Here is a 144,179-nt window from a genome sequence, read left to right on the forward strand (position 1 = left end):
CCTCTTAAATCCATCAGCAAAAGGGACTTTAGAGAAAATATATTAGAGAAAAGAAGTGACTTTATCATCAAGATTTTAATCAGGATATCTGTGAGATTGCATTCGACCAACTGATCTGCACTAAAAGGGTAACCAAATTCAGCACAGGTACTTAAGTACAACACAGCTCATATGGCAAATTAGGGGTGATTGTCTGTGCCTGAACCCTTGTCTGGGATTTGAACACACAACATTAGATTAGAAATCCAAAGCTAGTATTAAGTTCAGTTGGTAATGGCACAGAGAGCCAGATTGGTACTGAGTTATTGAGGATATTTTATGTTTGTATATAAATGGTTCAATTGTATTAATAGCAAAGAGCTGTGGATTCCAATTTTCCAAATTATCCAGATTTAAGATGGCTGGCATGAGGACTTTACAGCTTGTACAGAAAACACCCTTTTGATGCGTGTTTTCCGACAGCAGCAACGTAATGTAATGGAATATAACTGTCATTGCAGATGGGTGTATGGTGGCGTGCGCCGTCCTGCAGGGAGCAGGTACGTTTCCATGTCTGCGTCACTAGTTGACCCTTACCCGAGACTCTGGTCCTAATCACACATCCACGGCTGTCCTGTGACGCTTCTGGAGCCTTTTCGCATGTCTTAATAGAATGTTAGGAATCCCAGTACTGTTTCCTCTCTGCACATCAGGCTGCTGACTAAAGCTTGGCAAGTATTTCACCATATTGGAAGACGGAGTGTCCACATAGTTGTGCACATCTGGGGTACAGCTGGGATTAAAGGCTTAAAAAAAAAAGAATTCCTGCTTATGAAAAAAAAAATCACCTGGAAGTTTTTTATGTTTAATTGTACCTAATGCGTTTGCTCAATCATCTGTAATGCAGCACTGATTGCCATTCAAGAAAACAAATGTATGAGAATGATGAAGACATACTTCCTTCGCTTACTCTGCTTTATAACACAAGCTCAATAATATAATAATATAAGTGTTGCCATGCAGCCCTACCAGATACTTGCCAGCCGTTAGACGTCATTAAAAGAGAAATTTTTCCAAAAGCAAATATTTTGGGTTTCATAGACATTGCTAGGTAAAATATAATGCCAGTTTTGGTGGATTGACTTTGACATTGCATGTAAATGGACTTCCTCTGTTAATCAGACCATGTTAGCTGGCTAGCTTCATGCGGCTTTTTGGATCATAAAAGAACCTCGGACATTTGGCCTTAAACAGGAAAATAAAGAGGGAAATTCCAATCCTGGGGAGAACACCACGGGCAGATGATGAAAACTGAGCGACATTACACAGAGAATCAGGAAAGTTGGCAAGCGTACCATACCACTACCATTAACTTAAACTTTTGCCAATGGAAGCACAAAGAAGCTCAGTGTGCACTTTAAGAATGCAAAAACTCTGAAAGTGATCCTCACACAACACTTTGAGATACATCCAAAACCCAATGATCACCTGGTTTGCACAGCAGGTTTGTTCGGACGTTAACTAACATCACCTTACTGCTTAAGCCCACTACTTTTTTGGAATCTTAGAACCCCTTGTGGAAGAAAAATCACATTTTCACTCTACTGTCACATTAGATTTCACTCTCCATAAGTAAGTGATAATGGTGTGGAATAGACAAAAAGACTGCACAGGCATCTGTTTTTAATTCACTCTCCTTATTGACTTTGGTACAGAAGTGTTGCAAATATGAGGATAATCACATTCTTCTGTTCTTACACGAAATACGAGAGTCTTGTTTATAATACTTTAGGAATGAATGAGCTAGTGTCTAGAAAGGACTGACTTCTATTTTGTCTGGTCGTTCATACCAATTAATCAAAGTGCTCTTCTTAATCAGAAGTTGTGGGAACTGGTGTCTGGTGGAATATATAAAGTTGATGAAAGAGACCGAGAAAATGTAAAAAAAAGAAAAAAAGAAAAGAAAAAAAAGAACAATAACAACAAGAACAAAACACCGGTCAGTATTTTATATGAGATACTGAATACGTATGCGTACAGCTTAACAGGTACAGGTATTGTACTTTGTTTCTAATGGGTGTTTTATGTTTAAAGGTTACAGCGAATTGTATGTACAAGTTCATGAACCTTCCTCACGCCATGTGATGTTGACATGTCTTAGCCATGTGAAGTTTGTTATGATGGTTTCAGAAGTACTGAACAAGCCACAATTCATTGCTTGCGATTGTCCAGAACCGTTCATTCATCAGTTCAGGTAATCCTCACATGATTTACAATGCCAAAGGAAGGGGTCAGGTGTATACACAAGGAGTGTTCCTATTCAGAGCCAGTTTACCATCTGTCATGTCATGATGAATCACACTCTATCATTCCAATAGCTCTCACGCGATTGGTCAGGTTGTCTGAGATTGAGACGTCTAACCCAATAAGGCCTAAGATTAAGTGTAAAAGTAACTGTCTGGGCGTATTTTATATTTTATTTGTAACCTGTTTATTTTAGTTCTGCCAGTTTAGTAGGAGCTGTAGGACTCAAGTCTGATCATGGACTTGAGTGGGGTCTCGAGAAGTTTTCCGTATTGACTTGAACTTGTCTCGGTTTTGGGTATTTGTCTTGCTGAATCTGGTCAAATAATGTTTGTGTTGGCTTTTTCAAATGCACAAAGTTTGACAAGAAGTAAATCCTTCTTCTAGAACATATAGCCTAATCAGAGATACAAAGCATGAATGAAGCCAACTAGTTGAAGTAAAGGCTTGGGCTCAAAAAGGATTTGATGATTTTCAGTCACACACTTTCATTTCGGCTCGATATGTACTTGGCCTCAAGCCCTTAGCTGTGACTCGATCTCAGCTAGTCCCTGGAGTTGGACTTGTCTTGGACTTGACAATGGACTCCCAAAAATAAACCAAACTGTGCTTCTCCTTGTCCCCACCTTGGCACCACCAAGATTCATGTTTTCCGCCTTGTATCTTTTACCTAGGAAAGTGCATGTAGTGTACCTTTAATTAGTTTTTAGAGTAGAGGTCTTTAAGGTCCAATTATGTTCCTTAAATTATTAGTAATGGTTTCCAGGTAAATCTACATCTACTAAAGGTGTAAAACCTGCAGGCTTGATGTCACCAACCCAGTAACAAAAAAAAGTTTATCTATGAAAGTTTAAAGTAGTCAAAATTCATCAGATTGTATCCACAATGTCTTTGTGGATTTCCTCCGGGTTCTCCGGGTTAATATGACAAATCATATAACATCGAACAGTGTTTTAAGAAGTTTTTTTTCTGAAATTGCCAGCCATTTCCTCATGGGCATCCACGTTGGTCCAAAGCATGTTTCAGTCCGTTCTGGTCAATATTTATTTTAAAATGTTTCCAAGGGGTTCAAATGTACAGGACAAATAATATTTGAACTTGTTTGTCCAAGTTTATATGTTGTGTTTTTTTTTTTTTTTTTAACTAAATGATGAGTCAAAAGTTCCCTAACATAAGAGGACAAAATGCTTCCCAACGGATGGTCTGCTTTTTGAATTAAGTTGTCCTAATGCCAAGACTGCCCTTCACGGTAACACTCCACTATTCTGGGACATTCCAAACTTGTGAGTTTTGGAAAGTACAGCAAAATAAACCTAAGGGCTGGGAGGACCAAAGTATTGAGACCAGACCACGTTCTTGAATTTTGCTGTATCTGGCAGACCACATGGGTCCCATCTGGATTAATGTAAGGTGAATTTCCGCTGTCTATGTCTATATTTAAACCAGTGTTTCTAGCCAGTCACCATGAATTTTTATATGGTTATTTGCCTGGGAACTTCATTTGAATAAAATGTGTCAAGATTTCTGGAAAGGGAAGATCACAGTTGTTTTATTTTAGCAGTTAGCTTTAATACTTTACAGTGTGATTCAATGTGCCCTACTGAGTCATTTCTACTTGTTTCAACAACATGAACATTACTGTAACTGCTTTGTATTTCCTGTAAAGATCCAGTACCATATGATGGGAAATCATGTGTAGTAAATTATATTTCTTCTGTGTGCACATCTGTTGTTCTTTGATTTCACTTTCAGTCCTTATAAATGTGTCCCTTTTGATTAAATATGTTAGCCATTCGCATAACACTGACTCAAACTCACATTCCAGAACACTTAGGAAATGCTCCTCACCCAACCATAAGCATTTGCTAAGTGCTGATCATCAGACAAGTCCTTTGAAGCTTCATCATCTTATCAGACTCATTTAGCAGGAACGTGTTGTGGCAGCCAAGAACAAATCCTGTTGCTGCGCCTGCTTTTGCTTCGCAGCTTGTTTTTTGGTGTTTAAGTGTAGCTGTGAGGAGGAGAGAAGTGGAGAGCGGACCTGGCCTGCAGGGATGTGGAATTTGAAACATTTTCTGATTACTGGCCAGCCACTGTTTACACCACAGACAGGCCATGACATGGGTGGGGGGGTGGACGGGGGGACTTTATAAAAGTGAGTGTTCTAAGAGCCAGCCAGTGAGCAAACAGCAGCACTAGTAGCTCAGGATACTGCGTTGGGACAGTGGGATGGACAAAAAAGTGCAAAACACATACACTCTGCTGGCACGGGCACTACTGTTGTACCTGTGCTCCGAGGTGAGAAGCTCTCTCTCCACCTGTTACACTATCTGGGAGATCTGAGGTGTTGAGGTAATTCATTCATGCTGCTTGTATCATTTTTGGCAGTTCAGTGGAAGTTGAGTATGTTCGAAAGTTTTTTTTGTTTTTTTAGTGTTTAAGGTTGGGTTATAGATATAAGTGATGTATCGATAGTTCACAGTTTTGTTGAAATTTCTGTTTAGCAGTTGTAAATGGATTACAGAAACTATGAATCAGGACGTTGTGGGCTTCATGTATAATGCATCAAAGTTCTTTTACACAAGATGGAGTCTATATGGTTCCAAGTTTTGGTCAAGTATAATTGAGAGTATATTTTTATTGCATCTAACTAGTTTTCAAGAGATATTTTTGAGTTTTTAGCCTCCATAAGGTTCAGTATATCAATGTTTTGGGAAGGGGTGTATATACTTTTATGGTCGTTCCCCCTTTATTTATTTATTTATTTATTTATTTTGGAGAACTGAGTCCAGATAGTTGGGCACTTCAGCAATAAACATCTAAATTGGGGTGCTCTGATATTATTGCCATCTGTCTTACAAAGATCTTCAAAGAACTCCAGGGTAATTTAGTTTAAGCTGCATCTGCATGCATCATCTAGAGAATGATTTTGGTGTAATAGTAAACCACTTCCTCTCCACCACATTAGGTATGCTGTCAACAGTGTGTCAGACCGTGCCAGTGTCCCAGCTCTGTGCTAGCCTGCCCTGAAGGTGTCGCTCTCGTCGTGGACGGATGTGGATGCTGCCAAGTGTGTGCCCGCCAGAAGGGTGAAGCCTGCACCAACATACTGGTGTGTGACAAGCAGCATGGCCTGGAATGTGACTACAGTGCCAGCTTCCCCGGAGATCCGGGAGAGTGTGTCAGTGAGTAGTGAGATTTCCTGCCTTGTGCTGAACAGCATGTCTCGGTGTGCATCCAAAACAGGGATTGTAAACAGAATTAGCAAGCATAGTTCCAAGGAGGAGGACAAATAGGGCTACTGTGTGAGGATTTACCTGCACTGGCCCCTCCTCAAAATGTCTTAACAACCTCCTCGCTCTTGCTTCCTTTACACTATTGAGACTGAGGGTGAAACTGTGTGAGCTGTATAACAAAAATATTATGATAGAAAAATAAATGCAGTATATCACTACAGCACCAATGTACTACTATATATATATATATATATATATATATATATATATATATATATATATATATATATATATATATATATATCTGATGTATTATTAATTAAAATAAACTTGTTAATAGGTCACCTTTACCCACAGTAGTTTATTTATCAAAACAACAATAATAATAAAAAAAAACATTTATTCTAATTTATGCCTGGTATATTCTTAAAAGTAAGATAAATAGATCCTAAATATCTTGGACTATATTAAGGGATATGTGATGTTATGGGAAAATAATCATCAACCCTGAAGTTGATCATTTTCCTACACCAGCCTGTCCTGAGGTGTTTTATTCCTCTTATACCACATCAATTTGCCAAAGCTAACAATTTATTTATTAAAGAGTGACACAACATACTTTTTAGCCATTTATAGTTATGGCAAGGTGGTTCCTGATATCACTTATGTTATAACAGTAACATTATAAACAGTTGTTTTCTCACCAGCCTTTCACTTTGTCTCTCTTTTGAAGATAATAAGACATTTATTTTTATTTTTATTTTTATTTTACAAAAACCCGCAGCTTATCATGTTACTGAGAAACTGTAAAGCCCTCTCTCCTGAAAACTTTCCCTTGTTAGAAAACTTAAAGTAACAGCTTTATCTCTGACTGGAGATTCCTTCCAAAAATGTTTCCTTACAGAGAACATCGCCATATCAACAATTCCACATCTTTTTTTTTTTTTAAATCACAAAAAATATATGTGGAGCGTCCATCATGAAAGTCCATGTGAATGACAGCTGGTATTACTGTCAGAGCAGCTGTTACAGAAAATTAATCACACCTTTTGACCAATCAGATTTAAGAATTGAATGCCCTGTGGTATTACAGTCAATATAGCATAGGGTATTTTTTGGTATTTTAGATTTCCATATTTTGTTGTAACATCATACTGCCATATAATTACACATAACATGTCATATAACATTACATGAACAACATCTGGAGGCACAGTGGCTTAGTGGTTAGCAGGTTTGCCTCACACCTCCAGGATTAGGGGTTTGATTCCTGCCTCTGCCCTGTATGTGTGGAGTTTGCATGTTTTCCCCATGCTTTGGGGTTTCCTCCAAGTACTCCAGCTTCCTCCACCTGTCCATAGACATGTTGTAGGCTGATTGGCATTTCCAAATTGTCCAGTTCGTGTGATTGTGCCCTGCGATGAATTGGCACCCCTTCCAGGTTGTCCTTCGCCTTGTGCCCCTGAGATAGGCTCCCCGTGACCCTGTGTAGGATAATCAGTACATAAAATAAATACATATGCAACATCCATTCTTCATTTTTTGTAACATGGTTATCATTGTGCTCATTATTAGCACTTAGAAGCAAAGCTTTTTGTTTTCAATACCCATCCATATTCGGGCACATGCAATTCACCTTTTCATCCCTCAGTATGTTTTTCTGTGTATGTTTGTTCTATAATTTGTATCCTTACGCGTCATGTCTCTGATACTCAGGTCAGGAAGAGCTTAGCTGTGAGCTGAATGGCGTCTCTTATCAGGAGGGTGAGGTGTTCCAGCCATCCTGCAGCACCCAGTGCAAATGTGTAGGTGGAGGAGTGACCTGTGTTCCCCTGTGCGGTGAAGATATCCGCCTGCCCAGCTCAGACTGCCCATATCCACAAAAGGTCCAGCTGCCCGGAAAGTGCTGTAAGGAGTGGGTGTGTGAGAACTCGGACAACAGTGTGATACAGGATGCTCAAACGGGTGAGGTCAAATAAATATTCATATATATATATATATATATATATATATATATATATATATATATATATATATATATATATATATATATATATAAAGCCTAATATTGTGACGTGGACTATGGTGTAAGATAAAGGGCTCTGTGTACCTGTCACATTCAGTTCAAAGAGTGTAAACTTAACACGTGTCACGTGGCACCAACCTACAGTTTCATAAATGAGCATGGCAGTATGGGTAACTAGACAGTACACATTAAATACATGGTACAACATTAATATAATCACCAGGATATGCTAAGGCTGAGCTTGCAACTCACAAAAACTCTCATAAATGAACAAACTGGAGTTGGAGAGTGATAGATCATCTTTATATGCACTATTGACTTGTTAGAAAGACACGAAGTGATGAATAACACAGGATGGGTCATACTTTCATAGGAAAATAATCAACACTAATCAACATCTGATGTGATGTAGCCCACCGCAAATTATTTGCCTATAATAGCTCGCCCCAACATGTTTTATACCTCTAACCACAAACACTACCAATTTTTTATTAACTGTAGTAAAGAACATACCATACTTTTTATCCATTTACATGTAACGCCCCAAAACAAGTTAGTTCCTATTATCACTTACCTTATAGCCACTAGAAACCGTTGTTACCTCATCAGGCTCTCTTTGTTTTTTCTTGCATGAAATCAAGGGGAAGAAATGCCGCTCGTCATGTTACCAAGAAATCGCAAAGCCTTCCATCCTGAAAATTTTTCTATCTGAAAAACTTCAAAGAACTGTAGTGCTGACAATGGAGACTCGTTCCAAAAATGAATACATTCAACAACAACAAAAAAAGTCTCCTTACAGAAAACTTCACCATATCAATGATTTACACGTTTTTTTGAATCTGTTTATGTGGAGTTACAGTCTATCTGTTTAAGTCTCTGTGCAAGCTGTTACTATAGAAACAATACAGTATTAGAACAAGTGCATTAGCATAAAACCTTGCAGCTTGCTGTAATAGAAAATGAATCAACACATAATTATAATTCTGACCAATCAGAATTGACAATTCATTTGGTGCTCTGGGATAACAATTAATAAAGAGATCTCATCGATCATTTAGCATTTACATTTAAACCACATCCATTTAAGTAAGACTACATGCTTTGCTATTTTTCACTTGGGGATAATGAGGCCCTTATGAGAATGTCACAAGCCATGCTTACAAGACAGTCATTTTCACAAGTATCTGGAGACGATGTTAGTTTTCTCACTTACTGTGGGATTTTTTCATAAATCGTAAAATGTTGGTCTTTTATCCCACATACCACGATTGTAATATTTACCTAAGAGCAGTCAGTCACATTCCAGTCTGAGCTTTTTTTATTGTGGGATCTTAAGCATTTAGTTGAAAATGTCTTGCCAAGATGGAGCTGAACCGCCCAAACTGCGACTGCCTCCAGAAACTTTCCATGATTCATAACCAGACTCATGTTTGTGAAATCCAGCAGTTAATGTCGAAAACTAGCCAGCCGTGGAGCATGAGGGGGCTGGCAAAACCCTGTTCACTATGGGGACAACTGTAAATTTAAACTATGTCACCCAAGTCAGAGCAACATCACTGGCACATTTTACAGTTTTCTTGCATGCTGTGCAGGGATGTTTACATCATTTACATGGCACACGAACAGATGATTATCACCAATGTGGTTTAAAAAGATTCCGTTCTTCTTTTTTCGAATCATTTTCTTATTATTATGTTTTTACCAACTTTAGTTTCAAAGTGTTGATAGAGGTGCTGGTAGAGGCTTCACATGAGTGAACTTGAACTCCTTAAAATGGCAGCTTATTGTTATTAATCTTGTACTCTTTATCTTACTACAGTGAAACCACATGTACGCCTTTATCGGGGTGGATAATGTTTGAGTAACTTTACTACACACAAATAGCACTGTAAATACTGTAAATATTATTTTGTACTTTACATTATTGTTTTTAAATTACTCATACTTAATTACATTTCCAAAATAAACCCCTTACATTTTACTCCTTGCATTATTATTTAGACTTGTTACAAATTATGAACTTCTCTTCTTTCATCTCGTCTCTGTACGTCTTTGAGAATTCCAATCTGCCTTTCTGAGTCTTACTGCTGATGAGTGCTTTGCATCTTGTTATGGCCTCTATATTTCTGCACGTTAAGTCTTCTTCAACTAGTGGATTGTGGTACCTTCACCCCTGCCCTGTGAAGGTTGTTGGTGATCACTGACTGTTGTTTTTGGGTTTTACTTCACAGCTTTCACAATGTTTCTGCCTTCAACTGCTGTTGTTTTCCTTGGCCGACTTGTTCCATGTCTGGTTATTCAGCACACCAGTGGTTTCTTTCTTTTAATGGACATTCAAATTGTTGTATTGGCTATGCCCAATGCTTATGCAGTGGCTTTGATTGACTTTCCCTCTTTTCTCAGCTTCAAAATTGCTTGCTTTTCTCCCATAGACAGCTTTCTAGTGTTGGTTTATCCTTTTTAACAACAAATGGAGTCTACACAGGTGAAACCAAGAGTAGACATCCAGAGCTATCAATTCTTTAAACAATCAATCCAACACGGCACACCTGGGCAACCAGAAACATCTGTCAGTCACATGGTCCAATATTTCTGATCACTTGAAAAATGAGTGGTCTCAAACCAAAGGTGCCATGTTCTAAGTTATTGAACACATCTAGATGTAAATATCAGGACATGAAAGCTGAAATTCTGATCTATCATCTCATATTTATCTTTTGATCTTAAAAGCAAATGTCTTCAGTGTACAACAAAAACAAAAGAATTGGCCTTGCCGTTCAAATACTTTCGGACGGGAGTGTAAAAGGGTTAGGAATATAGCGATGGCCCTGGGAGTTTACAAGGTTGAATTGAGCCCAATTTGCCAGTGTAAGTATATGCAATTAACTTTTTGTTCATACTGAATTATCTCGAAATCAAGATCAATAGATTACAACATTCTCTAGTTAACTGTAATTCAGTTCTAAAGTTAATCACATCAATTTGAGATGAAGACATCTCTGATTTATTCTTTGGGTCTTAGTTCAGTTTGTGTTAGTAGGTTTTACTGCATTAGCAGTTGAATACAGTAAGTCTGATTAGTATGTTATGGTTACAGCTTACACTGATGCCCAAGTGATGCCTGCACTTCCTGGTTTCCAAGCCAGCCCCAGCTTAAACTGTATATATCAGAGTACAGAGTGGAGTGCCTGCTCAAGTACTTGTGGCCCAGGAATCTCCACACGAGTGAGCAACCAGAATGCAGCCTGCAGACTTGAGCAGCAGATCAGGCTGTGTAAAATCCGACCATGCCAAACTTTGCCATATCAAACACCAGTGGTGAGCCATGATTTATTTAACATCAGTGCTAACACTTGAAATATTTAACAATAGTAAAAAGATACTGAAAGCCAGGATATCGGGGTGTACAATATGTTTACTGTACTGTGTTTTACCGGAAAATCCCATCCCATTTATTTTATATTGTTGTGATTTTATTCTTGTAATTGCATCCACATTGGAGAATTAAGCATACACTGATGATGTATTAATCTCTGCTCTTTGTCCCCCCCCGCATTAGTGGCCAAGGAAATGCCAACCGAGCTACAGGTCAAATGTTCCCACACGCCTGCTCCATCAAGGCTGCTACAGCACACAGTTTTACCGTCTGCGTTACTGTGGCCTCTGCACTGATGGCCGATGTTGCACGCCTTATCGGACCCGCACTGTCACAGTCACCTTTCGCTGTCCAGGGGGCCGCCTGGTCCGCCAAGCTGTCATGATGATCAAGTCCTGTGTTTGTCATTACAACTGCCCCTACTCATCTGGTGGAACCTACAGGAGGCTTGCTCCGTGGGGATAGAGACTCTCATGCACTGATTCATACAAAGCCCAGTTTGAAGCCTAGAAAGAATAGCACTTTACACATACCACAGTATTTTTTTTTTATTGCCAGGGATGGATTAGCAAATCCTGGCCACTGGGCAGATGTTATACAGAAGACAGTCTTACCTTAAGCAACTGGCTTTTTTTCTAGCTTTTCCCTTTATAAACATTTTCACTAAATCCACCAAAGTCCAGCTCTTTAACAATCTCAGACTCAATGGCCAGCAGTGACAGCATATTGAGTCTTCTTTGGCCAATTTTAGTTCGGAGCTTGTTTTTAATCCAACCCATTAGGCGACATAATCATTCTTTGGCTTCAATCTTCTCTTCATCAACACAGTTAGTGTGGGTCTGTGTTTCTTTCCATCTGCTTTTCTCTCCAGTTAGGACCTAACTGACTGCTCATTGGGTATGAATTCAGACCCACACACCAGTAATATTTCAGAGTTTATTTCTTATTCTGTGACTTTACATTCATCGGCTTGGGTTCTGTTAACAGACTGCTATGTGACAGTGTAAAGGCTAGTCAGTCTAATCATTCAGTTCATTCGTCCCTTTGGGCATCTGCATAATAGGCCCAGTCACTGATCCATCCCTTTAATTGTCATTTTGTATAAAGAGCTTTTGCTATAACTTACATTTCTGTTGGCCTTGCTCGAGAAGGTAGTGGACTGGCCTGATTCTTCACTTATAGCCTTTTTAATGTGGTCAGAATTTAATATTCCTATGGATTTGAGAAGCCTGTTCAGATGTTTAACCCATCTCTCTTAGTTTTATGTGATGGCAGCTATTAGTTTTGAGTGCTTACAGCTTCCCTATGTAATTTAATTGTAATAGCTTGTACACTTACTGTCACTCTTGAATGTTTGAAACTGAAGTAGCAGTGTCAGTGTAGACTGACACTTCAAATGTTTCTGCCAAGCTTTGATCTATAACCCTATTTCAGATTTTTCACCTATTCAATACACCGGAAAACTTTTTCCCCCACACACACTAACTTGTCTTAGGTTACTTGTGTTAACTTGTGTTTGGGGTAAGACACTTTTCTTGTTTAATGTGGTTTTCTGTACCTTTACATTCTCTCTATCAGTTGAGCTTAACATTACTAGGCCAGTGAAGATAAAAATCTCATTTCAGAGACATTTTTGACCAGGCAGCCACTGGAATAAGGGCTTGGGTGATGTATTGTATAAACTCTTTTAAAGAGACACCAACTGTTATGTTGAAAGACTCATTATTTTGCCCATGTAATTTGCTGTACATATTTGTAAATGCACTTATTACGTTGTATATATATATATATATATATATATATATATATATATATATATATATATATATATATATATATATATATATTTATATATATAAAAGATTATAATTTATGTGTCCGCTCAACATTATAGAGTACATGTCTGAAACAAAGAAGCTTCGTTTTTTTCTCTCTTCCTGAGTTTGTGATCTGAGATACATACATAGTATCATGATGCAAAGAAAGTTTGGTGTTTAACCAAAGTGTTAACTTTGGTACTGAAGTGTGACCTGCATGCAAACGATGACTGTAACAGAAGGGCGGGGGGAACAGAACACAAAAAAAATGTGTGAATTGTTTAGCATCTTAAAATTCTATCTAGAAGGGATACTGGATGTTTATGGATGCTAAGATATATTCATTGTCACTTTTCAGTACATATGCTTACATGCTTCATGTTTTCAAAGAGAAAACATAAGTACAATCATGGACCTATACAGAATTACAGGTGAATCTTTGATGCTTTGAGGAAGGATTGCAAAAACAGTGTTTAGCGATGTTCATGTCAGCCATCTCAGATCTGAGCACTTTTTAAACCTTGTGGTCTGATTTGATGACGTGCATGCACAAACCAAATGAGATATTGTGCATGGAGGAATGTAGAACAACTGCCCATGACATTACAGGAAGTGACTTGTTGCTGTTACTTTCTTTAGGCTGAGCCTTCAGCATAATTTTGAAAACTGTTTTTTTGCAGAATCAAATGTATTACTCAACATTTCTTCTTTGTTTCTTTGAACAAAAAAAAAAAAAAATCATTTTAAACAAACAGCATTCTTATGCGTTTAAGCTCAATATGTGGTCAGATGTCCACATATTTTTTAATATATCATGAAGGTTCTTTGATTTGTTTAGTTGTATAATGTCTTTTTTTTTTTTATTGTTTTTTGTTTGATAACAGGTGGGTATGGTGGTGCAGTCACGTGGGGTATTGATATTTGCTAGGTCATAATATCAGAAATTAGTAAAATGATACCGGAGTGCAAAACAAAAATTAATTAAAAAAATGAAAACAGTGGATTTTACTTAGATGGTTTTTTCAAGGACCTACCATCGTATTACTTGGACTAGTATCTGCTGTTCCATGGGCCACATTTATTTCTGATAATACATATTACAATGTGTTTTCTTGCTACATAGAGGTTTGATCGTGTCTCTTGTAACTGCTATTTTAAATTTGTTAGTTTCATATTCACACATTTGAGTATTTCCAGTCAATAGCGCATGAACATCACACCAGACTATTGTTAGACGACATGATATGAACGTGGCATTGAAAGCAGAACTAACTGATTCTGAATTAGTATCTATAGCACTGAAACTTTAGAGAGGAACAAAAAAAAGTGTGATCTTTTTTTCAGTCTTTACCAACTGCCCGGTTTCAGTAGCATCTTCCTGCGTATGAATTATGAAAAGAAAACCACTCTAACCAACTATTCCACGCACAGACAAACTAATTAGCTGAGTTTTTAAAGTAGTAAGAGTAGTAGCTCCAAAACTAATGGTACAACAGCAAGCAGCTTATACAACACTCATTTCTTGTATAGTTGTAAGGAATAGTCAACCATTGTAATTATAATAATTAATCACTGATACTGGTGTAAAATGGTAATCAGATACAATTAATGTATGACTGGGTAGTTGCTATTATTATTTTATAAATGATCTGCTAATACCATATTATCATGAAATTTGAATGGTACTTAAATATCATTTTATGTGTTACTCAAGGCACCTGCTTCTGCAAACTCAATTTCCTGTTTAGTGGGTTGTCTTAATGCGCCTTTTGGGGGGAGAACAAAAGCTTGTGCAGAAACACGCAGTTGCTGAAAATTCAGAAAGCCTTCCAGAAATGGTTGCTACTCTTATAGCTGTAAAATGGTAGCCAATAAAACTGCTAGTTTCTGCTTTAAGGTTAACTTTGAATTTCCAAAAATCTTCTCATCCACTGCATTTTGTATCATTTTTATTTTTGGACTTCTTGGTAACTGCTGGGGACTAAAATCTATTTTTACAAACTGGAGGAAGCTGGGAAACATTAAAATATTTGCCTTAAACTTATGCATTGCTGATATTTTACACCTGCTTACCTTGCCATTTTGGGTGACCTATCAAGTGCAAGGCCAAAAATGGATCTTTGGACAGCCTTTCTGCAAGATAACAAGATTCCTGTTCAACACCAATCTCTATGGAAGTATTGGATTTCTCACATGCATCAGTGTGTACAGGTATCTTGGCATTGTATACCCTCTGAAGGTAAAAGGCAGGATAAAAGTATGCCACTCAGTAGGAATATCCGCTCTGGTCTGGATTATGGTGTTGCTTCAATGTCTGCCTGATGTGTTCTTTGATAAAACATTTGGGAAAAGAGATAAATGCTATGACTCAACTACAGACCAGAGCGTTGGGAGCTACTTGACATACAGCATTATACTGACAGTTACTGGATTTTTAATCCCTTTGGTGTTAATCGTGTGCTGCTATGGCCACATGGCTGTGATTCTAGCCACTAAGAAAGACATCGGCGACACCACACTGAAGCTGAAGTGCCTCAGGCTGGTAGTGATCCTGGCTGTGCTCTTTTCCGTATGCTTCATCCCCATCCACATCTTCAGAAATCTCAACCTGATGACTCGCATCTCAAAAATAAATAAAGTATGTAAGACATGGTATTCCAACATGTATGTTGCCAGACATGTAAGCGAAGGGCTAGCAAGTCTGAACAGTGCCATTAACCCACTGGTATATCTGTTGAATAGTGACGAACTGCTGAAGAGGTTTTTAAATTTGGGGCGAAAACGACAAGAAGGTCCAAGTTTACCTGAACTCTCGCCTATGAGATCAACATAGAAATTAAGTAATCTTACATAAAAAGGGAATGTTCAATATAATCAAGTTCATGTGTGTCTCTGTGTGTGGGGTTTTGTTTCGTTATTTCTTTATTATTTCTCAATTAACATGTAATGCACTGAATGTTCATACAAAAACTCTTGCATGAAGTATTGTGGATTGTTTTTCAATATTAAAACTGACTGTAAAATGGATGGTGGTACTCCAGGTAAAGCATAGTGTACAACATAAAATATAATAATAATAATAATTATTATTATTATTATTAAAATGTATACCAAATACCAAAAATAAGGGTGGTTAATACTATTAAAGTATTGTTCTTTATGTGTAATTTATGTGTGCTTGGGTGTTTCTGCAACTACTGGTATTTTTGGCTTTATGTTTTTTAGTTGTTGTTGTTGTTATTGTTGCTTTGGGGTTTTTTTTTGAGTAGGAGGAAATGGACCTTTGCAGCTATTATTCAGTCATTGTTAATCATGGCAAATACTTAATAAAAAAAATTGATTTATTAATATAATAATTTATTAATGCAATTTATTAATCCGTGAATACTTTCTTTATTATTATTTATTTATTTTAACTAATGCATTAAATGATGTTAGTTAAGGGAACCTTAATGTAAATCATTACCTATGCACTTGTGAACATTTAAAAAAAAAAAAAAAAAAGTATTTATATTTATTAATTTAGCCAACACTTTAGTCCAGGTAAGTTACAAATAAGGCAAAAATATTAGGAATATTACCCTTTAAAATGCAAAGAAATGGATTTGACTGTAATACAGAGAGTGATAGAATTGCTGCAGAATCTATTCTCCTCTGCAAGAAAGTTTGTGAGGGAGGCTAATGGGAACGTTTTAGTTGAGTCATTTTCAAGACACTTTTTCACAAACTACTCAATAACTACTTTCTATAACACTGTCATACATAGAGTTTCACTGTGTTTGTCAAAAGATTGAGGGGAATTAAGTAGGTCATTCTGTACCAAGGGGATTTTCTGAGAAGAAGACCTCTTTTCCTTATCATCATCTGGAGTTTTTGCATGTCCTGTGAGCTCTGACAGCAAAGTCCCAACCGCTAAGCAGGTCTCATAGGAACATGTGATATCATATCATAACCCAATATCCGAATCTCCACTATTACTACACCTACTATGCCAGTTTCGAAAAGGGAAGGGATAACAACAGAAACTTATTCTGAGAACTGAACCCTGACTACAGATCTGCAAACTCTCTTTCTGGATATAAGACAACCGTGGTTATGAATAGGTATATTTCCTTTGTTTCTAAAAATACCATACCATTAGTTGCACCTCTGCAAAGAACACGTTTTGCATTCTGTGCCCATGTGCAATAACCACATGCACCTCAAATATTTTTGACAATCGTCTATCTACTCCTGCACTGACATCTGCTGGCAAATCAATGTTTCTGACATTCATCCACTTCATTCATTAATCTGCTGTCCTCTGCGTCTGGGTGAACACTGAATGCTATGACTTGTCTACATTGTGCTTCAACTTCTCCAGCTTTTCCAACTCTGAACTTAAATATTTATCCTTTAAATTAGCCTGGTTATATATAGTGGTTGACCAAAAAAAAAATTGCATTGCAAATTGGATGTACAGTATACCATTTAAAATCTGTTTCTATTATCCGGTACAGTTGCACAGACGTGTAGAATCAATTTCCAAGGCTCACTGAAGCAATTTTTATGGCTCTGGTGTCCAAAACATCTTATTATTAATTTGTCAAACACCTGTATATCAATCACACTAGCAGTTTTCTATTTTAATATATTTCACATATATTACAGTTTATATGGGTGAATATACTAACAATAAATTATAATATATGAACTGTACGATTGAGTATTGTATATCACAATGCAAATGATGCATGGTTTTAATTTAATCATACATCCTTTGTTATCCTCAATACTGTTTTATTCCATAATGTGATCAACATTTGAGCAGGGAATAAAAATAAAAATACATAAAATGCTGTCATATTATTTCTCCATTAGATTAGTGTGTAAAACCAGCAGCTTCAGTGAAGACTGTCACAATTTATCCTACCACATATGCTGAAATTTGTATATTCCTACTGTGTATACCCAAATATCCATTGCAGAATAATGTTCTGTGTTGATAGTGTCAAAGACAATTCTGCATATGATCAGTGGAGAATGTGTGTACATGCTAAAAGTCACAGCATGACCTTTGCTCTTGATATGTGTGATGTGTGTATATCGTGATCCCTTGGTCTGGATGATGTTAAAGGCCAAGCTCAGACTGCTCAGATCATATGTCTGTGTGTAATGAGGGAGGGTGTGGGAACCTCAGCAAGAGCCAAAGCCTCTCAGTTCATAAAAGCATCCAATGCATACGGCATCAAGCATATGGTACGGTGGTGTGTTCAGGCACTTTCTTTTCAGTTTTCTTCCGGAGATGGACATGTTTCCGAAAGAGTTGCGCATGCAAACCCTCTGTGACAGCACAGGTGAGGACGATGGGCTGACCAGAGATGACCCATAAGTGAACCTATAGAGAGCACACACTGTTAGACTATATCACCTAATTGCATGCATACTGAATGAATAGATTTTTAATATAATTTATATAAATAACTCCATTGTTAAAATACTACCATGTTAAAGGAATGGTCAGTACGCCAGGGTTTTTGGTGCCCAACTTCTGTTGTTTTGCACTGAAGCTATGAGGCTAATGTAGCTAGCAAGTAACGGAAGAGCGTGTCCACATCCTGTTCATCAACAATGACACACAGGTTTGAGGAGATGGTTTATTAAGATACAGTGTGGCTTAATGTAAACTATAAACATTAACAATCACTTGTTCTTGTTTAACCAGAATCATATTTCTTTTTGCTTAGACTAGAGCAATTGTTAACACTTTACAATTCTATAAGATGCAATAACTCTTAGGTAACTAAGCAGAAATGAATGAGTAGTACTATATTAACACCAAAGTCACTACTAATAAATACTGGGTAATTACTCAGTAAGTAATAATAAAGTAATGGTTTGCTCATAGTTGATTATAAACTAAGCAATAATTACAGAGTCTTGCATACTAATACACAATAGTATTGTACATTTAGCTGAACAACATCATTTGAAACAAGAATATGAAGATTTGGTCATGTATTTACATACCATATTTTGAGTAATACTTCTATTAATTGTTAGATACATTTGTCTCATAGCTCCAGTGCAAAACTAGCATCAGACATCAAGCATGTCATGGCTGATCTACTAACTTTATGGTAGTAATTAGAACACCATTAATGCACCCCCTGTGTTGTGGCTGTCTGGAAGCATTGTTCATCTTCCTCTCTCATTTTCCAAATCATTTTCTATTTACAGACCATGCATGCGTTTGTGAGGATGGTTAGCAACTCCCCTGGGTTCAAAACATTCACAGCTAACATACTGACTGGGTTGTATCACTCCAGCTGGTCAGGCTTTTAATAGCACCAGACATTCATTGAGTAACTAAAATAGCAGGACACAAATATTTTATAAGATTTTGTATATGAGTTAATGATGGATTATTAAAACGTTTTGTCTTTAATATTTTGTTTCTTTGAACTGTTGGTTTATTCACTAATGGTTGTTCACTATGCAATATCATAGTATGCCAGCAATGTTCTGTATAAGGATTCACAGTGCAGGCTGTTTTACTGTACTCATTTTTACACTTCAAACTACACAAATACAGTATGTAAGAAAAGCCATATAAATAAACGCAGACCTAACTTAAAGGTTTCCAAGTACTAAGCACATCATTTATCATGTTCTTAGAAGCATGGTGTTTTGAGCGAAAGGCCGACTACCTGAAAAACATATGTGGTTAAGTCTTAACCCCACTTGGCATTAAGTAGAACAAGCCAAGGTTTGCTTTCTCTTTCTAAAGTGTGGGCATATTTTCATAAATGTCACACATGTGTGTGTGTGTGTGTGTGTGTGTGTGTGTGTGTGTGTGTGTGTGTGTGTGTGTGTGTGTGTGTGTGTGTATATATATATATATATATATATATATATATATATATATATATATATATATATAATTTTTATTTTATGTATATATGTACATGTGTGTGTGTGTGTGTGTGTGTGTGTGTGTGTGTGTGTGTGTGTGTGGAAACTTAATGACTTAAATGACTCAATGAATTAAGAATTAAACCAAAATGATTTTACTTGTGAAATTGAATTACTGTGTACTATCAAACATCCTTTGACGCAAATAATGGACCTTTAAAAACTTAAACTTAAAAACACTTAATACTTACAAGACTCTACCTGTCTTCAAACCAAGACTTGAGTGAAAAACACCATCAAGCCTTGACAAGCTTAGCTCTCTAACATTGACAAGCTTAGCTCTCTTGAATGTTGTACCATTATGATTGAAGTTAACTAATAATATTGTAAGTGACAGTGTTAAAACATTGTACTTACACTGGCCAGAATTTTGATTTAGTAACTATATCGACTTTTCCTATACTAACAACACTAATTTCCACAAGACCATCGTGAACACAAGTGTCACTTACACCTAGTGCTGGCAGTGAAGTGTAGCAGATGATTCTCCTTGTAAATAAATGAAAAGTTCAATCATGAGAGACCAGTGAATGAAGTAAAGAGAATTGTTTATTGAACAAATGATATGATTTGTCTTGAAAAAGTCTTTGGCAATTCGACTCTAAAAGGCTGCTCACACAGAGGAGATTTGTGCCTATAATTCAGTGTCACAAACGAAACTTTTATCGGCACAAACCAGCACAAACGGAGCACAAACGATTGAGACTATTTTACTGACGTTTTGCGTTGGGTGAGGGGCCAACTTCAGGCAGGTAGGAAGAAGTGCTTTAGCTATATAGCATATATGGTGCGTTTTTATACCGTGTTCTTTGGATATATCTAGTCAACTAGCAACCAAGGTTTTGTAGGTTCTGTTCGTTGGTTGTTGTCGTTTCCTTCTATAATCAAGTTTTGGTAGTGTATCCTGTGTGAATAATAATAATAATTATAATATCTTGTGATCCGATCTATGCTGCAGGCAATGATCCTTCAAAAACCTTTAATGAAAAGATTCATTAGTAAATGGAAGTTTCCCTCTCATTACAATGTTTAACAAAGACACCAGGTAGAGAATTAAGGGCAAGATACTAGTGACTCGATAAATATCTTGCAGGTGTCATCTTTCCAGACGGTGCAAAGGATCAGACGTGATTCAGGCCAGGCTCAAGCCATCTAATCTTGTTAGCAAACATATGCAGACTGAGACATCTCAGTCTTTTAGGCAAAGAGCATCACTGACTGTATAACTGACCTACTGCTTTGTTTATTCTGGTTTTATTCAATCTTGCACTAATATGTCTAATGGAAGCAAAATGAATAGAATTTTCTACAAGGATACTGCTTACAGTGGAACTATACTTTAAATGTGGTGGTGGTGGGGAGGGGGTTGATGGGGAAAATTTCACTAACGTCTCTATGTTGGAATTGAACATATAATGTGTTCAAAACAGATACAAATACAGATATGAATAGGGTGATCAGTTACGGTCAGATATGAAGCTTGCAGGACAAACAAAGACCACGTTCTTTAATGTGAACGTGAGTCAATACGCGATGCATTTGCAGCATTCATTCCTTCATCCTTAGTAACTGCCTGTGTAGGGTTTCAGTGGTTTAAATTAAGCTACTAGGTTTGTTTCTATTTTGAGAAATAGAACCAACTAAATTTGTTAGAAAATATTGTGGACAGGTGCAAACAAAGATAATATCTGAATGTTTTGGACTTCCATAAAAAACTATGGAAGCTTGTTCCACTTGACTTTTGATAAAGTATATTACACAAATTTGCCTTGCAGTTGCGACTTTGTATATTGTGTTTGCAAGTTAATATCAAGCAATAGTGACTTTTTATCTTGCAATTACAAATAACAACACACAATTATGAGTTTGTTTTGAGTTATTTTCATGCAACTGTTACATTTAAGACATGAAATTTAACAATATAAGTATATTTAGCAAGGTGTAAACAAGGATAAGGACCTACCTAAGGTATTCTTTTCTCCTGCCCACTCCAGGAGAATGTCTTAGGCTTTAACAGGTTGACTTGCTTGTGGTGTTGTTGTGATTTAGTTGGGGGGAGGGGATAGTGTAATAAGCAGAAGCACAAAGTCGCACAAAGGTAAAAATTAACAGCTGTGAGATATTAACTTGGAATTGCAGGATAAATAAACAGTTGTGCGATATTATTTTGCAACTGAGGGATAAAATGTGACATTTTTGAGATAAACCTGTGTAATATTTTCTGATACCTGGTGGAAAACAAATTCCATAAAAACATTTTTAAAAAACAACCCTTCTGTGTTTAGGCCATGCCCATTTCTTTTTTCAATACAGATATGAATATTTGGAGCACTAAACAGATACAGATGTTGTTAGTGGCATTTTACTACACCAACACTCTGTGATAGATACACCATAGTGACGATTTCTTAAATTGTTCTGTAAGTGACTTCGGCTGGGAACACAACTGAACTTAGAGCCTTTTCCAGATGGTTAATGAGTCAATCCCATAGGCCTCTGTGTCGCTTCCTTACTGCTCCTCTTATCACAGTCTCCTCCTCCTCTCCCTCCCCATGCTCACGTCTCCAAGGCAACAGTCAGGTGACCTCAGAAGGAGCAGAACTCACAGAAGGCTGCTTTGTGAGTGTGCGACTGTGACTTGGTGACTTTAGGCTCAGGCGAAGAGCAAGGCAGTTAAATGTTATATGACATGTCCACAGAAAAGACAGAACTCATGCAGACCCCTTTGCTGAAAATCTGGGTGCCTGGAGCTGGAGGCTCACTGAGTCAAAGGAGAGGCTGTGAGTGTGAAAAAAATATTTTCATCTTGTTGTTGTTGTTGTTGTTGTGTTTTTTGGTCTTAGTCTGCTACTTGTTTAGCAGACATTTCACATCTCCAGTAACAGACCGCTGATAAATATATGTATATATAAATAATTCACGTTAATTAATGTTTCAGCATTTTAGATAATCTACCTCCATGTAGATGAGCTGTATAAATTTTTTTCTACTAGTGTCCTTGTTTTTTTTCGGTTTGTATGATGAATTAAGGAAGGTGTTTATCATGCAGTAGCTGGAAAAAGCAAACTATTCCTTCTTTCATTGATTGCTCTGATTTGGGCTGTGTTTCACCCCACACGTCCTCCTCTCATCCAGTCTGTATACAATTTCACCACATTCACTTTAGTATTTCATAGTCTATCAATATCTGAACATAGCAAAAAAAACAAAACAAAACAAAAAAACAACTATTACTGGGAATGTGGGCCATCTTGCATGAAAAAATAATTAATTACACAATTTTTTCAGAGAATTTTGCCAGAAAATGAGTGGTGTATTGCAAGTTAATGATTGCTGTTATATTGCCTTGCTGTCTCATTGTCCATCCTGAGAAACAGGTGGTAGGACAGCATGCTGTGAGGATGCATGCGGACTCTGATAGCCCTGGGCATAAAAGAACCCCAGTAGTGTTTCCATGAACACCTTGGGGGGGAGGGTGTTACTGGATGTAAAGCAATAGAGGGGATGGGCAGAATTGTTCAAAATGTTCTACAAACACTGCTACCATCCTCTTCATGGTTACCTCCTCCCGTAATTTTTGATGGCGCTGGTTTTCCTGAATGTTTATGAGTTGATCGACGCCCCCTGCAGTGACACTGACCTTCCAATGGACCACAGGATAAAAGAGAACTCTGGCCACAACAGTCTGATAGAAAAGTACATTCTGGTCTTTCATGTACAGTGCATCAGTGGTATTAGTCCAGTCTAGCTGTTCAGTCAGTCTGTTGATCAAGTAGACTTCCAGGTACTTGTCGAGCTGCACCAAAGGTCAGATCTGTTTGCTGTCCAGCCTCTCAAAGCTGTGTCTTCATAAGGTGAGGCAAAAGGGTCTATAGTGCTTAAGAATGTTGAACTGTCCTGTTTTTGTCATTTCAGCCATACAGGAAGTCATCCTGTGCTAGGGCCATTTCTGCAATTTCAGAACAGGTACTGTGGCATTCCACTGTAGCACCCTGTGGCTGATTCTAACACACCCCACAGCCTTGTCTTATCCCAGATCTCTTCAGTCAGTCCTCAGACAGTCAGATTACAGTGTGGTGGTGCTCCTAGTGATGGGGCAAACAGTGTGGGATCCAAAGTGGGGGATTCACAGGGACTGCAAAAAGAAGGAAAGAGGGTAGAGTTAGGATTTATGCCTTGCCTGGAAAAAATAAAACAAACAAAAAAAAACTGGAGTAGGTGTAGGTTTGTAGGGTTGAGGTGGCCTGTTGGGACAATCTTCTTCACATTGTTTTGCTGCACCTTTCGCCCTCATTTAGTCACTTCTTAAGCTCTGACTACTCCCATTTGTTCTCCTGAACTGAAAGCACTTTTCTCTTTGTTCAACTGGTCTTTCAGGTCCTTAGTGGTCCATGGTTGCTATTTAGAATACGGCACACATACTTTGTGGGAATTGTGAGATAGGAATCTGTTATGCACTAACCCTAAGCCCCTCAGATTAAGTTACCCCAACCACTACTATACATTTTTAAATATTGAGACAATATGTCTTTTTTTTTGTCATTTAACCTTTCTTTAATCAATATGTTTCCTGTCTTTTTAGAAAAGTATACTGTTTTACTCAGTGTGGTATTCATTATTCTGCAGCGTCACGACCCCAGTTTACAAACTCTCCAACCGTGATTGTAATGGTGGGGCTGCCTGCCAGAGGAAAGACTTATATCTCCAGGAAGCTTACACGCTACCTCAACTGGATTGGAGTCCCAACTCAAGGTGCTCGGCCAATTTATAACAGAAGTTCTCAATTCAGAGCATATGTTCATCCGGTTTAGTGTCTGAACCAAAAATATGACTGCAAAAATATGGAGAGCCAATTCTGGACCTGTAGATCAGTACCAGTAGTACCAGAGTACATGATCTGGGAGGAATGGATGCAGATCTGTTAGATATGGACGGGTAGAACCATGAGGGCTTTAAAAGAAAGGAGTAGGAGTTTGTATTTAATATACTGAGTGTAATGTAGAGTACTTGCTTCTTATGAGAACTGAATTTCGGGGTCTGAATTTTTAATGCATTAAAGCGTATTTTTTATTGTAGCAGAGTAGTCTAATTGTAAGGTTATGAAAAGATGAGCCATATTCTTTTATTGGCTTTTTTTTATTGGCTTTTTTTTTTTTCTTTTTACAATATTTTTTATTGTAGCAGAGTAGTCTAATTATACGGTTATGAAAATATGAGCCACGGTTTCAGCAAACTGAGTGACAGATGAAGTCAGGCAATGTTGAAGAAACAAAACTGAAGAAAAAGACGAGAACAAAATGAGTTTGAGTATAGAACCCAAGATTATCCTAAGATTGTGTAAAATTTTAAAAATGTGATCCCACTTCTCTGCAGTCTTTAATCTGGGCCAGTACAGAAGAGAAGCAGTCAAGAGTTACAAAAACCATGAATTCTTCCACCCAGATAATGAAGAGGCCATGAATATCCGCAGGTATGGAGCAAGATATATCAAAGGAAAGATATAAAAGGCTACACACTACATGAATGCACTGCAATAGCTTGTGTGCTGATTAGTATTGTATGGTAATAGTGTAACTCTGTTGTGTGCAGGGCTTGCGTTTTCAAGGCCCTCAAGGACATTGCCAACTACTTCACTAAGGAGCAGGGACAAGTAGCAGTGAGTAAGAGGCAATATGAGAGCACTGCTCATCAAAGCACAGCAAAACCTGTAGTATCATATACTGCTATATTCACTGTATATTAACCGTGCATGTCTCAGAACACAAAAAAATATCATTACTGATTGATATTTGTCATAAATATGCAGTACTGGTATGGCAATATACCGTATCATTATAAGCAAATTTTAAAAGATTTTTCCTTTTGCTATACCAGTGTAGAAAATAAAACCTTAAAAAAGCTTTATGACAGTTGCAAAGGTAAACCATACCGTAAGTAAATATAAATGAATGCATGAATGCATTAATGGATTAATAAAATATGCTAAAACAGTTTACCTTACATTTAAAAAAAAATAATAAAAATTCCACAAACTGTAAATGCCTAAGAATCTATTTAAAATGACCTAGGAACATTTCTGCCCTTTTACTCTTATATCAAATACAATTTTACTGAGATTATTTCATGAGAAAGCAAACTAAACTCATACATAATGCTTACTGTATTCGATTTTTAGATATATATTGAGGAATTCATTGGTTTAAATAAAAATAAAACTAAAAAACACCATTGTGCAAGCAAATTTCATCTAAACATCATCCAACAGTAACATCATATTTTGAGCTCTAGGGTATCTTAAAACACACAAATTTCCTGATTGCACTAGCGCTGCAGTTTTGTATACTGGTATTGTTTAAAGCTGTACTATAGCAAAAACCATGACACTGTACTCATTTTTCCCTAGTAATTCCATCTTTCATCTGAATAAAATGATCTACAATTGGAATGTTGTTTCTATTGATAATGCTAGCCGGTACTTACTGAGTTTGAATTTAACTTAGTGGGTGCCTGTTTGAACAACAAAAAAGACATAATGGGGTGATGAAGCTGAATCAATCTCTGATGAAATTGTTTTACAAAGGTATTTGATGCCACTAACACCACAACGGAGAGGAGAGGAATCATCACCAGCTTCGCCAAGGAGAGGGGCTACAAGGCAGGTGCAGGGCTTCCCACACATACATAGAACATAGAAATGTTTCTCCAAATAAAAATAAAATAAAACACTTGCTCGTTTTCACAGTTCTTCAGCAGTAAATAATTTATTTTCAGGTGTTTTTTATCGAGTCGATTTGTGATGACCCAGAAATTATTGAGGCAAATATAAAGGTAAGGAACAATGTAAGAATCTACTCTAATCTAATCTTATCTAATTACGCATTTAAGTTGAAGCACTTTTCATTTAAATCTGTTTATCGTTGGAAAATAACAGGAAGTGAAACTGAATAGCCCGGACTATGAGACCTGTGATAAAGACGAGGTGCTGGAGGACTTTCTGAAGCGCATTGAATGCTACAAGATGACTTACATTTCCCTTGATGATGAAAAGGACAGGTTAAAATACATCATATGCATCTTAAGAACAAGACATAATACAAATTACCCGTGTATTTCAATCAATTCTTTCTTCCGCTTCCTATCTTGTGTACATTAGGAATATGTCCTACATTAAGATCTTCAACGTGGGCACCAGATATCTGGTGAACAGGGTTCAGGACCATATCCAGAGCCGTATAGTGTACTACCTCATGAACATCCACGTCACACCACGCTCCATCTACCTCAGCAGGCATGGGGAGAGCGAGCTGAACCAGTTGGGCCGCATCGGAGGAGACTCTGGCCTTTCTTCACAAGGCAAAAGGGTGAGACAAGGCCTGCTGTGTCTTTTGGGTTTGCATGACTAGTAATATTTGTGAAATCTACATAATTCACTGATGATCAGTGATGGATGATCGTAATATTAGATTGAGGGATAAAATTTAATATATATCAATAGCGACAATGAAACAGGCTTAGGATTGAGCGAATACTGTATACTGTATACTAGGCATCTCTGCTGATGTTAACAAACATATTGTCTTTGAGCTACAAAAAAATTACCTCTTATAAATGATGTCAAAAATCTTGGATGTGTTAATTCCTGTGAAAATGCCAGCGTCTAAATGTATATAATAAGTGATGCCCCACTAATAAGTGATTCAGTGTAACACAGATCCCAGAGAGCCGTTTGTTGGGTCATATACACTCACTGTTCATTTTAATATGCCCATCGGTACACATTCAATCAGTTATATAATCATCCAATCATGTGACAGCAGCACAATGCAAACAATCATGCATATACAGGTCAGGAGCTTCCGTTAATGTACACATCGAACATCAGAATGAAGAAAGAGTGTGATCTCTATGACTTTGATCGTGACATGGATGTTGGTTCAAGGAGAGCTGGTTTGAGTATTTCAGAAACTGCTGATCTTCTGGGAATTTCACACACAACAGTCTCTAGAGTTTACACAGAATGGTGCGAAAAACACCAACTGTCTGTCAATGATAAGTGTATGGATAGCCAAACATTGGCCCAAATGTGGCTGTGGATCAGGTGGTAGAGCGGGTTGTACACTAATGGTATGGTTGGTGGTTCGATCCCTGGCCCACGTGACTCCACATACCGAAGTGTCTTTGGGCAAGACACTGAACCCCAAGTTGCTCCCGATGGCAAGTTAGCGACTTGCAGCTCTGCTACCATTGGTGTGTGAGTGTGTGTGTGAATGAGACACAGTGTAAAGTGCTTTGGATAAACGAGCTATATAAGTGCAGACCATTTACCAAATTAAACCAATCTGTAGTTTGTGGTTTATATCATGCCTGAGTTGTGACCACATTAAAGTTGAGTTGTAGATATTTGGATTAGTTACTTGCCGTCATTCATATGAAAGTGGTAAATATGGGTCGGCCCTGAACCATCACAGTTTTTCATTACTGAATGTGTATGTTGTTGTCCTCAAATGTGTCCCTTTTCCTTTAGCTGTAAGTCCAAAAAGGACATGCATTATTTCTTTCTTTTCTTTTTTTTTCTTGTGATCTCAAGATAACAAGATCTCAAGATTTTTCTTATACATCAAAATACATTACTGGGCATACATATTATACATCAGGGAATGTGCTCACAGAAAGAAGCTGGTACCGTGACAGGCCTTACAGCCGCATAGTTGTGGGTTCAATTCTGAGCCCTTTGGAAGCAGGTATAATATAATATATGCTTATGTTTTACAGTGCTAGACCATTTCCAAATATAGTGAATGCTATAGTGATCCTGAATGGGTGCTCAGGTTCAGTGCCAGTCTATTTGAAGGGCTAGGTCATCTCGATGGTTAGATAGATAGATGTACTTTATTTTAATCCCAAACTGGAAATTTGGGAAAAGTATAGCCAAACACCACACCATCACCCAAGCTCAGGATCAAAGCTATGCTGAAACCTTCCAATCAGCTGAAAGGTCATAACCCTACCACTGCTCCAGCTACTATCAAGTTGCTGCCTGATGTACAATATAGTATGCATGGAGAATATAAAAAAATAAATAAATAAAACAACAAGTTGTGATCTTGAGAAAACAACTTTTGTAATCTTTAAGATTTAAGATCACAAGAACAACAACAAAAATGTAATTCTTTGCATGGCTTTTCTGGACTTCCATGAGGTAGGTACACTGCTGATTAAAATTAAGCAGTAGACATTTTATCTAAGGACTTATGCCTAAGTATTTGTTGTTGTTTTTTAACCCATGGAAAAATCCCTCCATTGTAAATTTTACTTGTCTCATCCAATTATTTTGCAGCTTTTTCTGCCGTCTATAAACATTTTTTGCTTAATAACCTTCCATAGTTGGACCAAACCACTGATAGATAAGCCTAATAATCACAAACTAGTAGATAAGCCATTATGTTGTCAGGAGGTTTCTTTTCTGAAATTTTGTAGTGGTCGTTCCATCTTTCCACTCATTTCTTGTACTACTAATGTACTGCAAGACATTCAAAGGATGATTCGACAACTGGGATGAAATTAATATCTTGTAACTCTGAAAACTGTACTTCAAAATCAAGAAAAATCATCCAGAGTTGGAAGCATGCATTTTATCATTCAGAAAATGTACTAAACAAGCTCAGGCAACAATATTTCATCTTTACAGTACACTGCTGGTAATGGCTGCATTTTGCTCTTCAGTGGATAACAGCATTTAAAGGAACAGGGTTAATTTTTTTAGCATAGTAAATACACAAAATGTGGTTAAGTAGCACCTATACTAACGTCAGGAGGACATTAGTGACATTCTAATGTAAAAGTTATTTTTATAACATCAATTTAATTTTTCAGTTTATAATTTGGGTTAACATGTTTGCATTTTCCAGATCATTTGACCTCATCAGTTAATATCACAATATAAATGTTTTTACATATAGGGGGGTGTTCAGGTAACAGGGTAGAGTGAATGTTATGGAACTAAATTGTGCACTTTTCATGACATACAATGGATTCAAATGTTTACATGTTATACAGATTTACATTACATTTACATTAATGTAAAAATACTCCAAATTAAGGCAAAAAAAAATTAAGGCAAAGCGTAATTATAGTGGACTGGGACTGGCAAAATGCTGTTTTCTAAGTGCTGTTGATTTTGTAGGTTTTTTATTAATGTTGTAAGTTACGGTATTGATCTGAAACATGCGCATGCGTTCTTCTGAAAGGCAATTTAAGTATATTTAAAATTTACTTTACATACTTATTTGTAAATGTAATGTCAGTGGGATACAAATGGCACCCCAATAGTCAGTCCAAAATGAGCCGATGAGACAGTCAATAATGCCTCTGACTCACTCACTCAATTCAACAGCACCATCTGCTGGGAAAAATCATCTTTAAAAGAATCCTCCTTGGCATTAAAAGACTTCTTTAGATCCACCACGTGTGAAGCATAATGGTTTATAATGTAGCTTGTTTGGTATAGACTAAACACCTCTGCTTTGTTTGTCAGTATGCTGGTGCTCTGTCAGAGTTCATCAGAAATCAGGCGATAAAAGACCTAAAAGTGTGGACGAGTCACTTGAAACGGACCATACAGACGGCTGAGGCTCTGGGAGTCACTTACGAGCAGTGGAAAGCCCTGAATGAGATCAATGCTGTAAGATAATATCTCTGATATCTATAAACAACACTAGATATATCAAAACTGCATGTTATAATGTCAAACTCTCATTTAAGGGTGTGTGTGAGGAGATGACTTATGAAGAGATCCAGGAGAACTACCCAGAGGAGTTCGCGATGAGAGACCAAGACAAGTATCGGTACAGATATCCCAAAGGAGAAGTAAGCTAGATTCACAACACCATCCAATCTGTTTAGTGTCAAAATGGCATTGTAAATATTTTTTCTAATGCTGGAGTGATACCATTTTTCCCTAACATAAATTATTAGGTCCTATAAGTTTTTGAGTGATGACTTTAGTCTTTTGTAAGATTTCCCAAGTACATAAAATATGTTCTAGTATCTAGTATGTTACTGTTTCTATAGTAACAACTTAAACAAGGACTTGTATGATCCACATAAACAGATTTAAAAATTTGTGTAGTTGTTGATATGGTGAAGTTTTGTGTGAGGGGATATTTTTTCGAAGGAGTCTCCAGTGTCAGTATTTTTCAACAGTCAGAAGTAAAGCTGGATAGAAGTTCCAAAAAAGTTGGGACAGGGGCAATTTAGGACTAATAGCGATGTGAGAAGTTGAAATAAGAAGGTGATGTGAAACAGGTTAGGCAATCGTCTAATCATAGTGTATAAGGAGCCCCCCAAAAAAAGGCCTAGTCCTTCAAGACCAAGGACGGGTTCAGGCTCATCAATCAGCCGACAGACGCGTCAGCGTTTGTGTTTGCGTAAGCACAAAATAAGGCAACGAAGACCCTGTACAGCTGCGCAGCTGAAGAAATGCATAATGGATGAATGGGGGAAAATTCCACTTGTTAAACTTAACCAAGTGGTGCCTTCACTCAGCGCTCAAACGCTTAATAAGTGTTATTAAAATAAAAGATGATGCTACATAGTGGTAAACAGTCGACTGTCCCAACTTTTTTGGAGTGTGTTGCAGTCATCAGATTTGAAATATCAAAAATAAATTCACAAAGTAAAACATCAAATAATGTGTTAATGATGTGTTTTCAATATAGTACAGGGTGAACTGATTTTCAAACCACTCTTTTTGTTAGTTTTTTTGCATTTTCCATACTGTCCCAACTTTTTCGGAATTGGGGCGGTACAAAGAGCATCTGGATAACCTCCTGCTCTTGTTGCTTAGCCAACAGAGCAGGCTAATATGTCATGTTGAAAGCCTGATTTAGCATGGCCTCAAAGTTCCCGTTTCTTCTCTGTCTGTCACACAGTCTTACGAAGACTTGGTGCATCGCCTAGAGCCGGTCATCATGGAGCTGGAGAGACAGGAGAATGTGCTGGTCATCTGCCACCAGGCAGTCATGCGTTCTCTGTTGGCCTACTTCCTGGACAAAAGTGCAGGTTTGAAACAAAAGCCAGGCACTTTATTTCAGCACTGAACCCTTCACTAATGTGCAACTCTGTGACAGCACTGAAAATCTGTTTTCTCCACAGACGAACTTCCGTACCTTAAATGTCCACTCCATACTGTACTCAAACTAACACCAGTGGCCTACGGTTAGTATAAGACATGCTGTATATTATTTTAATAATTCGTAACAATTTTTCTGATTCTGTTTATTTTTATTTTATTTCTTTTTTTGTTGCTGTTTTTTTTTATATAGGATGCAAAGTGGAATCTATTTACCTAAACATCCAAGCAGTCAACACACACAGAGAAAAACCTGCGGTAATCACCCAAATGCATAACAGAGCAGCAAATTCAGCATTATTTCTGAATATGTGTAAACATATTGTATTTGTTTATGTGTATATTTTATTTGTTTCCTAGAACGTGGATGTGACAAGACCTCCAGAGGAAGCACTTCGCACAGTTCCTGAACATTTCTAACACAGCTTATACAACACTTAGTTCCAAAAGTGACGATATTCAGTATAACAGCTCTGTTACGTTTCAGTGTTTCTATCACTCCGCTCGACTGTGTTCGCCACATAAAATTGCAAGTGTAAGAATAATTCATTTCACTGAAACCGTTACTGCACTTACTGCCGTCTGTCAGTCAGTCTGAGTATTACACTGCATCACACAACGCTCTATCCAGCTGTGGCTTCTGTGGGAACTATTTTTGTTGACGGAGGAAAAATAAACAAAATCTTTGGCCATATTGTGTCTGAAATGTCGTTTACTTGATATGAGTTTTCTGTTTGTAGAACTGTTATATAAAAGCAGCATGCCGTTGCAATCAGTATTAGCTCAGCTGTGATTATTAGGATGTGCGATGCATTGGGGAGAGTTTATTATAGACTATATGTTTGATTAAAAGAAGGAGATCTTTAGAAGGTTTTGCTGAACAATGTGTGATTAACCTCAAATTTAATCTTATTTTAAAACATGGTTGAATAGGAGGGAGAGAGAGAGAGAGAGAGAGAGAGAGAGAGAGAGAGAGAGAGAGAGAGAGAGAGAGAGAGAGAGACAGAAAGAGTGAATTTGAATAAAAAAATTGTGCTTTGGTCAACAGAAGTGTGTGTGTGTGTGTGAGAGAGAGAGAGAGAGAGAGAGAGAGAGAGAGAGAGAGAGAGAGAGAGAGAAACATTGTGTGAGGTAGATACAGATAGGCAGAGAGGGAGAGAGAGTTAGACAGAGAGAGAGAGAGACATGGTGTGAGGGAGAGACAGACAGACAGAGCTGATGAGAGACAGAGAAACAGATAGTGTGAGGGAGAGACAGACATCACAGAGATCCTTAGGTACAAAGAGAGAGAGAGAGAGAGAGAGAGAGAGAGAGAGAGAGAGAGAGAGGCATCAGGACCTCGGACAGCAACCAAACAAACACCCATCTGTCATATACACAGCTCATAACTTCAACAATCTGACCACAGCTAGCACACATTTCTATTTCAATTGTTTTCACTAAATTCCCATAATTGCACTGCAAGCAGAGGTGGTAAAGGTCATCTAAATAAACACTGAAGTGCAGCTTGAAATTCTTCAGTCAAGTTAAAGTAGAAAAGTGTTAGTGAGTAAGTATAGTGAGTTTTATTGAGTTTGAGTAAAGATTGGATATGAATTTGGATATGAAAACCTGCTATTGCTGTTATTCCTGTGAGAAATAAATGATAGAATGTTACTTAGTACAGCATCTCAATATGTGAGTCAATTTTGCTTAGTCTAGTAAGTCTTGATCATATTAGAATATGTTGATGGTTAATTTGGAGAAATCCTTCATACCTGCTTCAACCTGATCGGGGTCCCGGCTGCTCCAGAGCCTAGCTCAAGAGCGCTCAGATAGCAGCATGCACACTCATTCACGTGTGCAATTTGGCACAGCCAGTCCAGGTGCATGTTTTTGGACAATGTGAGGAAACCAGAGAACCCAGAGGAAACCTGTTCAAACATGTGGTGAACATGCAAAACTCCACACGGTAGCCTGAGCTCAGGCTTGAACCAGGTATTCTAGAGCTGTGAGACAGTAGTGCTACCCGCTGTGCCACTAATACTTTTTTTTTTAATCAAATTTGATCTATTGCTGCCATAAATAGGTAAAATAAATGATGCGCTAAAGGTAGCATCAAGGGGGCACGGCAGCTTAGTGGATAGCATGTTTGACTTGCACCTCTGGTGTTGGAAGTTTGAATCCCCTGTGTGCGTGAAGTTTGCATGTTCTCCATGTGTTTCCTCCAGGCACTTCAGCTTCCTGACATACGTTGTAGGCTGATTGGCATTTCCAAATTGTCCATAGTGTATGAATGGGTGTGCGATTGTGCCCTGCGATAGGTTGGCACCCAGTCCAGGGTGTCCCCTGCCTTGTGCCTCAGGTTCCGTGGGATAGGCTCCAGGTTCCCCCCACAGCCCTGTTCAGAATAAGCAGTATAGAAAATGGATGGATGGATAGCTAGTCAACGCTTTGAGGTTTTCAGAATTGTCGCTGGGGGATTTTGGTTTATTAATGGCAAGGAAGTTTTAGATAAGGTGGCGATTCAAAGATTTGATTTTCGAATTTCGAATTTCGAATACCATAGTATTAGAAGAAAGATCTCAGTGCATGTGATTGCAATCAACGAACAAAAGCTGCGCATATCTACAGAGCACTGTATGGAAAATGACGCACAAACACACACACACACACAAGGCGGGCATTCACGGGTTAACGGTTTGAGGATACTTGGGGCCTCCAAATGATGGCAGGATTGCGCGAAATTTCCAGCAGAGAGCTGCACTTGAACTTGAGCCAATAAACACCCCCTCTGTTCCTCAATATCTAGCCTTCCCACAGGTATGAGACTGACTCTCTCCTGCTCACAGACCTGGATGACTTGTAGAAGTACAGGGGAGGGATTTATACATCAAAAATAAGAAAACACACAGCATTTTGTCACACAATGTTTCGTGTGTGGGTTGCATGAAGCTGTTGGAGGCTGAACAGAGACGTTAGACTGATTTAAAATGATTATGAACATGGACGGGATTGTGCTGAGGCTGCTCATGTTTGTGGTGTGTGTTGGAGGAGCAGCAGAGTTCAGAACGCGTACAGGCGCACGAGGCGCCGCTTTCACGGTGAGTGTGTGTGTGTGTGTGTGAGAGAGAGATCATCTGAATTTATGTATGAAGTGATGAGTATAAGGAAATATCATTTCTGTCTTTTTTTTAAAGTGTAGAATCTATACACAAAAGCACATTTTCTGATCGCTTGGTGTTCTTCGTTAGAAAGTGTACTTGTGTGCTGTCATGTGTTGGCACCCCGTCCAAGGTGTCCTCCGTCTTGTGCCTCCAGCCCCCTGGGATAAGCTCCAGGCTCCCCGCAACCCTGTGTAGGATAAGCGGTACAGAAAATGAATGGATGGATGTACTTGTGTTTACATGCGAAATTTATCCATTTAACAGCCGCTTTTATGACCAACCATTTATTTAAGCGGAATTCTGCAGAGAAGGTTAAGCATTTATAGTAAAATGATTCTTCAAGAGAAGCCCTTTGCATACTAGCTCTAGGTAAGAATCAAGGGTTCTTACTTTTTTCAGCAGGCTCTTGGAATCCTCTCTGATAGGGAAACATATGTTGTTGGGTTTTAGGACAAATTGGAAAACAAGAACACAACTTGTGATTTGGGTTTTACCATTTTCTCTAAGAGGGGAGGAACCCAGGAGATGTTAGAGATATTAGTTTTTTAGAAGATTCATAGCAGGTGTGACCTGAAGAAACCCTATGTTCCAAGAAACATTGGTTTTTAGAGTGTAGAGAGAACAGCGAGAGGTACAACTGAACATATACACACATCTTGGTGAAAACCTTCTATTGACATCCTTTTAATGGAGCTTATTAATGATATGTTACACCTTGAATCAACCCAAACCTTAACCTTAGTAACCAAATGGAAACATTGTGGCTCGTTTAATTTTAATTTTTTTTAAATAAAAGCTGCAGTTTTTGTAAACAAAAAAGTTCCTGTACTTGTGGTGACATTTAATCCCCACCAAGATATACAAACATTAGAAAAGTAGTCACACAGTCACAGTTATTCAAGTTGAAGAAGACTAAACTTGTACCAAGTCATACATGTAACCACAAAGGACAATGTGACGAAATCACCTCAGTCTACTGAAAGAAATTCATATGAATTTTCAGCCCAGAGATTGCACGCTCTGAGTATTTGTCTATCAAAAATACATGAGTTTTTTACATCAATGTCTATAGTCTATACAGAGGGGGAAATAAGTAGTGGACACGTCAACATTTTTTTCAGTAAATATTTTTCCAATGAGGCAATTCACATGAAATTTTCACCAGACATCAGTATTAACTCAAGAAATCTGGAAATAGAAAGAATTCACAACATTAAAATCCATAATAAAGTTATGTGTAACAAAGTGGAATGACATGGGAAAAAAGTATTGAACACGCTAACTGAAATTTATTTAATACTTAGTGGAGAAGCCTTTGTTTGTAATTACAGATTCAAGACACTTCCTGTATGAAGAAATTAATGGGCCACAATATTCAGTTCTTCTGAACATATTGTCTTTAAATCTTGTTCAATTGGATTCGAGTCAGGTGATTGACTGGGCCATTATAATGCCTTGATTTTTTTCTCTGAAACCAATTGAGAGTTTCCTTTGCTGTATGTTTTGGATCGTTGTCCTGCTGGAAGCTCCACCCACATCTCATCTTCATCCTCCTGGTGGATGGCAGCAGATTCTTCTCAAGAATCTCCCGGAAAATGGCTCCATTCATCGTTCCTTCAGTTATATGAAGTCTGCCAGTACCATGTGATGAAAAACAGCCGAACACCATGATGCTTCACCTCCACACTTCACTGTTTATATAGTGTTTTAAGTGCAGTGCCATTTCTTCTCCGAACATGGTGTCTAGTACGACAGCCAAAAAGTCCTATTCTGCTCTCGTCTGACCAGACTACACTCTCCCAGTATTTCATAGGTTTGTCCAGATGAGTTGTAGCAAACTTTAAACAAGCTTTGACATGCCTTTTCTTTAGTAATGGAGTCTTGCAGGGTGAGTGTGCATAGAGGCCATGGCAGTAGAGTGCATTGCCTATTGTTTTCTCTGTGATGATGACACCTGCTGCCTCCAAGTGTTTCTGGAGCTCTTTCCGAGTGGTCCTTAGCTCTTGGGCTACTCTTCTGACTATTTTTCTGACTCCTTGGTCAAAAATCTTGCGAAGAGATCCTGTGCGTGGCCGGTTGATGATGGAGTGATGTTGCTTCCACTTGCAGATAATGGCCCCAATGGTGTTTACTGGAGGATTCAGAAGTTTTGAAATACATCTGTATCTGATTCCATCAGTATGTTTTGCAACTATAAGGTTGTGAAGGTCTTGGGAGAGCTCTTTGCTTTTACCCATCATGAGATGTTTCTTATGTGACACCTTGGTAATGAAAAGCCTTTTTATAGACCATCAATTTACTAACCCAGCTGATATTAAGATAGGGGGTATAATTACTTTCTAACTCTTTACGGATTTCAGCTGGTTCCTTGCCTTACCTTGTCTTGGAGAACTGCTTTTTCTTAGCATGTTCAATACTTTTTTCCCGTGTCATTCCACTTTATTACACACAACTTTATTTATGGACTTTAATGTTGTGAATTCATCCTATTTCCAGATTTCTTGAGTTAATACTGATGTCTGGTGAAAATTTCACGTGAATAACCTCATTGGAAATATATTTACTGAAAAAAATGTTGACACGTCCAATACTTATTTCCCCCACTGTGTATGTATAAACAGATGTGCACACTGAATGAATAGTAAGCTTATAAGAACTGCTTGTTTGCACTTGCATCCCAATTAAATGACGCATGACTTGAGTGTCAAAGTGATTTTATTTTATTTACGTGCACAAACACAGGCAAAGCACACGCTGACTGTTTTCCCCATTTCACATTCCCTGCATCCATATAGGATTATATGGTATTACACTAACACAGTGATCGTTTATGAGTAAAATTAACATCTAAGAGTTGTCTGTGTACAGTACTGATATTTACCTCCATTTGCACGTCTTTCATGAATGGCTTTGATTCAGTCTATTTTAATACGACGTCGAGTCCCAACCATGTCTCACACGTTGGCGTCAGAGTGATGGACCAAAGTGAGGGGCAGAGTACAGGCGTGTTTTCTGATTGGTCTCCTAGTCCATTTTTGTTCAGTGTTATACTACATTAAAATGGTTTATACTTACATAAAATGATTTTTAATGTAAAGTAGTTTTATTTATGACTATAAACACTTCAGCTTCGAGTCAAACTCCCATTGGTCATGCTTGTTTTACAGTCAGGTAATTCATACTTCTGCCAAACACCAGTCTAAACAAAAAGGCAGGACTCTATAATTTGTGTCTATGTGGTTTAAACGTTCAAAGAATGGGGTTTTCTCATGCTTACTTGCTGCAGACTCTGAAAAACAGTCTCGTAGAAAAGCAATCTAATATTAATTCTGAAAATGATTCAAATCAGTGTTCTAATTCTAACTTGTCAGTCTGTGGTATTGCTTCTTCTCTAGAGATTAAGACGTGAGAGCAACACAGCTAAACCTGCAGTAAGTACTGGATTTTATAATACATACAGTATTTTATTGTTTTTATCATTCACTTGTGAGGACAAACCCCATGCCTGCCAATCTTTTCCACTACGGACCAATATTACTGGCACTACTGAAAATATGTTAAATGAAACCATGTTTATTTTAAGAATATGGACACTGGTCAGTCCTGCCGAGGATTTTAGGCTAATAATAATTTTATAAGGATAATGAGTCTTTATTGGTCACATATACGTTATAGCACTCTGAAATCCTTTTCTTCACATACCCCAGCATGTTGGGAACAGAGTGCAGGGTCAGCCAAGATGCAGTGCCCCTGAAGCAGAGAGGGTTGAGGGTCTTGCTCAAGGGCCCAACAGTGGCAGCTTGGCAGTGCAGGGGTTTGAACCACCAACCTTCCGATCAGTAACCTAGAGCCTTAACCACTAAACCACCACTATCCCCCCAATGTAAGCATATGGAATTGTTCTCTTTTTTTCAGAAAATGCGGATTTGCTACATCATTTGACTCACTCAAAATACTCATGTGTGTATGATGTAAAAACACAACTGAGTTTCATGTTTGATTTTCTCTTTCTCACATGTATCTACCTTTAATAGAGTTATGAAATATCGGAAGCTTGTGACAAAGGCCAGCTGCTTCACCTTTTTCCAAGTTGGCTTCTTATAAATTCCCCTCTGTCCCTTTCACTACTAGTCACAACATTTCTGCTCCCACCAAGTTCTCTGCAATCACAGGCATGGCCTTTGCTCACAGATAGTTAATCTAGTCTTACGATTGCAAATGTATAATAATTTATATAATTGGTACAAACTGGTCAATTAATTTATGGCTTTTCTTATGAAGTCTGCATGACTGTCAATTATACTGTTAATTATACTTATGCAGGCTTCACGTTTTTTCCCCCCTCGATGCATACAAAACCAGTCATGCAAATCAGACGTCTAACTAAATATTTGGGTATGTTTATTTTCCACCAAATATCTCCAAGAATAACCTACTTTCCCTAAAGTAGCCATTTGACTGCCATTGCAGAACTTCTCCTGAACCCGCTGGCAAGGATATCTCATTTACTCTTAGAAATGCTTTGATCAAAACTGTATAAAACTTTAAAAACTGGATGCCTTGAAATTCCATTCCAGTGACTACATCTTGCTCTGAAAAATCGTGGTATGATGATCAAATGTTGTTTTTTTTTTTTTTTCTCGGAAACTAGAAGAATGGGAGCTCCAATCAGATTGCAACCTTCATATCCTGTGGATAGATAAGAACAGATAACAACCAAAAATTACCCAAGACCTGTTTCCAAATGCTACTAATAGTACAGTTCAAGAATAGAATAAAAAGGACAGACTCTGTAATATGTTATTTTTACATTTGTTCATACTTGGTGTAAAAGTATACTATATATATGCATATCACTTATGAAGGAAGGTTTTACTAATATTTTAACAGGTACCATGGCGTCCTTAGCCAGACCAATGTGGTCTGAACAAGGGCCAAGCAAACACAAACACACACACACACACACACACACACACACACACACACACACACGCACACACACTGCTATGGACTGCCATTAAATCTCATGACAGGCCAGTCTGACTGCAGGAATAAATGAACTACACAGATACAAGGTGCACGTATATATAGCTTCGTTTATAGCAGAGTTTCTCAAATCCACTGCTGGTGACTTATTGTTCTGCACAGTTTCACTTTTATGTACTCACTTTGATAACCTTTGATATCTAGCTGAAGATCACAGATTACCATGTGCGATGCACCGTCATCTCCCGCTATGCTCTCACCACAGTAGAGAGTTCAGTGTGGAACCAGCTCCATTTCACCAAAGAGGCAGCGTTTGAGGTTGACCTGTCTCCCTCAGCCTTCATCTCCAACTTTACCATGTGAGTCATAAATAGTACTATAAATTTCTCCATTTTTGTTCTCCAATTCAGTACACATCTTCTCAGTAACTGTTGAACAACAATAACTTACGCAGGAACTAAAAATGAAGGAAAGGGCCTCTTAGGAATAGCCATATTAGCACGCAAAAGCCCTAGAAGTCCCAGTGTAATAGCCGTTATTAGAGAAATGATAACATATTAGAATGACAGCACTGATATAAACCTGTGATTTGACTTACACCTGGCACTATTGTTAGAAAAATAATATGTTATTTTTCTAATGTTAGGCTGTTGTAGAAAAATAATCAACACCTTCTGATTTGAGAATTCAACAGCGCTGTGGTTTTACTACATAAGGCCTTCTATGGTTCATAAAGTGTATAGAATTACGTGTTAACATATAAAATACAGTTTACCCATGGGGAAGTAACAAATATTTAGTAATTAAATGGAAAAACCATAGTCAAGCTAAATTATGTGATCAAATGTCTCTAACTAATTCTTCATAATACGATATTTAAAGACAGCGCAAGAAAATAAATGAAAGAGAGGTAAAAGGTTTCAAAAACGACGCTTAAACCAGAAAGGGGTCTAATCCCAAAATAAAACTTCAAAGAAGCCCTCTCGAAGCACTGCTGGGGGAAAGAAGACACATTTGTATATGCCTAAGAGGCCTGAAAACCACTTTTCCTTTAAAAAGAATCCTCCATGTAAACAAGATCCCGCAAATAAGAAAATGGAAGGCTGGCTGCTCGAGTTGCCAGGAGCTGAATTTGGGGGTGGAAGTGGTTGACGAATGGGGAACCTTCATGCCAGATGAATAGTGGGCTTTGTAGCAAGAAGCCAGAGAGCTAACAGAGAAAATGACATGAGCTAGCCATGTTTGTCCTTCTCCTCTTGCCCACTTGAGTTTACTAAGGCACGTGGCCAAGGAATACACCCTCACATATCATTACGTGCGCACAAACACATTCAGTACACATGCAAGTACAATACACCTACGCACTTATGCCCAGGAGTAGTTCCAGTTAAAAATATATCTCATATGAATAAAACACGTCTGTATTTGCACACAAAACTATACATACACATGCTGAAACTTGTCTTTCGAACACTGACGTCATGCGGGTTATAACTGAGAGGTCTGTGTTGTTCATCTCACTCTGCCATGAACAGCTAATCCAGATCTCTCGCTGGCTCACACAGCACACATACTGTTGCATCTGTTTTCCACTGGCCCTTAAACTCCCCTTTCAATATTGCTCTGTCTGAGACAAGCCCTGTTTCAAAGCTGTCTGTTTATTTTGGTGGGTTTGGTGATTTTTTATTTAAATATGTTTAGGTGAATGGGTCAGCTTTATATTTAGGTTCTTTGCACCACCTTAAACAGGATACACAGTGTGTTTAAAGGGAGTGAGGGAGGGAGAAAAGAATATGGGGAAATGGTGATATAAGGCAACATATGGAAGGTGTGTAACATACTGCCACTATCTGTATCTGTATCTGTTTAGTGCTCTAAATATCAGTATCTGTATCAGTATCTCTATGTAGATTTAAAAATGAAATGGGTATGATCAAAACAAGAATTTTTTTAACACACTGAAAAAAAAAAAAAAACAGAGATAGAAATGCCAGCAGTGTCCGCATGGTATGTGAATTCTTGCTCTGAGAGTTTCTCAGCCTCAGCTGCATCAGCTGCATAATTGACCTCAACTAGAGATGTTTTTTAAATCATGTTTCCTCATCGTTTGTACCAGTCTACAATATTTAGTTGGTTATAATTTCCAAAATATAAACAAACTTATAGCCTAATTTAAACCATAACGGCCCTGACCAGGCAGGTATGAAGGATTCTGTAAACGCATGTTAGTGAATGGATTGCAGATATGCTAAATACAAATAATCTAAATAATCTTTCATTCACCAGAACTTCTCAAGGATTTGACCTGACTATTCGCTTTAGTTTGAACTATTCTTTTTTCCCCCTTTTCTTGTAAATAACACCTCAGCACATCTAACGGTAAAGTCCATGTGGCCGAAGTGAAGGAGAGAGCTGCTGCCAGGAAGATCTACGATGATGCCAAGAAGCAGGGGAAAACAACAGGACTTGTTGCCACCAAGTCAGTCCAAAAGTGTATTTGATACCTCCTCTGCTGGGATTACGCCATGTTTCTTTTGGCATTGACTGAGTGAGCAGACATCCACTTGAAAAATGCTATAGGCCATGTTTCTTTCAATTTTTCTTAAAGGTAAAGCAGGGGTGTCAAACATACAGCCCATGCACTGGGTTACACTGGGTTAAAAACAACAGCTGAGTAAGTATAGGACAGATTTTGAGCTAAACTAACCCATCAAGTTGGGTTGTTAATTTTAACCCAGCAAATGGGTTAAAAAGGATGGTTTCATTTTTACAAAAACGCTGGGTTAATTTTATTTCATGAATAGGTTGATATTTTCAGGGCTATTTTTACCCCTTGAAAATGTCAAATATACTACATTATAAACAAATACGTCAATGTATTGCTAGAGATGTTAAGTGGTTTTTACTAGAAGTAAATGTCTCAAATAAGTCATATATTTAAGACAAAAACGTCAGACTTTGATCAAAGTAGACGTTTAAAACTTCAGAAAAACTGAATAATCCAGTGAGATCCAGTGGGAATTACAAACAAGTAAGCCAAAACTAATGAAGATGTCATGTACACTGGACAGTTACTGTACATTTTTGCTTTTTTCTTGTGTACAGTAATGGTTTTATGGATAAATATATTGATACGAACCTCGTCTCTCCAAATAAATCTAACAGTCTGTCCTTGTGAAAACCGCTACCTCCACCTGAGGTGAATTCAAACAGTCTGCACTGAGTTGACGTGACTCAAGGAGCTGGGCTGAAGCATCGGGGTGGCATCAGGGTGCATTGATTCAACTGTCAGTGAAAATGACCCAGCCACTAACCTGGTGGTTGGGTCACACAAAACTACCCAAGACACAGAAAATAACCCAATTAAATGACCCAAAAGGCTCAACCCAGCATTTGGGTAGAAAGAACCATGCGAAAAAAGAGTGTGACCAGAGAACCATGTGAAAAATGTTCTAATCAGGCCCATCAAGTGAATTTAATAAGTGTTCTAAATTTAAATGATTATGTAGCCTGTAACTGAATTTAAAAAAATAATAATAATTTTTAAATAATGAGTCTCTGTTATTCCACCAGGTGCCAAAATAGCACAATAAACTCAGAGACATAAATCTTATAATACGTCCATCTACTTTAGGGATTTCACACCAATGGGGGTAAATACTTATACAATCAATAATCCGACATTTAAGTTTTTTAAATAATTAAGCAAACTATATTGATTTCCCCCACTTCAACATAATAATAATAATAATAATAATAATAATAATAATAATAATAATAATAATAATAATCATTACTGTTATTTTTTTTATTGTTATTTATTTATTTATTTATTCTGTTTTTTATTCTTTATTTTTTTTCAAGTCCACATGAAACCGGACCAAGTATAATGTGGTCCATTACCTTAAATGAGTTTGACACTCCTGGTTTAAAGCATACCACAGTCCATAAAGGTTTTCTTATTGAAACTTTTTGCAGAGCAGTATGTATTTCATAATAGGTTCAATTATGATATTGTTTTTTTGCATTATTCATAAATGGGACTGTGTTAAAAGTGCCATAGAGTTGTTGAGTTGCTTTTCTGTTTTTGTAATCTGTTCCTTTGGTTTAAAGGGAGCGGGAGATTGAGAAGTTTCGAGTGGCTGTCAGTGTGCCTCCTGGAGTCCACATGCACTTTTCCCTGATGTACGAGGAGCTACTGACACGACAGCTGGGGCGCTATGAGCTGGCTTTGGGCCTCAGGCCTGGACAACCTGTGCAGAATCTCTCTGTGGATGTTAGTATAGCAGAGAGGACTGGAATCAGCTTCATCAAAGTGTTACCGCTCAGAACCAGTCGCCTACTCACCAACACTGACCAAGGTGCAAATTAAAGACAAACATTAAATTGTCCATAATCACTAGAGTTGGGCTACTCATGGCTACACCACACTTTAGGCTTTTTTTCTGAGCCTTAGCTTTTATCAAGGCAGTTCCTTTAATAACCTTTAATGACTTCAGTATGCTGATGCTCCTAAACTGTTTGCACATGCTTGCAGCTGAGGCCGAAGCACCCCCCTCCACTCAGGTGCAGCAGAATCTACACTGTGCTCACATTCATTACAACCCTAGCCTGCAGAAGCAGAGGACCATCTCCCCCAAAGGCATCAGTGCAGACTTTGTCCTCCAGTATGATGTAGAGCAAAAAGATCTCATGGGAGATATCCAGGTTATGACACTATCATACATGTACAGAATGACTCTTTGTGTTGCGCCGATAAGAGGTTTTCACATTTGGTTCCTTTGCCTCTTCTTTTCAGGTGCACAATGGTTACTTCGTTCATTACTTTTCCCCACGGGACCTGCCAGTAGTTTCTAAAGATATTGTCTTCGTTATTGACATCAGTGGTTCCATGATGGGCACGAAGATCAAACAGGTGTCATATCTTATCAATTATGAAAATGTGAGTAAATTCAACACATAATTCCTAGTCAGTTACTAGCCATCTTATATGTTTTTTCTTGACCCAGACTAAGGCAGCGATATCTACGATCCTGGGTGATCTAGGTGAGGGTGACTACTTCAATCTCATTACGTTTTCGGATAAAGTGCAGATCTGGAAGGGAGGCCGCACTGTACTGGCCACAAAGCAGAACGTGCGGGACGCGAGGGAGTTTGTCAAGAAAATCGTTGCAGATGGCTGTAGGTGTCTATCAGTGTCCCTACAAATTACTTCTTCGTAATGTAAAGACCATTACTAACAGCTTTCTCTCCCTGGATTTCTTCCTCTCTAGGGACAAATATCAATGTGGCTCTTCTCTCAGCAGCACAGCTGATCAACTCCTCCTCTTCATCTCCTGATAGCCAATTGTCATCACCAAGACGAGTTCCCATGATCATCTTTCTGACTGATGGAGAGGCTACAATTGGAGTGACTGCACAAGAGGTCATTCTGCATAATGCTCAGAGTGCGCTGGGTTCAGTCTCTCTGTTTGCCCTGGCATTTGGAGATGATGCAGATTTTCCTCTACTGAAACGTCTGGCTTTGGAGAACCGTGGGATAGCACGGATGGTACAGTATACAGCCATAAAGTTTTCTTCCCAGTGATACAAAATTTTGAATGTTTAAAAGTGAAAAAGAACAGGTACACCAAGAATCGCTAAGAGTAAAAGCAGATAACTGGCAAATGACCAATGAAATGTAATTTTTTTTTTTCTTATACTCCTTTCAGGTATATGAGGATGCTGATGCTGCACTCCAGTTAAAGGGTTTCTATGATGAGGTAGCGAGTCCACTACTGTCAGATATCCAGCTTTCCTACCTCGATGACCAAGCTTATGATGTTACAAGGGCCCTTTTCCCCAACTACTTCCAAGGCTCTGAACTGGTAGTCACAGGGAAAATTAAGCCAGACATACAGGATCTGAAAGTTTCATTGACAGCAAGTGGCAAAAAGCAGAAGGTGAAGGTAGAGAGTGAGTTTGTACTGGCCAAGCTTGAAGTAAATGAGACTTTAGCACTACTGGGTTGTACCAGCGAACAGCGTGGCATCTCCAACTTTGTGCATCGCCTCTGGGCCTATTACACTATCAAGGAGCTTTTGATTGCTAAACTCAACAGCTCAGATCCATTAGCACAACGCTTGCTAACAGAGAAGGCCACCAACCTTTCACTGAAATATAACTTTGTCACTCCGTTCACCTCTTTGGTGGTGGTTAAACCAGATATTGATGAGCCAAATCCAACCACTGTCTCTACAACCACGACTACACCCAAGCCTGTCACTACCACTACAGCAAGTGTAATGACCACACCTACACAAACGCCAAGTACCTCTAAAATGACTTCTACTTCTGAGGCCTTGATCAAAAAGCTAGACAAACCTTTAAAGACCAAACCCCTTCCACACGACCTGCCTATTCCTAGATATCCAGTAAATACTCCTTCTTCAGACAAAAATGTAGCAGCTTCATCACCCAAGAGGACCACATCTTTACCACACAGCGCATCTAAGACCACCTCTGTCCCTCTGTTGAGCAAAGCTCCCATTGTTCCAACCAGCAGCATGAAAACCGAAGCGCCCACTTTCCTCCCATTCAATTCCACCACTTCAACACTTCTCAAGAGTTCAGTTCCAATGGCAAACGTGGCTGAAAGCACAACACAACACAGCTCAGGGAAACATCAAGTCCTGCCTCTGGAGAAACCCACATTCTTATCTGACACTGACAATTTTGCCACACCTGATGTTCCTGCAATGCAGCCAGATTTTTACAAAGTCCCTTCATCAAATGCTTCACCTGAAGATCTTGATCAGGAAATCAACATCTCCACTCTTGTGGCTGCCTCATTTGCCCCTATGCCAGGCATGACAGATGCACCCAATCTCTGGGAAGCTACTGGTATTTTAGGTAAGTTCTAATATCATGCAGAGATGCTTTGAAATTCTAGTAACGGCTGCATTTTCATCAGCAGTGTTACAATATACAAAGTTCAATGTGTTTCCAGTTTAAATTCAACTTTCAATTAATTAAAGATTTGTTTGGTGAAAACAGTAGCCTATAAAGGCAAACCTTTTATTTATAATCCAAAAATTAATCTACTGGTCTTGGGCTCACACAATAGACCTGAAATGACCCCCAAAATATAGGGCATTGGGAACGGGAGGCACATTTTTCTTATTTTTCTCAGCCTTTGTATGGGAAACAAGGTCAGTGTGGTGCACACGCATTTCTGACGTATGGGCATTATCGACACCATAATCTCCCTTTCCCTCTGCTTAATCTTTGGGATATATTTTATAATAGAAATGGTCCTGTACATCATAGACACACTGTCTGCACATAGACAATGCCTTTGTTTTGGGAATTTGATTCGATTTAATTCAGATTATTTACTTTGGAGCATTTTTAAACTAGTCCAATTTGGCAAAAAATAAAGTGACCCTGGCAACCATGGGGCGGCATGATTCTTGTCCCAGTGGGCCTAAATTACTGCTTGTTACAGTTCCCATTTTTAACCACTGCAACAATAACTCTATGGAACTAAATAAAGGACAGTAAAGGGCAGTAAGCTCTGCCTAGAAAAGTATCGTGCAAGCGTGCGCAACTGCGTCAAACTTTTAAAGATTGTATTAGTATTAGTATTAGTATTTAGTGTGCGCAACTGCATCAAACTTTTAAAGACTGTATTAGTATTTAGTATTCAACGATTGTGAAAATGTTTCACAGATTTCACAGAGAGTTCTGCTGTGTCTATTATTTAAAGTGTTATACAAATAAAACCTTTGTTCAGCGAAATGCATGCTATTATGCATGCTCGCCTCATACCTCCAGGGTTGGGGGTTCGATTCCCACCGGGGCCCTGTGTGCGCGTGGAGTTTGCATGTTCTCCCCGTGCTGCGGGGGTTTCCTCCGGGTACTCCAGTTTCCTCCCCCAGTCAAAGACATGCATGGTAGACTGATTGGCGTGTCCAAAGTGTCCGTAGTGTATGAGTGTGTATGTGATTGTGCCCTGTGATGGATTGGCACCCTGTCCAGGGTGTACCATGCCTTGTGCCTCCCTGGGATAGGCTCCAGGTTCCCCGTGACCCTGAAAAGGATAAAGTGGTATAGAAGATGGATGAATGGATCCATCATTTAAATGAGCTCATTTGTTTGAGCACAGATGTCTTTTAGCATTAGATTTTTTTGCAAAAAGATTAGTAATACTGTATTCTTTGCTGAAATTATTCTTTTTTCATGACATCATAGTAAACGTGCAAATATGCTTATGCATATTTTGTGCTAATATTTGATCCTAAATAATCCTAAACGATTTTTGCCACAATATTAACGTAATGAAGGTTAGGATGGATACAAGTGCAGATAAGAGCTTTTAATAAACAGGGGCAGGGGGACAAATCCAAATCTTGAGACAATAGCGTGGTCAAAAACAGGCAATGGGTCAGTCGATCTGCAAACAGGCATAAACTAGGCAAGGCAAGAAACGAGAACGAGAAACAAGAAACAAGATCAATGAACATGAAACAAAACGAGGAACAGGGTACAAATGCTTGGTATTGTGATAACACGCAACACTTCATTGTCATTGTGTTCAAACAGTCTCTTTATACTGTGGTTGTGAGTGCTGTGAATTTGATGCAGGTGTGTGTGATTAGAATGAATGTGAGTGTTCTGGGAATTGCAATACATGGTGGCCATGTTTGTAGGCCGCAGTGCAGGATGGGAAATGTAGTTACTGGTTTGCTGTGATATGACAGCTTTTACTCACTTTTTATAGTTGCACTGACTTAAACATCATCTTCTCTGTCTAACAGATGTTTCTACAGCCATCCTGACAAAAGGTAAAGCAAACACTTTTAGTCTTTTGCGTCATTCTAGACTTCTAGCTTAGACTAGACTTGTAGTGGTGATTTATCATTAACACATGGTACTACAATCCTAAATAGATGTAATTTTAGTCAATGATACATCTCAATAAACCTTTTGTTTATTTTTATTTTTTTACATTTCTGGAATACATGTTAAAAATGACTTAAATTACTTCACTATAGTAGTAGACTGAGTGATTATGTCATGATTAATTGGTTGACAGGGAAATGTTGGTTTACCAGACCAGCAAGTAGTGCAAAGATTTTATTTTTGGTGATAGCATATGCATAGAACGTATAAAAAAGATACAATGTTCTTTATCACTTGTACAGATGCTGATGATGTGAAAGGTATGTCATTTGTTTGATATACATGCATTGGGTTTTTTATTGGTTTGTTTGTTTGTTTTTGGACTGATAAGAATTAACCAATACCAATTTAATCCATTTTATAGAGTATGATGTCTCATATGAGTACGACACCGACTACATCATCCATTATGATTCTTGTAAGTCAGAAAGAACCCTATATGAATAATATGACAGCATCAAGCAATATATTACTTCTCAGTCATATATATATACACTCATTCATCTGCTAGACTTTGGGAAAATACATTGTATCTCATGCAGTCTTTTACAGTATGAATATTTCATTTCAATTTCTCTTTTCTTCCAGCGTCACGAGACGACACAACAGATATCCTAAGTTCTGTGGGAATCTTCTCCTCCTCAGGTAGATTTTTCATTTTTCACTTTTGAGGATTTATAGTTGAGTTTGAGGATTCATTCCTTTTCATATACCTTTTATTGTGTTTTTCAAAGTGGATGGAGACCCCCATTTTGTTGTTATGCTCCCAAGGATACATGAAAATCTGTGTTTTACTGTTGATGGCGAGGCCAATGATGTGTTGCATCTTCTGGAGGACCCAGTCAGAGGTAACTATAACAGTGTTCATTTTATGTAGCAGCAGCTGTGACAATCCTTACAAGTTTATATTAATTCGCTCATTCTAAAACGTTACAGTTTCTATAGTAACAACTTACACAGGGACTTGCTCCATGTAAACAGACTTAAAAAGTTTGTTTTATTTCTTACTTAAACCTCATGTTCTGTTTACTGATGGATGGATGGATTTATATTTTATAGTAATACAGATGAAACATTTTAATTAACGATCTAAATGATCAGTAAATATAAATATGTTTAATGGTATATGTGTGCACCACACCTTTTTTGATCTTTGTACTCTAAGGTCAACTTGACCCTAACGTAACTGCAGCAAAACAAATGTATTTTTCAAATGATTATTTTTATTATTACTATTATTTTCCATGAATTATTAGTGAAAAGAATGTCTTATACATCCCACCCTGCAGGCATTACAGTGAATGGCCATTTGATGTTGGCTCCTCCTAAGATTGGAATCGAGGACCGAACTCGCACCTTCTTCGACAAGATAAGCATCAGAATTTCAAAAGGTGGCATCAAGATCACCTTCACAATAGACTCAGTGGTAGTGAAGGGAGAAGGGCTTGAAACTCTGCCTATCAGACAGAAAGGATCTGTGACACTCCCAGGCTTGAAGATTGTGCTTGATGGACACCAGAGCTGTTGGATTGAGCTCGGAAAAGGCGTCATGTTCCTGGTTCTGGTCCATCGATATAGTCACCCCACCTATTTCCAGGTGGAGCATCTAGGATTCTACACAGCCGATGGAGAGGGGTTATCTTCTTCAACGCAAGGTCTACTCGGTATGTAGCACAAAATGTTCCCCTTCTCATGGTGTCCAAAACATTTATTCACTCAGCAGACTTACAAGTGAGACAGAATCCATCCAGTGCAAGCGTATAGCTAAGCACTTGGAGGGTTCTCAAAGCAGGGCTCTCCCCTCAACTGTATAGGTTTCCTCTGGGTTCTCTAGTTTCCTCCCGGCTTCCAAAAACATGCCAGTAGGTAAATTGCTTGTGCTTAATTTTCCCTAGGTGTGAGTGAAGGTGTGAAAGTGTGCCCTCCAGGGTGTATTCCCACCTCATACCCATTACTGGATAGGCTCTGGCTTCAGCATGACCCTGCCAAGGATAAAGCCCTTTCTGAAAATGAATGAATAAATAAATGAATGTTGGTTGCATAGACATAGATTTAAATTTAGATTTAATTAATATGCAGCAACCCTGTCCAGGGTGTACCCCGCCTTGTGTCCAATGCTTCCTGGGATAGGTTCCAGGTTTCCCCGTGAACCTGAAGGAAGGATAAGCGGTATAGAAGATGGATAGATGGATGGATGGATAAATGGATAATATGCAGCATAGTCAATATAGTATTATTAGCAACAGGTATGAATAGGTCTGCTGTTAGACTATAGGTCTACACTGGAAAGGAGCATTATTAAGAGGATATCTTGCTACTACCGCATAATAGTGCAGACCTGACCCTGAAAACGTCTTCTTCCTTGTCCAGGCCAGTTCCAGCACAGCACCATAGAGGTGGTGAGGATAACAGACAGACACGGTGCCGTGTTCCACCACGGTCAGATCAGCAACAACAACACTCTGGCTTTGGGATTACTCAAGAAAGGGGACGAACAAATTCCAGTCACTTTACAGGATAAGACTTTGAAGGACACATTAAATAAGCGCCACTTGGCCCAGTGCTGGGTGGTGCCCAAGGTGGAAGTGGAGCGGCTCCTGGAGCGGCCTTACCAAAGCTATGTGGTGGATGACCTTTAAATGCCCTGCGGCTACATTTCAAGCTCATGGCTGCTGATTCAAAGCAGGGCCATACAAGAATATAGGACACTGCAGTGCAGCGGTGGCATATTCACTCTCAGTTAACATGTAAGCATAGAGAGTGTACAGTATGGGAAAGTGACACTGTGGAAAGTTTTGATGTCTGTATAGAAAATATGACGATATTGCTTTAAAGACTGAAGAATCCAGGAGTTTGAATCGGGATGCGCTCAAGATGAGAAGCTCCAGTTGAAATCCACCAACGAATATTCATACCCAAGTCACAAAGAACTGTATTTCTGATTTTGTTTCCAGAAATTATTTTAATTTATATATATATATATATATATATATATATATATATATATATATATATATATATATATATATATATATATATATATAATTACGTTTCAAAGCAAGGATTTTTATGTAATGATTATAGTTATTTTGTAGAAACATATACGTGTACAAAATAACCCATTAAATGTGTATTTTTGGAAGAGTGGTACTCAAACCCAGTTTTATTTCCTTAAAAGAAAGAAACCAAAGGCTCTCCTATTTTCAGCATTTTATTCACATTTGAATTCATTTTTCATTCATTGCACAAGACTGCTCAAACACTTGTGATAAAGTCACATCTTAGTCATCAACTGTTTCACGTTCATATGCCAGTGTTAAGTGTTTAGTTCCATGATACACATACAGAAAATAAATAAAGTGCAAAAATAATATTTAAACAGCTACTAGAGTTTAACAACAACAACAACAACAAAAAAAAAAACAGATAGTAGGTCAATTTCAATAAGAGCTACGTTCACCAGTAAGATTAATGCTATTTGATCCAGTTTCCAGTGCTAATTTTTTTTCTTGGTCAGTTAATAAGACACAAGGAGGAAAGGAGGAAAGGAGATGAAATTGTACCAGTGTGTGTCCTTATAGTAGCATAGTATTCAGCATCACGGTGAGACGACATGTCCACCAAAACCATCTGCGGTAACGCAAAAAAAAAGAAAAAAAAAAAAAAAAAAAAAAAAAAAAAAGAACGAAAAACAAACAAAAACAAAAACACAAAGAGCACTTTTTGAGAATAAAAAGCTGGAATAAACCTTGGTTGGATTTGGTCATTTATAAATAACACAAGGAAAAGCCTGAAAGTTCTATTCCTTGTGTAATTTAAAAAATGTTAACCTAACACATATGTTAAGTCTTTATACGGTGTTTAATGTTTAAGTATAAATCATTGCTGTGGCTGAACAAGCATGATGGGAAGAAGCACTCCAGCACAATTTCTATCAAAAAATCAACACGGAGAAAGAAGAGAACACACAACTCCAAGTTCTTAGACCAGGGTCCAGCCTAGTTTAACAAACCAGAACACCTAGAAGATAAACAAGTGTCAAACCACAAAGGGGCACGATATTTATTAAAGAGTCACATTACCATGATTTCTATACAAACTGCTGCTGTTGTAGATCCTGAACACGGCTTCTACACGGGCAACTGAAATATTACGTTAATGGCTTTTAATCTCCAATTCCGTACCGCCTAAGTGGTCTCATTCACATCCTTATCCAACAGTTAAATAAGCCGAGCGTGTCTGTAGAGGCTTTAGGTTCGAAGCAGTGTTGTTTGGAAAGGTGTTGAATGAAAGATGCATGCATGCGTACTGGTGGTATACATTAAAGGCGAATCTTCTATCATTTACATCATCCTCCTTTTGTTATGACATGTGAACGATGCTTCATAAATGCGAATGTGCAAAATCGTCAGGGTACAGTCGTGGACTTGTCATTAACACCCGTTCAGCTAGCAGAAGGCTTTTAAAGGTGATTCTCTTGGGGTGTTCATTTAACAATCCTTTTTTTTTCTTTTTTTTTTTTTTTAAACAGATCGGGAAGTAAAAATGTTTGTGTTTATAGCGATTTTCACAGCAATATCTTCTTGTTCCTAGTGTTAATGGAGCTTGAAAAGACACAAGGGCTTTCTGTGAAAGGCATCATTCATAAACCAAAACAATTACTAAATAAATAAGGCTTGGATATGTCTCACTTCAACAAGATAGTAGCTCGGAAATGACGCATACCGTGTTCACGAGAAATGTAAGACTGCTTTGTGTAGGATGAGCAGGGGAAACATGAGTATAAGAGAGTTGTGCCTGTGTGCTAAAATGTACATAATTTGGAAAAAGGAGTCGAGAGCGAGGAGGAAGCAAAGGAGTAAGACAAGTAGAAGGAGAATGTAGGACAGCTGAACTATAACTGCAGCCTAGTTTGATCGCTACAATCCTGCTTATCTGATACCAGCTACAAATCCTCTACTAAGCAAGCACAAACCCTCAAATCTGCCCCACTCACAGCTGTCCTGATCTACTGCCTTCTCCTCCCCTCCAGCTCGTCTCCCTCCCTCACTGCTCTTCCTCCCCGAAGACGTCGTTCTGTTTGCGCTTCATGTTCTCGAAGTCGAAGTCGCTGCCGGTCATGCGCTTGTAGATGTCCTTGATGTCGTTGCAGGTCGTTTCAAAGTGAGTGGTGGCATCGTAAGACCGCGACGCGAACACCTGCAGGACATCAAAAAGGCTTATACAACTGCTTTGCTTTGCTTTTCTCTGGCCATTTATTTACGCGGGTAGGGTGAGCACTCACCTGGCTATCAGACCCGTCATCTGTCGGTTCGTACATGTCACTGATAGCCACAAACCTAAACGATAAAGACAGAATGATAAACAACAACAACAACAACAACAATAATACTAATGATAAAAATAATAAATATTATTAACATAGCTGTAAAATATTTATTTAAAAATAATATTAATAAAGACTATAGTTGTATAATCATTCATAATTAACTACTATATAGTAAAGTAATTTATAGAGAATTGATCAATTCGGATATTATGGTTGTAAAATAATAATTATTCATTATTATTATTAGTAGTACTAGTAATTTTAGTAGTATTAATACTTTTCAATATCACATTTAATACATTTAAAACGCAGGTCAAAGTGCTTTACAGTACTTACAAAATAGCAAGTTAGCATATAAAATATTCAAAAGACTGCAATGTTACAACAATTATCAAACTTAGATTTGAGATTTGTGGAGCATGAAAGCAAAACTTTTTTTAATTGCCAATTACTCTTAATAAGTAATAAAACTTAATCTATCAAATCTAATTGGAGCACAACTGGTCAGGTGTACAGATATACATTTATATATATATATATATAACATATAAAGTGTACCTGTGTACCTGCAGAAAAGTGCAAGTAAAGAAATAGTGAGTATGCAGAAAACATACTTTTGGTCAATGGGCTCCAGCAGCTCGAGTGCCGGCTCGATTTCAGCTTCAGGCTCGGCGGTTTCCACAGTGGTGCTCACAATGGCGATGTACTTGCCTTGGGCTGCCACGTTATGGGCATAGGAGATCATACACACGTAGATATCTGTGCACGAAGCAACAAAGGAGCATTATGTCACGGTACATAAATACATGCTGATTAAATGCTAAACGGTCTGCACTTATGTAGCGCCTTTTAACCTTTCAACAAAGCGATTTATGCTGTTTCTCGTTCACCAATTCACACACACACACACACACACACCAATGGCAGCAGCCCTACCATGCAGAGCGCTTGCATGCCATTGGTAGCAACTTTGGGTTCAGTGTCTTGCCCAAGGACACTTCGGCATATGGATTCGCGTGGCCCGGGGATCGAACCGCCAACCCTGCAATTAGTGGACAACCCGCTCGACCACCTGAGCCACAGCCGCCTAATTAATTTTCCATTAAATGAAAAACTAGTCCCTCTTTAAAACTAGTCCCCAGTCAAGGTCCAAAATTCCCATTTCACTTCAACTGTGATCAACCTGAGATGATGTGAGCGTGCCATCTAGTGGTGTTACTGTGTAATTACTATACAGAAGCTTAAAAGTATACTCGGAAATGATCTAAGATGCTCTCTGTAGCATGTGCACTGTGCAACGTCTTGAGTTATGCTGATAGAGGAGATGTATTTTCTTTTATATTATAATTAATATACAGCTTTCCTTTAGTGGAAAACCTACTGGCAGTTACAAAGTGCAGACACTGGACACTCCGTGCAAGTGCTGCATAAAAATCTCCTTACAAATGTCTCAGTCATATCAATGAGGACATGCTTTTCTTTGTTATATAACATGCTTTTATCCATATATTATTGGACCTCCATACAAGTCCCTATGAATGAGCTGTTACTATGGAAACAAGCACATTAATAATATAAACCTGTGATTAGAACTACAGCTGGCACTGCTGTCAGAGTTAATGTTATAGAAAATTAACCCAGTGCTTCTCAAACTGGGGGCCGAGGCACCCTGGGGGGCCGCCAGATGGCGCCAGGGGGGCCACACAGAAATTCCAGAACATTATTTTTTAAAAGAATTTCTTTTTTACCTGTATGTAAGTCTGGATTGTAAACCTTTGAACTATGATGTACATAAAAATGAGAAATATTAATAAATGAAATCAATTATACACAACACACTAAGACACACACCAAACAGAGACATCTGTCGATATACTAGTGTACAGTACTGTTATCCTCGCGCTGATAAAACCTAAAACTATTTCACACGTTTTTAGATAGAGGACGTACACACAGAGGTGAAGCCGCAGATGCAAGTCGTGTGTTCAGCACTGACCTGACTTGCGGTTAACTTGGTTCTGCGGGATGATGATCTGACACGAGTTTGCATCATTAGTGTTCTTTATGGGATGGCTGAGGATGCAGATGACCCGAATCACTTGGCCTGCTTTGCGCACGCGGTCCGGGATGTAACTGGGGTCGCAGATCAGCTGCTTGCATCGTGCAATCTGATAGGAAAAGACAGACGATTCAGTTCACCTAGATAAAGATGGCAAGAGGCAAAAGTTACTCCTAGCAGAAGTAAATACTCGTGCTGCGTCATTTCCCTTACAGTGACACGCCTTTTCAGCCAAGTGAATTTTATTCATGTTTGGTTTATAACTGAAGCTTTAGCTGAAAATGAAGAAAAGTATATAGTATTTTTGGGTGCCTCATTCATTTTTACTGTAAATGACATATCTATATTGTAAATATTGGTACCTCCACAGACATGCAGCATTCTACAACATGCTGGTCATGGCCATCGTTTCGGTTTGTGCTACATCACATCAAATCCGAAGATACAAATACAAACTGAATGGAAATGGCATTGATCTCCATGTATTTTCATACTCATTTATCAGCTGAACAAATAAAGTCATGTCAGCAAACTGCAGTATCAGTACAGCACAAGGGAAACACTATTAAGCTGAGTTTACCTCTCCTTCAGATTTGACTCCAATGACATGCCCGCCCTCCATGACAATCTCGTCTACCGGCTTGTTAAGCATGTAAGTTCCTCCATAAATCGCACTTAGCCTGTTAATACAAAACACACAATAATGCAACGAACAAAATACACAGGAATTCCACTACGAACAAAATAATTATTTAATGAAATGAAAACTTTAGATTTGTTCCTATAAAGTGCTGCTGTAATCGGAAAGGCTGTCGTGTGCTCATCCCAGTACACTTCTTCACGAACTACTCACACTGAACAGCCTTTCAACCCTTACTTCTCTTTGACTTTAAACTATACAGCTGTAGAAGAGTAATTATTTATAATAATAACAGCGGTTCCCTTTTGAGTCTGGTTCCTCTTGAGGTTACTTCCTCATGTTGTTTGTGGCTTTTTTTGCGGTGGAAAAATTGTTAAAAATATGAACCAGGCTGGTGGGAAAATGGGTTGAGGTGCTCGAGCTGTGTTTTGCTCACCTGGCAAAGCCCTGAGGCAGTTCCCCCAAGCCGTACAGTGGGTACAGGTAAGGGCTCTTCCCGTAGCGGGCCAACGATTCGCTGTACAGCTTGATGCGATTAATAGTCTCCAGACATGGCTGCTCAAGGTAACTGTTGAAGAGAAAATCCCAAAGGAAATCCTGACTTTCAAGATATATACGATGTAGAAAATCTAAGTTTAACTTTGAGGTACAGTCAGTGATAAAAGACACCTGCTTCAATTGTTTTTATTTATTCTCAACATTTTAAAGTGTTTGTATGACATCTGCAGTGCAACACTAATTCAGTTTGTTGTTTGTTTTTTCAACAGACAGTTGGTAAGCTCAGTATTATAAGGCGCCATCTGGCATTTTGAGATAATAACATATTAACATTCATACAGGTTGTAAACAGATTTTATTCAGAGACGACAATTTCTAAGCTTCTCTCTGCCAACCAATCATCATCCAGGAGAATGATAAGCATACACAGTGAATCACATGCTCTGACAGAACTCAGCACTGAGGTTCTTCATCAAGCAAGAGAAGAAAGAAAGTTTTAATTGTAGCTGTTTTGCGTTTGAGATTAATTAAATAGTAATTCTGAGTATTTTCCCTTTTAGTGAATTTCCTTTTCTTTGCTGGAGGGCTAATTTTATTCGAGCTTGGTCTGACCGGTGTTTTTTTATAGTCTCTGCCACGTTGTAAATGCTATGGCTAAAACCCTAACATAAGTAAGCTATAAGCTACATTAGAACTTGACCAAGACCGAGTTAAAATAAACTTAATTCCAATATACATCTGCTCACATTATTCTTATCCATTTCAAAAATGTTTATAATAATGATAGTAATAATAAGTAACTGCATAATAATAATAAGTAATAATAATACGTATATAAGTAATAATAATAATAATAATAATAATAACTGTGCTAACTGCATACTCGTCTGTTCTGTAGAGGGCCAAGGCGTGTCCGGTGAAATCAACAACATCCTGTCCCAAGTCAAACTTCTTATACACCTCTCCCATTGTGGTCTGCTTGGGATCGACACCTTCGAAAGTCTTCGGGTCGTTCTCATCGAAGTTAGCCACAAAGACGAGGAATTTCCGGAAACGTCTCTTCTCAAACATTCCCATTAGATCTGGAGGAACGTGGATGACAGAACAGTAAGGCATTGGTGCTGGATTTTAATCTGGAGTTGCTAGGTAACATAACATTAACATACAGTGAACACTTCAGAGACAGTGTGCCAAATGAAACCTACTGGATGCCAGTGCTTCAGTCTCTGTCGAGGGGACTTTGTAGATCTTTCCTCCTTTATACACAAAGCTTCCTTCCACGACTTTGAAGTCCAAGTATCTGGTCACCTCAGTGTACAATAGCATCTTAACTAACTGCCCTGTAGATATAGCAGACCGAATCAGACAAATTTCAGCACTACTGAACCAAAAGTAATCCCAACAATTAGAAGACAAACTATGAATTACGTAAGGAATAAAACACAGCAGTGGATGCTGTTATAGGAAAATAATCAACAACTGGGCGGTGTGATGTGGCCCAATGAGAAGCTGAGCTACTGAGTTACCACCCTGAAATTGATTACTTTCCAATACCAGCAAGTCTTTTATTACTTTTTGACAAAGATTACAATTTTTTATTTATTAATGATTGACACATCATTTTTAATCCATTTATCGTTGCATTTAATGTTGTGGAACGTCCATAAAACAAGTCAGATCTTGTTATCACGTCTCTCTTGAACTTAATAAGACTAAAAATGTAGTTTTTTTTCTACTGTCATTCCAAGAGGTGAAGAAGAAGTTTTCGTCATGAAGACTCTCCCATCTCGGAAAACTTAATGATTAAACCGCTGACACAGGAGCCTCCATCACCTAATCAACGTTTACAAGTTTTTCTTGGTTAGAGAACATGTTTTTTGGTTTAATTTTAGTTTTAGATTATGCAAGCATCCACCATACAAGCCCCAGTATGCTGTTACTATAGAAACAATAACACTGGAACGAGCGCATTAATATAAATCTGTGTTTCGAATTACAGCAGACACTATTTCCAAAGCTGCAGTAATAGAAAGTTAATCAAGACCTTCTGACCAATCGGATTCGAGAAATCAAAAATGCTGTGATATAAATAATGCTAACGTATGAATTGCCTTGTAATATGCATACATGCAATTTTGCTACAGTTAAATACGGCTGCTTTATTACCATTGGCCATGAGAAATTTCGGGATGAGGTCAACATTCCAGTCTCTTCCCCGGCCCATCGTCTCTGGAGGGCCGTCCGGAAGCTCAAATCGCTTGTAAAGCTGTGAGAGACAAATAAATAAAGAAATATGAAAAGAAAGAAAGAAAAAAAAAGAAAAAAGTCAATCCATTTTGTACCATCTGAAATACTATGTTGATAATAATGACATTAGTGCTTTGTGTACCTCTGAAATGTGTGATTAGCTCAAATGAAAACAGCTTTTGACAGAACATTTAGTAGGCAGAGCGGATGGCAAATGTGTATCCTCACCTCCTCCAGAGGGGTGATGGAGGAACTTTCACCTCCATAATATGGGTTCCGATCCATGTGCAAAACTTTCTTCCCGTTGACTGACATGATCCCAGAGAGAATGCATTCCTGCAGAAAAACAAGTAGAAGTAATACTATTATTAACACTATTATTATTATTATCCATCCATCCATCCATCCATCTATTTTCTGTACCGCTTATCCTACACAGGGTCAAAGGGAGCCTGGAGCCTATCCCAGTGGACTCTGGGCACAAAGGCGGAGGGAAACCCTGGAAGGGGTGCCAACCGTCCCGTTCACACACTACGGAAAATTTAGAAATATCAATCAGCCTACAGCGCATGTCTTTGGACTGGGGGAGGAAACGCTCCAAAGTATAGGGAGAACATGCAAACTCCACCCACACAGGGCAGAGCTTGGAGGCAAACATGCTAACCATTAAGCCACTGTTCCCCCTATTATTATTATTCTCCTTATTATTATTATTATTATTATTATTATTATTATTATTATTTGCATGTGCAAGACTTAAAATGTGAAATGTAGTTGCATCATTAACATATAATATACAATATATATTTTTATTAAATAATCGGATCATAGATTATATTAAAATTACGTTTTGTAATAATAATAATAATAATAATAATAATAAATGCATTTACAACAATGTTAAAACTAACCCCCCCCCCCCCCCCCCCCAAACACACACAAAACACCTAATAATATAATTTAATTATCCTTTTGTGTACATCAGGACCTCGATTGAGTTTAATTCATTATCTTATGAAGGTGAAAGGAATAAGGCCTACAGTCTAATTCATGCATTGCATTCTGGGATGCAGCTCCACCCAGTGCATCTTCATATCAAACACCGAGCTCAGTGGCTACCAAAGAATGCACTTAAGACCGCTTGCATTTATTGATATCTATATAATAATCACGAATACAGCTGAATAAACCAGTACTGTTGATGTAAATGCAATTTGTTTAATGGTGGGAGGAAAAGTGCAGAGCGGCTGAATCCCAAATGGATCCTTTACTCCCTTCATGAGTGGAGTGCACTAGCTCATCCCCGCACAATCGTGACACCTGATGTCCACAGAACAGGGGATTTTCATTTATTATCAACAGCTCGAATTATGACAGACGCACACGCGTAAATCACATAAGCGAGACTAATAAATCTATATAAATACATATAAAATATGCATATGTTAAGAAATGCCGGGTCACGCCTTATCAACGCCTACAATGATGGAGCTTTAATTTTTACCCCATCCGCATCCCGACAAGCCCCGCCTCTTGCTTTACGATTGGTGAATAACCAACTCCTACAAAAAGTCTCCTGATATTAGGTCAATGGAGTGCAGGAACCGGGACATATTATCCAATCATCGCGGAGGAGGCGGGGCTTGTGTCTGAATATAGGTGTGGAGTAAAATAACGCCGGTCCTGAGGATGCGTCAGCAGCAATAGGCCTTATTGATTATCGCGCAGCATCGATTTACAAAAAAAAAACCAAAAAAACAAAAAAACACGATTTCTCTTCAGCAAAACGATCATATCTCAACGCCTCTTTATATAACATAAACCTACAGGTTACGTGTGAGGTCCTGTGAAAAACTACAACCGTGACATTATGGAGTAAATATAGAATATAATCTACTCACTGTGAGTCCGGTGCCCAGTACGATCACATCATATTCCTCATCCATGTTGTATTACAGTGCAGCTACAATCCCCTTGATGTCCCTGCGACAGTTTTTTTTTTTTTTTTTTAAAGGTGTCAAAAGTAAACAAGCACAACAGCTTCCTTAATTCAGCCTTTGTAGCCGTAAAACTGATGCTTTAACCCGATTCGTTCGCTTGGTACAGTGTATTTCTCTCTGTAAAGCGCGAGCGGAGCACCAGCAAAGATGGCCCTGACTACACCACCGACTTGTGTGTTTCTGACACATCCGCGTCATGATATAGTCCGCGGTTCCGCTTTATGAGCGCGCGATATTCATGAATGAAGAATGGCTTTAGCAGGTATAGTTTTTGAAATCTCGTACTTATATTGCAATATGACATGTTATGTGAGGATACACTTTGGCAGGTTTATTTATTTATTTATTTTTTTGCTAACCAACAGTTGGGCAGGGTGCATCAGGCTCACTCAGAATAAGGCGTTAAAGGGATGTATCCTTCCGCCTGCAGCCTTGCTGGAGAAGCTTCTTTTGCTATGGGGAAAGTGGTTGATGGTTTAGCTGTGGATCTGCAAATTACAAAACACAAACCTGCTGCTTATCTTCAGAATATTGCGCGTATAATTGTTTATAATATTCACCATCCCGTGTCGATTAATCGCTTTAACCAGTTGCAGCTTAGGACACTGGGTCATATGAAAGGCTAAAGATTCGACATTTTTAGCTATAACTAGCCTCTTGGCTTGCATTGCAAATATCATAAATCAGTCTAGATTTGGAAATCTGTGTTATGGTTAAACATTCATCCATCTTCTATACCGCTTTATCCTTTTCAGGGTCACGGGGAACCTGGAGCTTATCCGAGGGAGTATGGGGCACGAGGCGTGGTACACCCTAGACAGGGTGCCAATCCATCACAGGGCACAATCACATACACACTCACACACCCATTCATACACTACGGACACTTTGGACATGCCAGTCAGCCTACCATGCATGTGTTTGGACTGGGGGAGGAAACCGGAGTACCCGGAGGAAACCCCCACAGCACGGGGAGAACATGCAAACTCTGCACACACAGGGCCACGGTGGGAATCAAACCCCAACTCTGGAGTTTTCTGGTTTCCTCCCACTATCCAAAAGCATGTTGGTAGATGGATTGGCTACTCTAGGTGTGCGATAAGTGTGTGTGTGTGTGTGTGTGTGTGTGTGTGCGCGTGCGCATGGCACTTTGCAACAGATTGGCATCACATCCTGGCATCGTCCATCATCCATCGTGTTCCAGCTCCAAGTGCTTGAATATAGATGAATAAATGGATGAATGAATGAATGTTTTACAACCAAACTTTATGATAACCTACACCCTGTGGTTGCTATATTTAGTACACCTAGGTTATACCTACAATCACTGACCATTTTATCAGTTGCACACACCAGTCACAGCACCACAACTGACCAGTTATTATTTGATCATTTGGATAGTAGACTATTCTCAATGCACGAGTGATACTGACCTGCAGTGGCACGGAAGTGTGTGTGGTCCTGGTATGTTAGATGTTAAATGTCATTCTTAAACTGTTTTTAAACATTTTATTAAACCTATATTACTTGTGTATGTTTAACACGTTCTTCCTGTGTCTTAGTGTGTGTGTGTTTCCACTGGGTTCTCTGGTTTTCTCCTACCTTCCAAAAAAATGCCAGTGGGTGGAGTGGCTATGCTAAATTACTCTTAGTTGTAAAGGAGTGTCTGCATGGTGCCTTGCAATGGAGTAGCATCTCACTGTGATGCTGACCAGGAGAAAGTGCTTACTGAAGATGAATGAATGAATGTATGAATGAATGAGTGAATGAACGAATATTTTCAAGAAAGTTTAAACAAATTCAAAAACTGTCCAGTGTACACTATATGGCCAGAAGTATGTGGACATCTGACCATCACACCGTTTATGTAAGCCTTCCCCAAACTGTTGCCACAAAGTTGGAAACACAAGATTGTCTAGAATGTCTTTATATGTTGCAGCATTACAATTTCACTTCACTGGAACTAAGAGGCCCAAACCTGTTCCAGCATGACAATGCCACTGTGCACAAAGCGAGCTCCATGAAGACATAATTTGCCAAATCTGGACTGGAGGAACTTGAGTGGCCTGCACAGAGCCCTGACCTCAACCCCAGTGAACACCTTTGGGAGGAACTGGAACCCCGACGGCACCCCAGACCTTCTTGTCTGACATCAGTGCCCAACCTCATTATTGCTTTTGTGGCTGACTGTAGGGAAGTGGTTTCCCAGTGATTAAAGGCCATTGGTTCAAACCCCAGCTCCACCAAGCTACCACTGTTGGGCCCTTAAACTTGGCCATTAAACCTTTCTGCTCCAGGGATGCCATATCATGACTAACCCTGCACTCTGACCCCATCCTAATCAGTTGGGATATGCAAAGAAAAGAATATTATAATATTGTACTGTACTACACTGTATAAACATCAAATAAAGACTTCTACTTCTTTAAATGGTTAAATCACAACAGCCATGATCTAAAATCTAGTGCAGAGCCTTCCCAGAAGAATGGAGGTTATTACCACAGCAAAGCAGAGACCAAATCTCTAATAGGTTTTCAAAAAGCACATATGAGTTTGATGATCTAGTGTCCACAAACTTTGGGCTATATATTGTACCTGAATTCTCCCTATATAATACTTTGCCGGTAAAAACTAGTAAATCTAAATAATACTTGTGGACTAATCCCCCCCCCCCCCAAAATAAAGCCTTTGATTGCAGTTATTAATCATGCTCTTCATGAACATCTCGCCTCAGCAGACACTCATGTGACAGTCGCTGTGAATCCCAAATAGAACCTCGCCCCCTTTATAGGCGCACTACATAGGCTAGGATACAATGGCTTTTCTGCCCTAGATAGCGCACGAGCTGTCACAGCGATTTGAGATTAAACCCCGGTATTGGTTGAGGCACTCACGTGACTTGACGTGATGATGGCGGAAGTTAGTAGTCGGTCTGGATGTGCCTTAGCAATGGCGAAGTTTGCAGTTTTATTTGTATTTTCTTTATTATGTACCTGCAAGGCACAAGTGCCTTTAATCATGTGGACCAGTGATGGGTAGGTTTTGTATTTTAACTGTTTAATTTTATCCTGTTTGAACGAGTTTTACATCGTTTCAGTTTGATCTGCCAGCAATAACAGCCACAGCCACGCATAAAATACTATCTATAAACTATTAACCAGCTAAGGTTTACTGGCTCACATCTGTCTTCAGTATAACTGTCTTCATTATTGTAAATATAGAGATATTTAACTTTACTGCCTTGTCTTGGATCAGATTGTGTTTATGCTCATATTAAAAGTTGATGGACTTCTTCTGAACCATATACAAAGCTAGTATCCATTTAGTATCCTAAAAGTATCCATATTTAATATGTGATGATAAATTTGTTTACTACTTGTACTTGTAAATTTGTTGTACCTACGTGTATACTATTATCTCCTAGCTAACATGTTCTTTATTGTTGTAATTGACAGTCATTGTGTTGTCTTGGTTAAACCTAGCATTAGTTGGCATTATTAGTCAAACCGTAATAACTGTGCTAAAAGGGGGTGAGAAATATGGAGTTAAAAAAATCCACTACATTAAAACAACTTCACGATACTTATCAAGATATATTTATTATTTATAATTTAGCTGAGGTTTTGGTAACAAGTGCCAACAAAGGGCCACTACATACTCACTCACTCACTCACTCACTCACTCACTTTTTGCAGGAAATAATGAAAGGACTGATAAAAGCACAGAAATACTTAAGATGTAAACTGTATCATGATGTTATTAACAACAATATTGATATATATCACCATATTGCCCAGCCATAGTGCTAAAACTAAATCTAGATTAAAATATGGCTTAGTGGTTAGCACATTCTCCTCACACCTCCAGGGTCGCGGGTTCGATTTCCACCGTGGCCCTGTGTGTGTGCGCGAAGTTTGCATGTTCTCCCCGTGCTGCGGGGGTTTCCTCCGGGTACTCCGGTTTCCTCCCCAGTCCAAAGACATGCATGGTAGACTGATTGGCGTGTCCAAAGTGTCCGTAGTGTATGAATGTATGTTATTGTGCCCTGCGATGGATTGGCACCCTGTCCAGGGTGTACCCCGTCTTGTGCCCGATTTATTCTGGGATAGGCTCCAGGTTCCCCCGTGACCCTGATATAGAAGATGGATGGACGGACAATATGTAATCATGTTACATGGGATACCAATATAATACTCGAGATAGATATCCCTGGCGATAGTGGCCTGAGATGCTAGATTGGTGTTAGATTATTATTCGTATAGCTTCTGGTATGATTTGTTTTATGATTGACGCAACCTAGGTCTTGCACGGAAAGATAGGACATTGACGGTCTTCAAGCTGCCACCTCCAGGATGTTTTATTTGATATAAATATATAATAATATTTATGATTGCAGAAAGTTGCCTTGGTTACTATGAGGAGCAGTTGTAATATTGGTATAAAAGTTGGAACAGCAGTGTTGCAGTTTGGAAAAAGATCGTTCAGAGTCTTTTCTTTATTCCAAAATATTACGTAATGGGCTGCTGAATGGCAGAATTGGTCGTGCTGTCTGGGTGGGAAGGACTGCCTACAGAATGAGGTGAGATGGTGGAGCACACAGTATTGTTGAATCCAGCGCTCTGAATCCATCATGACACTAACCACTATGATAAAGTGGTTGCTGAAGATGAATGAATGAATGAATAAAAGTACTGTTTAATAGGCAGCTGCCTATGGGGTTGTTATTAAGTCTTTCTGGGGATGGGCTTAACATACAGCCAGCATCTGAGAGTTACTCTACGAAGACATTTCAGGTCTCCTCAGTTCCATGCCTTCTCCAAATAAAATTCAAAAACGTTAACCAATGCATGTTCTCAGCAGGCTTCTCCTGAGAAATGTTAAGGATTATAGTATGTAAGCTTAACTGGGAAATATGTGCTGACTCTGAAAATACTGACCACACCCATAATACTCTTCGTGGCATAATTAATTTAATTAATGTTAACATGTCATATCGATCACCGCTAGGTGAGTATGAAATGAAAATAATATGAAAAAATGACATGTCTCTTGTCTAAATGCTGCTTGTGTATGTAGGTACACTTTGCCAACCCGGCTTGAAGCGACAGCTGGTGAGATTGTCTCCGGTGCGAAGTTGGCGTCCTATCTGAACTCAGCCTTGACGACTTCACCACACAACGTGCTGCTGTTTTTACAGGACGGGGTGAGAACAGCGATCCTGACTCAATTCAGTCTGGTCCTCTCAGTGTAGTGTGACATTGAGCCACAGACTCACTTCCCCTTAGAGTTTCCCTAGGATAGGACACTCCAGAATTGTCACACATTGTTTTTTTTTTTTTTAGAGGAACTGGACTGTAAGGACTGAGAGTATTACGTAACAATGGAATAATTAAAGTCAGTTCCACCTTATACCACAGTGCTGTTGAATTTTCAAATCTGACTGGTTTCTATAACGGCAGCTCGGACAAATCAAAGGTTTATATATTAATGCACTTGTTCGAACACGTTGTTGTTTCTATAGTAACAGCTAATTCACAAAGAAATGTATGCAATCTAAGTAACATCTGTAATTGTTCATATGATGAAGTAGATGTTTGTTTAGCATTTTGGAAGGAGTCTACAGTTTGCAGCAGTCAGAGGTGGTTAAAGTGAATGATTTGTATAGGATCACATAACTGATTTTAGGTACAAGATGTAGTGAACGAGAATGTAGTTGTCAAACTTGCACAGCTTCCCATCTTTAACACTTTTAACGTTTCTTGTGCTCCTTTGTGCAGTTAAGCATGGATGATTTCACAGCATACGGTGGGGTGTATGGCAACAAGAAAGACAGCGTCTTTGTAAACTTGGAGGTGAGGCTGAATTTTGTCCCGTGTCTAAATGTGCGCTTAAAACATTTAAACGAACCTGCATCTCATATTGTTTCTGAACGTTTTTGAAAGGCTTGTTTACTATCAAAGGGATTAGTAAGGCCAGGTCTTCCAATTCCAATAAATTAGTAATTATAAATGTACATCATATTGTAAATGTCAACATAAATGCTATATGGATACATTAGGAGTTTGGTCAGAGACTGCTTGTTTTCAAAGTGGGGGCCGCCAGGGGGCGCCCGCAGGGCATCGACAATTTGATGTGAGAAATAAATAAATGTATGTTTTCTCTTTCTCACTCTCAGAGACACACGCGCGCGCGCGCGCGCACACACACACACACACACACACACACACACACACACACACACACACAATCAATTCCTAATGTGATGTAAGATGTAATTATTAATAAATAAAAAAAGGGGGGGGGGGGATATATTCAGGAATCTGTATTTTTAATGTTTTAAAGACATCTTGCAAAAGGGGGGCCTCGGTCAAATTTTATTGCCATTTGGGGGGCTTGCCCTGGAAAAGTTTGGGAACCACTGATATAGTGTATTATCAATATTGGAGTTATATTGTAGTTACATTGTTAATGCCATGCTATACAGGTATAAATCAAATCATTAAAATCAGTTATGATTCAGTCATATACAAAAATAAACATGACATTGCTTTATTAGTATTATATTGTGAACATTTCAGCCCTAGGATGCATTTTAAGTTATGAAGGAAAAAAATCTTCCCATTAACAGTACAGTGCTGTGAAAAGGTATTTGGCCCATCCTGGTTTCTTCTGTTTTTGTGTATATCGCATACTAAATCTCCAAACAAATTACAACATAAAACAAAGGTAACCTGAGTAAACACACAATACAGTTTTTATTTATTTATTATTATTATTTTTATTGAAGCAAAAGTTTCCCCCTTAAACTTAGAATCTGATTGTGCCACCTTTAGCAGAAATAATAACTGGAGATCAGTCTTTCACTTACTTCTAGGTCTAGGACTTACTCCTAGGCTTTGGCTCATTGTCTTGCTGCACAATCCAGCTGCGCTTGAGTTTCAACTTATGGACTGAAAACCGGACATTCTCCTTTAGGATTTTCTGGTAGAGAGCAGAATTCATGTTTCCCTCAATTACTGCAAGTTGCCCAGGTGCTTCCCCAAACCATCACACTGCCACCACCATGCTTGACCGTAGGTATGATGTTCTTTTTGTGGAATTCAGTGTTTGGTTATGGCAGATGTAACAGATCCCTGTCTTCCATTCAGTTCCACTTTCGACTCCTCAATCTACAGAACATTCTCCCAAAAGGTTTGAGGATCATCAAGGTGTGATCATCAATTTTTGGCGAAATTCAGACGAGCCTTAATGTTCTTCTGGGTTAGCAGTGGTTTTCACCTTGTCACTCTTCCATGGACGCCATTTTTGCCCAGTGTCTTTCTGATAGTGGAGTCATGAACAGTGACCTTTATTGATGCAAGAGAGGTCTGTAGTTCCTTTGATGTTGTCCTTGGCTCTTTTGTGATTTCCTAGTTGAGTCGTTCCTATGTTCTTGGATTAATTGTGGAAGGTCGGCCACTTCTGGGAAGGTTCACTACTGTGCAGAGTTTTTTCCATTTGGAGATAACGGCTCTCACTGTGGTTCTTTGGAGTCCCAGAGCCTTTGCAATAGCTTTGTAATAATTCCCAGACTGATGTATTTCAATCACCGTCTTCCACCTTCTTTCAACTTTTCTTTCCATTCTTTATTTTTGTTTGCACTCCAGTCCGCATTGCAGGCCTCCACTCCCATGGTGCTTCCGGCTCTGGCCTGGACTGCAGCCGAATCTGTGGTGGAAATCTTCCGGCAAGAGCTCGGACTTCCAGCAGTCAACATTGCACCATCAGAACTCGGCCAGCTTCAGCTGAACACAGCAAAGCCTTCTCTACTGGTCATCAGGCTCCCATACACCACTGGGTAAAGCACAGTATTCATGAGAGATTTAACTTTTAGCACTTAGTTAATTGTCTGAGATATTATGTTTTGTGCATTTCTGAAGAAGAGTTCTTTGCCCTGTGATTTGGGATTTGGCCTAGTATAAAAATTCTCAAAACTTTTCTTTAGGAACAATAAAGTTCATCCATCCATCCATCCATCCATAAAAATATGTATAAGTACAGCTTACATACAGTTGTGCCCAAAGGTTTGCATACCCCTTGAAGAATCTGCTAAATGTATTGTATACACTTTTTTTAATTTAGTATTTTGTCTTCTGGGAGACATGCAGCTACCTTATTTAACGTCTGAAGCGTAGTACTAAATGGGGGAATAAAAGATATTCAATTTAAAATACCAATTTACACCGATCATCTTGTTCAAAAGTTTACATCCCCCTTAATGTATCTCGTTGCCTTCTTGAGCATCAGTGAACGTTTACACCCTATGTAATAGTCGTGTACGAGTCCCTCAGTCGTCCTCAGTGTGAAAAGATAGATCTCAACATTGTATAGCCGCTATTGAAAAGGGGTCAAATATGCAGAAGATGCTGGAAAAACAAAGAATGTGTAGGACCTGGAGGATTTTTCTGAAGTGGGCAGTTTAACTGCTCAGAACAAACAAGGGACTCATGAACAACTCTCACAAAACATAAACACAGTCGTTGATCATCCAGGTAACAACACACAGTATTAAGAATCAAGGGTGTGTAAACTTTTGAACAGGGTAATTTTTATAAATTCAGCTATTATCTTGTCTTGTGGACTATATGTAAATATCTGTTATGTGAAATAGCTTATTCAGGGTAGGACTAAATAAAAAAAAAAAGGGATTTTTATGATTTAGCAGATTCTGCAAGGGGTATGCAAACTTTTGGGCACAACTGTATAGATGATTTATTTATTCATGTTTGCTATGTTTCACAGTGCCCAATCAAAAGAGCTTCTTAGGAAAAATGGTGAGTTATCATCTACTTTTTTTGAATATATGTAGTTTGTGTGTGTGTGTGTGTGTGTGTGTGTGTTGTCTGTAGTTACTAATTTCCATCTGTTGGTAGATGAGACCATTGGATATGTCCTGACTATACTGCGAGCTGAGAGTGTGCCTTACATCGCTGTTTACACCGGCCTGAGACCTTCTCATGTAAGGCAGCACCACACAGATCACAAGCTTGACAACGCCATCATTCAAATTCACCTGCATGCTGTAGATCACAAATGTACACTTTTACTTTTACACTTTTTAAGGTGCACTCCTAAATGCATGCACACACACATCTTATACTCTGAATGCAAGCATTAGTTTAAATTCACTGATATGGTGGCAGACCAAAAAGATTTATTAACACCATGAACACGTGAATAATTATTAGTGACATTAGGCTACAGTTTGCTGACAGGACACGGGCTGAATGGAGATGCATGGTGGTTCATTAGGAGGTAGTTTATAACATCACAATGCGTTAGCGTCGTTAACAAATAACTGCCTATCGCTAACATTACATGGAGCATAACGTTAGCTGGTTTCACAACGCAGCTGCCTCAAACAAACATAATGAAAAGGGGCTGTCTTTCAGGTGCGTCGCCAAATTCCAGGTGTTTCCTCGCTTTGTTAGAAATAAACGATAGCATCGGTCGCACACCGGAAACCGATACTAGCTTTCCTCTCTTTTCATCTCAACGAGTCGGGCGGAGCTAAACTTGTCGCCATTTCTGTAGTTCTTCCCGTGTGCTTGTAGGCGTTCTTCTTCACCACTTGTGGACCGACTAAAACACTTACGCGTACTTGCTGCCCCATCACCTCTGGTGAGAATTGCAACCACGTTACTCCAGAAAAACAAGTACCGTCACATTTTAAGAATGTTGGTACCGAAGTTTCGGTTCTTGTGACGTCCCTAGTCTTCAGTCTACAGCAAAAGCAACTGAATTGGCCTCGCCATTCCAATAGTTTCAGAAGGGACTGTATATTTAGATCGGCTATGAGCAAGACTGAGGAACCTCAAAAGGGAACCCATCCTTTGCTGAGTGACACCAGATAGTGTGACTAGGAATCATTACTCATAACTCCTTCTAAAGTGTATATAAAGTCAAACAGTACTGTGTATTGAAATGATGTTGTGAATAAGAGTCCTGAGATGAAAACCGGACAGTATTTCTGATGAGAGCAGAAGCTGTTAGAAAGTACAAATCTACAGTTTAACACTAATATTGTTTTTCTTTTTTATGACCTTATAAATAACAATAAGATGATGATAAATGAAAAGTTATAATGAAATGTTTACTATGCCATTCTTCATTTTTCTCAGTCTGAGTAACATATTAAAACCCTTGCTACGGGAGTTGGAATCATGCCCGTTTAAAAAAAACTTTACACACCAACCCAAGTTTACCTTCCTGTTTATTAGACTCACACCATCTTGCCTCATCCATAGGTAATTCAGGACACATCCATGACTTGGGACTTAACAGGACGCTCGCTGCTGCAGGCACCATCGGTACCAGACGTCAAACCTCCAGTGACTTTCAACAGTACTGAAGGAAAGCCTTGTATTCTGTTCTGGGCTGATAAACTAAATATCAGCTACAACGGGGGAGCCTTTTTTGATTTAGGCTCTCTTACTTTCAATGACTCGGTCTCCCTGGAAGGTTCTCTCTGTAATGAGACCATTTCCAGGTGAGCGTTTTATCTAGAAGTGAATAGAATCATCTTTCATTTGTTTTTTGACAAAACATTTAGATGATGTATTTTTTTTTGTTCCAGACTTGTCCTGAATTATCAAAACATTCTGAGTTTCCGCTCCTTCCAGCTTATGTGAGTATTCGTGTTAGAATGTTTCCTAGTGTACTTTTAAGTATTATTGGTTAAGAATTTTTTTTTTTGTGAGGTAAATAAAAATGTATGTAGTAGTAAAACATCTCTGGTTCAACCACCAGCTTCATGATACGCAAGACCTTCTTCCCTGTTTCGGCTCGTTACTGGGCGGTCATGGAGCAGGTGGAGCTGAACTACGACGGCCAGACGGCCATCTTCAACGCCAGCCGTGGAATCTATTCTCCTGCCGAGTATTCCTTCCACTGTCAGAAAGTGAGCAGTGCTCAGAGCCCCCTGCTGGTGCCACGGGATCTGACCGACAACGCCACCCACTGGAGTGTCCTCTTCACTGACTTCCAGGTACCTTCATACTTTGCATCAGCACTGTTCAAATATGTCTTACATGATCAGTACACAGTGCGAGCACTAAAGTGTTATATTCAAATGACTGCTGAATTCCGACAGTCAGATTCACTCTTTGTCTGTCATACGGGGCATAGGTGAGGTCATGCTTTGTCCAAGCAGCGTCTGTCAAAATGGACTGTAGATGCAATCGTTCATGCCTATTAGGGCACTCGTCTCCGGATCCCTCCTCAGGTTTGAAGTCATTCAACCAGGAGTGTGTCTACTTCATGGCAAGCCCTATGAGGGGTCCCTTTCAGATATTTGTGCAGCCGCATCATGGGCATCAACCTGCACATTTGCAAGATTTTATAGGGTTAATGTGGTCTCACACAACCCACAAGCCATTTTTCCTCTGGCTTCATAGCCTTTTTTAAAGAGCACGTAGAACTTCATGACCTTGTTGGTATTACTCATCCGCCGCCGCTGGCAGTCAGTAGAAATGAAATGGAACAATGGTTACGTATGTAACCGCGGTTCTGTGAATTTTTGGATGACCGCCAGAGCTTAGCAGTCACTCGAAATATTCGCGAGAAGAATGCCAAGAGGTCCCTTCCAGGGTGAGCATGCCTTTAGGGGCATACGTCACCCAGACCACAGGTGACTTTGTTGATCCAGACATTCGACCGGCACGTACACGTAATGGACTTCATGGTGCTTAAAGCACCGCCTCTGGCGGTTCATAGAACCGCGGTTACATACGTAACCATCGTTATTCTTAATTCAGTGTTGAATAGTTAAACTAGTATTCTTACGGGGAAAGCATAACCTGCAGCACGAATGCATTATGAAATAAAAATAATAAAACAAGAGTTCAGTGTTTTGTGTCTTTATAGCTAACTTTGTCATTACTGGCCAAGAATGAGCTGAAGTTAATGAAGTTACCTGGCTAGCTGCTAAACTAATGTGGATAAACTTTATCATAACACGCATCCCCAATTTTAGTCGAACGTTCTTGCAATTCAAAAACCTGGATTTTAAACACTGTTCTTTTGCTTCACCACAGAAATATTTGACATTAAAACCCCCCCCATCACGTATCCATGTACGTAACGAATGTCCTTTTAAAACCAGATCCAAGGCTTCACCGTGACTGGGGATTTCTCATACGCCAGCGACTGTGCCAGCTTCTTCACGCCGGGAATCTGGATGGGGCTGCTTACTTCTCTGCTCATGGTTTTCATCCTCACCTATGGCCTGCACATGATTATGCAGCTGCGCACCATGGACCGCTTTGACGATCCTAAAGGCCCTAGCATTTCAGTGCCTCAGAACGAGTAATTCGCAACTAAAGTATGCCTTCCGGTTTTATTTTTATTGTGTTTGTCCTGACCTAGATTAGAAACCTGCTTTCATTCCAGAAGTTCCAGATTGTAGAGCTCGCTCACTATGCGAGGTGTTTATCCTGTAGTCAGAACTACAACCTTGTGCTGTTTCAGGTACGGAATTAGTTTAGCAGTTTGTGGTTTTGCTGACACCTTTCCCCCCCTCAAAGATTTTGTAACATTTGTTTCACAATTATGCAGTTTCCTTATCATGTACTTTCCTGAAGAAACAGTACTTCTCCTTAAGTATTAACACCACTAATAGACAAAAAAAAAAAATACAGTTCAGTTGTTTTTATTCAGCTGTTGCCATACTGACATTGAATGTCTTGTACAATGCTAAACCTGCTATGTGTATTTGATACAGATGCGGTACTTGCCAAAAATGCCATATGTACTACTGAAGTGTCCTTGAACAGTTATAATTTTAAACATCTTGTAATACCAAAGCAAAAACAAAAGCCTGTGGTTTATTCATTAATATCTATGAACTGCTGTGCCATAGGGTTAATTCTTTCCTAAATCTCTCACATTCTCACCTAACATCCTTGAGTTATAGCTGTATATGTGACAACAATATGTGAATAATAGAACCGGTTAGGGTGTGCTGTTATAGGAAATGAAAACAATGGTAGGATGCATTACCACCCCAAGGTTGATTATTGTCGTATAACATCACATCCCAAAATATTTTATTCACTTCATACCACAACAGTTTGCTAACGGATTTTTTTTTTAACATTATTAAAGAATGGCACATACTTAATGGAAACATTTTCTTTTTTTTTTTTATCACTTAGCACCAGGCTCTCTTTTCTTTCTTTCTTTCTCAAAATTAATAAGACAGAAAAAATAATGTAGCTGGTCATGTTTCAAAGACACTGTAAAGTACTCCATCCTGAACGCTTTACCTCTGACTTTTACGTAGCACTGACACTGGAGACTCCTTCCAGAACTGCTAAATAAATATCTATCATTCATTTTACTTTTTTTTTTTTTTTTTTAAATCTGTTTATATGGAGCATCTGCCATACAAGTCCTTGTATAAATTGTTACTATTGAAACGATAATTTATGACCCATGCATTAATATAAACCTGTGATTTGCCTTGCAGCTGACACTGTCAGAGCTGCTGTTCTAGAAAACTAATCAAAGCTGCCGTGTAAACCACAATATTCAACAGTAAAATACTTTTAATGTGGAGATTCAAAGTGTAATCTTTCTTGACGTTTAAATGCCACAGAGGACTGAACTGTTGTCCCAAATGTTTACAAATTTGTTCTGTTAAAATGCAGTCCAGTGCTAAGTTACTAGTAAACATTATTTTAGGTATAAAAATGTAGAAATTTACGGTATGTAGTAATGAATAAAATTTTCGGATTTTATATAACTTATGGATTTCATCTTCTTACAATTAAATATGATCAAGATTGTTCTTGTCTTATTTTTAAATAAATAAATAAATAAACAGGTCATGCTTAAGAATATTCTCATCGTAACTCCAGAACGCGCTGCCTGCGTCATTATCGTCACCGTTGCTGGATGTGTAATTGAAAGAAAACTTGGCAATAATTTAAAGCTTATATGTATATGTGTACCGTTTAAAGTGCGACCATTATGTGGACATGGACAAAATAAATATGCTTATGAAATAAATATATTTATAAATGATTTTAGTCTATTTTGTTTGTTTGAAGTGATAATGGGAGAAAGTTTTGGGGGGCAGGGAGAAACACTGTGTGAATGATCTGGATTTCTATGCCTCATATTATCTGACCTTCATTTAACTCAAAATAAACATACGTTCATCTTCATATTTTAACATACAACATGTCTAAAATGACTGGAAACACCTGCCTCTAGTTACCCACGTTTTAAGAGGTCATTTATCTACATCTCTTCACTGGACAGATATTTATATTCAAGGTAGATTATAAGCACACAGCATGAGGGTTTTGCTTAAGGGCAAAGTCCTGGTATTTGAGCACACAATCTAGTTTTGTGAACTACTAATCTTACTGACTTTATGGTTATGCAGTTTAAACTGCAATTCACACAAAAATCCTGACCATTTTGAAGTGAAAACATCTGAGCAGAGAAGTCTCTATCACCTACACTAAGAGTACAAAACTGTACTTTTAATTGTTGCTAGAGTGGTACCCTTAGATCCTTATTAAAAAGGTACAACGATAAGTAGAGTTTAGTATTTTTGTTCCCTGGGAGTGTGGAGGAGATGTTAAAGGGAGTATAGTGGGTTTGGTGCTGCTTTAAATGATCGTGGGAAGTTCGAGAGTCGGGTGGTCATCTTTGGAAAAAACTGAACCAAATAATAAGGAAATGTGCCTACTTTCTGAATAAACACATCTGAACAGAGTAAAAACAAACCACAACACAATGAATATGATTTGAACATGATAATTAATACAAGAAGACAAACACAGTTTATTGGGTGAAGACTGCATGCTTGCAAGAATATATTTTAATGCAAATTTGGCTGTGTACACAATTTTCTTTTTCCAACATTCGACAAGCTTGCTCTGAACAAAGGAGGAAAAAAACAATCACTTCTCAAAAGGTTTTCATTTTTAGATATTTACACAGCCTTATTCGATGCAGCCCAGATTACAGGATGATTGATTTTCTGATTTTAGTACTGCAATTTAAAACTGGAAGGATTTGAAGCGGTCATAAATGTTTATTATTTTTTATTAATTTTGATCTATGATGTTTTCACACTAATGATGATGAAGCTTTCCTGGAGAATTTGTTGGTTAATTGAAACATGAATGATCTGTGAACATGAACGCGCCATGACACATCATGTATTGTATACTGTGTGTGACTGTGATTGTACAGTGACTGCATTTCAGTGGAATTACATTCACAGCTGGTGCGAAGTCTGCTTTTTTCAGAATAAAACACAATCGAAAAAGCGTAAGTGGTACCAGTTTCTGTATGTTGTGAAGTCTAGGTATTTTATTTCACACAGAATTCCACACACACACGTGAGATTGCATCTCACTCTAGCAGGGATTCTGTACCACAAGGGCCAAACCATTATATCTAAAAACCCTAAAACACAAAAGTAGTTGAAAAAAGTGTTAACTAACAATTACAAATAAATACAACACTAAATTCTAGCAAGTAATCAAAAATGTAGGATCACAAGCTGTTTTGCCTGCTCAAACATTAGCATAAACCAAAAATATACACCAAGAAGCATCAATCTAAAATCTACACGCTAGCTTCGATGCTATGCTCAGTTGAGTGCAGCATCAAAAAGAAAGAAAACCATTTATCTATACAGTTCCTGCTTAAAAGAACACAAAGAAATGGTCTTGAATCTGTCCTGGATTAAATTAAGGCTTTGGACATCTTTGTTCCAGTTATATTAACAAAATCAAACTCACTACACATCTTCTACCTTCTTTACAAATATTTTCTAGTAACAGTCAAGTCTCAGACATAATCTTTAGTCTTATAAATATTATAAAAGATTTTTAAAGACTATTAAATTATAGTCAGGGAGTTCACTTGCTAAGTAGCAAGTAGATTTTTGTTTGAATTTTATTTAGCAGATCTAGACTGTGATAATTGTTTAGTGTGCGCTCTACAGCTACCAGTCATGTTTACTGATAAAACATCGTCGTCACATTACATACAGCTGCGGTACACGGTGGCACAGGCGCTCTTAATGTGTACAATTTAGATGCAGCAGGCACAAGGTAGGCAGCACATTCTCCAAATGAACAATGGTATATTGAGTAACTGGGTTTTGTGAACATGAATGAAGATGAAAACATTACAAATCCAAGAGACAGACAAATCTCTGAACCAGAACATCCTGCTAACATTTCCTCGTTTCTTTTGTCCCATGTAATACAAGCCAAAAGGTAAAGATTTGGTCTGTTGATAAAATAGGAACAGAGCCCAAACTGTCAGATTAACATGATTAGCTGTTAGCTCTTGTGAGCAACTCTTGTAAGTGAATATTATATGCAAGGCAGTGTTAAACACAGAACTTATAAACACTGAATCCTAATTCGTGCAGTTTTTATGAATCAGATACTACGCCAAATCAGTTTGTATAATTATATTTTTTGTTTGATCTACGCAGTAGAGTAGGAAGTGTTTTAGTTAACAGTAGAAGACATATGGCTTAAGCACCCACACCGTTTAAATTTTTTTTAATATTAATTAATACTCCTAGCTTAAATTAGCAGCCACAGAATATCGTAAAGCAGAGGTTCCCAACCATTGGGCGACAACAATGGGGCTGTGAGGGCATTACACTTTCCAGTGGCAAGGAAAAGACTCGATGAATTGGGAAGTATTGGGAAATAAACTTTCAGAACAACCAATGTCTCTGGTTTTGCTCTTTACATTCATATGTTTACATAATGCATCAGTGCAAATGTGTGATGTGAGATACGATATTAATGAGGCATCTCCCATAATCATCGTCTCCACCAAAGATGGATTTTTTTAAATAATTATTACAGACTACAACAGACTACAAATCTGCAGTGATCACACCCCTACTTCATCACCCCCAATCTTTCTTTCTATCGATCTCTCTTGCTTTCTATAGATATAGATAACACAGACAGATAGATATGTTTGTATATTATAGGTTACAGTTGTTAAAATGGTTGGGAACCCCTGTCCTAAGACCAAAGCACACAATCTGCTAATCTCCAAAAAGAAATGAAGTAACAGGATCTCTGTTCATTCCTAGATGTCCATCAGCTCTGCAGGAAAACATACACACCAATAGGAAGCAGGAGAACAGCAAGGATCAGTCAAATAGTGTTCCCTGGGACCGAGATCTAGAAAAAAAAAGGGCATGGTGGAAATAAATAACCTTTAAAAAGAAGCAAGACAACGTGGGAAGTGTATTTCTGGGTAATGACAGGAGTTAGAAGCATTAAAGCATAAGATATTCATTCAGCATGAAATACCAGAACATGCTTTTCTTACTGCAAGCTTGGCAATCAGGTTAGTGACGAGTTACGCTACATTCACACTAGCAAGCGACAACATGTGCCCGTTCATTTTCTGTGTACGTGACAGCAAACAAGGCACAATTCAATGACGACTTTCTTAATTCTATTCAAATTACTTGTGACGACAAAGCTAAAAGACTGGCATGAATGATTCCTCGGCCCAATCCTATGGCCTGTGTGGTCCGAATTTCTTCAGTTACCCCACTTACACTTAAGTGCAAATAGTTCCCATTTGCAAAAATGTAAGAAAAACTTAGAAACGTGGGTTCATCTTATCCCATCGTATACGACCTCTCATTAATGTGTATGGAGACATGCCCGAGAAGCCTAGAAGGAAGTGTACGAGTGTAACTAAGAAACAAAAACAAAAACCTACCAGTGATACGAGTGAGTGGTCATTTGCTATAGTAATCATAAGGTGTATAAATCATGTGGGGAGTCATGCAGCTGACGCAGGGCTGCCATATTTGATTTTTTTGCAATTGATCTGTATTGGGTTTTGCAAAGTCTATGAATATATAAAAAAAGGATGCTCAATAAAAACTAAAAAAAAAAAAAAAAACGATTTAAGCAATTTCATCCCATATGAGACAATCTGATTTTCTTACCAGGACAGTGATGGTGTTACGCGCCCCCTTCGTGTCTAGAAGGCACCTTTCCCCAACCAGTGCTGCAAACCCAAAGTCCAGCATTGGTCTGTTAAACCTCATCTTATTTCTCTGGTGTTTATGAGCAACTCCAGCAAATTATACAAAAATCACACACACACACACACACACACACACACACACACACACCCATCCAAAACTTTTGACTCAACTTTAGAAAACCCATACATAGAAACTGCTCTTACATTTTTGTGCATAACTTTAAGGCGTGTACAAGTAAAAATAAATGAACCAACGTATTTATATTTTCAGTGAGAATGACATGACCAATCGCAGTTACTGAATCTTTCTGGAGCACACTAGCACGGAAGAAAAACGGCATGCACATAAACATAAGAACATTCTCGTTAAAATAAGCAGCAAGTAGTAAGCATGCTGTGAACGTTGACAAACTGCATTAGTTAACAAAAAATAAATAAATAAAATATAAATGTTTTTGCCAATAATGTGTTTTAAAGAAAATAGTTACACTTACCGTTTCTTCAGGAAATACAATACGCCTCCGCCGATCACTGTGAAACGGTAAATTTAACATGACATCAATAAAAATGGGAACACCACAAATACACTCCAAATTACAACAGGAATCAACTTATTTCCTGGATGTTCCACACGATGCAATGAACCATAAACGGATAAAACGTGTGACGTTTCATTCATTCATAAACAAATATATTTTTGTTTGAAAATTGCTGTGGTATATAAGAGGAGGATCATACTTCGGGACTTGCTGTTATAGGAAAACAATCAACTCTGGACTAGTTATCGTAACGCCACGTTGCACCAAGCCGCTTCACACCATCTCATCACTGAATAATGTCCTCGAACAGCATGTCCTGGTGCGTGTTTAATTCCTTTACATAATATACCATCGCTAACTTCATTATCCTCTTTTTTTCCCCCCTTTCGCTTGAAAAAAACATCCAGACATCAGATTTTTACTGCTTATTTCATAGATGCTTAAAATAAATAATTATGTTTTAACCTTAATTCTGATTCGCACTTTAACATTAACTGCATTAATACTGTGTGTATGGATATTTGAATATCACCAGATGTCATATGCCCATTAAATAAAAAATTTTTAAAAAAATAAAAAAAAAAAAAAACTTTTCTTTTCTATTTTCCATGTGCAAACACGGCTGTTCAGTCACTGTACACTTACCCAGAATGGCAGCCACAACCCCAATCCCAATCCCGATGTTCCGATTGTGGTCTACAAATAACAGAATATTACTGGGTATTTCTTCAAAAAACAAGTGGGATTACATGCACCCTGTTCAGGGGGAAAACTATCGATCACCATCATCATCTGAATTCATGAAGACTAAAACAGGTTAGCAATCTAGCTCAATGGTAACTAGTAAAACAAAAAGACTGTGTTTATATAGTTTTGCTGTGTTTAAATCAACCATAGTATAGGCACAGCTTTCCAATTTAGACTGTGTATCTAAAGACACATTTAAAAAGACTATAAATAGACAACACTTTCACATTTAATAAATCCTCAAGCAATAAGGAACATTATTAAAATCGGTTCACTTGGAAAGTACAACTTACTATTCAATGGGGGTGCAAGGGTGCTATCTGCGCCTCGATCCAAGTTTGTATCTGAGGTTGGATTTGAGGTTGCATCTAAAATGAATGAAACGGGAGAAGAAGAAAAAAACAATCATCCTCAGCTATACATGTATTTTGTTTTTGTTACAGTGCATCCGGAAAGTATTCACAGCGCTTCACATGATTGGCCGATTAGACAAACGTGTGCTTTTAATGCTTTCACTGTGGTGTTAAAATGTGTGATAAATATTTGAGTGTTTTCAGATAGATAGCCACAACTAAGGCCTCTTCAGTTTAAAAATAAATAAATAAATAAATAAAAACATAAATAAATAAATAAAAAGTAGCTTTTGGGGCTCATTTCATTACATACATTAATGTTCTTTACAACAGGACAATTAATACTTTGGCTCGATAATAATTTGTCTTAACAAAATAAGAATAACTACAACTGCTTTTTGTTAAAACAGTGTGTGATGGATAGTGTAAGCATTAAAACATAAAAACATGGTTCAATACCAATGCACACTGGAGGAGGAGGATTCCATCCATTTACGTCACATTTCAGGTAGGCTGACCCTTCCATTCTGTAGCCTTCTTTACACTTGTACCGGAGAAAATTATTATAACTGTAAGGTGGTGATTTGCCTTCAATTCTAACTGCATTATCAACTTTAGGTGCATCACACTTGATTACTGTAAAAAGAGTGCAGACAGAAATATAAAGGATTAACAGGCTGATTTGACCCATTGACAACTGTTTAAATATAATAACATAATACAAAAGCTGTGAACATTTCTAAGGAAAATACAAATATATTAATAAACCTACTGACAATTTATAAACATAAAGGCATAAGAAAACACCGTTATTAACAGTTACACGATATGACAAACACCACCTATACTTTTAATGATCAAAATATTCTGATAATTGGTATTATCAAATGAAATCATATACAAGGTCAAAAACATATCAGTTATGAGATCAGTGCTTTATAATCATTACTTCCAATAATGTCCCAAAACTATATGTGAAACAAAAATATCACTTCATGTTTATATGTTTACAGGAAATTATACATAACTCACATAAACATTGAGGAGGAGAAGGATGAAAGGTTCCATTTTCAATACAGGATATTACTTCTGATCCAATAAGAGTGTAATCTTTATTACAAGAGTAGGTGACTGCTTGGGTATAGTCATAGGAGTCTTCCTCAGGGTCAAACATTCCATTCAGTATAGCGAGAGGTTTTAAACATTTCACCACTAATTAAAAAAAAAAAAAAGAAGAAGAAAAGAACATTTTAAGTGCTTCAAACAAATTACCATAAAATTACTAAAACATTCCTTACCTTCACACACTGCGTCTCTCCCATCCCAACCATCTTCTCTACAATTTCTAGTATTAGATGCTACAGTATTCATAAATCTACAAACAGAGATGGATTATACAGTGTTACGTACGCAACCATGTTTTGTGCCCGCGTGTATAAATTTGAACAAAGACTAAATAAAGTAAAAGACCACAGCTTTACTGACCCTTTCTCACATTGTACAGTAGCTGTTGCACCATACTCAATTCCATCTGGAGTCAAATACCTTCCATTGGTCACGTCAGGCAGACTCCCACAGGACTTTTCTAAAAAATATAATTATGTCTTAATATTTATGCTTTGCACCATTAATAAGACAAAAATAAACTTAAAAATAATAATAATAATTTTAAAAAAAAAACACACTAACAATACAGATACATGGATATTCTGTTAAAAGAAAAAAGAAAAAAAAGGAAAGCTGTACTAAGAAAATGTCTAAAATGAGAATTACTAGTGCACTGAAGCTCTAGATCGGTCCACTGTTGTCCTTTGCAGGTGATCTTGGGACTTCCTGACACCGTTCTATAACCAGTTGCACATTTGAATGTTGCAGTAGCTCCATCAGGGAAAGTATCTTGGCCTGATTCTTCAGTGAGAACCCTGTTTCCCCCAACGCTGGGTCTCATACATTGTGCTGAGAAGACAGCAGACAAATGAAGGTAATATTAGTACAATATTAGCACAGGTGAAACAAATCAGGATAAATGTGTAATGAGTAATTCCATAGTGCGATGATGTATGACAGTAACAAGATAGTAATAAATAAAAATAAAAACAATCGTGATCTCCATTTTATAACAAGCAAAATTAAATGTTTACACCAGAAGCTACATCATCGAGGAGCTAAAGTAGCAGTAGTCAAGATTATTCAAGTCTGGAGCTCTAAGGATTAAGTGGGTGAAGTACAAAAACCTCACAGTGCCTTCAACGGTTTTTCTTTGTAATGACCACCAGTGGTTTTTCAGATAGCCATGACTACTGCTGTCTAGTCTGAAAAAGAGAACAGTTTACATTGGTAATGTGGAAGCAGACATGTGGACTGCGGTACCGAACCCGAGACACCACCCGAGGAGGTGGTCAGAGTTCGGTCGTACTGGAACTGTGCAGTGTTTCCCGTGAACATGAACACAAATTGTACTCAGGTCTGCACTTGTTCAAAGTAAAGTTGTAAAGTTGTTGTAAAGTAACCCTCGCACGTGTTTTAGCCGATGATGACATCATTAGTTTATAAAACACGCGCGTACAATGAGTGGCAGGGGAAGGTTGTTGGACACAGAAGAGGTCCACCGCTGCACATATTATCTACTGCGCATAACAGCACCAAAATAATAATAATAAAAAAAAAAACTAAATATACCGAGTCTGATATAAATGACAACAAAGTCAGCAAAGCTTGCGGTTCAGTCTCCGTGTTGTTGTGTATATACGATCAAGGAAGCGTAATGGTCATATGGTAGGGGCTCGACGAATCAGAGAAGGATACACATTGATCCAGAAGACCCAATCAGGGAGCGAATGTGGGCGAAGCCACGCCTTCATTTTCAAAAGTCTTTGTTTTGGTCTGTTTACACTGTGAGGGAAATGATTAATTTCTTACTTTGAAATAGCTCTGTTCAAGTCCATCAGTGATAATGCCACTTGTGGTCATGTCATGGAGATTAGCACAGAACGTTCTTTCCTCTTGCATTGACACAAACATGTTACTATCTTCAGGAATGTCTGCATATGTGCTAGGACCTTGAAACCACCAAACTGGCTCAAATCTCCTAGAACTCCCTTTTCAAGACTCGCAGATGTCCAGCTCTCCTTATCTTAAAACTCAAACAGGGCACGTGAGAGACGAGTGCGACAGGGCACGTGAGAGACGAGTGCGACAGGGCACGTGAGAGACGAGTGCGACAGGGCACGTGAGAGACGAGTGCGACAGGGCACGTGAGAGACGAGTGCGACAGGGCACGTGAGAGACGAGTGCGACAGGGCACGTGAGAGACGAGTGCGACAGGGCACGTGAGAGACGAGTGCGACAGGGCACGTGAGAGACGAGTGCGACAGGGCACGTGAGAGACGAGTGCGACAGGGCACGTGAGAGACGAGTGCGACAGTGCTCTATCATCTTCTATCATGCTTCCTTCCTTCCTACAAAATTGTTTTGTTTTTTTAAAAAAAGAGCCCTTTTCAGCAGACCTTAGCCATGAGTTGCGCCTGAATGAGCCTTCCCTCCCAATAACCAATCACTCATCACCGTTGTCTGTCTCACCTTCACACTTCTTTGCCCTTCAAGGATATCTTTACAAGCAACAAAAAGCGAGACATTCCATCCACAACCATCTCTGTTGTGTCTACATCCCGAATATTCACCAACACCACTTCGTTTATCATTTTATTCATATATAAATCTATTCCGCGTGACTTCAGAAAACGTTCCTTCCTCATGTGAACCGTTTCCATGTGAACGTCATCAGGGTGATTAAATTTGTCCATGAGGTCATCCGGTGACTTGTGATCCGGAGTGCTATCAGACAAGCGGTTCTCCCAGACAGCTTTTCTCAACCTACATATTACACGTCTGCTTATACAATTCCTCCTCATGTTCTACACATTTACCAGATTATTTGTACTAGGAGCTTCTCTTGTTTTAAATCAGCTACTGCACCTTTAAAGTCTAAAGCAGGATAAACACAATCTCTAGGCATACCGAGTAACAAACCATGGATTACGAATGATGAATTTAATCTATTTAATCATACCTTGTATTTCTCCAACCTTCATGAGACACATGAGGAGGATGATCAGACTGTAGCTCGGTGTCTCCATCATAGTGTTCACCTCGATTTCTGCAGTTCAATGCTGGAACAGGATCAAAGAGGGGAGGGGGGAACCCTGAGTTAACACAATAGTTGGTTAACTAGGCTGTATTTGTTTCCTTGCTTAAAAACAACCCAACAACAACGACTTAAACGAGCTAGTTAGCTATCCAGCTAGTGTCGTCTTTCTCTCTGGAGAACCGCTCATTCGTTCTGAACCAAAAATACAACCGTTTAAATAACGAATTCACGCGACTTGTTTTATTTTTCACCAAGCGAACAACAACAATAAAAAAATACATTGTTAAGCTGAATATTTTTAAGTGTATTTTTGTAGTAATTTTAATGAGCTTTACACCTGAACGTTACCTGATTACGAGGACGCTTGAGGTAAACGAGTGGCTAATGCTAATTTCTTTCCGGATTCGTCGTCTAACTAACTATATTATTATTATTATTATTATTATTATTATTATTATTATTTTAAAAAATAACGTCAGTATTATGTAACATTACTTAATTATTAAGTATTAAGTATTATTAAGTATTATTAAGTATTATTAAGTATTAATCACTTAGTTTATCTGAACAGCGGCGTGCCGAGGAACCTCCGGTTAGGTGTGTTAGCTAAACTAGCTCGAAGATACGTGTTAACGTTAAGATAGATACGCCCACTTTTACTCAGATTTACCATTAATAATAATAATAACAATAATAATAATAATAATAACAATAATAATAATGTCTTACCTTTTAGTTTAGCGCTACTGGACCTGTAAGTTACCACTAGGTTAGGCGTGAAAAACCGGAAACCCCTCTGAGGAAATGAGGTCACACCCCTACGAGAAAATTAGCTATTCTTTCGGTAATGGCTATAAGCTTCCAAATCTCCATTTACAGTAAATTCGCAGCTGATTAAATCATCGTCTCATGTGTTTTGGCATCATCTCATTTTGTGTTCACTTACCTAGAGTTTATACCTTTAGTTGTATGTGTGTTTGTTTGGGGTTTTTTTAAGCGAGGTTGTTATTGTGCACGTCGTTGTTTACTGTGACGTCCTATGGAACGCCGAAAGGGTCAAAACGCACATAAACTCGTACATTGCGTCTCATATTCTAGACAATTTTGTAGTGTGTGTGTGTGTGTGTGTGTGTGTGTGTGTGTGTGTAAGCTGCATTTCGTGCTTAGACTTTGACCCACATGCTCTTGAAGGAATTCTAACCAAACCTGCCTGCTTCTACAAAATGTCTTCCCAGTTCCATCCACCCCAACAGTTATCTTTACTTGCACCTGCCTGGGTTATTTTCTGACACACTTTAGTGCTTTTTTTTAATAGGTAATAGTGTGCACACTCATGTACAAGTGTCCATCACTAATATGAGCAGGTAAGAGGTAGACCTACTGCCTGTCCTGCTGTATGGGCTCCACAGACTCCAGTTATCACAAGATGGCAATTCCTATTGAGACCGAAAAAAGGCTTCAAAAAAACTCAGTGGGAGTGAATGGCACCATGTCATCCACTCATATACAGTATATATATAATGACCTACAGTGGTCTCTGTGCATACCTCCAGTTCACACCAAAATCTTAGCAAAATGTAGTAGTACTAATGTAGTCATTACTCACTCAAATGCTGCGCAGTGTTTCTACGAGCTCTGAGCAGAAAATAATTCAAATCTATTTATTTTGCAGTGCGAGAGCCAGTCTTAATTCTGGAGACGAATGTATTTCATGAATCTCTTCAGCACATAAATTTCATCTAATCACACTGACGAATTTGAATGATGTACTGTGGTGGAATTTTGAATTTTATGTATTTATTTTTTTCAGAATGTGTTTCACATAAACTGTTAGAAAAGACACTTTAGGCCTTTATCTAATATATTTTTCAGCCTCCCTGACTTTAATATTGCCACTATGATTGGTCCTTGCAAAGGGTTTTGGATCAGAGACTGCTACTCAGTCCACATCATGAGGACTTCACCAAAGGGAAGTGTGTAAAAAGGGCACACTTTTAAAGAATGAGAAATAACTTAAAGCCTCGCCATTTAGTTGGATGAAACTTCAACTATATCGCATATGCAAATTAGATGTAAAAAAAAAAAAAGCTCAAGTTTCCCGCTGAGGCTGTCCTGGTGCAGGTCAATGACATGAGGTGTCATATGAATGAATGTAAGCTACCATCCAAAAAGATTAAAATGCTAAATCTGCAGACAAAAAATTATCTAATACACACATACTATTGATTGTGTTTCATAAGTCTTGTAAGATAAATTTATTTGACAATGTCCTGTTCTAAAAAGGTCTGATGAGTCCATGGAAACAGATGCTAAATACAGAACTTCCTTTGTTGAAGGGAGACAGACACAGAACAGGCTCAGGGAAACAAAGACAAGGAAAAGACACACTAGGAACCAGCATTATCTGTAACTTATTAACTAGAAAATAAACTCTAAGCAAAAAAAAAAAAAAAGTCCTCAATAATCAAAACATAGTGATGCAACAAAAGCAAAAAGCGAGCCAAGCACAAAAGTAACCTGGCTTGCATTAATGCTCCAGCACCTGAGAAGGAAAACAAACTTCTGGGTATGACTAGACATGAAATGGAGGAAGACAACAGAACAAGGAATTCTGCAATGACAGTCAAGGTGCCCTCTAGTGGCCAAAGATGGCATTGTCTCATTGGGCCAGGACAGGAACAAGTTAGCATTTTAGATATAATATAGACCTTATCTGAAATTATGGTTCTTGCCATGGTTTTCAATCAGAAAAAGGTAGGCAGTACAAGTGTCTGCAAATTGATGTTACTTCAGATGGCAGTTTTGTGCATCATGTGAGACCTGCTGTTTCTTAAATGTTTCAGTAATACCTTTTTGCATTGCACATTTGTTTCAGATTAAACTATTGTGATACAAACTATTGTGATACATAGTGAACTTGTAACTCAAGCTTTAACACATCTCTACTGCGTGGTTAATGTTCTGTATATGTAATAACAATTTCAGCTTCTTAGATTTTTCACTGATACTTAAGACACACACTAAAGCATAACTTTCTGTAGGTCATTTTGTTGTAGAACAGAATGCTCTCAAGTAGCTTGTGGTATGAAGTCATATTTGGCAAATAAATAAAAATCAGCCTTTAAACAAAAAAAGAGCCAAACCAAAAGTATGTTTTGGGGATGCTTTTCTTCAGGAGGTTTGAAACAGCCAATACATTTCCGATTGTGCCTAAGAGCATGACATGTAGATAACCACAACTGTAACCAACAAAAATCACCAGCAACAGAGACACCAGAGTGACATGCTGGCACTGACCATAAGCCTACAGTTGTGCACATAAATTTACATACCCCTTGCAGAATCTGCAAAATGTTAATAATTCTTTTTCTTTTTTTCTTTTTTTTTAAATAAGAGAGATCATTTTGTTTTTTTATTTAGCACTGCCCTGTATGAGCTACTTCACAGAACAGATGTTTACATATAGTCCACAAGACACAATAATAACTGAATTTACACAAATGAACCAGTTCAAAAGTTTACATACCCTTGATTCTTAATACAGTGTGTAATACTGATGCTAAAGAAGGCAACATTAAGAGTCAGGGTATGTAAACTTTTTAACAGAATGATTGGTGTAAACTGTTATTATTATTATTTTTTTTATTTAGTACTGCCCTTCAGAAGCTACATAAGATATTTACATGCTTCCCAGAAGACAAAATAACAATTTATTGATCATCCTGTTAAAAAATTTACATTTATTTTGTATCGAACTTTTTACAGAAGGCAGTGACTCTGGCAGGACTACAAGGTAAGTATTCACTTAAACTTGGGCAGTTAAAACTGTGAAATAGGTAACACTAATTTTGATGATCACAAATAATACAAAATAACTTAACTTAAAACACACTCGTACATCTGATCTTTATAAATTAGTAATTGCAGTTCAAATTTGTACAGACACTCAATATCCTTAAGGACAAAATGATGACACCTTATGAAAATCTAGATCAAAGTGCAAATTTGTTCTTAACCTATGAAAATCAGGAAAAATACTCTAAACTTCGAGACTTTGAACATCGATGGATATCACTTATATAAGAGTTCCTCAGTCTTTATCCAAACAGTTTGGCATCAGTCCAAATGATAGTTCTTTGGTCCTAGAAAGAAAGAAAAAATAGGACAAAGTAAGATGTTAACATTGTGACATGCATGCTTCTAGGCAGTGCTGTAAATAAACAGGTTGCATTCCAGTTACTGGCAACAAAGACAATCGGAGGTGTTATAACAGGCAATGCATCTTCTTTGTGTGTGTGAGACGCAGACAACTCACACCTACCCATAGAGATATTCAGATATGTATAATCCTTGACATTAAATATTTGCTTACTTATTTGTTCTGGTAAAGCCTTTCCAGGTTTTACCAACATTTACTCCCAAAAGTTTTACAAGTTAAACTTGATCTGTTCAAATGTGTTATACTGCATTGCTGTTTCTCAAATTCTCAAATCTGACTGGTCAGAAGATGTTTGGTTATGGTTATGTTCTCAGTTTCTTACTTTGACAATTTTCAGGTACGTTTAGCCTACCTATGTACCTGTCTGTCCATCTGTTCAAATATCCATCTATGTATCTATCCATGTACAGCACTTATTCATGTGTTAAAATGCTTCCAGACCTACAACAAAAATGTAATTCCACAAGAACAGCACTTCCCAATATTTCAGTGCATTTTTGCTTGTGTTTGGAGCTAACAAGGGCCATCAATTTAATCATGCTTTTAGAATTTCGTTGTTGGTCTAGGCTGAAGCACTTTTATATTTTGACAACAATACATGCTACAGATCTGTGGTTAACCTTACAATGACACTGGGTTGGTAATGATCGAAATCCTCTATAGTGACTGCTTAAATAAATTAAGACAACAGCTTTAATTTTCCAGGTGAAATCATACAAACGTGACTGTACACTTACCTAGAAGGACAACAATGGATACAACAGCAACTATTGTTATTATGCTGGGCTTCACACGGTTGCCTGTGAATAAGACACAGTTGCTCAGTCAAAATGAGTTTAGTCTCTAAGAGGTTAACAAGAAATATGATAGCTTTAATTTCAAAACATACTGCTAAATATTTAGAAAGATTAATTATGAGTCCGTTTTTGGAATTTTTAAGATTTAAAAATTCACAAAAAGCTACATTTGCCAATCATTTAGCGTTGAAATGACTAATTTCAGGAAAGAACAACGGTATCACTTACTGTCTGATGGTGGAGATGTAGTGGTTGGACCTTGAATTCGATCAACTAGAAGAAAAAGAAGCACAACATAAGGACTATCGCATACAACATGCCTTTCTAACTAGCTTCTTTTGTGCATGCCAATTCTGTTCGCAAAATTGTAAGAAAGCTGCAGAATTATACAATTGTAAACGCACGCGCACACACACACACACACACACACACACACTGCCTCACACGTAAAGATGAATTGCAAGTGATGCGGAGCTCATAAATGCATTATCGTTTAAGCACAATTAGGGCCATAACAAAACAAAACAAAAAAGTTGATGCCTGAAACTTTTGGACAGTTGTCAGGAATTGGACCCATAAGCACAGTGTCCCCACATAGTTGGTAAAGGATGGCAAAGGAGGGGAAGAAAAAAGGGCCATAAGATCTGTGTTTTAGAATGGCATGCTTTAGTTGACGGTTGTGCTTGACAAGTTTCAAAAAACCAACTGGTACACCAGTTTCACAACAAGCGGTCTGGAAATGTTGCAAGAAAGAAGCCCTTCTTGAGAAAACCTCACTAAATGCAATGCCTGAATTTCACCATGCATCAGTGAAACTGCAATTAACATTGTGTGTTCATATGAGACCAGAATTAAACTTTTTGGTCACAATTACAGTCGGTATCAGTTTGACAACCAAAGGGGACTGTATATAATATGGAGGTCGATCAGTGACACTTTGAACAGTCAGTGACAGCTATTTTGTGGCTTGTGGATCAGGGGCCCTTGTGAAGATTCATGGCAAGTACCAGGACATTTCAGCCCATAACCTGGTTGCCTCTACAAGGAGGTTCAGGTAAAGCTTTTAGCAAGATGATTAAACATGCAAACAATACAGAAATGGTTCAAAATAAATAAATAAATAAGAATCAGTGGTGTTTTGCAATGACCAGCTCAGTCCCACAGATTAAACCCCTAGTGAAAAACTGATTTGAACTAAAGAGGGAAGACCACATGCACAAACTTAAAATGCCCTATAGGAGTGAACCAAGATTCCTCTGCAATCTTGTTAAACATTACACATACCCAGTGCTGTTAAGTGAGTAATAATTACAACAAGGACAAGAGGCTTTATATGTGACCAACAGCAAAAAATGGTTGCAGTATAGTGGTATGAAACTCCATCATACAACTATATAACTCTCAAAATGTAAATGTTGTGTACAAATTATCAATGACCAAGTAAGACTTGTCAGGGTCGCGTGATAAGTATTTGTATCGTACTAGGCACAACCTTTAATTATATATGTGGCAAGAAAATGCTTAGTCTAGCTTGCAATAATAAATATTATGATTGCATGGAACACATTTAACTGTATGTTCATACAGAATACATAAAGTATATCATTTCAATGGATGTAAAGTAAGTATAATAAAAAAAAAAAACACTTGCCAGAAATAAAAAATAAATAAAACAAGTATAGAAAAAAACAAATAAGTATGCCACCAGATATGACTAATTGCCACAGCTGTCTAGCTTGAGTAAACAAGAAGAAAACTGGTTCGAAAACATTACATCTTTACATCTAAAACTATCGTTTGTGCTAAGATTATTACATTTTTACTACAATGCAACCTGTTACTTGCAATCTAAGCACAAATCCATTATGGACATGAAGATCCTAGTTATGAAAAGTTTATAATCACGTAATTTTGACCACAGAGTAACCCTCACTTTGTCAAGTCAGAATCTCAAGATTATAAAACAGTGATTAATCTTACGGATGCACTCGGGGGGAGGTGGATTCCATCCGTTTTCTTCACAGACCAGGTGACCAGTTCCATTCATTATGTGCCCTTCATTACATTTGTATTGGACGACATTTTTATATCCGTAGGGTGGTGATTTTCCTTCAACTCGAACAGCGTTTTTAATGTTAGGTGTCTCACACTCTACCACTAGAAAAGCAAAGAAAGAACAGAAACTTGAATGCTAAAAATATTGAATAAAAGATTTCAGAGAAAATATTGATTCTTAACTGAAAATAAAAACCTCCAGTGTAACTCACATAAACACTTCGGAGGAGAAGGATGAAAGGTTCCATTATCAGAACAGGTTACAACTGATTCTCCAATAAGAGTGTAACTTCCAGTACAAGAGTATGTGACTGCTTGATTATACTCATAGGATTCGTCCATGGGATCAAACGTTCCATTCTGTATAGCGAGAGGTGGTGAACATTTCACCACTAAAAAAAAAGAAAACAATTTGTTTAAACATGCTGTTTCAAACAGCTTGTAATGTTTTTTTCCTTTAGTTTTAACAGAAAATCTTTCAATACCTTCACACACAGGCTCTCTCCCATCCCATCCATCGTCACGACAATTTCTATTTTTTTCTCCAACAAGCAAATATCTACAAATAGACAACAGCTTCTAAATACACGTTTAAAATATGTAGCCTTTCATGCATTTAAATATGCACATAAACATGATGTAATTTACACGAAAAAGACTTAAAAAACAAAATGTCAGAATGAATTTACCCTTCATCACATTGTGCGACGGCTGTCGCACCAAACAGAATTCCACTTGGATAAGTATACTTCCCATTGGGAAATTCAGGAAGAGATCCACAGGTCTTTTCTAAAAGTGTACAAATATTACAAGACTGAACACAATTCTTACATCACCACGCTACAGAAAATAAATACATATTTTGTAAAATAATTATATGACTACAACTGTAAGATGGGATCTTTATTCTCATGTAGTCGTGAGTCCCACTATTAATATCTGCCACCCTTTATACAGATGCATCTTTTACATGCGTTTTTTTTTTTTTTTTTTTTTTTTAAGTTTAGGCCATTTGTCCATTTAGAAATTATGTGCAAGTTTTGTTTTATGTGGCTTGCACTTTAATCATCAGCTATGCATTTGTAATGCCATTTCCCATGAAATAAAACCAGAACAAAGAAGCTAACAAAAATAAATTAATTATTTAATTCAACTCTAAACATGAAAGAAGAAAATTACCATAATTAACAAAAACTTCAGGTACACAGACATTCTGGGAGAAAACTTGAGAAGTTGTGAGGAATGAGAAAATGTCTGTAAGAAGAATTACTTGTGCAGTTAAGTTCCAGATTGGTCCACTCGGTCCCAACACAGGTGATTGTACCGGGAACTGATGAATCCACAGGCCGATAGCCAGTAGAACACTGGAACTTTACAGTGGATCCATTTAGGAATGTCTGCTGGCCCAAGTCACTGATCATAACCATGTTTTCCCCAACATCAGGTCTCTTACATTGTGCTGTAGAATATAGTATGTATAGTACAATTAAAATAGCATTAATACAGATGAAACAGCCTGGGAAAAATCTCTAATTGCAACCTTAAAATATATTTGGGAGCATTTGTGCGAGTGCAAATAATTGTTGTGGTGTGACCCGTTTTAACTTCTCTACAAAACGTTCACCAATTACTGCACCGTATGTACCTGCTGTGAGCCGATACAGTGACCGGTCCATCTTTCTATCCAACGTTACATAACCAATTAAACTTCACCATATTCATATTATGTATAGTAAAATAAAATATGCCATTAATACAGTTGAAACAGCTTGGGGAAAAACCTCTAATTTGCCATTTCACAATATACCAGTGGGACACGCACCATTCCAGAACATGTGATTACATTAAAAGAGACACAAGAGTAATGTGTGTAAGTGTAAAAAAAAATACTAATTAGATTCAAAAGCTATTGTAGAACTCATTTGTACAAACCAAACATTGGTGAGACTGGTGTAAAGTAATTAGACTCTTGGATCAGTGGGAGCATATTTTCCAGAATACATTTACTCATTGACAAACACTTTTATCCAAAGTGACAAACTGATGAGCAAATAAGGGTTAAGGGTCTTGCTCAAGATCCTTCACTTTAAACCTGTTTGTTGGATTTAATATCATTTGTATTCTTCCCCTTACAGTTTAGAATGAAGATCCTAGTTATGAAAAGTTTATAATCACGTAATTTTGACCACAGAGTAACCCTCACTTTGTCAAGTCAGAATCTCAAGATTATAAAACAGTGATTAATCTTACGGATGCACTCGGGGGGAGGTGGATTCCATCCGTTTTCTTCACAGACCAGGTGACCAGTTCCATTCATTATGTGCCCTTCATTACATTTGTATTGGACGACATTTTTATATCCGTAGGGTGGTGATTTTCCTTCAACTCGAACAGCGTTTTTAATGTTAGGTGTCTCACACTCTACCACTAGAAAAGCAAAGAAAGAACAGAAACTTGAATGCTAAAAATATTGAATAAAAGATTTCAGAGAAAATACTGATTCTTAACTGAAAATAAAAACCTCCAGTGTAACTCACATAAACACTTCGGAGGAGAAGGATGAAAGGTTCCATTATCAGAACAGGTTACAACTGATTCTCCAATAAGAGTGTAACTTCCAGTACAAGAGTATGTGACTGCTTGATTATACTCATAGGATTCGTCCATGGGATCAAACGTTCCATTCTGTATAGCGAGAGGTGGTGAACATTTCACCACTAAAAAAAAAGAAAACAATTTGTTTAAACATGCTGTTTCAAACAGCTTGTAATGTTTTTTTCCTTTAGTTTTATAACAGAAAATCTTTCAATACCTTCACACACAGGCTCTCTCCCATCCCATCCATCGTCACGACAATTTCTATTTTTTTCTCCAACAAGCAAATATCTACAAATAGACAACAGCTTCTAAATACACGTTTAAAATATGTAGCCTTTCATGCATTTAAATATGCACATAAACATGATGTAATTTACACGAAAAAGACTTAAAAAACAAAATGTCAGAATGAATTTACCCTTCATCACATTGTGCGACGGCTGTCGCACCAAACAGAATTCCACTTGGATAAGTATACTTCCCATTGGAAAATTCAGGAAGAGATCCACAGGTCTTTTCTAAAAGTGTACAAATATTACAAGACTGAACACAATTCTTACATCACCACGCTATAGAAAATAAATACATATCTTTATATTTTGTAAAATAATTATATGACTACAACTGTAAGATGGGATCTTTATTCTTTACTCATAAGCTATGCATTTGTAATTCCATTTCCCAAAAAATAAAACCAGAACAAAGAAGCTAACAAAGATAAATTAATTATTTAATTCAACTCTAAACACGAAGGAAGAAAATGACCACAAATTTCAAAAACTTCAGGTACACAGACATTCTGGGAGAAAACTTGAGAAGTTGTGAGGAATGAGAAAATGTCTGTAAGAAGAATTACTTGTGCAGTTAAGTTCCAGATTGGTCCACTCGGTCCCAACACAGGTGATTGTACGGGGAACTGATGAATCCACAGGCCGATAGCCAGTAGAACACTGGAACTTTACAGTGGATCCATTTAGGAATGTCTGCTGGCCCAAGTCACTGATCATAACCATGTTTTCCCCAACATCAGGTCTCTCACATTGTGCTGTAGAATATAGTAAGTATAGTACAATTAAAATAGCATTAATACAGATTAAACAGCCTGGGAAAAATCTCTAACTGGCCATTTAACAATATAATCATATAATCCAAAATATTTGGGAGCATTTGTGCGAGTGCAAATAATTGTTATGGTGCGACCTGTTTTAATTTCTCTACAAAACGTTCGCTAATTACTGCACAGTATGTGCCTGCTGTGAGCCAATACAGTGACTGGTCCAACTTTACATCCAACGTTACATAACCAATTAAACTTCATCTTTACATTCTTAACTTTATTGCAGATTTTAGATTGGTTAATTTTAGCAGTCAATCACTCCCTTTCACTGTGCTCTCTTGTCACATGACAGGGAGCTAACTAGCACGCACAATATAAAGAGTTGAAGAAAGATGAAAAGAACACTGAGATTTCTTGTGTGAGCTGCCAAAATCTAAGGAAAGTGAAGTAAATGGAAGAGGAGAAAAAAAAGACAGTAAAGCTGATTAAGAGGACATTACATAGTGCTCTGTTATTATTATTATAATTTAAATAAAGCTATTTAAGACCATTATTTGTAGAAAGCCACAGCATTTTCCAGCCTCACCTGTAGGCAGTTATGTGAAGTTTATTTAGGGCTATGTTTTTATGGGTTATGAAGTCTTCATTTATAAATGTAGGTGAAATGTACTTTAAATCCTGAACAAAGCCTTAGTTCAAATAAAAAATTAAAAAATATTTTTAAAAAAACACTGAAATATTATCAAGATAAAAGGAATAAAGGCATATCTGGCATGCTTGTATTATGTTGTGTTGAAATTATGTAATAACATGTGACCATACCCAGGTCAGACTCTAGTGCTTCTTGTACACACATACACCTGTTACTCAAAGGACTAATAAGCTGATAAAGATCCATGACTGCACCTCATATGTACATATTATATAATCATATACGTAAACATGATACATTTACAAACATTAAACCCTACTGTTTCCTACTGAGGTGCCTTAAAAGAAAATTCATCTGTGATTAACAGCAGATTTTTTGCAGCCTATTTAAACAGCTAGGACGGATGAGGGAACACCACCTAAAGCTCGACTTGGCAAAAACTGAGCTTCTTGTCATACCCGCCTGCCTCTCAGTGAACCACAACTTCACCTTACAGCTTGGTTCAACCACACTCAAGCCAACCAGGACAGCCAGAAACCTTGGGGAAACTTTCAATGACAACTTGAACTTTTGAACTTTGACAACAGACCACAATTCAACAACTGCACGGCCCTGTAGGTTCATTCTGTACAGCATCAAGAAAATTAGAACCTAGCTCACTGAACAGGCTACACAGCTACTAGTCCAGGCTCTTGTTATCTAAAAAATGGACTTTTGAAACCCCCAGGCCTCCCAGCCAGCTCCATCAAACCCCTTCAGATGATTAGAATGCATCAGCACGCCTCGTCTTCAACCAGCCCACACGAACCCATGTCACACCCCTCTTCATCTCCCTCCACTGGCTTCCTGTAGATGCTCGCATCAAACCCAAGGCCTTGATGCTCATGTACAAGACATTGTCTGGAACAGCACCCCCCTACCTCAACATTCCGACACCTCGGTGGTGTCCACTAAACAAATAAACGTAAATGCAAACAAGGGCTTTTACATAAGGAAGTTGATGTACTGAACTGTTTGGTTTGCTGACTGATTACAGAACATCACGCAACACCATCCCTATTGTGGCTGGTTTCCAAAGAAATGTTGAATGAGCACGTGTTCAGTATCGTCATTTTCAAGCAGGTTTTGTCCGGAAATACGAGAAGATGAATTTCTGAAATGACACAGAAATCTTTCTATCTTTCTCTTTGACTAAATGTTATCCATGTTAGAAATTCTGCAATTGAAAATCCATTGCATGGAAATATCAACCTAAACTGTGTCAGTCCCTAATGCAAAGTGATCCTTGACCTCAGATGTGTGTAGAATAAAAAAACGCGGGGTTAGCAGCTCAAAGTTTTATTTTCCTACAACAGAAAGTCCTGAAGCACTGCATTCCTCTTATACCACTGCAATTGTCCAATTATCACATTTGCTTTATGAGACAAGATGGTTTTTTAAAAAATTATTTACAGTTATGTTTAATGCCCAAAAAACAAAAAACATGCTCCTTTTCTCACTTACATTATAACAGCTATAAACCTTAACCTGTTTCTCTCTCTCTCTCTCTCTCTCTCTCTCTCTCTCTCTCAACAAGAAAAAAAACATGCAAAACACTTTCTAACCAACAGGATTAACAGACTTCAAAATGACAAATATTCTTAAAAACTAGTGAACTGTATGTATTTTTATGTGCATGTTTGTAATATCTGTCTCTACCCCAGTTGTATAAACCTACAAACGAACAGCTGTCTATAAACTGAAAATGAGCCTAAAGAAAAGCTTGAAAGACATTTAGAGGACTATAGTAAAGTTGATAGTTTACAGTAAAGAATGTGGGTTTCAATGTGGGTTTTAATAAAAATATGGTAATAATCAGATCTCACCTTGGATTTCTGCGACTTTCATTAGACATGTGATGAAGATAATCAACCTGGACCACGCCGTCTCGCGCATCTTTTTCTTTTTAAACCAGTAGGAGGATAAATAACGTTGTTTGGTCGCCTGAATGTATATTTAAAAACAACAACAACAACAACAACGGTTAGCTAGCTTACTCGGTTCAGCTGTTCCAAACCCCAAACAATTGCTGGCTGGCACACACTGGCACACACACACACACACACACGGTTTTACCATGGGTATTATATATACAGGTTTAATATTAACCGTATGGACTTGGTCTTAGATAACTCTCAGGTTTATAACTAGCTAGTGCTTTCAGCTGACAAAATAAAATCCACTATTAGATCATATAAAAAGGTTCAGCTACTTAACTAACATGGATTCCATAAAACACACACACACACAAACAAAACAAAACAAAACAAAACAAAACAATACAAAACAACAACAACAAAACATGGCTTTATTTATTGCTAAACTGAAGAGAAATAAAACCAGGTATAAAAGGGGACGCCTTTAAAGTTAAAGCTTGTAATGTCCTAAGGGGCAAAGAAACTGTAAGGGGTAAAAAGAAAGAAAGAAAGAAATATCCGAGTTGTCTAACCAGGGATAAACAGAGATTTGTCCGTGTTTATAAAGTCTAAATTAGTGATGGCTAACACCGCTAAACAGGTGCAGCGTGCACGCGCATATCTCGCTCATTCAGGAAACAAACAAAAAAAAACAAGCAAACGACCTGCTTTGTATCTTACCTTTCCGCTTAATCCGAAGAGCTCAGCTGAACTGTTACACGGCGTAGTAAGACTTTGAGAAATGTAGGAAATATAGTCAGAGCTGCACCTGAGTCAGGAGGTGGGAAGTATTAGTCAGGACCTTAATCGTTACAGGTTTCACAGCCTCTACAAACAATGACCCTGTGTGGAGATAAGAGTCTCAGTCATACATTTTTTTATGCTGTTGCAAAAGCATACAGCATACAGGTTTGTTCCACACTGACGTCACATTGTTACTGCTATCGCTGTTACAATGGAGTTTAACAGGAGAGCGCTTTTCAAACATAACGGATAAAAGGTCCGTTTTTGCTGTCCCCCGCCCCGAAAACAAAACAAAACTGCAAGGGCTTTCACAAACTTTCTCACTCAGCATTCCGACAACATTCGATGTCATATTATATTGTCATATTAATGAGAAATACAGTATAGAAGTAGTCTAGACGCATACACTGGACTGAAAGTTCTAGTACTCAATGCAGCTATACGACATAGTTATGGTGTCTCATGGCTCTACGAGATGATGAGCACAATGGCGGTGATGTCAGTATCACAACATTATATACCTACATTATACCGTCTCTTTTGTCTTTTATTTTTATTAGATATTTTGTAGAAAGACTGTAGTTCATCTCTTCAACACTTTTCTCACTAAGAAATGATTCTGTGGTGAGACACTGAGAGACTGCCATGAAGGGAAAATAAGATGTATAATGGAAAAGTCCACCCTGAAACACATTAAATTCTAACATATCAGCATGTGACGCACCTGGACATATCATCAATGATGTTTCCTGGGGTCATCGGGTGTTTTGGGTTTAACATCAGACAGCCTTGCCCAGGCGAACCAGGGTTGATCAAGCCCCGACTTGTGTCCAGGTAGCACTACCCCACCCATGGCTCTCCTCTCCTGATCCATAGACATCTTGAAGCAACGCCCGCTGCCTCCGTGGCTGACTTCAGGCCCTTTTGTTCACTGGCTCCTTTGATGCCCAGCATATTATAGGCCCTACTATGTTCATATTGAAATATTTGATGTGTTCCATGGTTGTATGTCTATTGTTCCTGTGAGAAGTTAGAGGTTTGTTCCACACTGACGTCACATTGTTACTGCTATCACTGTTACAATGGAGTTTAATAGGAGAGCGCTTTTCAAACATAACGGATAAAAGGTCCGTTTTTGCTGTCCCCCGCCCCGAAAACAAAACAAAACTGCAAGGGCTTTCACAAACTTTCTCACTCAGCATTCCGACAACATTCGATGTCATATTATATTGTCATATTAATGAGAAATACAGTATAGAAGTAGTGGAGACGCAAACACTGGACTGAAAGTTCTAGTACTCAATGCAGCTATACGACATAGTTATGGTGTCTCATGGCTCTACGAGATGATGAGCACAATGGCGGTGATGTCAGTATCACAACTTTGAAGCTATGGAAGCTGATCTGATTAAGCAGAGTGTACAGATGATGAGATGAGAGAGTTGGACAGGGCAAAGGAATAAAACGCTGCTGCATTGCTTTCTTTAAATAGACATGAGTTCCCACTGCCTCCACTAGCAGTGGGTCATATATTGACATTGTGGGTAATGTAGGAAAAAGCATTACGGAAAATAGACCAAAAATAGTCAATTAGGAATTTAATCATAAAGTAAGCATTTCACACCGTTGAAGATCACATATTGATTATGCATATTGATAAGCAAGTCTTTCAGGGTAATTTTTCCCCCCTTCAATACAAATTGATGAGCAAAAAGATAAGCTACAGTCTCTAACTGTACACATAGTATACTTACAATGTAAGGTGTGTCTAATAAACTGAAAAGGAAGTTTACACAAACTTTAAAAATTTCCAGCAATGCTGCTGAGCTTGACTGAGTCATACAAATGCCACACACACCCCCTTGCATCACTGCTGTGAAGAGAAACCTTCCACCCAAATATGCTCTAGTCACCAGTAGTTCTATAATGGTCAGTCATTGATGGATGAGTTAGAGGAGGTTTGACATATTGAATAAAGCAACAGAAGGTGCAGCCATATGATTTTATCAGGTTTACCTGATAAAAATGGACAGTGCATGCAACTACAAGGTAGATAATAATCTGGCCCCTGGATGCATATATTCTTGGAGGTGCAAAAAAGTTTGTCCTTTCATCTATTCCATATTTCTTGAATAATTAATACTACAATGGGGCATGTTGCTATAACCATATAAACAATATATTTATTGCAGAAAGTGTTTATTAAATTTTCTATAACGGAATCTCTGAAAGTGGTTTCTGCTGCAAGTAAAAGGTTAATGTTTTTCTAATACAGTATTGTTTCTATAGTAAGAGCTAAGTCACAGACATTTATGTAATGAGAATAATAAATGAAAAAATAATTTTTAAAAATGTACTGATACATTTAATAGGAAAAACATATAACAGTTGACTTGGTGAAGCTTTCTGTAAGGAGACATTTATTTAATATTTATGGAAAGAGTCTTCAGTGTCAGTTCTTTGTAATAGTCCATAAGTTTTTTTGCATCATGGTTTCTCAGTAACAGGATAAGCTGTGTTTTTGCTTGTTTATTTTTTTTTGTCATTTTTTTGTATTAAATTTAAAAGATTCTGGTATGAGAACAACTACTATAATGTAACTGATAACAGGGACTAAGTTGCCTTGTCAAAATTAAATGTAACTAAAAACAGATAAATAAATAAAAAAAATCATAGTTGGCATGTTGCTGTGGTATAAGTGGAATAAAATGTATCAGGACATGCTGCTATAGGAAAACAATCAACTTAAGGGTAATGGCCCTCCACCTGCACCGGTTCTTGTATTATTTCTTACATACTTACTATATCTTTTAGCTTACTGCCTTAGTAGAATTAGACTTTTCAACGATTTGACATTATAGGGTTATGATAATAGTCATAAACATTTTATTATAGGAGCTTCTTACTCAAAGAAACCAAATTTAGCCTATAACACAGGCATGAACAGCCTAATGTTCACTAACATTTCTGACTTGATATTAAGAGCATTAAAAAAATTAATTAATTAAAAGCACACCTTATACATTGACTGTTAAGCTAAAAAATTATGTTTACAGTGGCATACCAGTGCCTTACTCTTATCAAAGTCATAGCCAAGTTCTCTGGAACCATTGCCACACCCCGCATGACTGATCAACAGGAAGTGACTAGCATTTATAGGCGTTTCATATATTTTTTATACACTATCAAGACAAGACCTTTGCCCTAGACTGATATTTCCTAAAGATTTCAGCTGTATCCTTATTTTTGTCTGCATAAAGACAATAAGGCTGTTCAGAATATTGTTTTTTCATTCATAAGATGTATTTACACTGAATTTGATGACATTTTATATTGTAAGAAGATAGAATAATAATAATACAAGTAATATATGAATCATGCAAGCATTAGCATATCTTTTTAAAGAATGTACTAAATACAGTATGTACAATTTGAACAATATAGTGTTTTGAATTGCAATATGTGCAGCACAGACTCTAAAACCTTCTCATAGCCTATTCAATGTCTAAAAGAGATTGCTGTTAACTGTAAATAAAAAGGGTTACACCGTGTTTCTGTAGTGTATTAGTTTTAAAAGACCAAGACTTACATGTCTACACTGTAAAACTGCACATACATATTTTTTTAAAGCTCTCTTCATCAGAAAATACATCAACTTCTATTTAGTAAGCTTTTTTTATTTAAACAAATGAGAGTTTTGTTTACATAACCACCAGTCAGTGACTCATTTGTACCACACTGTAGTATGAAAGGTGCAACAGGAAACATACCACAAAAATAAGGCACTACCGGTAAATAAAGGCCATTTTGTTTGTTGCGAAACAATAAACTTGTTTTATTCAAAGAAAAAGCATTCCAACTTCTTAACGTAGTGTAAAAAGTATTCCAGTGTTGAAAGAGCTTTTGTTAATAATTAGACATAGTTATCTGTTACAGAGTGCTTTAAAGCTCACAGGGTGAAATGTGTCCTTTAAAGCTAGATGTGGTTATTTAGAGTGACCACAGAAACTTCAGAAGAAATTTCAGACAAAGGGCTTGGTCTGCTGTAATCTCCTGTTAACCAATTTTACAAATTAGAGTGCAGTCTTGAACAATAAGTTCCTTTCACTAATCATACTACATACAACTTCCTCATATTAAACAGCTGCAGAGAGTCCTTTCCACGTTAGTGCTCAACATACCATCCAGTAGAACAAAAAACATTTCCAAGAATTAAAGAAGAAAAAAAAAACCTCCTATAGTTAGAAGGTTTTATTGTGATTCACGTGCCACTGAACATTGTGTGTTTCTTTCTTTAGTGTAACAGCTCATGCAGGGATTTGTGGATGGGTCACATAAACTAAGACTAAAATAAACAGATTTAAGAAACGTGTTGTGGTATAAGTGGAAAAAAAGCACTTCCGGGTGGCACTGGTACTCTGCTGCATGATGTGCTTGTGTGATTTATCTCACAAAAATATGCCAAAAGAATTTTTTTTTTCTCCTCAATAAAATGATGTGAGCCAATGGACAGGTAACTCTAGACAGATCTGTGCAGGTGCTGTGAACTCTCCGATATTAACATAATTCCTCGCCCCTTCCCTTTCTTTACATAGTCTGCTTATGTACCTGCTTTAAAAAAATAGTTTATTCTCAATCTGTTTATTCAGTATTATTGTGCAGATATATGTATGCAGAACCAAATATGGACAAACGATATGAGTGGTGCCTCATGGTCACTGGAATTGCAGAGATGTTCCCTGGCATTTATTTTTCAGCCTCCTCAACAGCATTGTCATGGACATAAAATAGCTGGCGGTTTCAGACTTACTAAGTGCTTTGAACAACTTAACAGCATCAGGGATGTCTTTCTCTTGACTAACAAACGGGTTAACTGTTCTTTTCAGTGTCCCAATCTCTGGGGCTTTGTTGCCATTACTGTCTTTAAATAAAATCCATGAGCCTTTAGTGAAATCGGTCTTGAACAGCTCTGTGGTACATGGGTTAAAAAAAAAGAGAATGTTTTCACCATTAAATGATATATTACAATTTAAACATACAAAAAAAATTAACTTAATACTATACTGTGGGGGAAATAAGTATTGGACGCATCAAAAGTTTTTTCAGTCAATATATTTCCAATGAGACTATTCACATTCAATTTTCACCAGACATCCCTATTAACTCAAAAAATCTAGAAATATAAAGATTTCGCAACATTAAAGTCCATAAATAAAGTGAATGTTTCTTGTGTGACACCTTGGTAACGAAAAGCCTTTATATCAATCAATTTACTAACCCAGTTTATATTAATTTGCACAGATAAGGAGGTGTAATTACTTACGGATTTCAGCTGGTTCCTTGCCTTACCTTGCCTTGGAGAACTGCTTTTTCTTAGCGTGTTCAATACTTTTTTCCTGTATCATTTCACTTTATTACACATAACTTTATTTATGGACTTTAATGTTCGGATTTCTTTGTGTGTGTTGATTTCTTGAGTTAATACCAAAGTCTGGTGAAAATGTCATGTGAATAACCTCACTGGAAATATATTTACTGAAAAAAATGTTGACGCGTCCAATACTTATTTCCCCCACCGTATATGGCATGCAAAATAATGGTCAACAAGATGGGACAAGAAAAAAAGTAGTGTACACTAAGGTTACTGGTATTAAAAAAAATATTTTAAAACTCTTTTTTTGTGTTAACTATTTTTTTTATTCTGCGCATGTTTTTAAAAAAATTTTATTTATGGAAGCATCCCATTGGTGTAATGTTACAGAGATGTTACTTTTACTTGCATGTTCAGGAACTCAAGTCCCAGTTTCTGCTTATCTAAGATTTTTGCAGTCGATCCGTTTGACTGTCCGTGTAGCCATCTCTCAGAGATTCTCGTTATCACAATATCTCAAGAACAACTGGTTGAATATTAGTAACAAGAAGGAGTCATTCCCATCCATACTGTTTGTGTCTTATATCAGGCAGCATAAATCTACTTACCCTGCTGGTCATACCAGAACAGGTCAACTGTTTCTCTTATGATGCGTTATGTTTTTGTTTCGTTTTTTAACCACAAAGACACTTGAAGGAAAAAAAAGACAAATATAAAGACCAAATGTACTGAAGAAAATGTCAAAGTAATATCAGCACAAACTTTTATTTTTAAACTACTGTTTTTATTTTTGTTTTTTTTTACAGTGAAATTTTATTAATAGTGCAATGTAACAGCAAAGCAATACTTTTTAAATAATTCATCATTATTAATTACAGCCCAGTCCTGAAGTGAACCACTCAGACATTCGATACAAAAGTTTCTATCCGGTCATTCATTCTAATATAATGTTATTTGCCACACTCAACAATTGAGATCAGCTTGATGATATTGAAGTGATGTAAAAGCAATTTTTGGCTTTCTTTGAATGTAGATACAAAAAGAATTCACAGAGGGAGGGAAAAGAAAGAAAGAAAAAAAAACACTCCTTGTGTAACTAAACATACAATGGTCACAAGGTCAATGTTATGCTACTATATCATAGAGTGCAGCAGGAACGAGTCCTAACACCTGGAAATAAGTTCGTGTTTTTGCACTTCAGGTTCCATCGTCTCAAAGTCAATGAATTTTTAAAATGGGTTTTTGTTTAAATGCCTTAAATAAGATTTATGGTTAACACAAGCTGAAGATGTTGTCATGTTATATTCTACAAAATAAAATACATCTGTAATAGCCCACTCATGATTTTTTAGTTTTACGCGTCTTGAAAAAGTGGCTAAATGGGACTACAGAGGTTGTCGGGGATATTAAAGGTCATCAAGCCGAACAGGAAAACTCAACTACTACAGCCTCTACTACAATGTTTATATCGTGCTCTTGCAAACTATTCCAACACAAACTTTCCGACTTGTACATTTATCGATTTAAAGTATTTTCCAATTTTAGTGCTTTAAAAAAAAATATTGAAAGTTGTCGGAAGCTTAGTGGTGGTGATGAAGTCATGCTACTGTGGTGTAGTTTGTTTGTAGCATAACTTTAACTTTTACTTCTGGCGATTCTATTTAAACTTCAAAATTCATAAAATTTGATTCAAATGAAATTTGTGATGATTATCTTGATGAACAAAACGTGTAAGAATTGTAAACTTTTGTTGGTCATAGAGATTATTTTCTGCAATAATCTAAAAGCCAGTGGAAAAATTATATTGGCTTTTTGTCAAGGGAACCAGGGTGATGCTAACTTCTGGGCTGACCTACAAAAATGTGTCATCTCTGCAGCACTCTAATACAATAAAGCAGATATAGCTGTATATTACATCAAATCACATGACCATTTAATTCTTGATTTGGATAGTTCAGAAGGCATTGATTAATTGCCTATAACAGTAGCTCTAACCTTAGTACCAGCTGTTACGGCAAATCACAGGTTTATATTAACGCACTTGCTTACTGGATGCTTTTTTTTTTTTTTTTTTAATACTAACAGATCATTCACATGGACTCATATGTCTGACACTACACACAATTCAAACCTACTAATAAATGTGTAAAAAGCTTGGCTTTACCCCCCCTTTTAAGTTTTGTTTGATATATATACACTCCAGAAAGAAAAACCTTGCTACCAGTAACTCTGCCAAAATCCAAAGTGTATTATACAAAAAGTTAAAGAAAATACAGAGAACAGCAAATTATACACAATGTACAAAACTGTGTGAGTGCGTTTGAATTGTCAGTAAAGGTCCAGGGTAACGTGAGTGAATGTATATGTCGGAACGGCCTCACCGGTAACACGCCTCAGTCCGGGAGCTCGTGAGAAGCACTGATGTTCTGTGACTCAGTCCCAAAGGAAAATAATGCACAACTTCCGATAATTCCTCAATGCGACGAAAATGATCACAGACAAGATCAGGCAAGGCAACATGAAAAAGTAATTGCTTGTATAATCCAAGAGGAGAACACTGAGCTTTGCTGTTTCTCCCCTTCTTGCCGGTAAGCTGGCATCAATCTTGATCAAATTAGGTTGCTGGAGAGACTCTGGGATGTGTATGGGTCTCAGTCAGTCAGTACATGTTTTTGGGTGAAGATTCCTCTGGTCTATAAATGGTGGAGAACTAGAGAATCGTCTTCGGGTTTGGAATCAAGTTGAATCGTTCTGGAACAGAAAGGCAAATTAAGTTGATAAAAACTACACCAATGTGATCATGCTGATAAGTGTTGTTTATTTAGATGTACAGTGCCCTTCACTAATATTGGCACCCTTGGTAAATATGAGCAAAGAAAGCTGTAAAAAAAAAAAAAAAAAATGTCTTCATTGTTGAACCATTTGATCTTTTGTGAATGCACAAAAATGCACAAAAATAGTCTACTCTCATGGATATCAAACAATTCCAAACAAAAAGGTTTATCCAAAAAAATATCTTTGTTAAATATAGGTGTGCAACTATTATTGGCACCCTTTCAGTCAATACTTTGTGCTACCTCACTTTGCCAAGATAACAGCTCGAAGTTTTACATGGCAAGGGATAGAAGACCATACAGAATTTCTCCAGATCCTTCTAATTTAGAGCTCCACGCTGGTGGACTCTCCTCTTCAGTTCACCTGTGGGGTTTTCTATGGGTTGCAACTCAGGGGACTGGGATGGCCATGGCAGGACCTTGATTTTGTGGTCAGTAAACCATTTTTGTGTTCGTTTTGATGTATGTTTTGGATCATTGTCTTGCTGGAAGATCCAACCACGGACCATTTTAAGCTTTCTGGCAGAGACTGGCAGAGCTTTCTGGCAGGTTTTCATTTAATATCTGTTGATATTTGATAGAGTCCATGATGCCATGTATCCTAACAAAATGTCCAGGTCTTCTAGCAGAAAAACACCCCCAAAACATTAAAGAGCCTCCACCATATTTAACCGTGGGCATGAGGTACTTTTCCATATGGCTACCTCTCTGTGTGCACCAAAACCACCTCTGGTGTTTATTACCAAAAAGCTCTATTCTTGTTTCATCTGACCATAGAACCTGATCCCATTTGAAGTTCCAGTAGTGTCGGCAAACTGAAGATGCTTGAGTTGAGAGTAGAGGCTTTTTTCTTGAAACCCTTCCAAACAACTTGTGGTGATGTAGATGACTTCGGATTGTAGTTTTGGAGACTTTCTGAACCCAAGATGCAACTACCTTCTGCAATTCTCCAGCTGTGATCCTTGGAGATTTTTTCACCACTTGAACCGTCCTTTTCACAGTGTGTTGAGACAATATAGACACACGTCCAATTCCAGGTTGATTCATAACATTTCCAGTTGACTGGAACTTTTTAATTATTGCCCTGATGGTGGAAACGGGCATTTTCAATGCTTGTGCTATTTTCTTATAGACACTTCCTATACTGTGAAGCTCAACAACTTTGTGCCGCACATCACAGCTATATTCCTTGGTCTTACCCATTGTTATGAATGACTAAGGGAATTTGGCCTGTGTGCGCCCTCATATTTATACCGTTGTGAAACAGGAAGTCATGGTTGAACAATTTCCTGTTCCTAGTCACCCAGGTGTACTAAGAAAAAGTAAAATATCAATGGGAATATACTTAAAATATATTATTCTCATATGAATTCATAGGGGTGCCAGAAATTGTTGCACACCTATATTTAACAAAGGTTTTTTTTTTTTTTTTTTAAATAAACTTGGGTTTTGTTTGCAATTACTTGATATACATGAGCTCTCATGGGAGTCTCAGAGTATTTGTATGAATTTTTTGAACAAAAGATCAAATGGTTAAACAATAAAGACAATTTTTTACAGCCTTCTTTGCTCATATTTAGCAACGGTGCCAATATTAGTGAAGGGAACTGTATTTAGTGTTCTTCACGTGCCACGAAGCATGGTGTGTGCATGTTTTGGAAAAGAACAAAGAACATAAGTGCATAAAATCAGGTTAGTGCTCATGCCAGATTAAAAAAAACACAAAAACAGTGAGCATGTCATATGATTTTTACTCAAGCTTTCATTTTTTAAGAAAATCGCACTTACTTTATATGTTTCTTTTTCTTCCAGCAGTAGCAACCAACACAAACAAGAGCACAAACTATACAAAATGGAAAAAAAAACATGACTAAGATTGTAGGTGAAAATAATAGCTTTAGTATTTACATTACTATTCAATTAAAATTATTTCCATAGCAATTTTAACAATAGTCAGTTTCACAAAGCAGTTTTTTAGGGGGAGAGTACACATAAAAGTAAATAAAAACCTAACTTATTGCTCTTTTTCCCACCCTTTTAGGGATTCTAAATTCATTTGGTGTGCCAGATTAGTTCATTTAATAGGAACACCTGTACAACGACTCATTAATGCACTTATCCAGTGTAGAGCTGCAACAACTAATCGATAATCGATTATGAAAATCGTTGTCAACGAATCTCATTATGGATTAGTTTTTTTCTACACGCAGTGTGGGGGAGATTTACTCATTACATTACGTCTGTTCAGAAATCACCTTTCAGAGAGTAAATACTAAAGTTGTGTCCCAAATGACGTACTGTACACTTACACTATGCACTATGAACTCTACTGTCTAGTGTGTGGATTTTAGAAAGGTAATATCTCAAATATATCACTAGCGGTTTTTTTTTACTAACCAAAACTATAAGCCACCACGGTGCATGACATCATACGCACGCTAGCATTAGCAAACACCCAGAGTCACCGATAATGACTTCAGTTTACTTTCTGTCTTTCTGCGTTAGGTTTTATTCCCAACATGACCTCAGTCTCCATCAGACGGAGGAGAAATCGTCAAGTAACTGAGGAAAAAGTGTGTAACCTCCAAGTCCTCTAAGGCAGAGGGGGGCATTTTAAACACTGCGGAGATCAAACTCATGCACGAGGACAAACTTATGTTTATATCCAAAATGCTCCACTGTGTGTAAGGGGCAGGGGAAACTGGTGCAAGTTGCTTAAAAGGTTTAGTTTAATTTAAGTTTACTGTCATTATATGCTGTATTTGCACGCTTGCAGTGTAACTTCTGTAATTTATTATAACGGAAAAGTGATGTGTTAGTAACGAGGCTGCGTTGCTCCTCACGTGTGGTGCAGACGCAGTGATACAGAGTGGGAGCGCGGGTAAGATCTGTAATGTCTCATTAAAACACTACGATCAAAAGTAAACACAAGTAAAATAATATTCCTAAAGGCAGTGAGGAACGGAAACCACACGGTGCAGTGAAAGTGAGTTTTTATTTTTCATTTAGGACTGTAGTTTAATTGGGTGCTTTTTGTGCATTAATAAAAAGATAATGCATAAATACTATAAAATAAATTTATATATATGAGAGAGAGAGAGAGATCACTTCCGTTTATATATAAAAAACATTTATTTTATAGTATTTATGCATTATTTTTATGGATGCACAAAAAGCACCCAATTAAACTACAGTCCTACATTAATAGTATATATTCTTGTGTGTGTGTGTGTGTGTGTGTGTATTGGGTTCTTTTCTGTTTTGGACAAACAGTTGTGTAAAGTTTTAGTCTGAAGTTTATATTTGTAACACTCAGTTTGTGGATTTTACTTTAAACAAACAAAAAATAAATGGTACTGAAAGCTTGCCCCATCCCCATCCGATTAATCAAAAAAAATTTAAATACTTGTCCAACTAATCGATAATGAAATTATATCAATTATAATACAATAATTATATAATATAACAATTATAATCGTTAGTTTCAGCCCTAATCCAGTGCATAAAATCATGCAGATACAGGTCAAGAGCTTTACTTAATCAAACATCAGAATGTGGGACAAAAGTGTGATCTCTGTGACATGGTGGACTGGTTTGAGTATGTGAGAGAGAGAGAGAAAGCGAGCAAGAGAGGGGGAGAGAGAGAGAGAGAGAGAGAGAGAGAGAGAGAGAGAGAGAGAGAGAGAGAGCACATACTTACCCAGGACTCCTAGAACAATTAAAATGATCCTAATCCAAGGAACTGGACCTGCAAATGAATATTAATTTAAATTATTAGATTTTAGTTTCATTAAATGAAACCTTTTACATTTAGTCTGTAGGCAATAATGTGGATACAAACACATGGAAAAAAAAAATCAAACAGTCAAAATATAAAATAGTTCACAGTTCAAGTATTCAGTGTTGCCACTGTTGTGAGTGTTAAACCTACACAAGCAGCTGGAATAAAACTCCACACTAATATATTTATAATGCAATATACTATAAATTCCTTTGTTAATGTGATTATATTCATTTGACTATTTTACAGCCGTTTACATGAGCAATATTAGATTACTAATTTTTAAATCTCTTAATGATCTAGCACTTGTACACATCTTTGAGTGTCTGATAAATTATTGTACATTTACTCTATTATTTACAGATCTTTTTTTTTTATATACACACAATATTTTATTTCTTACTGTTTCTGACAGTGCATTTTTATAACAGAACACTTGAATTCTCCATTCTGATTGGTCAGAAGGTGGTGTTTGTTCTTGTATAAACAGCAGCTCTGACAGTAGTTCTAGCTGCAATGAGCTTCTTCTAATGTTATTTCTTCTACAGCAACACCTCATTCACGTTACAGAACGGATTAAATCACGCTGGTATTTAACAATGACAAATGTATAATTGATCTGGTGAAGATTTCTGTAAGGAGATTTAATATTTAATAATAATAAAAAGATTTAATACTTAAAATCCTTAATGTTAAGGTTAAGACACAGAAAAGTCTTCAGGACAAAGAACTTTGTGCTTTCTGGTTTCTCTTTAACATGACAAGTAGCATTTTTATCTTATTAATTTGAAAAGAAAGAAACAAATGGGAGGCTGGAACAGGAACAACTGTTTATAGCCATAATAAACATAAGTGCTACCAGGAATGAACTTGGCGCACAGACATTCGAGAACTATAAACAGTTAAACATACAGTGCAGTTCATTAATAAATGAAACATGGCTATCTGCTGTGGTATAAGAGGAATGAAGCACTTAGGGACTTCGGCCACATCACACCCTGTTGTTGATTATTTTCCAACAGCAGCACGCCAGGTTGGGTTTGATTCCTTACTTATTACTTGCTTTATTATTATTTGTTGTTTTTTTAAAAATATTCACCTTGTACTTTGAGCTGCAATCTAAATGTGTGAAACTATATAACTAACATTTATTATTATTATTATCATTGTCAGGGATATATATATATATATATATATATATATATATATATATATATATATATATATATATATATATTGTTAAACAGGGTTCCTTCTGAATTCCCAATCAGCCAATCATCTAGTTGAGGAGGCATATCAGGCATTCAAAACATTGATTAATCTTACTTAGGTGGCACTGTGGAGGAGGTGGATTCCATCCATTTTCCCCACAGGTCAGGTAATCAGACCCTTCCATCTTGTATCCCTGGTTACAGTGGACTCGGACCGATGATTTATATACAAAATATTTTTCTGTGCTGTCAATATATCCATTTTCAATTTGAGGTCTATCACAGATCACGTCTGGAAAAAGAGAAGAGTGAACAGAAACATAGAATGCTGTTTATTCCAAACCATATCAACTGTACACCTAATATCAATGTGCTAATAGATGGGTTCATTGTATCGTATCGTATTGTATCGTATCATATCATATCATATCATATTATATTATTGTTTGTGTGTGTTCCAGCTCAAGCACACCTGGTGAGACAACACCTGATTTGCATTTTTGTGCTGTTGTGAATTCTATTCAAGGAGTTGAATAATTTTGAGACTGGAGAAGTCATTATAAGTACACATTCACACACCCATTCATACACTATGGACACTTTGGACACGGCAATCAGCCTATATTTATTATTATTACTATTATTATTATTTTATCATTGTCAGGGATTATTTTATCATGACAATTGTTAAACAGGGTTCCTAATGAACTCCCAATCAGCCAATCATCTAGTTGAGGAGGCATATCAGGCATTCAAAACATTGATTAATCTTACTTAAGTGGCACCGTGGAGGAGGTGGATTCCATCCATTTTCCTCACAGGTCAGGTAATCAGACCCTTCCATCTTGTATCCCTGGTTACAGTGGACCCGGACTGATGATTTATATACAAAATATTCTGCTGTGCTGTCAATATATCCATGTTCAATTTGAGGTCTATCACAGATCACGTCTGGAAAAAGAGAAGAGTGAACAGAAACATAAAATGCTGTTTATTCCAAACCATATCAACTGTTCACCTAATATCAATGTGATAATAGAAAATGGGTTCATTATATTATTGTGTGTGTGTGTGTGTGTGTTCCAGCTCAAGCACACCTGGTGCAAATAATGAAGCCCTTGACTAGTTGCATCAGGTGTGCTTGAGACAACACCTGTTTTGCATATTTGTGCTGTTGTGAATTCTATTCAGGGAGTTGAAAATTTTGAGACTGGAGAAGTCATTATGAGTTGCATTTTCAGTTGAATTTGGGGAAACCACTTGAAGGATTCATTCCGTTGAACTATTTCAAATGCTTTTGTTTGATTTGTTCATTGCAAACAGCTGAAATTCTGTACATTTTGACTATAAACCTGATTTGCTATGGGGGTTGAGTAATTTTGATTGCACGCCAGGTTGGGTTTATTCCTTACTTATTAGTTGCCTATTTTACCATTTTATTTCTGACTAGTGTATGCTTCTGTATTTCTGTTTTTTATATTCACACTGTACACTGAGCTGCAATTTAAATGTATGAAAGGTACAATATAATTAACATTTATTATTATTATTATTATTATTATTATATAATTGTCAGGGATTATTTTATCATGACCATAGTTAAACAGGGTACCTTCTGAATTCCCAATCAGCCAATCATCTGATTGAGGAGGCATATCAGTCATTCAAAACATTGATTAATCTTACTTAAGTGGCACTGTGGAGGAGGTGGATTCCAGGAGGATACTGGAGAACTAGAGAAGTTTTTTCATTCATTGATCGCTCATAACGGCAGTATTTTTAAGTGGAACTTATTTCTCGGATCCACAGAAATAATTTGCTGAATACACAAGTTGTTGACCCTGCTGTACATGCTTAAACCATAAAACAATGAAAGCTTTAACACTAATGAGATGTGCTTTTTACAGCAAATTTCAACATCACACAAAACAACACATTCGTATCTTTGAGATTTTCTCAAATATTTACCCAGACATTGGGGAGACGTCTGAAATGTTCCATCATCAGTACATGATATTGTTGAAGCGCCACCAAGTCTAAAACCTTGATTACAAGACCATGTGACTGTTTCTCCGTATTCATATAACTCCTTCTGGGGGTTAAATATTCCATTGTTTATATCAGGAGGTTTTAAGCACGTAATAACTGAGGAAGAAAAGAATGGCAATTAAACCTCTGAAAAAAAATCATATCAAACATAACATCTGATTGCATGAATCTCCGTGAACCAGTCATAACTAATGCTGTTTGTGATGTGAATATATAATTATGTTTATTATTGAGAAACATTCATTAGTAGTACCATTGCACTGAGGAGGAGGTGGATTCCACCCATCTTCCGTACAGACCAGGTAATCAGACCCATTCATTCTGTAGCCTTTATTACACCGGTAGCGGACAAAGTTGTTATATTTATAAGGTGGTGATTTTCCTTCAGTTCTAACTGCGTTTGGGATTTCCGGTCTCTCACAGGACACAACTGTATAAAAAGAATGTCATCTATTTTTTTACTTCTTGTACCCGTTTGTGCTCAAATATACAATTTATAACTATTAAAATCATCATGATCAACATACAAATGTAAAAACAGGATTTTTATTCTTATTTTTAATGAAATATTGTTTTAAACACTGAATTGAGTGGAACTCACGCAGACACCGAGGAGGAGAAGGCTGAAAAGTTCCATCACTAGAGCAGGTTAATTCTGGAAGTCCAATAAGATCAAGACCTCTGTTGCAAGAGTATATGACTGCGTGTCCATAATCATATGAGTCATACTCTGGTTCAAAAGTGCCATCTGTTATACCGGGAGGCTTTGTACACTTCGTCACTGAAAAAAAAAATCACAATAAATATTCAGGTATTCTTTAATTATTTTAGACTAATGTTGAAGGAGAAATATAATTGTATAAATTCTGTGGTAAAATTTACAGAGAAAGGAAAATACCAGAATGCCATCATATTGTGCAGTGCTGTAATAAGGACATTCATGTCATCACATTTTAAACTGGAGAAGGTTTGTAGGATTTGAAGACTGTTGATGAATTAGTACAGGATACATTTTAAACTTGGTATTCATCACTATATAACACCCTTGGAGACTGGAGAAATCATTAAATGTTCCTCCATAACAGAAATTACAAGCAAGTCATTCAAAATGTCAGTTTGCAGCATTGGGTCATCTTCCTCTAAAACCTTGCCAAGCTGGTAAATGAATGCTGACAACATTTCTAAATTCTGATTATGATCTAGTATTATTATCTTCATTGTAATGTAGCTGTTTTTAATAATGAAAAATGTAAAAGCAAAAAATGACATTACCTTCACATATAGGAGCTCTCCCATCCCAGCCATTTTCTCTGCAATTTCTTGTTTGTGTTCCAACAAGCATATAACTGCAAAGAGATTTTAATTTAGCAATGAAAACAAGTTAGTTTTTTCCTTTAGATTTTCTTTCAAATAATGAAATGAAAGGACATGTCAGTCTGCTTCTCATTATTGGGAGGCCATTAAAGCAGAACAGTCAAGAAGCTGCATTAGGTGTATTAACATACAGTCTTATCTTTGTATGATCAGCAACACTTTTGATTTTACACTACCAGGTAAACGTTGGACACACCTGCTCATTCAAAGAATGGCTTCTCTCTTTTTTGAAATTTTCTTCCATTTTATAATAATAATAATAATAATAATAAAATACACATTAACACGGATGTGGAATTATGCGGTGATCAAAAAGTGTTGAACAATTCAAAACTATTTTCTATTTTAAATTCTTAACAGCATTTCTGCTGCATTACTCTTGGCATTTTCTCAACCAGCTTCATGAGAAGCTTCACCCAGGAGGCTTTTATTTAAATTCTTTTATTCAAATTTGTTGATCTCCACACTTCTTCTCCTATGTTCTAAATGAAGGCTACTTGTTTAGGCAAACAATTTAAATGTAAATGTTTGACTAGTAGTGTAGTGTAGTTTGTATACATTACATAGTATGCTTATTCACTTTTTATAGTTTATCCACAGTCTGTTTATTCACTATTATTGTGCAGATACATGTGTGCAGAACCAAACATGGATAAACAATTTTTACCCTTCATTACACTCTGCTGTGATGGTTGCACCAAACGAAATTCCGTCTGTAGGTTGATATATATACTTTCCATTGGGAATCTCGCCAGGACTTCCACAGGTTCTTTCTGGAAAAAAAAGAATTTCCACTTTTACCACAGTGATTTGTCAGCGTTTATAACATTTTTCACATTTTTTAACGGTTTATAGTTAGATTTAATGCTGTGGAACATCTGAGAGACAAGTTATCTCCTGTTCTCACCTACGTTATAGCTATGATAGACAATTATATCCTCACCAGTCTCTCTCTCTCTCTCTCTCTCTCTCTCTCTCTCTCTCACACACACACACACACACACAGCACAGGCCGTGATTTTACTGTGAAAACAAAGAAAACTGAAAATGTGACCAAGACTGAGAGCGCTTACAACCGAGACTCCTTCCATAAATGTTAAATAAACGTCTCCTAACAAACAAACGTCATACATCTTCAATTAAACACTTTACTTTGCTAAAACATGCATTTTTAAATCCATTTATTTTAAGTCTCCTATTATGTGAAGAGTCCACGTCCCTGTGTATGAGCTGTTACTATAGAAACAATAATGTACTAGAACCTGCATATTAATAAATACGCATATCGTTAATTTTACAGCCGGAAATACCTGTGCTGTTTTACAAACATAATACACGCCTTCTGACCAATCAGATTCCAGCTTTTAACTGTGCTGTGGTATAAAGGGTTGCATGTGTCCATGCAATAAAATAAAGTATTTTTCCTATTAAATTGCAAAATGTCCAAAAAACATTTATGATATGAATCCAAACTACTATGGCAAGGACAATATGGCAATATAATATCAACATTGTGATAAATTATGTCAAATATGCTTTTCTGAGAAATCATTATATCTTGCTTTTTGTTTTGCTTATTTTTAGATAATCTGACTAGAAGCAGCTGATGTGATCTTAAAATTAATCTATAAAATAGAAAAATATTGAAGTTTTTACAGGTTTTCTTCTACTTTTTAGTAAAATTAAATATTTGAAATATAAAAAACCAAATACATTTATTTTTGTGTACATTATACAAACCCCTTAAATGTTTATTAAAAAAATGTTATATGGCTGTTTGATCATTTCTTGCTAAACTAATATATCATGATACATATTGTGTATGGTAGAAATGTTTTTGAGAATCACAATATATTTTTGTCATATCGCCCACCAGTAATCCAAACTATACACAAATTAAAGCTAAATATAAAAAGATGTTTGTAGACAGTTTACTTTTGCATTGAAGTTCGAGTTCGCTCCACTGGGATCCAGTACAGGTGATTGATCTGGAAGCTGATGATTTCACAGGAATATAACCAGTGGAACATTTGAACGTTACAGTGGATCCATCAGGAAAAGTCTGTTGGTCTTCAGTCAAAATCCGGTTTTCCCCAACATCAGGTCTCTCACATTGTGCTGAGCAGATAAATACAGATCAGGCTTATTAATGATTATCAAATATCCAAATATCCTTTGTATGGCCTGCACTTTGTCTGTTTCCAAAATCATAACCTATTTTTTTTTTTTTTTTTGAGATATGGATATTGAGATCTGGATCTTAAAACTGACATTTTTATCTCATATCTCATGCGTCATACAATTATATATACAGTATCTCACAAAAGTGAGCACACCCCTCACAGTTTTGTAAATATTTGATTACATCTTTTCATGTGACAACACTGAAGAAATGACACTTTGCTACAATGTAAAGTAGAGAGTGTACAGCATGTGTAACAGTGTAAATTTGCTGTCCCCTCAAAATAACTCAACACACAGCCATTAATGTCTAAACCGCTGACAACAAAAGTGAGTACACCCCTAAGTGAAAATGTCCAAATTGGGCCCAATTAGCCATTTTCCCTCCCTGGTGTCATGTGACTTGTTAGTGTTACAAGGTCTCAGGTGTGAATGGGGAGCAGGTGTGTTAAATTTGGTGTCATCGCTCTCACACTCCCTCATACTGGTCACTGGAAGTTCAACATGGCACCTCATGGCAAAGAACTCTCTGAGGATCTGAAAAAAAGAGTTGTTGCTCTACATAAAGATGGCCTAGGCTATAAGAAGATTGTCAAGACCCTGACACTGAGCTGCCAAGACCATACAGCAGTTTAACAGGACAGGTTCCATTCGGAACAGGCCTCGCCATGGTCGACCAAAGAAGCGGAGTGCACATTCTCAGCTTCATATCCAGAGGTTGTCTTTGGGAAATAGACGCATGAGTGCTGCCAGCATTGCTGCAGAGGTTGAAGGGGTGGACGGTCAGCCTGTCAGTGCTCAGACCATACACCGCACACTGCATCAAATTGGTGTGCATGGCTGTCGTCCCAGAAGGAAGCCTCTTCTAAAGTTGATGCACAAGAAAGCCCGCAAACAGTTTGCTGAAGACAAGCAGACTAAGTACATGGATTACTGGAACCATGTCCTGTGGTCTGATGAGACCAAGATAAACTTATTTGGTTCAGATGGTGTCAAGCGTGTGTGACGGCAACCAGGTGAGGAGTACAAAGACAAGTGTGTCTTAGGTGCCTTGCTTACAGTCAAGCATGGTGGTGGGAGTGTCATGGTCTGGGAATGCATGAGTGCTGCCGGCACTGGGGAGCTACAGTTCATTGAGGGAACCATGAATGCCAACATGTACTGTGACATACTGAAGCAGAGCATGATCAGTATGCAGTATTCCAGCATGATAACAACAGCAAACACACCTCCAAGATGACCACTGCCTTGCTAAAGAAGCTGAGGGTGAAGGTGATGGACTGACCAAGCATATCTCCAGACCTAAACCCTATTGAGCATCTGCGGGGCATCCTCAAATGGAAGGTGGAGGAGCACAAGGTCTCTAACATCCACCAGCTCCGTGATGTCATCATGGAAGAGGACTCCAGTGGCAACCTGCGATGCTCTGGTGAACTCCATGGCAAAGAGGGTTAAGGCAGTGCTGGAAAATAATGGTGGCCACACAAAATATTGACACTTTGGGCCCAATTTGGACATTTTCACTTAGGGGTGTACTCACTTTTGTTGCCAGCGGTTTAGACATTAATGGCTGTGTGTTGAGTTATTTTGAGGGGACAGCAAATTTACACTGTTACACAAGCTGTACGCTCACTACTTTACATTGTAGCAAAGTGTCATTTCTTCAGTGTTGTTACATGAAAAGTTATAAATCAAATATTTACAAAAATGTGAGGGGTGTACTCACTTTTGTGAGATACTGTAATATATATAAGGTGGGGAAGCTGCAGCTGTAACATCTAATGTATAAGAGACCTCACCTCGGACCGTTACGGCAGTCATGAGAAGTGTAGAGCAGATGATCATGTAGCTCAACATCTTCAACTATAAATATTAGACACCACATAGGCTCAAGGTGTTGCTCTGTCCTAGAAAGTTACCCTGAAATAAAAAATATATGTTTCTGGTTTACAATGTAAGAAATAACAGACTGCCTCTCGGTAGATTCCACCCCGAACTGTGTTAGGATAAGCTTGTTCCACAAAAAGGCAGAATTATCAAAAGGGACAATTTATCTCAGTCTCAGCAATGTGTGTATAATACCACCTAAAGTGACATTCACACAGTTATAGCATGGGAAAGGCAGTAGGACATCAAGAACTATTATAGAAAATATTTATGAAGTATAATCAATATGTATAACTAACATCTGGATATGCTAATAAAGTGTAATCAATATGTATAACGAACATTTAGATTTATTACTTAAGCATAATCTACATGTACAATCAATATTTAGAAGCATAATCTAAACCCATAGAACTTTTTGATCAAGTTCTATTCTAATTGTGTACTGAGTTAGATGAATTCTGTGTCTTACTGAACAATAATTGTTTTTTCTGTATCCGCCTGTACTTTCCTACACAGAAGTAAATAACCTTGAGGCTGGAGGACAATTAAGGAGTTAGGATAGGGGCTCAGGAAGGGAGGTAGATATCAGCTAGGACAGCAGAAACAGACAGAAGCTCAGTGAAGCATAGGAAAGGTGTGTTGATCAGAGAGAAAGAAAAAACAAAGACTCTGAGTGAAACCCTTTCTAAAAAAAGAAAAGAAAAAAAGAAACCTTGTCCTCATAAAACCTTTTCAAGAAGAACAACTAACTGCGCATGCTCCACAAATTTAAGATAATAAGTAGACATGAATAATTGTGGCGAAGATGATTGGTCTGTTTTTAATGAGAAATGGTAAAACCCCGCCTAAGATGAGAATGCTGTAGAGAAAGGTATAAAAAGGGCTGTGTGTGTTTGTATAATTTAGACGTTCTTTAGACTGTCTCACTTTATTGTTTCAATATAGATAATTACTTTTTGACATCTACTAAGCTTCTCTCTCTGAAGATTTTTGACTTAGGCTTGAAAGATTGTTTGCCACGACACCATCCCTGAACAAAGGGGATATGTGACCGTAGTTAGCATCATCACCTTTTAGGGTAACATCTGTAAGAACATCCGTACCGAGATGTGAGTATGGAAAGCGATCACAACAAATGCTATCCTTAATTTACATTTAGAATAAAACTTTATTTACATTACATACAGAAAACCTGGATTGAAACACAGTATAAAATGTCTGTGCTGATATTGCTCGGGGTTCACTTTGACTCAGACAAACTTGAAGTGCTTCATGTACTTTGTCACTGCCATGCTGTAATAAATGTATTCTTCATGGAGATCTTCGACATCCTCTCCATTTTTTCTTACAACAGTATTTCTTTAAAATCACAAGATTTTTGCATACACAGTACATATAGGTAGTGGTGGAAAAAGCAGAGTGCTTCTGAGGCTGTAGTGAAACCAGTGGATATGCTTGACGTAATAGCTGTAGTCAGAACATCACGTTCATTTCATGGGGTACTAAAGTTCCCAGAGCGTAGATCAGCTCCTTGTCTTTGCGTTTCATGGCACGAGCTATGACATTTCTTAGGAATGATTGCACATTTCCTTATTTTTCTGGAGAAAATTTTCATTTTCACTGCAAACTCATTTAAATTGGTAATATTTCAATCAGCATGGAAAGGAGAGTCTTCTGAACTATAGAAAATCTCTTAGTGCTGCTAGATCAGTCTATCTCTCCATCCTAATAGAAGATAGCAAAAACAATCCTAGATTTCTATTCACTACTGTAGCAAAATTCTGTAGGAATAAGTCCACCACTGAAACAGGCACACAATCATTATACAGCTGCGACGATTTCATGTATTTTTTTCAGTAGCAAATTTGAAAGTATTAGACATGAAATTCAGACTATTAATTTAAAATCTTATAACTTACCCTGTAAATAATAATATAGCAATATCAGATCAACAATTAGAATGTTTTACTCGCCTTAGACAGACCGAACTAAATTCATTCATTTCTTCATCAAAATCATCAACTTGCAAACTTGATCCCTTACCTACATGTTTCTTCAAACAGATTATTCCAGGAGCAATCAAACCCCTTCTAAAAATAATCAATTCTTCCCTTAGTCCTGGCTAAGTACCTAAATCACTTAAACTAGCAGTTATCAAACCCCTGATTAAAAAGCCTGACCTCAACCCCTGTCAATTGTCCAGCTATAGGCCAATATCAAATCTCCCCTTTACCTCAAGATCTTAGAAAAGTTTGTAGCACAGCAGCTATGCTCGTAACTACATAGGAATAATATACATGAAATGTACCAGTCAGGATTTAGGCCTCATCATAGCACAGACACAGCGCTGGTTAAAGTAGTAAATGACCTATTACTGGCCTCTGATCAGGGTTGTGTCTTCTTACGTGTGTTACTTGACCTTAGTGCTACTTTTGATACCTTTGATCATACTGTTCTCCTTGATAGACAAGAAAATGTTGTTGGCATTAAGGGAACGGTCCTCTCCTGGATCAGGTCTTATTTGACCAATCGTTATCAGTTCGTAGATGTAAATGGCGACTTCTCCACGCACACTGAGGTGGAGTTTGGTGTTCCACAAGGTTCTGTTTTAGGCCCACTGTTTTTTACTTTATATATGCTACCCCTAGGTCAAATTATTCATAAATATGGTATTGGCTTCCACTGTTATGCTGATGATACACAGTTGTATGTTTCAGCAAAGCCAGATGACAGACGGCAGCTTAGTAAGTTGAGAAATGTGTAAAGGACATTAGACGTTGGACGCTTATTAACTTCCTTTTATTAAATTCTGACAAGACGGAAGTACTTCTACTAGGACCACCATGGGCGTAACCACGCACCCATTGGGGGGGGGGGGGGTGATGTCCCCCCCAATGTTGAGGAAATACCAACCTGTCCCCCCCAATATACAGTACAAAATATTTTCTATATGTCCCCCTTTAATGAACCCTACCAACGGATCTGTCTTTTCTTCATCTATTCTAATTATTTATGTCTATTCCTTTTTAATATATTTCCGTTTGTTAAGGAAAATAGGTGTGTGCCCCCCCTCCGATTGCACGCTTAGATGCGCCCATACTCAATGGAAGTTCGTTGATATATTTTAGCCGCTCAGTCTGTAAGAAATGGTGACAGCAGCCAAGCATAGAAAAGTGTAGCAGAGCATACAAGCTTTTTTCAGACAGTAAGTAACTAGATACCTAAATAGTAGGTGACCTTAGCTTAGTATAGAAGGCATCATACCATGGCTTGGTTTGTTCTTAAGAACGTCAATTAACTTTTGATATTTGCACACCCATGAAGTAGGCGTGGCTAACGTCAGCTCCAGTTTTTGACCATTAACGTTACATTCACTTGCATATCCTCCCACCGAGTTTGTTGGACCCCACCAATGTCCATACCATGGTTACGCCCTTGAGGACCACATACAGCTAGAAGTAAGCTTTTGATTACATAGTAACTCTGGATGGTCTTTCTGTTTCGTCATATGCAGTAAAATACCTTGTGTGGTTATTCACTCCAGTATTTCATTTGACGCTCATCTATATAATATTACTAGGATAGCCTTCGTTAATCTCAGAAATATTGCTAAGATAAGAAATATAATGTCACTACATGATGCATAAGTATTAGTTGCTTTCATTACCTCAAGGTTGGATTATTGTAATGCCTTACTGTCTGGATGTTCCAGTAGGAGCATAAACAAACCAAAGTTAGTCCAGAATGCAGCTGCAAGAGTCCTTACTAGAACCGGGAAAAATGACATCACATCACCCAGATCTTATCCACACTGCACTAGCTCCCAGTAAAATTTCGCATTGATTACAAAATACTACTATTGACCTATAAAGCCCTAAACGGTCTCGCACCACAGTACCTGAGCGAACTTTTGGTCTTTTATGATCCGCCACACCTACTTCGATCAAAAGGTGCAGGCTATTTGTTCGTACCTCGAATAGTGAAAGTTGCAGTAGGGGGAACAGCTTTCTCTTACAAAGCCCCACAGTTATGGAAGAGCCTTCCAATTAGTGTTCAGGACTCAGACAGAGTCTCACTGTTTAACTCCAAGCTGAAAACAGATTTGTTTACTCAAGCTTACCATGAAGACTTTTTTTTTAAAATTATTATTATTATCTTTTTACACAAAGTACACCGTCTTATCCATTATGGGACAATAAGCATACCTAATAATCTCTCCCTCTCCGTCTCTGTCAAGCTACACGATATTCCTGAGATGCCAGTAATCCTGACTCTTTCTGCTCTCCATACCTGCCCGATCCATCCTGATGCCCTACATCTGGTGGGAGTTCCCATCAACTGGAGGCTACATTCTGCTACTGAAGACAGCCCCAAGCAGTGCAGCCTGGAGATTTAGTGAACAGTGGATCAGTTCAACAAAATAGACTTCATATAAAAACTACAATGAACTTCCCTTTACTCTATCCGGTGTTACCCAGATGAGGACGGGTTCCCTTCTGAGTCTGGTTCCTCTCAAAGTTTCTTCTTCATATCATCTTAGGGAGTTTTTCCTTGCCACCATCTCCACTGGCTTGCTCATTAGAGATAAATTCAAACATTTAAAATATACTGTATCCTGTGTTTATATGTTTCTGTAAAGCTGCTTTGAGACAATGTTTATTGCAAAAAGCGCTATACAAATAAATAAATTGAATTGTAGTGCTTGGGATGTTAAGAATTTAAAATACGAGTCTACAATGGATTGTGTTTTTTTTTTAGTGGAATCTGCTGACTTCAAAGATATGTCTAAAAATATTATTTTCATTCCAATGTACCTAATAAATAGTGTGGGTACCTGCCCCATAATTTGATCAAAGAAATTTTACTCAACAAATCCAACAAAGACATTTGCATCAGAGGATCCCATTTTAGTGCCCATACTAACACATCTTACTTGGGAGTAAAGCCTGGAAATGAACTTGCAGCAGTTAGGTGTTAGTACAAGCTCTGATAATCTTGAGAGAATTTCAGTAGGTGGGTCCCTGTCCAGTCACACATCTAGAAATTGTTCTAAGGCCATCAATCCATCCCTAGTAGGAATGACTGTAAATAGGCTTTTGATGTCCATAGAAAAAAATGAAATTATTGTTTTCCAGGGATTGCTCTTTGAAGTGTTGAGGGATTTGTAGAAAAAGTGAACAAAGGTTGGCAAAAATCTGTAAAGTGTTGTAGGAGATTTAGATCTCAGGATTATGTAGCCTCAGCCCTACCGTTATTTCTTGCTTAAGTGTAAAACACAAGCTGATGTATCATGTTATGCAATTACGATTAAACCGTGTTATGATTAAACTATGTAAAGAACCTCAACCTTGACAGCCCGGGGAAACACAACCGCGTCAGGAGAAAAAGAGGGCCAAGAAAAAGAAAGGGCTCAAGCCATTCCCCAGGTACCCAGCAACGAAGACGGACTGGAAAATCTTCTGGTTCGGGGGCCACTAAGAAAGCTGTTCCTGATGTTCTGCTCCTCCAGCAAGACCTGCAAGATTTACAACTTGACACGCTGGATGTGAAAAGAACTGAAAAGCTGATATTAAAACATGAACGTTTAGAGAAAGAATGTGATAGCATATTAGGTGTTTTGAATCAAATGAGAGCTGAAGCTGAAAGATTGAATTATTGTGCTAGATACAAGAGAGCCGAAGGCATTAGGCAACCAAATCAGAGCTATGGGCAAAGATACACAGAAGAAATAAAAAGAGCCGCTCGTGATTGTAATACAGAACCCAGACCCTCTGCCTTTATTAGACACGTAGATGAATTAGAAAAGGCGCTAGGGCGTTTAGAAATAAAACTGAAACGGACCAAGTAAGGCATATCTTCTGTTTTCTGCACACACACGTAGATGAATTAGAAAAGGCGCCAGGGCACCTAGAAATAAAACTGACATGGTCCGAGTAAAAGCATACATATGGTTTTCTGCGCACAGCTTCAAAATTAGAGCTCTATACCAAGTTCTCCAGTTCATTGTGTCTCTCTGTTAAGCCCAAATAAGGACATGCACCATGTTTCTCTACAGGTAACTTGAAGGTCAAACATGTAACCCCATTCTGTGACCTTGAAGAAGGCATGGTTTTGTGCACTAGCCTGGACCCTAAAGCACAGGGCCACACTCAAAAAATGTATAAATATCGAGGAAAGGCAAGTGTTTAGATGCCATTTCCACGGGTGAAGACTTACTCGTTTTAATTTCTTCTAAAAAGAAAACCATTATCAGACTCTGCTTAGTATACAGTTGTTCTTTATTTTTCTTTATATTCAGAGTTAAGATATTTGTAATCCTTTTATTCTTTAATAAACCAAAGTCCATATAAAGGACGATTCATATACCTTACTTCAAGAGTGAATTCCTTTGTTACAAACTTCTTCAGAGAAAGAGAAAAGACTTCAAGGGTTCTCGAGCCCAGCGGCACGAAGACTCCACCTCATGAGAAGGTAAGAGGAAGTAATTCTACAAGCTGTATCAGTTGTACGACAGGGTAGAGGGTAGAAGACTAAGAACTGGGATACGGAATTCCCGGAAAAACTCAACAAAAGACTGAAGAATGGGCTGGGAAAACCAAGATATGATTTGTTGGAATTATATTTGGAGAAGTCAACATGGGCATCAGGAATTCTGGATGATGTTTGTTCATCTTTATTAAAATGGGCATGAAGCTTTAAAGGTGCATTAGGCAAGTTTTTTTTTTCCAATCTGGTTAGATGGGTTCAACATTTGAATGTTTTTTTTTTCTCCTTGGGCTTATTCCCGCCGATATTCATTAAGCTCTGCCCCCAAGATCTTATGGGGACCCACAGAGTGTCTATAAAATGACAGACAAGAGGTGCATCCAAACAGAAACAAGTCTTCCAAACTGGAATTCAGTTTTCCAAAAGGTTTTCTCAGCAACTTTATTCACTTTCACTAAGGCCATGGCTTAATCCAGTGTTCTTAATACATGTTCTACATATCTTTTAGGTTATTTGTACAAGTACGGAGTAAAAATTGGGGGAAAAAATTGACTATTTGGTGTTGGCCATCATAGCTATTTTTAACATTAAAAAGTACTTCATACACCTATGCAAAAAAGATTTTTTTCCCCAAATAACATTCCTATCCTCATCCATGACAACGCTCTCAAAACTAGCCTGCACCAACTGAAATGTCTTTCTGGAAAATAAATTCACCAGACCCTCACTTTGTGGATTGGACATGTCAACTTTAATAAATCATAATCCTAAAACTTGTCTCTAGAATTTTTTTTAAATGAATGTATTTAGTGAATGAAACAGTCAGTCCCTCCAGGATTTTCCACAGATTTGGGCCATGTCAGGTCATATCAGGTCATGTGAGGTCATGTGACATCGTCACAACATGCATGCAGCCAAAGCCCTCTTTGATTCACAAGCAGGAGTACAGCTAATAGGTCTTGTTTATCAACAAACATGTCTGCAAAAGACCGTGCAAAACAATTTCGTGCAACTGCAATTTTACCAGCAAATTTTGGTAAAAGCCGCAACAAATTAGGCTTTTTTTGGCCACAAACTGACAGCGGTAGACCAATCACAACAGACTGGGACGTCTGACCAATCAGAGTAGAGTATGCTCTCTGGAAGGCGGAGTTTAGAATGAGTCCTTTAAAACGGACCATTGCAGCAGCAATTTGCTTGTATTTCAATAACTTGCTGCATATACCAAACACATAATAACTGAAATCAGCTTCTAATGCGAATAAACATTCAATTTCAATAAATTTACAGTCAACTACAGACTAATGATTCCGCCATGCTTTCTTACAGACACGCCCCTAAACTCGGAAACTCCGGATTAGAGAAATTCCCGAGTTTCCCCCACTCGTAATAACGACTTTGTGGAGGCGTTCATGTGCGTTCAACTTGTAAAACTAAAAGAATGTAACGTCTCTCATAGTGCGCTCATTTTATTTATTAACTACAGTCGAGTTAATCTCTGTGTGTCTACAAACCACACTGGAAAAGTCTCGCGATTTGTTTTTTCAGTAGGCACTAAAGACGTCGTATATTCGATTTTACTTAATGTTACACCATAAACTCAGTCGCGCGATTCATTTTAGCGCCGGTTAAAGTAATTTAAACATCTTACTTATCTTGTTACGCTTCTTGGGTGTTTACCTTCCGGTGACTTATCGACAACTGTGACCAGGGGTCGCTGTTGAGCAAATGTTTGAACGGGAACGCGCGTGACGTCCCTGAACGTGACCGCGCGTGACCGTGAGCGCGTAGACATTAGTGCAGAGAGCTGTGCTGTAAATAAAAGGTGCGTCATGTCTTAGAGAAACACGTTCATTGGACAAGCTAGATATTGTCGCGAGCATCGAAATGCGTGTCTATAGAAGAAATAAAACATTAATGCTGCTGCTAGACCGCTAATGTGTTACTACTGTGAATGGTTTGGTTATGTTTTACAGTAGCGCTTGTTGATGTGTATAACATTCTGGTTGTCTGATAGCCTACATGTAGGCTTATCTTTATTCTTATAACTATTTACTGTAATGACCCAATAATGTTGGAGATCCTATAGTTTGTTCTTTACAAATGCATATTACTCTGAGATAGAGTAGGCTAGGATCACTGAATCTGACTAAATGTATAGCTACCGAAATATGTTACCCCTCTTTATTTCATCATAACTGATTATAATGTTTAATAAAGTGGCTCATGTGATGTGTCAGCTCCTCCCCCGTTCTATTTCTAGTTCATTCTATCCCTTCCGGGTATAAAGACAGTGGTGGTTTGGCTCCGCCCCTCAGGAAACCGAAACTGTATCACAAAAAAACAAACAAAAAAAAAGTCCTGGAAAAAAAATTCAATACCATTCTCTACTAATGTGTCTAGTGTCATAACTAAGCAGTCCGACATAATTAAGGACGCCTAAATGGTTTAAACGCGTTCAAACGAACCGAGCTCTGGCGAGTTTAGTTTTACGGCTTGTGTGTTTTCAGGTAATAGCTTCAAGGCCTATAGGACTAATATGACTACAGGATTCCCCCTTTTTTAAAAACAGTACACTACTCTTTTTAGTTACAGTCTCAGTATGCCAAGGTCTTGGATGTAGGGCTGCAACTATCAATTATTTTCATAATCGATTAATTGATTATTATTATTATTATTATTATTATTATTATTATTATTACTATTATTATTTCAATTAATCAGATGGAGAGAAAATTTTTTGGAAAAAACATTTTTTCATTTCGTTCCAGGGATTGCAGTTCGATGACATTTACATGGACAGTAGTAATCTAATTATTGACCTTACTCTGAGTAAGATAATAATGTGATTAAGGTGTTTACATGAGCCGCTTTTAGAATACTCCTGTCATGTACCCGTTTTACATGTTATAGAACATAATTAGATTAACGGTACACGTCATTACGTCACCGCGCCACGCCGTCCACGTTTCCTCCAAAATTTCACCTATCAACATACAGTTCGTCTTCGTTATGGTACCATATATATAGTTTTGGGTGTTTTTATTTAAAATTTTTACGGACGCTTCAAGTGTGGTTAATTATTTGTCATGCTATACGTGCTAATAGACGACTGCTTGAAGCCATGGGCTATGTCCCAAAAGTGTACTTACCTACTGCATAGTAGCCGAGATACATGTATTTCGCCTGCTATAGGCCTATAGTAGGTAAGTACGCGGTTTGGGATGCAGCCGTGCTCTCGTTTGCCGTAAAACGGTTGAGCACTACCGTGTGTGTACGTGTCCTGTCGCAAAATGCGGTGAAAACTCCCACACGCCGTTAATGGTGTGATTAAAGTGTGTACATGTCTGTAATACACGTCGATAATGTGACTAAAACAGGAATACTCCACCTGTTTTAATTCGATTTGTGTTTACTTCGAGTATGACCTTAATCAGATTAAAGTAATTAAAAATTGCTGTTTATATGGTAGTTGTTTAATCAGAGTATCGTCTTAATTGGGTTAATAGTGGGTTATTGTTGTCCATGTAAACGCACTGAGTGTAATAGATATTGTGTCATCAGGTAGGCGTGGTCTATTTTCAGAATCTGCATAGGTCAACAATCATGCGCAGTTTGAGGTGAAAAGCCATTTGCTGCAAATAGTTGTCTGTGCTTGATCACAGGGGTTTCACATTCATATTGCTATATCTTCAGATACCTGTCCATGATCGCAGGGGTTTCATGTTTGAAAAATACCATTGTTATTAAATGCTTGTTTCACTTAAATACGCTCAAAGTCTTACTGACCTTACATCAATTCTATCATGTGTAATAGTATCATGTCTAACAGTAGATTAGAAATAAAACAAGGTCAGGGACGAAATGCAATTACTACTCTAAATATAAATAATAAAATTGTAACTGATCCAAGAGAAATAAATTATGAACTATTGAAGTTTACCTTATGCCTATATTCATCATCTTTTTCTCAAGCAAACTCTGAGAATTTCTTGAAAAAAGAAGATCCTTTTATTCCTAAGATAGACCAAGATTTTAAAATGACATGTGACTCTGATTTAAAAATCGAGGAAATTGTTACAGTTATTAAGAAAATGGTTTTAGGAAGTCACCAGGTCAAGATGGAATACAACTTACCTTTCAGTTAACTGATATAAAAGAAATGCTATATAAGCACTGAAGGAACACATAGAAACTAATACACTACTAACAACAATGAAACAAACTATAATTGTGTTAATATCTAAACCAAAAAAAGACAAAACTTTTATTGATAATTTAAGGCCACTTACATTGCTTAATGTTGACTACAAAATATTTACTAATGCTTTGGCTAGTAGACTTAAAAGTAGTACAGGTAATTAGTGATACACAATCTGGATTTCTTCTAAATCGATTAATACACAATAACATCCGGCTTGTTTTAGATTTGTTAGATTATTCATATTTAATAGAGGATGATGGTATAATATTTCTGGATTTCTTTAAAGCATTTGATAAACTTGAACATCCTTTTATTTTAGAGTCTATGTAATATTTTGGCTTTGGGAATTTTTTTTTTATTAATGTCATTTCAGTGTTGTACAAACAAACAAGTTCCGTCTAACTTCAGTTGGGTACTACAAGAAGATTTGATATTAAAAGGGGAATACGTCAAGGACACCCAGTTAGCCCGCTTCTTTTCTTACTTGCCGTTGAGTTACAAGCACTGTATATTAAAAATAATGAAAGTATAAAAACATTAAATGTTTTTGGTAGATCCTTGATAATTACACAACTAGCACAACCTTATTTTTAAAGGACTCTGATCAAATACCTAATGCCTTTTAAGATGCTTCAGGGTTATATTTAAACTTGAAAAAATATGAGATCCTCACTATTCATGATAATACACAAAATTTTATTAAAAATATTCAATTAAAAAATTAGATTGCATACTATTACTAAAAAATGTTTGTTTGTTTTGTTTTTAAATTGAATAACTGGTTACCAATAAATATTTAAATTTTTGGAAGAACTGTATTAACAAAGATGGAAGGAATATCAAGATTAATTTACCCAGCATATCCACTGGCAGTACCAGACAGGTGTATTAAGGAAATAAACTGAATTCATTATCATTTTATTTGGAATAATAAGCAACATTTGATTCGAAAAGGTGATATGGTAAAATTAACAGAAGAAGGAGGGATGAATGTAATTGACTTTGGGGTAATAACTGGAGTTATAAGTCAAGATGGTTACAAGCATTTGTAACCAAGCATTTGCTTATTAACTTCCTTTTATTAAATTCTGACAAGACAGAAGTACTTCTACTAGGACCACCATGGGCGTAACCACGCACTCTTTTTTTTTGGGGGGGGGGGGGGGGGGATTGGGGGGGGGTCCATGTCCCCCCCCAATGTTGAGGATACCAACCTGTCCCCCACAATATACAGTACAAAATATTTTCTATATGTCCCCCTTTAATGAACCCTACCAACGGATCTGTCTTTTCTTCATCTATTCTATTTATTTATGTCTATTCCTTTTTAATATATTTCCGTTTGTTAAGGAAAATAGGTGTGTGCCCCCCCTCCGATTGTACGCTTAGATGCGCCCATACTCAATGGAAGTTCGTTGATATATTTTAGCCGCACAGTCTGTAAGAAATGGTGGCAGCAGCCAAGCATAGAAAAGTGTAGCAGAGCATACAAGCTTTTTTCAGACAGTAAGTAACTAGATACTAGGTGACCTTAGCTTAGTATAGAAGGCATCATACCATGGCTTGGTTTGTTCTTAAGAACGTCAATTAACTTTTGATATTTGCACACCCATGAAGTAGGCGTGGCTAACGTCAGCTCCAGTTTTTGACCATTAACGTTACATTCACTTGCATATCCTCCCACCGAGTTTGTTGGACCCCACCAATGTCCATACCATGGTTACGCCCTTGAGGACCACATACAGCTAGAAGTAAGCTTTTGATTACATAGTAACTCTGGATGGTCTTTCTGTTTCGTCATATGCAGCAGTAAAATACCTTGTGTGGTTATTCACTCCAGTATTTCATTTGACGCTCATCTATATAATATTACTAGGATAGCCTTTGTTAATCTCAGAAATATTGCTAAGATAAGAATATAATGTCACTACATGATGCAGAAATATTAGTTGCTTTCATTACCTCAAGGTTGGATTATTGTAATGCCTTACTGTCTGGATGTTCCAGTAGGAGCATAAACAAACTCCAGTTAGTCCAGAATGCAGCTGCAAGAGTCCTTACTAGAACCGGGAAAAATGACCTCACATCACCCCGATCTTATCCACACTGCACTAGCTCTCAGTAAAATTTCGCATTGATTACAAAATACTACTATTGACCTATAAAGCCCTAAACGGTCTCGCACCACAGTACCTGAGCGAACTTTTGGTCTTTTATGATCCGCCACACCTACTTCGATCAAAAGGTGCAGGCTATTTGTTCATACCTCGAATAGTGAAAGTTGCAGTAGGGGGAACAGCTTTCTCTTACAAAGCCCCACAGTTATGGAAGAGCCTTCCAATTAGTGTTCAGGACTCAGACAGAGTCTCACTGTTTAACTCCAAGCTGAAAACAGATTTGTTTACTCAAGCTTACCATGAAGACTTTTTTTTTTAAAATTATTATTATTATCTTTTTACACAAAGTACACCGTCTTATCCATTATGGGACAATAAGCATACCTAATAATCTCTCCCTCTCCGTCTCTGTCAAGCTACACGATATTCCTAAGATGCCAGTAATCCTGACTCTTTCTGCTCTCCATACCTGCCCGATCCATCCTGATGCCCTACATCTGGTGGGAGTTCCCATCAACTGGAGGCTACTGAAGACAGCCCCAAGCAGTGCAGCCTGGAGATTTAGTGAACAGTGGATCAGTTCAACAAAACAGACTTCATATAAAAACTACAATGAACTTCCCTTTACTCTATCCGGTGTTACCCAGATGAGGACGGGTTCCCTTCTGAGTCTGGTTCCTCTCAAAGTTTCTTCCTCATATCATCTTAGGGAGTTTTTCCTTGCCACCATCTCCACTGGCTTGCTCATTAGAGATAAATTCAAACATTTAAAATATACTGTATCCTGTGTTTATATGTTTCTGTAAAGCTGCTTTGAGACAATGTTTATTGCAAAAAGCACTATACAAATAAATAAATTGAATTGTAGTGCTTGGGATGTTAAGAATTTAAAATAAGAGTCTACAATGGATTGTGTTTTTTTTTTTTTTTTAGTGGAATCTGCTGACTTCAAAGATATGTCTAAAAATATTATTTTCATTCCAATGTACCTATTAAATAGTGTGGGTACCTGCCCCATAATTTGATCAAAGAAATTTTACTCAACAAATCCAACAAAGACATTTGCATCAGAGGATCCCATTTTAGTGCCCATACTAACACATCTTACTTGGGAGTTAAGCCTGGAAATGAACTTGCAGCAGTTAGGTGTTAGTACAAGCTCTGATAATCTTGAGAGAATTTCAGTAGGTGGGTCCCTGTCCAGTCACACATCTAGAAATTGTTCTAAGGCCATCAATCCATCCCTAGTAGGAATGACTGTAAATAGGCTTTTGATGTCCATAGAAAAAAAATGAAATTATTGTTTTCCAGGGATTGCTCTTTGAAGTGTTGAGGGATTTGTAGAAAAAGTGAACAAAGGTTGACAAAAATCTATAAAGTGTTGTAGGAGATTTAGATCTCAGGATTATGTAGCCTCAGCCCTACCGTTATTTCTTGCTTAAGTGTAAAATACAAGATGATGTATTATGTTATGCAATTACGATTAAACCGTGTTATGATTAAACTATGTAAAGAACCTCAACCTTGACAGCCCGGGGAAACACAACCGCGTCAGGAGAAAAAGAGGGCCAAGAAAAAGAAAGGGCTCAAGCCATTCCCCAGGTACCCAGCAACGAAGACGGACTGGAAAATCTTCTGGTTCGGGGGCCACTAAGAAAGCTGTTCCTGATGTTCTGCTCCTCCAGCAAGACCTGCAAGATTTACAACTTGACACGCTGGATGTGAAAAGAACTGAAAAGCTGATATTAAAACATGAACGTTTAGAGAAAGAATGTGATAGCATATTAGGTGTTTTGAATCAAATGAGAGCTGAAGCTGAAAGATTGAATTATTGTGCTAGATACAAGAGAGCCGAAGGCATTAGGCAACCAAATCAGAGCTATGGGCAAAGATACACAGAAGAAATAAAAAGAGCCGCTCGTGATTGTAATACAGAACCCAGACCCTCTGCCTTTATTAGACACGTAGATGAATTAGAAAAGGCGCTAGGGCATTTAGAAATAAAACTGAAACGGACCAAGTAAGGCATATCTTCTGTTTTCTGCACACACACGTAGATGAATTAGAAAAGGCGCCAGGGCACCTAGAAATAAAACTGACATGGTCCGAGTAAAAGCATACATATGGTTTTCTGCGCACAGCTTCAAAATTAGAGCTCTATACCAAGTTCTCCAGTTCATTGTGTCTCTCTGTTAAGCCCAAATAAGGACATGCATCATGTTTCTCTACAGGTAACTTGAAGGTCAGAACATGTAACCCCATTCTGTGACCTTAAAGAAGGCATGGTTTTGTGCACTAGTCTGGACCCTAAAGCACAGGGCCACACTCAAAAAATGTATAAATATCGAGGAAAGGCAAGTGTTTAGATGCCATTTCCACGGGTGAAGACTTACTCGTTTTAATTTCTTCTAAAAAGAAAACCATTATCAGACTCTGCGTAGTATACAGTTGTTCTTTATTTTTCTTTATATTCAGAGTTAAGATATTTGTAATCCTTTTATTCTTTAATAAACCAAAGTCCATATAAAGGACGATTCATATACCTTACTTCAAGAGTGAATTCCTTTGTTACAAACTTCTTCAGAGAAAGAGAAAGGACTCCAAGGGTTCTCGAGCCCAGTGGCACGAAGACTCCACCTCATGAGAAGGTAAGAGGAAGTAATTCTACAAGCTGTATCAGTTGTACGACAGGGTAGAGGGTAGAAGACTAAGAACTGGGATACGGAATTCCCGGAAAAACTCAACAAAAGACTGAAGAATGGGCTGGGAAAACCAAGATATGATTTGTTGGAATTATATTTGGAGAAGTCAACATGGGCATCAGGAATTCTGGATGACGTTTGTTCATCTTTATTAAAATGGGCATGAAGCTTTAAAGGTGCATTAGGCAAGTTTTTTTTCCAATCTGGTTAGATGGGTTCAACATTTGAATGTTTTTTTTTCTCCTTGGGCTTATTCCCGCCGATATTCATTAAGCTCTGCCCCCAAGATCTTATGGGGACCCACAGAGTGTCTATAAAATGACAGACAAGAGGTGCATCCAAACAGAAACAAGTCTTCCAAACTGGAATTCAGTTTTCCAAAAGGTTTTCTCAGCAACTTTATTCACTTTCACTAAGGCCATGGCTTAATCCAGTGTTCTTAATACATGTTCTACATATCTTTTAGGTTATTTGTACAAGTACGGAGTAAAAATTGGGGGAAAAAATTGACTATTTGGTGTTGGCCATCATATCTATTTTTAACATTAAAATGTACTTCATACACCTAAGCAAAAAAGATTTTTTTTTTCCAAATAACATTCCTATCCTCATCCATGACAACGCTCTCAAAACTAGCCTGCACCAACTGAAATGTCTTTCTGGAAAATAAATTCACCAGACCCTCACTTTGTGGATTGGACATGTCAACTTTAATAAATCATAATCCTAAAACTTGTCTCTAGAATTTTTTTTAAATGAATGTATTTAGTAAATGAAACAGTCAGTCCCTCCAGGATTTTCCACAGATTTGGGCCATGTCAGGTCATGTCAGGTCATATCAGGTCATGTGACGTCATGTGACATCGTCACAACATGCATGCAGCCAAAGCCCTCTTTGATTCACAAGCAGGAGTACAGCTAATAGGTCTTGTTTACCAACAAACATGTCTGCAAAAGACCGTGCAAAACAATTTCGTGCAACTGCAATTTTACCAGTTCTCCACAATTTGCATAGCAAATTTTGGAAAAAGCCGCAACAAATTAGGCTCTTTTTTTGGCCACAAGCTGACAGCGGTAGACCAATCACAACAGACTGGGACGTCTGACCAATCAGAGTAGAGTATGCTCTCTGGAAGGCGGAGTTTAGAATGAGTCCTTTAAAACGGACCATTGCAGCAGCAATTTGCTTGTATTTCAATAACTTGCTGCATATACCAAACACATAACTGAAATCAGCTTCTAATGCGAATAAACATTCAATTTCAATAGATTTACAGTCAACTACAGACTAATGATTCCGCCATGCTTTCTTACAGACACGCCCCTAAACTCGGAAACTCCGGATTAGAGAAATTCCCGAGTTTCCCCCACTCGTAATAACGACTTTGTGGAGGCGTTCATGTGCGTTCAACTTGTAAAACTAAAAGAATGTAACGTCTCTCATAGTGCGCTCATTTTATTTATTAACTACAGTCGAGTTAATCTCTGTGTGTCTACAAACCACACTGGAAAAGTCTCGCGATTTGTTTTTTCAGTAGGCACTAAAGACGTCGTATATTAGATTTTACTTAATGTTACACCATAAACTCAGTCTCGCGATTCATTTTAGCGCCGGTTAAAGTAATTTAAACATCTTACTTATCTTGTTACGCTTCTTGGGTGTTTACCTTCCGGTGACTTATTGACAACTGTGACCAGGAGTCGCTGTTGAGCAAATGTTCGAACGGGAACGCGCGTGACGTCCCTGAACGTGACTGCGCGTGACCGTGAGCGCGTAGACATTAGTGCAGAGAGCTGTGCTGTAAATAAAAGGTGCGTCATGTCTTAGAGAAACACGTTCATTGGACAAGCTAGATATTGTCGCGAGCATCGAAATGCGTGTCTAGAGAAGAAATAAAACATTAATGCTGCTGCTAGACCGCTAATGTGTTACTACTGTGAATGGTTTGGTTATGTTTTACAGTAGCGCTTGTTGATGTGTATAACATTCTGGTTGTCTGATAGCCTACATGTAGGCTTATCTTTATTCTTATAACTATTTACTGTAATGACCCAATAATGTTGGAGATCCTATAGTTTGTTCTTTACAAATGCATATTACTCTGAGATAGAGTAGGCTAGGATCACTGAATCTGACTAAATGTATAGCTACCGAAATATGTTACCCCTCTTTATTTCATCATAACTGATTATAATGTTTAATAAAGTGGCTCATGTGATGTGTCAGCTCCTCCCCCGTTCTATTTCTAGTTCATTCTATCCCTTCCGGGTGTAAAGACAGTGGTGGTTTGGCTCCGCCCCTCAGGAAACCGAAACTGTATCCACAAAAAAAAAAAAAAAAAAACAGTCCTGCAAAAAAATTTCAGTACCATTCTCTACTAATGTGTCTAGTGTCATAACTAAGCAGTCCGACATAATTAAGGACGTCTAAATGGTTTAAACGCGTTCAAACGAACCGAGCTCTGGCGAGTTTAGTTTTACGGCTTGTGTGTTTTCAGGTAATAGCTTCAAGGCCTATAGGACTAATATGACTACAGGATTCCCCCTTTTTTAAAAACAGTACACTACTCTTTTTAGTTACAGTCTCAGTATGCCAAGGTCTTGGATGTAGGGCTGCAACTATCAATTATTTTCATAATCGATTAATTGATTATTATTATTATTATTATTATTATTATTATTATTATTATTATTTCAATTAATCAGATGGAGAGAAAAAAATTCGGAAAAAACATTTTTTCATTTCGTTCCAGGGATTGCAGTTCGATGACTACATTTACATGGACAGTAGTAATCTAATTATTGACCTTACTCTGAGTAAGATAATAATGTGATTAAGGTGTTTACATGAGCCGCTTTTAGAATACTCCTGTCATGTACCCGTTTTACATGTTATAGAACATAATTAGATTAACGGTACACATCATTACGTCACCGCGCCACGCCGTCCACGTTTCCTCCAGAATTTCACCTATCAACATACAGTTCGTCTTCGTTATGGTACCATATATATAGTTTTGGGTGTTTTTGTTTAAAATTTTTACGGACGCTTCAAGTGTGGTTAATTATTTGTCATGCTATACGTGCTAATAGACGACTGCTTGAAGCCATGGGCTATGTCCCAAAAGTGTACTTACCTACTGCATAGTAGCCGAGATACATGTATTTCGCCTGCTATAGGCCTATAGTAGGTAAGTACGCGGTTTGGGATGCAGCCGTGCTCTCTTTTGCCGTAAAACGGTTGAGCACTACCGTGTGTGTACGTGTCCTGTCGCAAAATGCGGTGAAAACTCCCACACGGCGTTAATGGTGTGATTAAAGTGTGTACATGTCTGTAATACACGTCGATGTGACTAAAACAGGAATACTCCACCTGTTTTAATTCGATTTGTGTTTACTTCGAGTATGACCTTAATCAGATTAAAGTAATTAAAAATTGCTGTTTATATGGTAGTTGTTTAATCAGAGTATCGTCTTAATTGGGTTAATAGTGGGTTATTGTTGTCCATGTAAACGCACTGAGTGTAATAGATATTGTGTCATCAGGTAGGCGTGGTCTATTTTCAGAATCTGCATAGGTCAACAATCATGCGCAGTTTGAGGTGAAAAGCCATTTGCTGCAAATAGTTGTCTGTGCTTGATCACAGGGGTTTCACATTCATATTGCTATATCTTCAGATACCTGTCCATGATCGCAGGGGTTTCATGTTTGAAAAATACCATTGTTATTAAATGCTTGTTTCACTTAAATACGCTCAAAGTCTTACTGACCTTACATCAATTCTATCATGTGTAACAGTATCATGTCTAACAGTAGATTAGAAATAAAACAAGGTCAGGGACGAAATGCAATTACTACTCTAAATATAAATAATAAAATTGTAACTGATCCAAGAGAAATAAATTATGAACTATTGAAGTTTACCTTATGCCTATATTCATCATCTTTTTCTCAAGCAAACTCTGAGAATTTCTTGAAAAAAGAAGATCCTTTTATTCCTAAGAGACCAAGATTTTAAAATGACATGTGACTCTGATTTAAAAATTGAGGAAATTTAAGAAAATGGTTTTAAGGAAGTCAGCAGGTCAAGATGGAATACAACTTACCTTTCAGTTTTTCTGAACTGATATAAGAGAAATGCTATTTAAGCACTGAAGGAATGCATAGAAACTAATACACTACTAACAACAATGAAACAAACTATAATTGTGTTAATATCTAAACCAAAAAAAGACAAAACTTTTATTGATAATTTAAGGCCACTTGGGTACTACAAGAAGATTTGATATTAAAAGGGGAATACGTCAAGGACACCCAGTTAGCCCGCTTCATTTCTTACTTGCCATTGAGTTACAAGCATGAAAGTATAAAAACATTAAATGTTTTGGGTAGATCCTTGATAATTACACAACTAGCACAACCTTATTTTTAAAGGACTCTGATCAAATACCTAATGCCTTTTCAGATGCTTCAGGGTTATATTTAAACTTGAAAAAATATGAGATCCTCACTATTCATGATAATACACAAAATTTTATTTAAAATATTCAATTAAAAAATTAGATTGCATACTATTACTAAAATATGTTTGTTTGTTTTGTTTTTAAATTGAATAACTGGTTACCAATAAATATTTAAATTTTTGGAAGAATTGTATTAACAAAGATGGAAGGAATATCAAGATTAATTTACCCAGCATATCCACTGGCAGTACCAGACAGGTGTATTAAGGAAATAAACTGAATTCATTATCATTTTATTTGGAATAATAAGCAACATTTGATTCGAAAAGGTGATATGGTAAAATTAACAGAAGAAGGAGGGATGAATGTAATTGACTTTGGGGTAATAACTGGAGTTATAAGTCAAGATGGTTACAAGCATGTGTAAAAGATGAACAATCTCTATGGTTTAGTTTTCCTTTTCATCTTTTAGGATTAATTTAGTTTCTTTTAAGATGTGATTTTTGACCCATTTGAAAAATTTATTAAGTAATTGAAAGGAAATTCTCTTATATCATGTACTCTCTTATATTATGAACTGCTATCAAATACCTATGATGAATGTATTCATTTGATTATCTCTTTGAATAAGCTGATCAACTCCTAGGCTTGATTATAGCTATATCCTTGAAATACACATGTATTTCCGTGTCAACATGACACAGGACTTATTTTGTATTATGACTATGTGCTGTGTGTTTTGTTTAAATCTGTCTGACACCTAGACCGGTAGAAACCGTCCACGCACTGCTCATTATCAATGTGTATAAATACTCTTGGTTTGACTCTTGTGTTCACTTCGGCTCCCCAGATCGATCTGAAACGCTCTGAGGCAAATCACACTTTCTAGCTCATAGCAGCACAGAACTAAAAGTTAATAGAAGTAATTGTAGAACAGGCTGGAAGGCATGATGGAAGATCTGACAGGCACAATCTGAGATTCCTGGGATATACGGAAATCTAACAGTAATATCAGCACAAACATTTTTTTTTCAACCTATGTTTTTTTTTTTTTTGCAGGGCAATTACATTAGTGCAATGTGACAGCATAACAGTATTTAAAAATAAATAATAATAATTCCTCATTATTAATTATGGCTCAATCCATTGGATACAACATGAAACATTATTTCATATACAACTTTACAAATTTTCAGGTAATTCTTCATTCTAATAAAATGTTATTCACCAAGCTCAACAAAACATCAGCTTGATGCAGTTTAAGTGATGTAAAAACAATTTTTGGTTTCTTATTTTGTATGTAGATACAAAAAGAATTTACAGAGGGGAAAAAACATGTGTAACAAAACACTATGGTCACAAGGTCAATGCTATGCTACTACAGTGCCCTCCACTAATATTGGCACCCATGGTAAATATGAGCAAAGAAAGCTGTGAAAAGTTGTCTTTATTTTTTAACCTTTTGATCTTTTGTTCAATTCACAAAAATACTCTGCTCTAAAGGATATCAAACAACTGCAAACACAACAAAGGTTTATTTTGTTAAATATAGGTGTGCAACAATTATTGGCACACCTATGAATTCATATGAAAAAAATGTATTTGAAATATATTCCCCTTGATTTTATTTATTTATTTATTTTTTTACTTTTTTTTAGTGCACCTGGGTATCTATGAACAGGAAATTGTTCAAGCATGACTTCCTGTTTCATAGGGGTATAAATTTGAGGTAACACATAGGCCAAATTCCCTTAGTTCTTCATAACAATGGGTAAGACCAAGGAATATAGCTGTGGTGTGCTGCAAAAGGTTGTTGAGCTTCACAAAATGGGAAGTGGCTATAAGAAAATAGCACAAGCATTGAAAATGCCCATTTCCACCATCAGGGCAATAATTAAAAAGTTCCAGTCAACTGGAAATATTATGAATCAACCTGGAATTGGGTGTGTGTCTATATCGTCTCAACACACTGTGAAGAGGATGGTTCGAGTGGCCAAAAAATATCCAACGATCACAGCTGGAGAATTGCAGAAGTTAGTTGTGTCTTGGGGTCAGAAAGTCTCCAAGACTACAATCTGAAGTCACCTACATTACCACAAGTTGTTTGGAAAGGTTTCAAGAAAAAAGCCTCTACTCTCATCCAATAAACAAACTCAAGCATCTTCAGTTTGCCAGACACTACAACTTCAAATGGGATCGGGTGCTATGGTCAGATGAAACCAAAATAGAGCTTTTTGGTAATAAACACTAGAGGTGGTTTTGGTGATCGAAAAGTACCTCATGCCCACGGTTAAATATGGTGGTGGCTCTTTAATATTTTGGGGCTGTTTTTCTGACAGAGGACCTGTCCATTTTGTTAGAAAACACTATGGACTCTATCAAATATCAACAGATATTAAATGAAAACCTGTCTGCCTCTGCCAGAAAGCTTAAAATGGGCCGTGGTTGGATCTTCCAGCAGGACAATGATCCAAAACATACATCAAAACCAACACAAAAATGGTTTACTGACTACAAAATCAAGGTCCTGCCATGGCCATCCCAGTTCCCTGACCTGAACCCCATAGAAAACCTGTGGGCTGAGCTAACTGAGAGTCCATCAGCGTGGACCTCGAAATTTGAAGGATCTGTAGAGATTCTGTATGGGGAATAGTTTCGGATCCCTTGCCATCTACCCTCATCAGGCATTATAGGAGAAGAATCAGAGCTGTTATCTGGGAGGTAGCACAAAGTAATCACTAAAAGGGTGCCAATAATTGTTGCAAACCTATATTTAACAATTTTTTTTTTCAACAGCATGTGTTTTGTTTGCAATTGTTTGATATCCATGAGAGCAGCGAATTTCTGTGAATATTTTGAACAAAAATTTAAACAATAAAGACCATTTTTCACAGCCTTCTTTGTGTTGTGGATAAAAATGTCATAAAATAAACATGAGGGAGACCTAGTTTCCAGTAAAGGGGAGAAGAAGAAAAGACGGGCACCAAGACACACAGAAGCGGTATTAGGTGGATATTGACAAATAGGATTTACATTTTAAAGATCTTTAAGAGTACTACACTATGGTTTATTAGTCGAAGAGTTAAAAAGAAGTATAAGAGCTGAGGAGCGCTAACACACACACACACTCTTGCAGTCACGGGCGGGCATGTAGACATAACACACACACACATATAACATTATAACTTTATAAGAATAATAAAAAGGAGTATTAAGATATTATAAGGGTAATATCTTATAATAATAGAAAACGCTTTATAAAATACAGAATAGTAGGATATGTAGGACAGTAGAAGGGTAATATAATGATATTATGAAGTAGGAAGTACTGTAAACCGTTTTTCAAGCAGTATAACTATATATAAAATAGAGATATAGAGCAAATATGAAAATAAATTATAAACTAAAATACAGAAAAATGTAACTTACTCATAATTCAGATGGTGAAGATTCCTGTCTCGCAAGGAAGGCCTTCATTTTAAGAGAAAACCATGAGGAGCCATTTATAAGGGTAGCTGAGTCAAGCTGCCCCCCGCGAGATAATAGTAAGACCAAGGTCACTCTAGATTGTTTTGTCTCTCCACTTTTGAAGCTAATGGTAATTTGAAAACCCCTGGTTTTGATTCTATTTGTAAGTTGAAAAGCCCTGTTTTTTGAGCTAATGGTAAGTTGAAAAGCCCTGTTTTTTGAGCTAATGGTAAGTTGAATAGCTCTTTTTTAACCCTATTGGTATTGATATCATAGTCTTCTTGAAACATATTGGTTATTTACTGTGTAAATACAGTATAAATACTGGAGCTTAAGCTCAGGGTATCAGATCACTTCTGAGAATTCTCATCGGTGTGGATCTCGTGTGGTGGAACGGAACCAATAAATCTGGACCCTTGCTTCTTCTCACTCACGGCTGGTGTCTTTTTTTCTATCTCCAACTGGG

The 144,179-nt window shown here is 37.6% G+C and overlaps 9 protein-coding genes across 27 annotated transcripts; 5 read left to right on the plus strand and 4 right to left on the minus strand.

Annotated features, from left to right (window-relative positions):
- The first annotated feature begins 4,431 nt into the window (after positions 1–4,431).
- Positions 4,432–12,623, plus strand: ccn5 (cellular communication network factor 5). The gene is made up of 5 exons (XM_017487793.3): positions 4,432–4,581; positions 5,252–5,468; positions 7,236–7,484; positions 10,643–10,863; positions 11,105–12,623. Exons 1-5 carry the CDS (start codon positions 4,513–4,515, stop codon positions 11,384–11,386), a joined length of 1,038 nt encoding a protein of 345 aa, XP_017343282.1. The 5' UTR covers positions 4,432–4,512; the 3' UTR covers positions 11,387–12,623.
- Positions 12,624–14,509: 1,886 nt separating this feature from the next.
- Positions 14,510–16,089, plus strand: si:dkey-78k11.9 (P2Y purinoceptor 1). The gene has a single exon (XM_017487794.3). It carries the CDS (start codon positions 14,600–14,602, stop codon positions 15,569–15,571), a length of 972 nt encoding a protein of 323 aa, XP_017343283.1. The 5' UTR covers positions 14,510–14,599; the 3' UTR covers positions 15,572–16,089.
- Positions 16,090–17,357: 1,268 nt separating this feature from the next.
- On the plus strand, positions 17,358–32,516 carry pfkfb1 (6-phosphofructo-2-kinase/fructose-2,6-biphosphatase 1). Of its 6 annotated transcripts, none has more exons than XM_017487792.2 (15): positions 17,358–18,074; positions 23,608–23,658; positions 24,319–24,444; positions 25,066–25,162; positions 25,282–25,348; positions 26,273–26,347; positions 26,464–26,520; positions 26,624–26,745; positions 26,846–27,053; positions 30,227–30,373; positions 30,454–30,558; positions 31,623–31,752; positions 31,846–31,908; positions 32,016–32,080; positions 32,183–32,516. In XM_017487792.2, exons 3-15 carry the CDS (start codon positions 24,360–24,362, stop codon positions 32,240–32,242), a joined length of 1,281 nt encoding a protein of 426 aa, XP_017343281.1. In that variant the 5' UTR covers positions 17,358–18,074; positions 23,608–23,658; positions 24,319–24,359; the 3' UTR covers positions 32,243–32,516. The 6 variants fall into 6 exon arrangements, with proteins under 6 accessions (XP_017343281.1, XP_017343278.1, XP_017343279.1 ...); XM_017487791.3 differs by lacking the exon at positions 17,358–18,074 and adding an exon at positions 22,276–22,472; XM_017487789.2 differs by lacking the exon at positions 23,608–23,658.
- A 2,112-nt stretch (positions 32,517–34,628) lies between these two features.
- On the plus strand, positions 34,629–51,873 carry itih6 (inter-alpha-trypsin inhibitor heavy chain family member 6). 2 transcript variants are annotated; one of them, XM_017488016.3, is made up of 17 exons: positions 34,629–34,905; positions 38,364–38,399; positions 40,159–40,313; positions 42,323–42,433; positions 44,068–44,315; positions 44,492–44,661; positions 44,753–44,869; positions 44,964–45,135; positions 45,228–45,505; positions 45,666–46,845; positions 48,753–48,779; positions 49,140–49,157; positions 49,262–49,315; positions 49,486–49,542; positions 49,632–49,745; positions 50,187–50,561; positions 51,268–51,873. In XM_017488016.3, exons 1-17 carry the CDS (start codon positions 34,795–34,797, stop codon positions 51,534–51,536), a joined length of 3,492 nt encoding a protein of 1,163 aa, XP_017343505.1. In that variant the 5' UTR covers positions 34,629–34,794; the 3' UTR covers positions 51,537–51,873. The 2 variants fall into 2 exon arrangements, with proteins under 2 accessions (XP_017343505.1, XP_017343506.1); XM_017488017.3 differs by lacking the exons at positions 34,629–34,905; positions 38,364–38,399 and having other exon boundaries at positions 40,278–40,313; positions 42,323–42,502.
- Positions 51,874–52,095: 222 nt separating this feature from the next.
- On the minus strand, positions 52,096–61,841 carry gdi1 (GDP dissociation inhibitor 1). The gene is made up of 11 exons (XM_017488018.3): positions 61,572–61,841; positions 59,899–60,006; positions 59,590–59,689; positions 58,629–58,763; positions 58,307–58,505; positions 57,362–57,493; positions 56,866–56,965; positions 56,223–56,394; positions 54,841–54,985; positions 54,182–54,236; positions 52,096–54,096 (listed from the first exon to the last, which is right to left on the minus strand). The coding sequence occupies exons 1-11, from the start codon at positions 61,614–61,616 to the stop codon at positions 53,944–53,946; spliced, it is 1,344 nt and encodes a 447-aa protein (XP_017343507.1). The 5' UTR covers positions 61,617–61,841; the 3' UTR covers positions 52,096–53,943.
- Positions 61,842–64,548: 2,707 nt separating this feature from the next.
- Positions 64,549–78,715, plus strand: atp6ap1b (ATPase H+ transporting accessory protein 1b). The gene is made up of 10 exons (XM_017486683.3): positions 64,549–64,705; positions 66,747–66,873; positions 67,448–67,522; positions 69,317–69,507; positions 70,452–70,483; positions 70,583–70,668; positions 71,957–72,198; positions 72,286–72,336; positions 72,459–72,696; positions 73,813–78,715. Exons 1-10 carry the CDS (start codon positions 64,578–64,580, stop codon positions 74,017–74,019), a joined length of 1,377 nt encoding a protein of 458 aa, XP_017342172.1. The 5' UTR covers positions 64,549–64,577; the 3' UTR covers positions 74,020–78,715.
- On the minus strand, positions 76,486–86,577 carry LOC108275743 (C4b-binding protein alpha chain). Of its 9 annotated transcripts, none has more exons than XM_053686129.1 (13): positions 86,451–86,555; positions 86,234–86,322; positions 85,427–85,526; positions 83,131–83,313; positions 82,843–82,942; positions 82,656–82,732; positions 82,390–82,569; positions 81,817–81,993; positions 81,298–81,372; positions 80,903–80,953; positions 80,213–80,249; positions 79,678–79,739; positions 78,806–78,892 (listed from the first exon to the last, which is right to left on the minus strand). In XM_053686129.1, exons 3-12 carry the CDS (start codon positions 85,494–85,496, stop codon positions 79,694–79,696), a joined length of 996 nt encoding a protein of 331 aa, XP_053542104.1. In that variant the 5' UTR covers positions 85,497–85,526; positions 86,234–86,322; positions 86,451–86,555; the 3' UTR covers positions 78,806–78,892; positions 79,678–79,693. The 9 variants fall into 9 exon arrangements, with proteins under 9 accessions (XP_053542111.1, XP_053542104.1, XP_053542106.1 ...); XM_053686131.1 differs by having other exon boundaries at positions 85,427–85,559; XM_053686136.1 differs by lacking the exon at positions 79,678–79,739 and having other exon boundaries at positions 76,486–78,892.
- Positions 86,578–89,224: 2,647 nt separating this feature from the next.
- On the minus strand, positions 89,225–99,695 carry LOC108261841 (C4b-binding protein alpha chain). 2 transcript variants are annotated; one of them, XM_053686385.1, is made up of 15 exons: positions 99,519–99,695; positions 98,748–98,865; positions 96,030–96,218; positions 95,592–95,691; positions 95,388–95,461; positions 95,113–95,292; positions 94,826–95,002; positions 93,846–94,034; positions 93,265–93,364; positions 93,061–93,134; positions 92,788–92,967; positions 92,501–92,677; positions 90,749–90,793; positions 90,461–90,523; positions 89,225–89,646 (listed from the first exon to the last, which is right to left on the minus strand). In XM_053686385.1, exons 2-15 carry the CDS (start codon positions 98,815–98,817, stop codon positions 89,621–89,623), a joined length of 1,644 nt encoding a protein of 547 aa, XP_053542360.1. In that variant the 5' UTR covers positions 98,818–98,865; positions 99,519–99,695; the 3' UTR covers positions 89,225–89,620. The 2 variants fall into 2 exon arrangements, with proteins under 2 accessions (XP_053542360.1, XP_053542361.1); XM_053686386.1 differs by lacking the exon at positions 99,519–99,695 and having other exon boundaries at positions 98,748–98,973.
- Positions 99,696–105,714: 6,019 nt separating this feature from the next.
- LOC128635151 (C4b-binding protein alpha chain) lies at positions 105,715–137,438 on the minus strand. Of its 4 annotated transcripts, XM_053686486.1 has the most exons (14): positions 124,478–124,656; positions 124,244–124,362; positions 120,182–120,302; positions 118,137–118,319; positions 116,869–116,974; positions 116,100–116,173; positions 115,429–115,608; positions 115,081–115,257; positions 114,747–114,923; positions 113,553–113,729; positions 112,894–113,070; positions 111,487–111,534; positions 109,575–109,629; positions 105,715–107,703 (listed from the first exon to the last, which is right to left on the minus strand). In XM_053686486.1, exons 3-14 carry the CDS (start codon positions 120,237–120,239, stop codon positions 107,646–107,648), a joined length of 1,470 nt encoding a protein of 489 aa, XP_053542461.1. In that variant the 5' UTR covers positions 120,240–120,302; positions 124,244–124,362; positions 124,478–124,656; the 3' UTR covers positions 105,715–107,645. The 4 variants fall into 4 exon arrangements, with proteins under 4 accessions (XP_053542461.1, XP_053542463.1, XP_053542460.1 ...); XM_053686488.1 differs by lacking the exons at positions 124,244–124,362; positions 124,478–124,656 and adding an exon at positions 137,420–137,438; XM_053686485.1 differs by lacking the exons at positions 124,244–124,362; positions 124,478–124,656 and adding an exon at positions 128,410–128,563.
- Positions 137,439–144,179: the final 6,741 nt, after the last annotated feature.

This window comes from Ictalurus punctatus, chromosome 15 (assembly GCF_001660625.3).
Source record: "Ictalurus punctatus breed USDA103 chromosome 15, Coco_2.0, whole genome shotgun sequence".
NCBI classification, from domain to species: domain Eukaryota; kingdom Metazoa; phylum Chordata; class Actinopteri; order Siluriformes; family Ictaluridae; genus Ictalurus; species Ictalurus punctatus.

Excerpts from the sequence above, each read along its gene's own strand:
- pfkfb1 (XM_017487789.2), top strand. The coding sequence starts at position 17,954 with ATGCATACGGCATCAAGCATATGGTACGGTGGTGTGTTCAGGCACTTT. Across the intron at positions 24,445-25,065 it reads GATTGGAGTCCCAACTCAAG|TCTTTAATCTGGGCCAGTAC; the intron begins GTGCTCGGCCAA and ends ACTTCTCTGCAG. Across the intron at positions 30,374-30,453 it reads CCCTGAATGAGATCAATGCT|GGTGTGTGTGAGGAGATGAC; the intron begins GTAAGATAATAT and ends CTCTCATTTAAG.
- si:dkey-78k11.9 (XM_017487794.3), top strand. The coding sequence starts at position 14,600 with ATGGTAGCCAATAAAACTGCTAGTTTCTGCTTTAAGGTTAACTTTGAA.
- gdi1 (XM_017488018.3), bottom strand. The coding sequence starts at position 61,616 with ATGGATGAGGAATATGATGTGATCGTACTGGGCACCGGACTCACA. Across the intron at positions 60,007-61,571 it reads TACTGGGCACCGGACTCACA|GAATGCATTCTCTCTGGGAT; the intron begins GTGAGTAGATTA and ends GTTTTTCTGCAG. Across the intron at positions 58,764-59,589 it reads GAAATTTCTCATGGCCAATG|GGCAGTTAGTTAAGATGCTA; the intron begins GTAATAAAGCAG and ends CTATATCTACAG.
- atp6ap1b (XM_017486683.3), top strand. The coding sequence starts at position 64,578 with ATGATGGCGGAAGTTAGTAGTCGGTCTGGATGTGCCTTAGCAATGGCG. Across the intron at positions 67,523-69,316 it reads GCGTCTTTGTAAACTTGGAG|TCCGCATTGCAGGCCTCCAC; the intron begins GTGAGGCTGAAT and ends TTTGCACTCCAG. Across the intron at positions 69,508-70,451 it reads AGGCTCCCATACACCACTGG|TGCCCAATCAAAAGAGCTTC; the intron begins GTAAAGCACAGT and ends TATGTTTCACAG.
- LOC108261841 (XM_053686385.1), bottom strand. The coding sequence starts at position 98,817 with ATGCGCGAGACGGCGTGGTCCAGGTTGATTATCTTCATCACATGTCTA. Across the intron at positions 95,003-95,112 it reads TTCTCCTCCGAAGTGTTTAT|TGGTAGAGTGTGAGACACCT; the intron begins GTGAGTTACACT and ends TTGCTTTTCTAG. Across the intron at positions 89,647-90,460 it reads ATCCATTGTTGTCCTTCTAG|GACCAAAGAACTATCATTTG; the intron begins GTAAGTGTACAG and ends CTTTCTTTCTAG.
- ccn5 (XM_017487793.3), top strand. The coding sequence starts at position 4,513 with ATGGACAAAAAAGTGCAAAACACATACACTCTGCTGGCACGGGCACTA. Across the intron at positions 4,582-5,251 it reads TGTTGTACCTGTGCTCCGAG|GTATGCTGTCAACAGTGTGT; the intron begins GTGAGAAGCTCT and ends CCACCACATTAG. Across the intron at positions 10,864-11,104 it reads TGCCATATCAAACACCAGTG|TGGCCAAGGAAATGCCAACC; the intron begins GTGAGCCATGAT and ends CCCCCGCATTAG.
- LOC128635151 (XM_053686488.1), bottom strand. The coding sequence starts at position 120,239 with ATGTTGAGCTACATGATCATCTGCTCTACACTTCTCATGACTGCCGTA. Across the intron at positions 116,975-118,136 it reads ACTCGAACTTCAATGCAAAA|AAAGAACCTGTGGAAGTCCT; the intron begins GTAAACTGTCTA and ends TTTTTTTTCCAG. Across the intron at positions 111,535-112,893 it reads TCCTCCACAGTGCCACCTAA|GTCCAGTTCCTTGGATTAGG; the intron begins GTAAGATTAATC and ends ATTCATTTGCAG.
- LOC108275743 (XM_053686132.1), bottom strand. The coding sequence starts at position 85,496 with ATGATGGAGACACCGAGCTACAGTCTGATCATCCTCCTCATGTGTCTC. Across the intron at positions 81,994-82,389 it reads TTCTCCTCCTCAATGTTTAT|TAATCAAGTGTGATGCACCT; the intron begins GTGAGTTATGTA and ends CTCTTTTTACAG. Across the intron at positions 79,740-80,212 it reads TTGTATTTCCTGAAGAAACG|CACTGGTTGGGGAAAGGTGC; the intron begins GTAAGTGTAACT and ends TTGGGTTTGCAG.
- itih6 (XM_017488016.3), top strand. The coding sequence starts at position 34,795 with ATGATTATGAACATGGACGGGATTGTGCTGAGGCTGCTCATGTTTGTG. Across the intron at positions 44,662-44,752 it reads ATCTCATGGGAGATATCCAG|GTGCACAATGGTTACTTCGT; the intron begins GTTATGACACTA and ends TCTTCTTTTCAG. Across the intron at positions 44,870-44,963 it reads TGGGCACGAAGATCAAACAG|ACTAAGGCAGCGATATCTAC; the intron begins GTGTCATATCTT and ends TTCTTGACCCAG.